The 144,179-nt window shown below is 41.5% G+C and overlaps 4 protein-coding genes across 8 annotated transcripts; 2 read left to right on the plus strand and 2 right to left on the minus strand.

The window, feature by feature from the left end:
- Positions 1 to 1,299: 1,299 nt before the first annotated feature.
- Positions 1,300 to 35,109, minus strand: dedd1 (death effector domain-containing 1). Of its 3 annotated transcripts, none has more exons than XM_060921546.1 (6): positions 35,028 to 35,109; positions 31,901 to 32,389; positions 28,435 to 28,536; positions 28,129 to 28,257; positions 6,460 to 6,847; positions 1,300 to 2,355 (listed from the first exon to the last, which is right to left on the minus strand). In XM_060921546.1, exons 2-6 carry the CDS (start codon positions 32,352 to 32,354, stop codon positions 2,349 to 2,351), a joined length of 1,080 nt encoding a protein of 359 aa, XP_060777529.1. In that variant the 5' UTR covers positions 32,355 to 32,389; positions 35,028 to 35,109; the 3' UTR covers positions 1,300 to 2,348. The 3 variants fall into 3 exon arrangements, with proteins under 3 accessions (XP_060777529.1, XP_060777532.1, XP_060777530.1); XM_060921549.1 differs by lacking the exon at positions 35,028 to 35,109 and adding an exon at positions 34,823 to 35,021; XM_060921547.1 differs by lacking the exon at positions 35,028 to 35,109 and adding an exon at positions 34,778 to 35,021.
- A 343-nt stretch (positions 35,110 to 35,452) lies between these two features.
- rabac1 (Rab acceptor 1 (prenylated)) lies at positions 35,453 to 64,808 on the plus strand. 3 transcript variants are annotated; one of them, XM_060920482.1, is made up of 6 exons: positions 35,453 to 35,527; positions 46,623 to 46,703; positions 56,274 to 56,483; positions 59,829 to 59,926; positions 61,655 to 61,756; positions 63,904 to 64,808. In XM_060920482.1, the coding sequence occupies exons 2-6, from the start codon at positions 46,633 to 46,635 to the stop codon at positions 63,990 to 63,992; spliced, it is 570 nt and encodes a 189-aa protein (XP_060776465.1). In that variant the 5' UTR covers positions 35,453 to 35,527; positions 46,623 to 46,632; the 3' UTR covers positions 63,993 to 64,808. The 3 variants fall into 3 exon arrangements, with proteins under 3 accessions (XP_060776465.1, XP_060776464.1, XP_060776463.1); XM_060920481.1 differs by having other exon boundaries at positions 35,460 to 35,527; positions 46,620 to 46,703; XM_060920480.1 differs by lacking the exon at positions 35,453 to 35,527 and adding an exon at positions 46,077 to 46,135.
- Positions 44,171 to 46,079, plus strand: LOC132885949 (uncharacterized). Its single transcript, XM_060920479.1, has 2 exons — positions 44,171 to 45,615; positions 45,708 to 46,079. The coding sequence occupies exon 1, from the start codon at positions 44,590 to 44,592 to the stop codon at positions 45,253 to 45,255; it is 666 nt and encodes a 221-aa protein (XP_060776462.1). The 5' UTR covers positions 44,171 to 44,589; the 3' UTR covers positions 45,256 to 45,615; positions 45,708 to 46,079.
- A 1,512-nt stretch (positions 64,809 to 66,320) lies between the features above and the next one.
- Positions 66,321 to 114,864, minus strand: atp1a3b (ATPase Na+/K+ transporting subunit alpha 3b). Its single transcript, XM_060921550.1, has 21 exons — positions 114,789 to 114,864; positions 89,121 to 89,237; positions 86,357 to 86,416; positions 85,498 to 85,701; positions 85,252 to 85,365; positions 84,957 to 85,091; positions 84,673 to 84,790; positions 81,674 to 81,942; positions 79,683 to 79,881; positions 78,953 to 79,197; positions 76,817 to 77,009; positions 76,394 to 76,706; positions 76,108 to 76,258; positions 73,908 to 74,076; positions 69,419 to 69,573; positions 69,194 to 69,317; positions 68,810 to 68,955; positions 68,578 to 68,708; positions 68,359 to 68,460; positions 68,131 to 68,222; positions 66,321 to 67,164 (listed from the first exon to the last, which is right to left on the minus strand). Exons 1-21 carry the CDS (start codon positions 114,792 to 114,794, stop codon positions 67,136 to 67,138), a joined length of 3,072 nt encoding a protein of 1,023 aa, XP_060777533.1. The 5' UTR covers positions 114,795 to 114,864; the 3' UTR covers positions 66,321 to 67,135.
- Between the last annotated feature and the right edge of the window lie 29,315 nt (positions 114,865 to 144,179).

Consider the following 144,179-nt stretch of genomic DNA (forward strand, 5'->3'; position numbering starts at 1 on the left):
TAAATGCACTGCTATATGTTGCGTATGTAGAAGAACTTTCGAGGAGATGCCGGGGACAACCTTGAACTTCAACCGTCGTTTGGCGAGACTCCACCGAGAGAAGGAAGTGACACGCTGTGTTCATTGCTCTGTTGATAGCGGCGCTTGCTTGCTGGGCGATGAACTAGCTAGCGTTAACCCTTTCTCATGCTATTTGCCCTGTTGATAGTGGGCAGGGCTTGCTGAGCGATGAACAAGCTTTTTATCTGTAGCCTGTTAACTAAAATGAGTCAGTCGAGCAGTAACGTTAATCCGACACGGTAGCAGAGACGCTTTCACATAAAGGCCACAACAGCCACCATCAAATGGTGCGGGTGGAGTCTCGTTCTCGGACTCAACTCGACATTTTCTTTGATGACTTGAACACTGGAGACTCGAGACTGGACTCGGACTTGAGGTTTAGTGACTCGAATATACAACACTGCTCTTGATGGTAGTAATGCTAAGCTGAACTAAGCAAGTCATGTAGCATGGAGCTGCAGTGCTTTTTAATTTACCAGGCAAAGACTACTTGGGTTTGAAGGCTATTTTGTGGAATATATGCAGTAGGACGCCAGTTCGTGAATGGCTGTAAGAGTGGGACACACTGGTTGAATAAGTGAGTGCACAGAAATGTGATTGGCCCAGGAACTTGGTTTAATTCTACACCTGTGAGAAAACTGAGAAGAGCAGCAGGCTGTAATGCCTGAGCTACAGGAACACTGAGGGCATCTGCTGGTGGCTGGTCCTGTACCTCACAAAACACCACTGAAACACCTGCTCTCATGAAACCAGAGTTCACTACTGTTAGAATATTCATATTTATATACAAGGGTGGCATGGTGGTGGAGTCGTTAGCACTGTCGTCTCACAGAAAGAAGGTTCTGGGTTTGAGCCCAGTGGCTGATGACGAGGGCCTTTCTGTATGAAGTCTGCATGTTCTCCCCGTGGGTTTCCTCCGGGCGCTCCGGTTTCCCCCAGAGTCCAAAGACATGCAGGTTAGGCTAATTGGTGGCTCTAAATTGACCGTGAGTGTGATTGGTTGTTTGTCTCTATGTGTCAGCCCTGTGATGATCTGGTGACTTATCCAGGGTGTACCCCGCCTCTCGCCCATACTCAGCTGGGACAGGCTCCAGCTTGCCCGTGACCCTACACAGGATAAGCGGTTATGGATAATGGATAGATATTTATATACTACATTTCTGTTCAGGTTGCCTGGGACAACAAAGTGTTAAGCAGACAACTGAAAATCAGACAAAAAAAAAAAACAATGGAAAAAAGCACTTGTGGTAATATTTAATACAGAATTAAATTCAAAATTGAAATATAAACATCTATACATGCGTTCATTAAATTAAAACGTTCACGAAAAAAACCCATAAGGAAAAAGTAGGACAGCAAGAAACCATTTTGACTCACCAGACACACAAGAGAATCACTACCTTTGACTACTTCTTTTGGTTTACATTTTCTTTAGATGATACAAAGATAACACGTGTATTAACCTATATATTCTGAGTAATAAAAAAAAAAAATCCTCTAAAGACTCAATGTGGTTGTGACTTTAGCTGAAGAAGAAGACGACTGCAGCTCATCTGAATCATCTGTTCGAGTGAAAGTGTTCTTTTAAGAATCCCGTTCACTGGAAATAATTCATTACTTTTCCCAAAGCATCTCGGAGACATTCTGGGCCTGGGTGTTGGAATGCTGGTGTTTATTGCGTAGACGTTATGTTCCATCTGGTCCATAAATACCAGGTAAGCTAATACCACAAAACAAACCCCCTACCACTGTAGGTACATTTTTGTGATTAAGGTGACAAATAGTGACCATATTTGCGGACCAATCTTGGTACTTTCAGAACAATATCTCTGGTTACAAACTATATTATATAATTAAGCTCAGATGCCTAATCGACACAATTAGAGCAAAACCATGGCAAATCCTCGTCCATTGCCCAGATACCCTTAACATAAAATACAAATCCACTTTCAGCTGGGTCTCCTTTATTTCCTATTATCTGTGGTGTACCCGAAGACATACCGTACTGTAACGCACAAATTAACAGTAGTGCAGGAAGCGGCCCAGAGCTAACGTGTGGTCTGAACACGTGTGCCATCCATTAGCCTACAAACACGTGTCTAGGGAGAACTTGGTACCTGTTTGGTAAAGTGTTTGTGTCTCTTTCAGTTATACTTGAATTCAAATCTCTCTATTTCCTCTCGAGTCATACACGGCCCATCCTGCATTGTCGTGATTAAATTAACTCGAGAGCACTGTTCTTCTTTCTTCTCTCTTCTTTTTTTTTTTTTTGGCAGCCTTTAGATTTCTTAGGATCTGGGAACAAAGGAACAAAATTAGTGCACTTTAGGGAAGCCTTTCAGTGAAATTAGGGACAAGCAACTGGAAGCATGTTTAACAGATAGAAGAGAAGGGAAATGGATGAGATGAGAGAGGACGGCAAACAGTACCAATAAGTGGGAGAAGAAGGGTTAGGGTTAGTGTGCCTGACAAACATGGAATTGTGCTGATTAAGACAATAAAAATGAAAATAATCAACATTACATACAGTGATTATTGCTAATCACATCATCGGTGGTAATTCATTGGTAGAAAAAAATATACTTTCTGTATAAAATTAGAGTTAACTGGACAAAAAAAAAGGGGGGGGGGGGGGGTGCGGCACAGTGGTGTAGTGGTTAGCACTGTTGCCTCACAGCAAGAAGGTTCTGGGTTCAAGCCCAGTGGCTGATGATGGGGGCCTTTCTGTGTGGAGTTTACATGTTCTCCCCGTGTCTGTGTGGGTTTCCTCAACAGTCCAAAGACATGCAGGTTAGGTTAACTGGTGGCTCTAAATTGACCGTAGGTGTGAATGTGAGTGTGAATGGTTGTTTGTCTCTGTGTCAGCCCTGTGATGACCTGGCGACTTGTCCAGGGTGTACCCCGCCTTTCGCCCATACTCAGCTGGGATAGGCTCCAGCTCGCCCCCGACCCTGCACAGGATAAGTGGTTATGGATAATGAATGGATGGATGGATGGCCAAAAAGGTCTCAAATGAGAAAAGCTGATGGTATCTACTGCCCCCTAGTGGCAGCAATTATATTTTACATTCCTTTAAAAAAGAAATGGGTCGTCAATATCCAGAACAGACTTTCACGTTAAAAAACAAACAAACAAACAAACAAACAAACAAACAAACAAACATACATTTTTGCAGACTACACAGAAATCACCACTGAAAAAGAGTTTCATGCTAACCTCATAAACACATCTTCTGGCGTTGAATAAATTTCTTAAAGGGGAACTGAAGTCATTTTTAAACTTGCTTTATTTCTTAATTAACGTGTTATTCAATGACGTTTTCGGTTTCAGTAACCTTATATCACGACTCGTATTGGCAACTAATTGCAATTAAATATTATACTTATTCGGTTTTTAGCCATGTTGAATTTAGTTCGTTTGGTCCACGGCAGGCATCACTTATTCGCGCCATCTTCACGAGACTTGTGCGAGACTTCGAAACGTCAAGTGTCAGCCAGGTGTCGGTGCCACCATTTTGAAAACTGTTTTCCAAACAAAGTATTGCACAAAAACAAGTTTAAATGACGATTCCTGCCTACTTTTTTCAAACTTTCCTGATTGCTATCAAAACAAACAAAACTTCCAGCTTGATTACATCAGCATTCGAAAGAGGGCGTGCGCGTATTTTGACAACCCCATGTCTGAAATCGCTCCCTACTCACTATATAGGGCACTATATAGTGGGGACGCCATTTTGTAGTGCTGTCCGAAACCTTAGTGAGGATTATCTAATCTCATCTCCTGTAGCAGCTTTATCCTGTTCTACAGGGTCGCAGGCAAGCTGGAGCCTATCCCAGCTGACTACGGGCGAAAGGCGGGGTACACCCTGGACAAGTCGCCAGGTCATCACAGGGCTAGTGAGGATTATTTACACCCTATATAGTGCACTCAAAGTATCCCACAATGCATCACGAAAAGTAGCGTACAACGATGGTCGCTAACCAAAGCAATATATCCCATCATGCATTGCGGTCGCGCTGAAAGAAATCAAATTAAAAGTCTCAAATTTGATTTAATAAAAGGCAGCAGCAAAGAAGAAAGTATTCAGCCTTGATTTAAAAAAACTGAAAGATGCAGGTACTTTGTATTGATTAATGTGGGAAATTATACGCTCAGTATAATATGGATTTATCACAAAAACACACGCATGTATTTATTATTTTGAAAACCCACCAGCCGACTGATCTGGCACGTTTTAATTGTGCGACAGTAATGACGCAAATACCAGCGCGACGGAGTAGCGTCCGAAAGCGTTTTTTCATTTTACCAATGAGCTCACTATATAGTCCTCTACAACCTCAATTCCAAAAAAGTTGGGACAAAGTACAAATTGTAAATAAAAACGGAAAGCAATGATGTGGAAGTTTCAAAATTCCATATTTTATTCAGAATAGAACATAGATGACATATCAAATGTTTAAACTGAGAAAATGGATCATTTAAAGAGAAAAATTAGGTGATTTTAAATTTCATGACAGCAACACATCTCAAAAAAGTTGGGACAAGGCCATGTTTCCCACTGTGAGACATCCCCTTTTCTCTTTACAACAGTCTGTAAACGTCTGGGGACTGAGGAGACAAGTTGCTCAAGTTTAGGGATAGGAATGTTAACCCATTCTTGTCTAATGTAGGATTCTAGTTGCTCAACTGTCTTAGGTCTTTTTTTGTCATATCTTCCGTTTTATGATGCGCCAAATGTTTTCTATAGGTGAAAGATCCGGACTGCAGGCTGGCCAGTTCAGTACCCGGACCCTTCTTCTACGCAGCCATGATGCTGTAATTGATGCAGTATGTGGTTTGGCATTGTCATGTTGGAAAATGCAAGGTCTTCCCTGAAAGAGACGTCGTCTGGATGGGAGCATATGTTGCTCTAGAACCTGGATATACCTTTCAGCATCGATGGTGTCTTTCCAGATGTGTAAGCTGCCCATGCCACACGCACTAATGCAACCCCATACCATCAGAGATGCAGGCTTCGGAACTGAGCGCTGATAACAACTTGGGTCGTCCTTCTCCTCTTTAGTCCGAATGACACGGCGTCCCTGATTTCCATAAAGAACTTCAAATTTTGATTCGTCTGACCACAGAACAGTTTTCCACTTTGCCACAGTCCATTTTAAATGAGCCTTGGCCCAGAGGAGACGTCTGCGCTTCTGGATCATGTTTAGATACGGCTTCTTCTTTGAACTATAGAGTTTTAGCTGGCAACGGCGGATGGCACGGTGAATTGTGTTCACAGATAATGTTCTCTGGAAATATTCCTGAGCCCATTTTGTGATTTCCAATACAGAAGCATGCCTGTATGTGATGCAGTGCCGTCTAAGGGCCCGAAGATCACGGGCACCCAGTATGGTTTTCTGGCCTTGACCCTTACGCACAGAGATTCTTCCAGATTCTCTGAATCTTTTGATGATATTATGCACTGTAGATGATGATATGTTCAAACTCTTTGCAATTTTACACTGTCGAACTCCTTTCTGATATTGCTCCACTACTTGTCGGTGCAGAATTAGGGGGATTGGTGATCCTCTTCCCATCTTTACTTCTGAGAGCCGCTGCCACCCCAAGATGCTCTTTTTATACCCAGCCATGTTAATGACCTATTGCCAATTGACCTAATGAGTTGCAATTTGGTCCTCCAGCTGTTCCTTTTTTGTACCTTTAACTTTTCCAGCCTCTTATTGACCCTGTCGCAACTTTTTTGAGATGTGTTGCTGTCGTGAAATTTCAAATGAGCCAATATTTGGCATGAAATTTCAAAATGTCTCACTTTCGACATTTGATATGTTGTCTATGTTCTATTGTGAATACAATATCAGTTTTTGAGATTTGTAAATTATTGCATTCCGTTTTTAGCTACAATTTGTACTTTGTCCCAACTTTTTTGGAATCGGGGTTGTACGTATATAGTAATTCCCTCTAAAGGGAGCAGTGAATGCGTGAGTGATTTCGGACACAGGAAACGATGGCAGATGTAGGTCACTGATTTCCGCTGTACGTTTTACTTCCGTCCTACGATGTCTCGCACAGGTCTCAGTGCATCTCGTTTACGGCCGTTGCTTTGACATACGGACTGATATATTACAGAGCGTATTTCAAACACTCATAACTTGCTATAGAAGTGACAAACTAGCGATAAAAATGCATTCCTATATTTAATAAAATGAGATGAATAGAATTTTGATTAAAAAAATTTGCCTTCAGTTCTCCTTTAAAACACCACACACTGACTCTTCAGCTGCTGTTAAAGGCTTTTTCGGTACAGCACTTAGAACAAGAACTCAACCAATTGGAACCAGTGTCCTTAATTCTCTCTAATCAGCCCTTGACCTCTGTCTGACAGCAAGGCCACTTTCTTACCTGTGCACTGGGCCGCTTGCTGTGTTGTGTGTCTGGTTGCTGAGCAGTAGCTTCCTGCCCTCTTCATAGTCGTCCTGGTCGACGCTGACCAGCAGCCGCACGCCCTCTTGCCCAGCCGCTCTCTTCAGCGAGTCTGTGATGAAGACGCCCTTGAGCGCCTCCAGCAGTGCGCCACTCAGGTAGTCGGCCCAAAACGCGTCGAGGTTCTGCAGCTCGGAGAACTTGATGTCGCAGACGATGGAGCCGAGGTCACGAGCGCGCAGCAGAAGGCTGGCACGGCTGAACAGTTCAAACCGGCGCTCCAGAGGCTGTTGCTTATCCGAGGAGACCCTGGCACGCAGGGCTGACTCGTGCTCCGAGTACTCGGCCCGAACACGCAGTCTGATATCTGCCGTGAGGAAAGAGGAAAAGGAGGAGAATGGAGGAATGGAAAAGAAAGGACGAGTGGAGGGATGGTCAGTCAGGTGCCAGCGCAGGGATGAGTTGATTAAGACAGGGGAGCGGGGGACAAAGTAAGAAAGAAAATCAGAGAGGCCATGCAAGTAGGATGGGTGAAGGGTATTAATGAATGAGAATTTAAAAAAAGGAAAGGTTGCAGTGAAAGTAGAGTAGATGGACAGACAAGAGAAGAGAGGGATAAAAAGGTACAGAAATAAGCAAGAAACTTTTGTCATTTACCAAACAGACTCAGCATATCAACAAACAATGACTCTAAAGAGGTCTCGGTTGTTCTTTAACGGAGTGCAAGAGGACAGGATTTCTTGGCTGAGTAGTTAATGGCCTTAATGTGAAACTATTCTGCTCAGGAGCACTGAGGCTGTAAGCAGCAGGGAGCTGCTTCGGAGCTCAACAGCCTGACAGTAATGACTGAAACCTGAACTGAAATGATTAAAAACATTCATCTGGTCCAGAGGTGACAGCTGAATGTTTAGAACTACATTCAGAAATTAAGTCAAAAAAAGGAGAATAATGATTTCAGTTCGAGGAGCAGACAGTCGAGAAAGGGTTTACACTCGTCAGTTCTGACTGAACAATGGATCTGGCAGAAGACCATTCAGTGTAGTTACACTTTAGAGATTGTCAGGAATATTTAATCGAACAAGCACAACTCAAAATGGTGGTTTTCAGGTAACTTTCCCAGATGGTATACACTTAACCCACAATGGCAAATGATTTCCAGCACTTTGCGGGGGATACAGCATTGTTTCTTACAGGTCCTCTGCATTATGGTGAATTTTCGACTGTCCCATTTTAACCTCACACCCATTTTGGAGTCACGATTCATTTTTGGGAAATTCAGCATTAAAACGTCCACCAAGCGACGGCTTAGCGTCAGGGAATTCAGTGTAATCAATGATCGAAAACGCACTTCCTCAGTCCTAAAAATCTCACTTATTTCAAGGTGGACTTGTCATTGAGCAGAACTGGTCTTTTGCTTTGAACTAAAATGTTTCAGAAGCCGAGTGGTCGGAAGTAACACAGACTACTGAAAGATGGCGCTACCTTGTGGTCATTTCGAGAACAGGAGGAGGAACTGATGTCATGCAACAGCACAGGGCACAGAGATGGCAAGATACGATTGAAAGATACATACTGAACCAGTGCTTCGTTGGGATGTCATTTCCTTTCATGTCATTTCATGTCAGAAGAGGAGTGGACCCATCGATCTTCAGAACATTGCTGCAACACAAATCCAACCCTTTCCGCCCTCAACCAACCGCACTCGCTTTACATGTTCGGTGACTTAAAAGCGAAAGAATACCCTTTGGAACTCCATGAGTATCAAAAGAGAATCAAATCAAAGTTTTAAAATAATAATAATAATAATAATAATAATAATTTCAGGAGAATGTTATGAGAAATGCAAAAAAAAAAATATATATATATGAGTGATTCCACGCTTATGGGTACTGAAATGGGGACATGAACTTATTTTTAAAAATTCACCTAAAACCATTTCTTTTTTTACCATCAGGTCACAAAGCATGTAATCTTTAATGAATGATATGTTAAAAGATAACTTTAATTTTCTGAGATGTAATAAAAACATATTTATATGCCAAAGTCAGAACGTAACAGAAGTGTTGTGGACATATATATTCTCAATTTTAACAATGTAGAATTACTTTTTGAAACATAGGAAGGTGATGTTTTAGCAAATATAATTAATAAACATGTGTAGTAGAATAAACATACACATTCTTTCAATAAGATTAACATGGTATATAGCTAGATTGTAATTAATTTGTAACAGACGCGAGATGGACAATCGTAACAGAAGTAATGGAACAGACATCATTTTGGAACTCATAGGCTTGACTTTGGCATATAAATATGTTTTTATTACATCTCAGAAAATTAAAGTTATCTTTTAACATATCATTCATTAAAGATTACATGTTTTGTGACCTGATGGTAAAAAAAAGAAATGGTTTTAGGTGAATTTTTAAAAATAAGTTCATGTCCCCATTTCAGTACCCATAAACGTGGACTCAATCATATATATATATACACACACACACACATCTTTAACTGAGCAATTCATAGTTATTATAAGTGTTAAAGATTGAGATACTTGTCTAACAGCATTTACTTCAATATAATTCTAATACAGCTAGTTTATGTGTGAAGAAATAATAATAATAGGACTTTAGACACAGGTTATCACTACAAGGAGACTGAATGTGATTTATAAACATTAGCAAACTAAACCTCCCTGCACATTACTATCCGTTTATAATCACTGTCCATATCAAAATACTGTAATGGAAATGAACTAACTAAGATAATACCACAGTGAAAGGCAATTTCTTAGCTCTTAATTTTGTACACCTTCAAGAGAAAGGAATAAAAGCATACACATCTCTGTAGGCTTTTAGAATTGAGTATAGAAGCAGGTAACTAAAGAAACATCAATCTAATTGAGATTCCCCCCTCCCCCCCCTCCTGGATCTACAGTGGATATAAAAAGTCTACACACCCCGTTAAAATGCTAGGTTTTTCTGATGTAAAAAAAATGAGACCACGATAAATAATTTAAAAACTTTTCCCACCTTTAATATGACCTATAACCTGTACAATTGAAAAACAAACAAATCTGTTAGGAGGAAAAACAAACACAAGAAGGTTTTGGGTCAAAATTGACTGGTATTTAGAACTGTTCATAATTCCCTCCACCTTGACTAAAGCCCCTGTTCCAGTTGAAGAAAAACAACCCCAAAACATGATGCTGCCACCACCGTGCTTCACCGTGGGTATGGGGTTCTTTTGGTGATGCGCAGTGGTGTTTTTGCGCCAAACATACCTTTTGGAATTGTGGCCAAAAAGTTCAACCTTGGGTTCATCAGACCACAACACATTTTCCCACATGCTTTTGAGAGAGTTGATGTTTTTTTTTTTTCAAAATTTATCCGGGCCTGGATGATGTTCTTTGACCCTACCTCATAGTCCAGACATATGGAGAATACGGGAGATTGTGGTCACGTGTAGTACACAACCAGTACTTGTCAGAAATCCCTGCAGCTCCTTCAGTGTTGCTGTCGGCCTCTTGGCAGCCTCCCTGACCAGTTTTCGTCTTGTCTTTTCATCAATTTTGGAGGGACGTCCAGTTCTCGGTAACGTCACTGTTGTCCCATATTTTCTCCACTTCTTGATGACGGTCTTCACTGTGCTCCATGGTATATCTAATGCTGTGGAAATGTTTTTGCACCCTTCTCCTGACTGATACCTTTCAACAATGAGATCCCTTTGATGCTTTGTAAGCTCTCTGTGAACGCTGGCTTTTGCTGGAGGATGCAACTAAGTAAACGTCTGAACTTTATTTGGGGTTAATCAGAGTCATTTTACTTGATGGCAGGTGTGAACCCAAAAAGACTGAATGCTGTAATTAAATCAAAAGGTGCTTCAATAAAGTATTAGTTTAAGGGTGTGTACACTTACAGTATGCAACCAGCTTATTGTACATTTTTTATTTTTTTATGTCCCCCCCCCCCAACAGATTTGTTTGTTTTTTAATTGAATTGTACAGGTTATAGGTCACATTAAAAGGTAGGAAAAGTTTTGAAATTATTTATTGTGGTCTTGTTTTTTTACATCAGAAAAACCCATCATTTTAACGGGGTGTGTACACTTTTTATCCACTGTATCAGGTTAAAAAAATGTATATTAAATTCAGTGTTGGTTTGCACACAACAAACTGGAAACATAAATTGGGTAAAAGCTTTTTTTTTTTAAACAAAAAAAAAACAAAAAACATTCTCCAGAAGAGATCCAATGACAGCGTACATTCGCATAGCACTTTCCATTTTGTTCCATTTGTAAAGCATCTCTCATGCCATCATGCAGCGAGGACATAGTGCTTTCTGCATTGTTAAAAAAAGAACATCTACACAGAGGTTCCACCTCCATTTCCACCACTTTGTATAGGCAGATTATTCAGAACAAAATATATGAACCAACAGTTTTCCTCTAATGATTGCTTGTGTGTGTGTGTGTGTGTGTGTGTGTTCTGTTTACAGAGAATCAGACAGGAGGTCATTTGAGCAAAATTACATTAATGGTAAAGTTAGGTGTCTAATTTCCAGATTTTTCTTTTGTTGTTATTTACAGTATAAATAAAAACAGGTCATTTCATTTTCCAGCAAAACACAACCTTTAGGCACAATTTTACGAGGAGCTGCTCCATGCGAAGAGCTTCCACACTATATCCATCCCTCTTTTGTGACGAGCAACAAACCAAGACGGAGGGAGAGAGAACAAGAGCAGGAGGCTGCTGACCAACCGCTCGCTATTTTATCTCGTTCTTTACATTCGCCCCCTCTCTCTCTCTCTCTCTTAGTATGTGAGGATGGCCAACTTGTTTTGTCCCTGACACTTGAGTCAGTCTGTTTTTCAACTGTGGACACAAAGGAGAGAGAAAGAGACAAGCAGAGTTTGGGATGAACGTTTTCCAAAGGCTGTTCCTCTGTTGCGGTCAAAGCAGGCAATTTCATAAGCTTCAATTCTATATGGGTAGAAATAAATTTAATTTGTAGCCCCCCCCCAATGATATTTACGTCTACATTTCTTTTTTTAAATTTGATTTTCAGCAAGAGCTCTGTTGGGTCATTTTCCCCAGAACTGCTCACACAATGAAAAATTGGACATTTCTCAAGGTTGAGCTACCACTCAAGGCAGATTCAGGTCTGATATTGTTATTGACTTCCTCGGTTTTGATCAGTTCAAATTAGTGCTGTCAAGCGATTAAAATATTTAAATCGCGATGAATGTCGCGACTGTCATAGTTAACTCGCGATTAATCGCAATTTAATCGCACATTTTTGCCACATGAAAAACCATTGTAATTCTCTTATCAGCATAAAAAAGTGAATGGGCTTGCTTTGTACCAATATTTTTTTTTTTTTTTAATTGCAGAGCATAACACGTCTTGTCACAGCCACTGACATCCATAACTTCCATATTAGATGAGAAAACCAAGGGATGAAAAATAAAGTGCTTATCACTGTGAAAATAAAAAAATGTTTTATTTTACTCTTCATTAGTTTCTTCTGAAGAGAAGTATTTGCCATAAAAGAAGAAAAAAAACAGATAAAAATAAAAAAAACATTCATCATACGTTCAAAAACGTTCATCATAGTGTGGCACTGTATTCTCTAATTCTCACTGCTTATAACTCTACACCTACCCGGTGGAGATCAGCTGGGAAACTGAAGACTGAAGGAACAGTATTGAAAAGTATTTTTCCAGTCTCACCTGTGAAAGGTAATCCCATGTGATCTCGTTTGGACGGTAAACCTGTTGGTACAGTTAAACGCAGCACATGAATGAGGCGTCTTTATTCTCGGCTACTGTCTAGACGCTATAGACCCCTTTCACTGACGTCACCCGAAACCGGAAGTAAACAGACCCTGCGCCATTTTGGAAGACCAACAAACTCGTGATTAGGGGAAAATAACAGCAGCGGTATGTGAACTCACGAGAATAAAGTGGAGTGGCAAACGACTTAAACAAACAAATCTGAGCTGTTTTATTTATGATTTATTGGCCCAACAGTAGACTTGAAAGAAACCTGTGTGAGACTTGGCAAAAAACTGTGGATATAATGGATAAGTCTGTGCATGATCTGCGGACACTTTGAGGTAAGCAAACGCAAGAAATTCAGATTTAAAACATGCTAAATTGGCCCCAAGTTGATAACTGTATGAGGAGCAAGCCTCCCAGACTTCTACAATTTAATAATAATAATAATTTAGGATGGTTTGGGGCTTGCTCGCTGCTGCCAGGTTGGTTGTTGAGTAGCCTGACTGGTTTTTTTTTTTCTTGCGTGTGGTATCATTGTTGACGCGAGGTTGTTTTTTGAACATGCCAATGCGGACACGATTTCCCCTGATGAGTTATGACTTCAGACGCGATGCGTGTGTGGAGGTGTGGAGTCCGCGTGATATGTGCGTAAGATAGGCTTCTCATGTGTTTGGAGAGCCGCACTCCGAGACAAGCGCAAGCGCCCCCCCCCCAAGGGAAAAAAAGGGACCCCCCGAAAATATTGGCATAGTTTGAACACTGAGTGTAGGCACTGGGTGTAAACAACAAATAGTTTACAATGTCTGGGTAGCAAACAGATGGCAGAATTGGTGTCCGGTCCTCCTTATGTTTCCATTCTCCCTTGCCCCGAGTCTTATCATATGGGTCAAACCCATCAATCACAGCCAGTTTCTCCACATACCGTGCCCTTTCTGCAGCTGGTAATGTACTCACATAACCAGAATTATCAGCCATCGTGTCACTTTACTCTCGCTCGTACTTTGTTTTATATTGTGAGTGCATGTACTTGGTCTTCCAATATGGCGCCTAACAAAATCTCGCGGCGCGGTGACGTCATGTGAAAGGGGTCTATACCAGAGACGGGTGAAGAATCTCCACTTTGCCCCATCCAATATGGCGGCGAGGATGTTTATATGTCTATGCCTTTCTCCATCACTCACACGTACTCTTATTGAAGCAGCGCGCGACAAGCCTCAACAGGAACTACAGGTGACTCGCAGGGCCAAATTAGAATTTGCGTTAACGGCACTATTTTTTTTAATCGCGTTAAATTGAGATCGCGTTAACGCGTTATCTTTGACAGCACTAGTTCAAATGAAACGCATTCAGGAGAACCCTGATAGCTGTGAAAGGTCTGTGACAAAGATATTGTTTTAGAACAATTTTCCCATTATATGAAGGTTCCTTTCCCATTTAGCAATGATGACAAACAAAAGAAGAAATTTTCTGCCTTTCTTGAGTCAGTTCTGTGGTCAACAACTTTCTCCAGAATTCTGTACTAGTTTGTTCCCCCAAAGGTCTACCAATAGCACACAAACAAAATCAGGTCTTTTGGGGAAAATCATGATTTGAGGCAGTGAATTGTTTTATAAAATGGTAACATTCAGCACTTTCACCCCTCCTCTTAACCGAGTGAGGAAGGTAAACTTTTTACCTTGGACATGGACCAGGCTTCATGAAGGAGCACGCGAGTGAGAATGCACACACTTGGCTTGAGTGTGTACGATCGCACAGAGAGGACAGCGCACGCCCTTTAGTGTGGCGTGCACTCTCTCTTTCTCTATCCGTTCTCCTGCTTTTCCTACCCATTCCTGTGTCAACCTGCTGGAATCAAATGTGGGGTCAATAGAGCAAAGAGCACTTTCAGCACGTTCAGGAGCAAAAGGTCAAAGGTCACAGGGCATTCATGGTAAAGCAGGACTGCATTTTAAAAAAGGTAAGCTTCTTTTAAGAGTATAACCAACACGTTGTAGGCATCATGTAAAGCACACAAAAATAGTGAAAGAGAAACTTCTTCCTTTCCAGAACGAGGACCTTTTTATGTGAGAAACAGGAAACAATAATCTTTTTGTTTGATCTCAAGGTGCTTGGATGAATGCTCAGTTTATTCTTTTGGAATTTTTTATCTTTCTTTATGATTTTAGTGAGAACAGATCGATTAAATGGAACAAATCATTCATTGAAATGAATAAGCAAAAGAATAAACAAAAAGGGATCTCGTTCCAAAAAAAAAAAAAACCCCCCCCCAAAAAAACAAAAAAAACAGCTTGCGGCTGAAAAATTGAGTTACTGCTCCTAACACACCGACTGCAATGTATATTCATCATTTCCAAGGAGCTGAACTATGCATGCTCCCTCTCTTTTTTTTGGGTTTCCAAAGTTTAGGAGTTTGAGCAGTAATGAGGGAACGTGAATGAGGGCAGTATAATCTCATTCATTCAGCTGCACACATACTGACAAGTAGATCAGCGAGCTTCGCCAAGTTCAGGTATAGAGGAGAAGAGAGTTATACTCTAGAGAACCTTAAAGCGTTTGCTTTCATTCAGAGCAAGTGCATTTCATATAACGTCCCAGCATTATGTTATGTTGAGAAAGCCAGAGAGAGAGAATGAAGAGAAAAGATAATGTGGTCATGCAGAATGAAGCAGTCGAGCAATCTGAAGTGAGACTTAGGCTACATCCACACGACAACGGCAACGAGATTTTTTTTTTTAAATATCGCGTCCACATGGACAACGGATCAGTAAAATATCAGGTACATATGGCAACGCAAGGCTTGCTGAAAACGATGCAATACACATGCCACACCTCTACGTGCGCTGTAAGACGGTCCCATCAGAGACACCAGAACAATAGAAGTAGTAGACGCATGCGCATAAACCCCTTCTTCTGTAGCATCAGCCACATAAAGTTTTGATTATTAATCAGTAGCGTAAAACGAAAGACGCGGAAAGAGGAATGAATGGGGGTAGATGGAAGCCGGTACGCAAACATTCTGATATCCTCCAGAATTCTTTAATGGTCCGGAATAAATTGAATGCTACATGTTGATGGATTACTTTGTTCTTCTACGCCCTTTTTGAGGAATGTATTGTCGGACTTAAACCAACATCTGAAGAGGTGAGATCGCTCCTTTTTTTTTTTCCTATTTTTGCTGGCGGGATTGTTTTTGGAAAGCGCACGGGCGGTGCGCGGTTTTGGTTACACTGCTTACGCAGTGTTTGGACTAAAGACTCTGCCCTAAGGGCTATTCTCTCACTCTCTCTCACTTTGCACCATTACACAATAAATATTCACAGTGAAAATATTTTGTAAGCGCGTTTCATGAACCAAGTTATAGGATTTGTTGACAACTCGCATCGAGTTCGTTACACTTCTACCCGGCGTGAAGCACTGACAGTCATGTGGTTGTGACGTCATCGTAAACAAATCCGTTCTACTCATCCAGACGACTTCGCAACAGCGCCGTTGCCAGATTTTTCCACTCTGGAACCCATTCTCAAAAGACTTCGTTTTGGGGCACCCAAAATGCCGGTGCCATGTGGAACGCCAGGCCGAAACGATAAACAATTTTATCAGATTCACCTGAATCCGTTGCCGTGTGGACAGGGCCTTAAACAAACACTGGAAATAACATCTATTAGTTAGTCAAATATCTCACATGGGAAAGAAAGAGGCCGTTTAGATATAAATGGAGTAGAATGCAATAAACAGTGAAAAGGTCCATTAAGTAATACATTCACACTTTAATTAGGAGACCATCAGTTCCTGCCTCACTAACAACAATCTACCTCTTTCAGCCCTTTAACTCTATTCTGACAGTTAAGTGCTATTTGTACACATAGGGCAAGGTTCAGCCAAAACAGACGCATGTTTCAGCTATGAACAATTTCAACCCAAAACTTATGACTTATTTACCTTTCTAAAAATAAAACTTTTTTAATATAAATATGACCTTATGAAATAATCAATCAATCTGCCAAGCCTTGGAGAGCTAACGAACAGGGGTAGGTTTCCCGATAACTTTGCCCTTTAGGGCTAAAGAGCGAGTTGAGAGACTTTCTTCAGCAATGAACGTCGTCTCTGTACATGGTTTTCCCAGATTCACTCGTAAGGAGAAGTCTTAAAGAGGAACTGAAGTCATTTTTAAACTTGCTTTATTTCTTAATTAACGTGTTATTCAATTACGTTTTCGGTTTTAGTAACCTTATATCGTGACTCATATTGACAACTAACTGCAATTAAATATTATACTTATCGGCCTATTCGGTGTTTAACCATGTTGAATTTAGTTCGTTTGGTCCACGGCAGGCGTCGCTTATCCGCGCGATCTTCACGAGACTTGTGCGAGACTTCAAAACATCAAGTGTCAGCCAGGTATCAGCGCCACCATTTTGAAAACTGTTTTCCAAACGAAGTATTGCACAAAAATCAGTTTAAATGACGATTCCTGCCTACTTTTTTCAAACTTTCCTGATTGCTATCAAAACAAACAACACTTCCGGCTTGATTACATCAGCATTCGAAAGAGGGCACGCACGTCTTTTGACGTTGGCAGATGTTGGTCACTTTGATTTCCGCTGTACGTTTTACTTCCGTCCTACGATGTCTCGCACAGGTCTCAACGAATCTCGTTTACGGCCGTTGCTTTGACATACGGACTGATATATTACAGAGCATATTTCAAACACTCAGAACTTGCTATAGCAGCGACAAAACAGATATCAGAAATGCATTCCGATATTTAATAAAATGAGATAAATAGAATTTTGATAATAAAAAACTTGTCTTCAGTTCTCCTTTAATAGTAACATTATGAAGAGTTTTTTTGCAATGTGCATTCTGGATAAAGGCATTAGTAGTTGCTAAATCCAGCTGGTGAGGTCACATAGTGTTCGTTTTTTTCTTTTGTTTGTTTTAAATACCAAAAAAACGACAAAATATAAAGTGTTAAAAATGTTAAAATATTGTATTGTCATTAAGCATGACATATATAATGTGGTAATTAATAATTGAAACTATTTTACATTTTTAGGCAATATTTTTTTTATTCCAAGCGTGTTTTTTTTTTAATTAAATGAATAAATGTTCACACGAAAGGATGAGCAAATAATAAACTAAATGTGTTCCCCATGCTCGCTCATTTTACTGTTACTCAAACTGCAGTCAGGATTATTTCAACTGTTATCCACAATGCCAAGTTGGCAATGTTTTCCCTTATATGTGTGTGCAGAGAGCGAGAGAGGTTTTAATCTGTGTGTAAAAGGAGGTCAATTATATACATAAGGAGATGAATAAATACAAGGTCAGTTCAACCTCCTTGGTACACACAGATCACCCCCCTCCCTCACACACACGCGCACATTAGAGATGCAGAAATTTGTCTCATTTATGACACTAAATGAGATAATCACTCACCTAACGGAGTTAAATTTGATGAAAATGTGGTGATACCCATATGTGATTCCATAACACACTGAAATATATTCATAATGTTTTTCATATATTTATGTAATAATTACCTCGATGTACTTGCAATTTACAAGGAAAATAATTAAACACTGGCAGCAGACTCAACACCAGTTTCCCCCATTGTCTGTAACAGTCCCTTGGAGGCGCGTGCACATTCTGTGTATTCGTCTGCAAGCGAGTCGCTCTTTGTTTTGAAAGGGTGGGCCGGGTCGCTTGTAAATTCAGAGCAAACTAAAGGACTACTTAGGCTACGATGTTGTTCAGGAAAACCATGTTAACTTAACGATGGACCTTAGGAGGTAATTAAAGACACTCTTGACCTTAAAGGAACAGTCCACCGTACTTCCATAATGAAATATGCTCTTATCTGAATTGAGACGAGCTGCTCCGTACCTGTCCGAGCTTTGCGCGACCTCCCAGTCAGTCAGACGCAGTCAGACGCGCTGTCACTCCTGTTAGCAATGTAGCTAGGCTCAGCATGGCCAATGGTATTTTTTGGGGCTGTAGTTAGATGCGACCAAACTCTTCCGCGTTTTTCCTGTTTACATAGGTTTATATGAGCAGTGACATGAAACAAGTTCAGTTACACAAATTGAAACGTAGCGATTTTCTATGCTATGGAAAGTCCGCACTATAATGACAGGCGTACTAACACCTTCTGCGCGCTTCGGCAGCGCATTGATACGGAGCTCAGATATCAATGCGCTGCCAAAGTGCGCAGAAGGTGTTAGTACGCCTGTCATTATAGTGCGGACTTTCCATAGCATAGAAAATCGCTACGTTTCAAATTGTGTAACTGAACTTGTTTCATGTCACTGGTCATATAAACCTATGTAAACAGGAAAAACGTGGAAGAGTTTGGTCGCATCTAACTACAGCCCCAAAAAATACCATTGGCCATGCTGAGCCTAGCTACATTGCTAACAGGAGTGACGGCGCGTCTGACTGCGTCTGACTGACTGGGAGGTCGCGCAAAGCTCGGAGAGGTACGGAGCAGCTCGTCTCAATTCAGATAAGAGCATATTTCATTATGGAAGTACGGTGGACTGTTCCTTTAAGAGGCTTTCGGGAAACCCACCCCACCTTTTTTTGTATCTTGCACATGCAGGAAGTTGAAGGAGATGGCATCGAAGACACTGTGCACTGGCAATTTTTTTGGACAGGATTTAGTATGCTAGTGGACAGTGCGTTTAATCATGGCCTCGTAACTAATTAATGTGGTTACGATCCAAACATTACAACAAATTTAGTGTGATTGCAAATAAATGTGATATCTATGCCCAGGAACATTCATCAGCTTTTCGCTATAGTATTTGGCTAGTAATATTATAACTTTATTTGAATTCTTATAATTGCAAATTAATGATTTGTTGAACATTGTATTGGGCCTTGTGTTGCAGTTACTGAAGATATTGCTCGATCGATCAATATGAATGATCGATCGATCGTATTAGTCTAAACTGTGATTTTATCCCCAGATATTTGAAGTTTTAGGGCAAGTGCTCGGTTTACAAGGAGCAGATCTAGACTCAACTGAAATCCTCCTGCCAAAACAGCACGAGAGGAGGACAAAGCCTAGAAACTCGTGAGGTGTACGGGGTTAATTTCAAGAACCTGAACGGGCCACCCGGACATACAATTTTTGCACCTGTGTAGCGTGACTCAGAATATGGATTTTTTTTCCTTGCATAAATATTGCCAGTTGAACTTTAGTTGCCCTCCAGTGTGTAAAATCAAACATTTCATTTATTTCCTGACAGCACAAAAGTGTTAAAAGGTTCACCTGTTCCTTGACTCCTTGATTTTCAGCCTGTAATGTTGTTGACAAGCAAATTAATTTGATCACACATTATATTATAAAGAAATAATAGTTACAACAAACAAAGCCTTTTCTAAGCACCATGTAGTTGTAATATCTAACTAGTACAGATACAATTCTTCCAGTTTATAGGTTTCTCTTAAATAACTTTCAAGGAGTGCAGTGCAAAGCACACATTTTTCAGCCCAAAAGCTTCCTGGATATATTAACTCTTGATTAAACTAAGATGTTGATTGCAAAGGAGAAGTTTAAACATAACTGCTTTGTTTATGGTCATTTGCCCAAGTATTTGTCGCCCCCTGAAATGGTCTATTTCTACTGAAACAACTAGTAATAACTCACTACTCAAACATAAAAAAAAAAAAGAAAATATTTTCACAAATAATTTAAGAAATAGAAGACTAGGCTCACCAGCTGAAGTGATTTTTTTTTTCATAATTGTATTTCATTTTATTGACATAATTTTACAACTCCAAATCAGAAAAAAGTTGGGATGGTATGTTATGTTGAAATTAAAACTGAAAACAATTATTTGCAAATAATCTTTGACATGTATTGCACTCAAAACAATACAACAGCACATTATTTGATGTTTTAGCTCATGGATTTTATTGTTTGCTTGTTTTTCAAAATAAACACTTGTTTCAATTTTGATTCTTGCAACACATTCCAAAAAAAAAAAAAAAGTTGGGACAGTAAAGCATTGACCACTTTATAACGTCGCCATTCCTCCTCACAACACTTAAAGGATGTTTAGAGACTGAAGACACCAAATGACGAAGTGTTTCAGGTGAGATTTTGTTCCAGTCTTCCTGCAAACAGGTCTTAAGGTGTGCAACAGTACAGGGTCGTCGTTCTCTATAGGGGACGGAGGGGACGGGCGCCCTCTTCTTCCACAGCCGTGCCTTTGTAATGTGTGCGGAATGTGGTTTTGCATTGTCTTGTTGAAATCTCCCTGGAAAAGACGTCAGCTTGAAGGCAGCATTTGTTGCTCCAAAATCTCAATGTACTTTTCTGCATTAATGCTCCATCACAGAAGTGTAAGTTACCTTTGCCAAGGGCACTGACACAACCCGACCCGTACCATGGCACTCTGGCTTTTGGACTTGCTCCTGGTATCAGTCTGGATGGTCCTTTACATCTTTGGTCCGGAACTCACAGCATCCATTTCTTACAAAAAAGACCTGGAATACTGATTCGTCTGACCTCAATACACGTCTCCACTGTGTGATGGTCCGTCCCAGCTGACTCCAAGCCCTTAGGAGTCGACGGCGCTTCTGGAAACAGTTAACATAAGGCTTCCTTTTTGCACAGTAACATTTTAACTGGTATTTGTGGATGTAACTCCGTATTGTAGAGCTTGACAAAGGTTTGCCAAAGTAATCCCGAGCCCATGTGGTTATATCAGCTATGGATGAATGACGGTTCTTGATATAGTGCCACCTGAGGGATCGGAGCTCACGGGAGTTCAACTTAGGCTTGAGCCCTTGCCCTTTACACGCTGAAATTCCTCCAGATTCCTTGAACTGTTAAATGATGTTATACACCATAGAGGGTGAAATATCCAAATCCCTTTCTATCTTTCTTTGAGGAACATTGTTTTTAAACATTTTAATAATTTTCCTCACACATTTGTTGACAAACTGGAGATCCTTGACCCATCTTTGCCCTTCAAAGACTACTAAACCTTTCCTGGATACTGATTTTGTACCAAATTATGATTATAAATCACCTGTTGACATCATCTATTTCAAATCACATCATTATTTAAATGCTTTACCTCATTACTAGCCCTAAATTGCCCCCGTCCCAAAATTTTTTGGAAAGTGTTGCAGGACTGAAAGTATATTAACAAATTAAATGAAGTTGACCAGGAGAGGAGGGGAAAAAAAAAAAAAAAAAAAAACATGAAATATCTTGGGTTCATAATGTGTGCAATGAAATACAAGTCAAAGCAAATTTAGAAATCACTGTTTGTTTGTTTTTTAAATATTTTCTATATCATCCCAACTTCTTCTGATTTGTTGTCGTACCATTTCAGGAGGTTGTGTGAGTAATCACTTCCAATTTGCTTTACATTTATACTTGCTTTATTTTCAGGGAATGCACCAGTTTCACACTGGTGAACAATCTTTTCAGAAAGTAGCTGCCCTAAAGGTTGCAACAAATGTTCAAAACGTGAAGTCTACTATGCCCCTCACATTTTATTGTAATCCTAATATTAGAATTATTGATTTTTATTTATTTATTTATTTTTTTACTTAGTGGACCTTTATCATCTCACAGCCCATATTTCCTTTTATTTCCCAGTGACTAATGCAGTAGTTTGTTTACCTGGTACGGCAGTGCAGCATTAAACATAGCAGCAATCTTTAATGATTGTAATACACTCTTGCCCACTCCTTTACTCATTTACCACCCTTTCAGGCTGTTCAAACAGAAAATATGAAATCACCAACCATTCGGACACATTCACGTTCGTTTGAGCAAACACCACTGATTACTTTGTAAAATGCCTTTAGGGGGTGTGGTGTGTTTTTAGTGATGTATCTCAAGGCTTTAGAGCAGGGGTGTCAAACTCATTTTAGGTATCGGGCCAGAGAGTCAATGGGGCAAGCAACAAAACAAAACAGAACAAAAAAAAAAAAAAACCCACATCATCACTCAAATCTTTAGCTGTTTGTCTGCATTCTGAATGCACAAACAGATCGAACCTAAATCGGAGTCAAAAGTGTGACAGCACTAGTGAAAATGCTTCAATTTTGCATTCGTTTCTCATTCAATACAAGTTTCATTAAAATTATTATTATTATTAATAATAACAACTATTGACAACAACTTGAGTGAAAAGTTTAATCTTTGAAACATTTGCATGAGTTTCTTAGTATTCAGTACGTCCCCCCCCTTTTTTTTTTTTTTTTTGCTTTAATAACAGTGTGCACTCGAGCCGGAATAGACTCTGCAAGTTTGGGCAAAACCTTATGATCCGTTTTAGATCAAATCCATCGGAGTGTCGTCTGAACTCGTGCTCCAGTTGAAGAGATTAGACATGAGGAAGGTTAGGCAGTTAACATGGTCAAGATCACAAAATTCACTTACATGGAAATGGGGGCCTAGAAATAGTGCAGAATCTTGAATATTAAACATTTACTTTCTTTGTTTCCCAAAACCTTCTGTTTATTAAAAAAAAAAAAACCAGGATTTTCAATGTGGTCCAAGACTTTTGTACATTTCCTACAAAACAAATGAAAAGATTGCAATTTATTACCAGGTGTTAAAACCTGGAAGTAAATGGACTTAACTGAGATTATAGACGAAAATGTCTAGCTTTAGAACCAAGAATTACATTTCATTAGCACATTTGACACCGTGGTTGAATTTATTGCTCTATTTTGCCCCAGCAGAATCGCAGAGACTAGCCATGTCTCACTATTCATGTACTTCCATACTTACACTTGCTATTTTGAGTGCGTAAGTGTCTTCACCCTGATAAGTGTGACATTATGCAGCGCACTGCAAGTACCCGGACGGTGTACTCAAAACGGTCAAAACGCTGAGTATGCAACGCTGCACACTTCTCACCCTCAAAGGTCACCATCATGGCGACTTAGCAGAAGGGGAGGGAGGGAGCACCAACCTATTTTCAGCCAGTTGGAGGAGGAGGAGGGCATGTCATCGGTAATTTCTACATCGCGTGAAATATCCTTGCACACAAGTGAAAAAATATAAACTTATTTATTTTTAAGAGGTGAGCCAAAAAAAACCCTGGCAGATATTTTTTGGAAGGTTAAGCGACAGTCGCAGTTAAATATTGCAATCATTATTTCCAGGAAGTGCACAACATGCCTTGTTCGATAGGAACATAGTGTGCACAGCGTACTAACGGAAGTACATGAATTAAAACTCCGCAAAGCTCTCTCCCCAATATCTTTCAATTCAATTATGGTCCACAAGCCTCATTTTAATTGAGAATAAAAGATCGTAAGTTCATTTAGCTGGCTGGTTTAAAATCTTTATCCGGATGTTTGACACCTCTGTTTTAGAGAAATCATGAGGGAAGCTTCTGTACTCTGGAGCTTTCGCTGAAGAAGTACACAGGTCAGCGATCTTTATGCAATTTTTATAAAATATTTTTCTGAATAGTTGAAAGAGCTGTCCGTACAACACTCTTTTAAAAGAGATGTAAATTAACGTAAAGACCCATTTCGTGATTCCTGCGAGCCAAGTCTTTTTAGGTTACACGGGTTATCTGCTTTCATTTTACAAGTCACTAAAGGATGATTACAGCACTTTTCCACTGAACAGCCCAATACGGCTTGACAAACTTGAACCGAGCAGAACGGAGGTGTCCGTTTCCCATCGTATACATGTTAGCTGTGACGGTAAGAAGAGAGTTTCTCTAGAGGCGCTCAGTTGATGACTACTGATAGACTACTTAAATTTGGTTTGTAGAAAAAATGAAACGGTTGAACTGAAAGCAGGCATCTCTCATTTGATGTTACACTGAAAGTGGCCAATTTTACATGGATCACAGATAAGAAATGTAAAATACAGGTGAATATTATACATACAGGACACTTTTTCGATGGAACAAAAACGTGTTCTATTCCCTTCTGGCGGGTTTCATTCATTTGGTTTGATAGCGTGCAATACTGTTCGCATATCGCTTATCCTACGTGTATTACATCACTCTACCCAATGGAGAATGAGCGCTGAATATGGTTTACGATATTGCATGGTGGTCAAGACAACATGACATCACACATCGGAGTTGATGCGAATATGCAATGAGAGAGTTTTCTGCTGCGTATGAGCACAAGCATTTTTTTTTGTTTGCCAGGAAAGAGAAAGATGCGTTGAACACCCGAAAGGCTACCGAAACGCCATTAAATATTCTTCACCTATATTTACAAGAGAAAAACATACCAACGGACATAGAAAAACTGGAAAAGAGACAAGTCGGAGATGTAAAACTTCCACATTTGCGAGAGACTGTGACAACTTGTAAACAAACATGGCCGCCAGATTTGCTTCGTTAAATATGGAAGATTTTGAGAGAATTTTGAAAAGAGAAAGATGCGTTGCGCACCCGAAAGGAATGTATAATAATAATAATAATAATAATAATAATAATAATAATAATACTGAATGGCTTTTTTTGTGTGGTCTATCAGATACATTCCATTCAGCTAGCATGATATTGAACGAGTCAAATACTCGTTCAACATCATGCTAGCTGAATGGAATATATCTGATAGACCACCCAAAAGCCAGTCAATATTATTTAAATATCAAATAGAAAATATGAACGTGGGTAATTAAATAAAAATAACTCAACCATCATGCTGTATAAAACTATGTTGCTGCCTATTAAATCCACCAGACAAAGGACTTTTAAATTGAAAAGAGAAAGTTACTCTTTTCAAATACAAATACATGCACGGGTTGGTAGCTTGTAACATCGAGAGCCTGGAAAAAAAGCTTCAGACATGTTTGACCAATTTTGAGAAAGTTGTGAGTGTTTTTGTATCGCTGCTCTAATGCCACCAGTAGGCTGCCACGCAGTCTGTTGGAAGGGCGATACGTGACGTCACTTGGGTGCAAGGCTGAGTGTCGCTCTTCAGTACTGAAGGGGCAAAGCGTCAAGCGGTAATCAACTTCCGCAGACAAGATGGCGGAAAGTGACTCGGAAAGCAGCGAGTACGAATTCATCGCAGATTCTGCTGGCCTAGAACCCCATCAGTTTGAGCCAAAAGTTGAGGAAGGTGATTCTCAAGAATCATCAGAACATGAAGCCAGCTCTTCAGATTGAAGCCGAGGAGGAACAACGGATGGGCGACATGCAATGGTGTTCGTGCAAACGTTGTGATCAGACATGGCTGAAGCATGCTAACGAGTGCTTTTGCTGCCAGGAACGTGTAAAAACTCGCGCACTTGCCTCTTGGACAGATTTAGGCAAGTCAGATTGTATGCAGATCTGTTTGTAGGTAGTCTAGCAAGGTTACAGTCCGCAGGATGAGGCGGTCATGGCAGCACTACTTGTACCGGGGATATAAATATGAAAAGTTGCCTCCCCCCCATTCAGTCACGTAGGACTACATCAGACGTTCACTCTTCCCTCGCTGTTTATCAGTATTATCTTTCTCTCTCCACTTTGTTAGAGAAAGGGAATTTCAAATTTTTTTCATGTAAACTTTTAATGAAAATCTCCAGCCAGGAGCAACGATTGCTCGTAATGTGTGTATGTGTGTGTGGGGGGATTAAATGCAGATGAGCTTCCAAGTGACGTCAGGGCACTCAGTGCGTTTACATGCACATCCAAATCGAGCTACTGTCAGTAATCGAGCTAAGGGTCCCAGCAGGGGTGCCAGAGAAATCCAATCCTACATGCACACAAGGAAATCAAGCTATTGTGTGAGGTACATTGTGCGCCCGAGCCACAGGTGGCGCTACACGCCCCATTGTGTTGGTACACTTCCGGTAGTCGTCATGAAGAGCTATTCAAGAGTATAAACAAAGTTATCAGTTCCGTGTTCTCTTCTGCTGCTCGCTACTACTACTGTTGTCATGCCGACCGAGGCTGTTGTGTTTCCCGCTTGTGGTCTCGTCACTCGTCACTTCCAGAAGGGGCAGTGCTGAAGTAGCTTGACTACGTAGCTCGATAGTGTTTACATGCACCAAGTAGCTCAGCTACAATCGCATAATCTAGGTCGTGTAGCTCGATTACGAGAAATCCAGTTCGGTTCGATTTCAGCCGAGCTAAGGTGTTTCCATGGCATTTAGAACTTCGATTTCAGTCGAGCTACGGCAGAAATTCGATTTTCTCTATGTGCATGTAAACGCACTGACTGCCACAAACGATTGGGGAGGCGGGGATTTTTCTGATTGGTTAAAATATTTTCAATGGCGGCATTTATGAAATCATCTATGATGGGGGAATTCTACATAAAAACTGACTTTCGGAGATGGAAATCTTCGTTGTGTGAGCTCATTTCCAATTATTCGCATGAATCGTTAGATTACGTCATAATCTATCTTCGTAACTGTTTTAACCATGTGCTTTTTTTTCCCTTTAATATACCAAGCTGAACCTCATCATACAGTGGAAAAGTGCTGTTTTTAGCCAAACGCAAAATTCTTTCTATTACGAGATGCAGCTATGATTTTTTTTTTAAAGTTCTGACCATATTCCTTCTCGCGTCACTGTTTTTTTCTTTACTAATGTACTTTCGCTTTACATTGTTCCAGCAATACACTCCCAGACTCTACTGTTTAAACAATTTAATAAAGAAAGAAATACTTTCCCAATTTTTGTGTTGTGTTTTTTTTAACACAGCAGGTCAGTATTAATACATGGACAGGCACTTAAACGTGCTAATCTGAACACTGGTAGAGTCAGCAGTCTTGGCGAGATGTGCAATGCAGTGTGTGTGTGTCCGATTCAGACACTGAACCATCCTGCATCATACCGCCACAAAATGGCCGCCTGCGTTTCTGACAGTCTGGTGCGCCTCTTAAAGACGGAGGATGTCAGGAGACAAAGCGCTTGCTTGCCAAGTGTATTTTTGCACAAAACTCGGTACCTTCACTGCAATTAGATGAAAAATTAATTCAAACAAATAATTCAAACCAAAACCGTGAAGGATCAGAATGATCAGAGTTCGCTGAATGGGATTTGTATAGACTTTGGGGCAGATTATCGACAACCTCATGACTTTACGACATGCAGGTAAAGGAGTTTGTCTCTCTGAGGGCAAAATCTAATGATGAGCAGCTGTCAGTTTAAAGTGGTGAATAAATACAAGAACACCATGGAAGGGATAACAGGTTAGACGAATCATAAATATGAAATACGAATACTAGGGCTTATCAGACTAACACGTTGGAAATATGTGAAGGCATTGCCAAGCACATGAATTGAATTTGGTTGGTCTGTTAAAAGACTTGTCATATATATTTCAATACATTTATTAAAACCTGCCAGAGAAGTGAAGGAGCACTTTTATTCTGCTAATTGCTTGAGAGATCAGAGGCTGATGACAGGTCGCACAAACGCTAAACATGAGTGCAGATCGCAAGTACAGGGGTGATAGCGTTCCGGCGCCGAGCCGGATTTCCGGCGTACCGTGGCTGGGGGAAAAAAAAAAAAAATCTAGTTCGCCCATTGTCCTGTGTTATTCTGAGATGCGCAGATAGACAGTAAAGGGAATTCCGAATTCCCTTTACTGTCTATCTGCGCATCTCAGAATGACACAGGACAATGGGCGAACTAGATTTTTTTTTTTTTTCCCCCAGCCACGGTACGCCGGAAATCCGGCGCGGCGCCGGAACGCTATCACCCCTGCAAGTAAGTCTGAGAGGGGAATAGGGACATTCGTATTTGTTGTTTAGTTTTTGTTTACACATACAGGACAGAAACGGGCCAGGATGAAAGGCTGATTAAACCTGAAGTGTAGACAATGATTAAGAGATGAGTACGAAACGTTTAAAAAGAATGTTGAAAAGAAAGACGGAAAGAAAGAAAGAGAGAGAGAGAGATGAAGGTCAAGTGGGCTTACCGCAGGTCACTTTGTTAGGTGCAGGCTGAGGTACGATTTCTGACGCTTCCCTGGTCTTTCTTGCCCGGCCTCGCCCTCTTCCCTTTCTCCTTCGTGCTGGTGCAGATGCTGTGACAGCTGAGCCAACACCTAATCACCACATACACACATACCTCATGATCATTTCACATCTACTTCACAGGTGTGGACAAAACCACAAGCCCAGGCAACCAGACCCTTGGAGAATTTCACCGACCCGAAGTGACAAGTTTGTGAATTTGCGATCACAATAAAAAAAAAAAAAAAATAATAATCATCCCAACTCACCTGCCCTCCACTGAGATTCTTGTGTGTTCGCCAAGTCTGAGTGTGAACTCGTGTGTGCATGGTCTCTGCTTTCCAAGCTTATGGGTTCTCTCTCCGGTGACACTGACGGGAAGAATGCAAGAATGAATTTCGCTTTCAAGGACAACCAATGACATAAATTAAAGCCGTTGATATTAAAGGAAAACTCCACCCTGAAACACTGAAATATCGGTCATGTGCTAATTCACTAGCTGGGTCTGTATATTCATTGCTCCTTTGACAAGCTTGCTGTTGTGTACTGCACTGACGTCACAGGAGAAAACATTTCAGGAATCGCAAACGTACAGGATAATGGTGAGGATATGAAATTGGCTCTTAAAACAAAAGAGCAAGAGCTTCTTTTTCTCACTCACCATTTTCCAGTGATGTTTAAATGTCATATTAATGAGAAATCCAACAATCAAACGATGGTGACAGAAAACATTGGACTCAAAGTCCCAGAATGCAGTGCAGGTATATGACGCAACGGTTGTGGAGTTACAAGATGACAAGCACAATGGCCCTGACGGCAGGATTGGTATGAACGTTGAAGCTTTGGAACACTGTGTTTGAGCAGACCAATGACTTCAAAGCAAAAAACATGGATAGCATATTGTCTCTAACAAGAGTGCTCTGAGAGCACAATATCCCCCGCTGGCAACTCTGCCATAACTCTGGTAAAATGTGACTGAACTGAACAAAATTGCAATATGCATATTACCAACATACAACAAAAAATCCTGTCAAGTTTCATGAAATTCCTCCATACATTGTGAGAGGAATTGATTTCAGAAGGTGAGTACCCTTCCTGGGACGGATATCACCACGACATAATCCCCCTTCGGGCCTTTCAGCCAGCGAGGGATAAAAAAATGAGGATAGTTGATTTCAGGGAAAAAAATGAGGATAGTTGATTTCAGAAAGCAAGCACACCTTGATGAAATTGCCAAAGTACACGTTTGTTAATAATGAAGGGCAGAACTCTGGGAAAATCTGCCCAAATTAAATGAAATTTCAATCTGCGTATAACTGTCATATAACAAAGCCTTTTGCCAAGTTTGGTGAAATTCCACCACTAATTGTGAGAGGAGTTGATTTCAGAAGAACGCACACCCTCATGAAATTGTCAAAGTACAAGTTATTTAATCAAGGGTTAAAACCCTGAGAAAATTTTCACAAACTAAATTAAATCGCGGCGGCACGGTGGTGTAGTGAAGGCCCGGGTTCGAGCCCCGTGGCCGGCGAGGGCCTTTCTGTGCAGAGTTTGCATGTTCTCCCCGTGTCCGCGTGGGTTTCCTCCGGGTGCTCCGGTTTCCCCCACAGTCCAAAGACATGCAGGTTAGGTTAACTGGTGACTCTAAATTGAGCGTAGGTGTGAATGTGAGTGTGAATGGTTGTCTGTGTCTATTGGCCCTTTTCCACTACCCTTTTTCAGCTCACTTCAGCCCGACATGGCTCGCGTTTCGACTACCAAAGAACAGCACGACTCGGCTCGCTTCAGCCCTGCTTAGCCCCTAAAACTCGCACCGTTTTGGAGTGGGGCTGAAGCGAGCCAAGTGGGGCTAGGGGCATGAGCAGACACTCCCCTGTGCACTCATTGGTGAGGAGGAGTGTCCTCACATGCCCACACACGCCCCGCGAGCACGCTGGGATCTGTAAACACCGTAAACCCGGAAGAAGGAGAATTACGAGAATTTCTGAAGCCTTATGCGCCTCGCCTCATCTATACGCTCTTGCCAGTATCTGTTGGCGTTGTCGGTGACAACAAGCCACAGCACCAAGACCAGCAACACTAACGACTCCATGTCCTCCATGTTTATTGTTTACTATCCGGGTCGTGAGACTACCGCTTAAAAGGTCACTGATGTCACTGTTTGCGCTGCTTAACGACATCACGTGACGTCCACCCAATGTGTCCACCCACTTCCAACCAGCACGGTTCAGCGCAGTTGTAGTCGAAATGCAACTCCAACAGCCCCGCTCAGCTCGACTCAGCCCAACTCAGCACAGCATGGCTCAGCCCGACTCAGCCGCGTTTGTAGTGGAAAAGCGGCATATGTGTCAGCCCTGTGATGACCTGGCGACTTGTCCAGGGTGTACCCCGCCTTTCACCCATAGTCAGCTGGGACAGGCTCCAGCTTGCCTGCGACCCTGTAGAACAGGATAAAGCGGCTAGAGATAATGAGAGAGATGAGAAATTAAATCGCAATATGCGCATTACCGTCATATAACGAGGCCTTTTGCCAAGCTTCGAGAAATTCATCCGAAAACCGTGAGAGGAGTTGATGTCAGAAGGCGAGCACACCTTCATGAAATTGTCAAAGTACAATAAGGCTGTAAATCAAGGGCTACAACTCTGGTAAAATGTGACTGAACTGAACAAAATTACAATATGCGTACTACCGACATATAACAATGTCTCTTGTCAAGGTTCATGAAATTCCTCCCAAAATTGTGAGAGGAGTTGATTTCAGAAGGAAAACACACTCATGAAATTATCAAAGTATAAATTTTGTTAATCAAGAGCTGTAACTCTGGTAAAATTTGACCCAATTTAATGAAATTACAATATGCGTATTACCGACAAACAACAAAGAACCCTGCCAAGTTTCATGAAATCCCTCCAAAAATTGTGAGAGGAGTTGATTTCAGAAGGTGAGCACCCTTCCCGGGATGGACAGACGGACGGAAATCGCCACGACATAATCCCCCTTCGGGCCTTTTGGCCAGCGGGGAATAAAAAGTGACGTCACCACAGGTCTAGCGCCCCTGCTGGCTGGCTGCAATACAATTTTTAGCCATGCCCATATACTTCAATGACAAAATCGCCCGTTTTCCATGTCCCTTTTCTTGTCTCAACTGTCTTTCCCTCTTCAGTGTCTAAATCAGATTTCCCTATACTGATATCTGCATTTTTTTTCTCTCCAGAAATTAATTACATTTTTTAAGCTATTCTACTAAATCATAAAAAGGCATGGATACATTTGAGTATGAAGTGATTGACAGCCTTGGTGATGTACTGGACCTTGGTATTGGGAGAAGGGGGCGTGGCTACCAAATGAGTAGGTGTGCCTGACTTTGGTTCTTGTCTCGACTGTGCAAACTCTGGCTCCAAATTTGACAATATGGTGCAGGAATTTTGGCTTCCTTTCTATAGAACAGAAGGGCATAGATCCACACTGTCGATGATTTTTACAGTCACTGGGACAAACTACAAGGATTAAAGCGCTGCTGCATCGGTCACTTTAAGAACAAACAGCACAGTGTGTTAACATGTTGAAGAAAGTAACTGAAATACTTAACCCATAATTAAATCATAAAAAAATTATGTTCCAATGAAGGTCACACACTGATTATGAGTACTGAATATTGAATTGTTCATGGTGGATTATTCCTTTTATAATTTTCCTAGTCAGTTGCTTTGGTTTATCGTCGGTCCGTTGCTTACCTGTTCTTCTTTTCTTGCTGGAGACAAACGGTAAGAGGTCGTGCCGTGTAAGAATCCGGAGCAGCTGCAACAGAGGTTCCAGATTTGCTTCATTCAAAACACCACGTCTCTCCAGTTCCAGCAACAGTGCAACACCACTCTTTGGCTTGCAGTGGGCAGCAAATGGGCCTGGCTCTCCCTTTGGGTTTATCCTGCGCCATGCCTCCAAAAGGCGTGGGCAAGGAGAATTTATAGGTGAATCAGAGTCCGGCAAAACCTCTTCAGTCCAGCTTTCTGGATCGAGAGGATGCCTGGCAGGATAGGCTTCATCGAGAAGGAACGACAGGACTTCAACGTCAGTCTCTGTCAGCTGGGAACCCACAATTTCGAAGATTTCATGAAGAGACAGCATGTCATAGTAGCTCAAGCAGTCCGTCTCCTCCCAGTACAGAGAGTACCTTGAGCACGCCGCCATGGTTAACTGCTGCTAAGTCGTTCCACCACACGGTCCTGCAACAGCAAAGTGTCACAAATATGGAGTCTGATTATTAAAATATATAGACCCCTTGCACTGACGTCACCCGAAACCGGAAGTAAACAAACCCTGCGCCATATTGGAAGACCAACAAACTCGTGATTAGGGGGAAATAACGACAGCGCGTGGTATGTGAACCCACGAGGCACTTGGTTCATCAAAAACCTACAATGGTAAACTTTTGTGCTGTGTTAGGGTGTTCTAACAAAGCTGATGGGAAAGGTGAAAAGAAGTCTTTCTTCAGAATACCAGCTGTGACTGAGACACAAGGGGAGCAAACCAAGGAGCTTTCTGCCAGGAGACAGAGAGTATTTAGCTGCTTTATGCAGAGCGGATCTGAATACTTCAAGTCTACAACAGTACAGAATATGTTCAGACCATTTTGTTACTGGTAAGTCACTAGGCTAGAGTGTTGTAGAACATTTTTTTAAATATGTTTACTGAATAAAAACATCCTTAATTTTATCACATTTATGTTATATATTTCATTTCTTTCGTTTTAATTTTCCTCCCTCCATCCCTCTTTGGATTTTAAATATAGTTTTTCCCCCTTGTCCAAATAATTCAAATATATATAAATAAAAACAGATAAGTAGTAAATTAAAAATAAATTATGAAATAAAAAAATCCATAACAGCATGAATACAGATTGCAATCGTGGTCAAGTGCTATAATTTTTTTAACATGATAGTGGAGAATTTCATTTAATCTGCACTGATTATTATATGAATGTTTACAATAGGGCTGTTCACACGACATCTTTTACTCCGGTGTAGCACCGGGGCTGCCCCGGTAGAGCGTTCACACGGTACAAAGTTATACCGGTGTAGCCCCTGAAAGCTGCTTAAACCGGTGCAAATCTAACCCTGCTCGGGAGGTGGTTTAAGAAATTTACTCCGGAGTAAATGCTAGTTTGCGGGGCAGCACCGATATAAAATGGGACATCTGAACGCTACAGGGGTAGACTCGCTATGCGTGAGGAGAGTTGATTACATACGGGCACTGCATAATTTGCATCCTGGTATTTTGCACTTCCAAAATTGCTAATATCAACAACAACAGAACTGCGTGTCTTCCAGTGTTGCCAGATTGGGCGGTTTTAAGTGCATTTTGGCAGATTTTAACATATTTTGTGCTGGAAAACATCAGCAATATCTGGCAACACTGGTGTCTTCATCCACGTTGTTTTCCCGGCGCTTGGTGATGCCATGACAACCGGGAAAAGGAAGTACATTTTCACGCATGCGCATATTTAATTTCCGCATTATTACTATCGCAAATGATAGTAATAATGATAGGAAATGATAGCAATAAAAGGAAATGATATCAAAACTTTATTACTATCAAAGGAAATGATAGTAATAAAGTTTTTGCTACTATTGCACGGTCGCAGAAACTGCCGTGTGAACGCAAGTGGGGCTGCACCGGTGCTAACACGCTTCTCTCTAGTAAGCAGGGTTGTGACGTGTGAACGCTGCGCAAAATTTACACCGGTGTAAGATATATCGCAACAAAATACATCGGTGCAGCATCGATGCAAATATGTGCCGTGTGAACACCCGAAATGTCTGGGTAGCAAACAGATGGCAGAATTGGTGTCAGGTCCTCCTTATGTTTCCATTCTCCCTTGCCCCGAGTCTTATCATATGGGTCAAACCCATCAATCACAGCCAGTTTCTCCACATACCGTGCCCTTTCTGCAGCTGGTACTGTACTCACATCACCAGAATTATCAGCCATCGTGTCACTTTACTCTCGCTCGTAGTTTGTTTTATATTGTGAGTATGTATGTACTTGGTCTTCCAATATGGCGCCCTAACAAAATCTCGCGGTACGGTGACGTCACGCGGTAGCCCTCTATATGTTTTGTTGATAGGATTATCAGTAGTCTGACTGTACAAACATTAACCTGTTAGTAAGTAATATTCATAAGGGAGCTAACATCGAGCTGCATACGGTAAATAACAGTAAAACAGTAGCAGTGCAGAAATCAATTCCGAAAACATTATGATAAGAGGAAAGAATGAAACACGCCCTAGGACACTGATAATGCGAAATATTACGTCACGACGTCACGTGTTTACGTTACGTAATGTTTAAAACCAAGGCCGAGTGATGTAATTCTCTAGTTATGTAGCTCCACGGGACTACAGTTTGTATTTCAGACATTTTATATTGACAAGAAAAACAAGAACTGCTTGCTAGGAGTTTCTGTACTTCCGGTTAGCTAATCCCCCGCTCGCTAGCAAAACCGTTACCATAATAAAGCTAACCCCTTAACTAGCTAACACTTCTGACTGCCCTGTCGCCTCAGAACCGTAATAACACACCACAAAGACGCGCTGTGGTTGACAAGCACTTACTCTGGGTCGAGTTATAGTGAAATGTTGAAACTTTGCAATGCTCACACGAGAGAAATAAATACCAGTCGCTGTGCTAAGCGACTTTATCTGACTAGCTCCCAAACAGCTGACACTCCAGTGACGTCAGACCGCTGTATCCTCTCACAAACTCTTAGTACAGCTTTCAAAACGAACAACTTAAAGACTTTTTACTTCCACCAGCACGTAATCAAACAACTCGTGTTCAAAGTAGCCGTAATTCACCACTCACTGTACTGGAGGACCACACACAGTCAGATTTCTCGAAACATCCCTTCACAGCAACGGGTGGGCGATAACCATACAGAAAAACAACACACACTGACCAATCACGTATAGGGAAAAACAAGCGCATCAACCAATCACGTGCGAGTTGCGTTACGATGCGTAACGGCCAACAAAAGTCGCCATGTTGGTAAGGGGAAGGGAACTAACTCATGTTGTAAAATCGAATATTTTTTGATCGTCTAAAACAAAATCGATTGATATAATAATTTCACTCGCTAGCTGGTTTCTTGAGGACCAGCAAACAAGTGCAGTGAACGTTTGAAAAAGCACAAATATTCAAATATTACCCGTCCACAGTGTACGTTAGTAGTGTACCACCACTAGGAGGCGATAGCGGGCAAGGCACCTCGCTGAACAGGAAGCGAAGAAACTAAAGCCGTTCCACGTCATCAGCACACATCCGCCTTCCAGCGGCACAACGAAGGCGTCGCATATATATACTCAGTAAGAAACTGCTCTTTGTAGCAAATATTATTATAATTGTGAGAGTGAATTGACGTTTTATTTAGTGTTTATTAGTCAGTCGGTTAGTTTGTGTATTGTATTTTAATTATTTAGTAACACAGCAGCTGTCTTTCTTAGTGATAAACATTACAGTAACTGATCCTATAGATACTATATATACACATACATATGTGTGTATATAATATATACACTACCGTTCAAAAGTTTGGGGTCACTTTGAAATGTCCTTATTTTTGAAAGAAAAGCACTGTTCTTTTCCATGAAGATCACTTTAAAGGATATGGGACATGGATTTTTTTCTGGGTATAATTATGTATAAAGGACATAAGAAATGCCATCTAAATCACTGCAGGGCGTCAAAAATGTGAAAATCATCACATTATTCAACTTTTTTATACATCAGCGTAAAACAATGATTCGTTAATTAGCTAAGCGGTCACGTGACCCGTGACATCACAAAAACTTTTCAAGGAGCCAGCGCTTGGGAATCTAATGCCGCTTTTCCACTACAAACGCGGCTGAGTCGGGCTGAGCCATGCCGTGCTGAGTTGGGCTGAGTCGAGCTGAGCGGGGCTGTTGGAGTTGCATTTCGACTACAACCGCGCTGAACCGTGCTGGCTGGAAGTGGGTGGACACATTGGGTGGAGTTAGCGAAAGTGGGTGGACGTCACGTGATGTCGTTAAGCAGCGCAAACAGTGACATCAGTGAGCTTTTAAGCGGCAGTCTCACGACCCGGATAGTAAACAATAAACATGGAGGACATGGAGTCGTTAGTGTTGCTGGTCTTGGTGCTGTGGCTTGTTGTCACCGACAACGCGGACAGATACTGGCAAGAGCGTATAGATGAGGCGAGGTGCATAAGGCTTCAGAAATTCTCGTAATTCGTAATTCTTCTCCTTCCGGGTTTACGGTGTTTACAGATCCCAGCGCGCTCGCGGGGCGTGTGTGGGCATGTGAGGACACTCCTCCTCACCAATCAGTGCACAGGGGAGTGTCTGCTCACGCCCCCAGCCTCACTCGGCTCGCTTTGGCTCGCTTCAGCCCCACTCCAAAACGGTGCGAGTTTTAGGGGCTAAGCAGGGCTGAAGCGAGCTGAGTCGTGCTGGTTTTTGGTAGTCGAAACGCGAGCAGTGTCGGGCTGAAGCGAGCTGAAGTGAGCTGAAAAAGGGTAGTGGAAAAGGGCCATAATGTAAACAGGTTACCGAAATGGACACCATCGACAGTGACATTCCCGATGTTTCACAGAGATGTGAAGTTCGACCCTATCAATTCGAACCGATAGCTGGAAATTCACATGAACATGGATCTTGTCTTTACTCTGACGGGTCAGATGATTCTGAGAGTGAGAGTTCATTCAGTCCCCATGAAACTGAAAGCGGTCGGCTCGATAACACTTCCTGGTAAGTTAAAAACAATTCTGCTCAAAGGCTAATGATCTGTTGAAAGAAGTATTATTTTTGTATCATACATTGAAAGTTCATCATAGATCTAGCTAAAGTCCGTTGCAAGCTAGTTTTTTTTTTTTTTTTGCTGATATTTTTCGAGATTGATTGAGATACAATGCTTCCAGAGTCCGAGATGAAAACATTCAAAATGGCGAAACGAGTCAGAATTATGATAATCAATAATTTATACACCCAAAATTATAATACTAATCCTTACCGCATGAGGCCCATAGTAAAACCACGCTTCCAGGAGGGGCTGCCGTCTGCCTCCAAGGCCGACCGAGAGCGTCCCTCGTCGGGCACGGCCAGGCGGGCGAATGCCCTGGTCCGTCCGCCCTGTCTAAAAAATAATGGTACAACTCCGAGTGAAGGTATCAATGCGCTGTCGAAGTGCGCAGAAGGTGTTAGTACACCTGATATTATAGTGCGGACTTTCCATAGAAAATCGCCACGTTTCAATTTGTGTAACTGAACTTTGTTTCATGTCACTGGTCATATAAACCTATGTAAACAGGAAAAACGTGGAAGAGTTTGGTCGCATCTAACTACAGCCACAAAAAATACCGTTGGCCATGCTGAGCCTAGCTACATTGCTAACAGGAGTAACAGCGCGTCTGACTGACTGGGAGGTCGCAATACACCATGATGTTCAATGTACGTTAAACACTCTAAAAACGAAACAATTTTCTTGTCATCCAAGACGCAAAAACTATTTTGTCGCATTCGTCATCATCATGATTCACACTTCTCCATGTTCATCTACCTGCTTGTGCTGTACCCGAAAGTTTTTGTGATGTATGATCACGTGACAGCGGCTCTTCCAGTTGTAAAATATGCATATCGGAGCTCGAGCAGAAATGCCATATAATCATCACGAATATAACGATTTTGCTGAATTTAATAGATAATTTTGTATTTGTTGATGCAATTATTTCATATTTTTAATGGAAAGAAACTGATATAGCGTGCATTTATGTTTCATGTCCCATGTCCTTTAAACTAATCAGAAATCCACTCTATACATTGCTAATGTGGTAAATGACTATTCTAGCTGCAAATGTCTGGTTTTTGGTGCAATATCTCCATAGGTGTATAGAGGCCCATTTCCAGCAACTCTCACTCCAGTGTTCTAATGGTACAATGTGTTTGCTCATTGCCTCAGAAGGCTAATGGAGGATTAGAAAACCCTTGTACAATCATGTTAGCACAGCTGAAAACAGTTGAGCTCTTTAGAGAAGCTATAAAACTGACCTTCCTTTGAGCAGATTGAGTTTCTGGAGCATCACATTTGTGGGGTCGATTAAAAGCTCAAAATGGCCAGAAAAATGTCTCAACTATATTTTCTATTCATTTTACAACTTATGGTGGGAAATAAAAGTGTGACTTTTCATGGAAAACACTAAATTGTCTGGGTGACCCCAAACTTTTGAACGGTAGTGTATATACACACACACATATATACATATATATATATATATATATATATATATATATATATATATATATATACTAGTGCATCTCAGAAAAATTAGAATATTTTCCATCAGTTATTTAAGAAAGTGAAAATGTTATATATTATAGACTCATTACACATAAACTAAAATGTTTCAAGCATTTTTTCTATTTTAATTTTAATCAGTATGGCATACAGTACAAAAACATAAAAAAAAACCCCATCTCAAAATATTAGAATATTTCATTTCGAGTTTGAGTAAAACAGTATGAATACAGTATATCTCTCGGTCTAGTTCAGTACACACAACCACAATCATGGGGAAGACTGCTGACTTGACTGTTGTCCAGAAGATGATCACTGATGCCCTCCACAAGGAGGGTAAGCCACAAAAGGTCATTGCTGAAAAGGGTGGCTGGAAAAGGTGCACAAGCAACAGGGATGGCTGCAGTCTTGAGAGGATTGTCAAGAAAAGTTGATTCAAGAACTTGGGAGAGCTTCACAAGGAGTGGACTGAGGCTGGTGTCAGTGTATCAAGACCCATCACGAACAGACATCTTCAAGAAAGGGGATACAACTTTCACATTCCTAATATCATGCTACTCCTGAGCCAGAGACAATGTCAGGAGTGTCTTATCTGGGCTAAGGAGAGAAAGAAATGGACTGTTGCTCAGTGGTCCAAAGTCCTCTTTTCAGATGAAAGTACATTTTGCATTTAATTTGGAAATCACGGTTCTAGAGTCTGGAGGAAGAGCGGAGAGGCACAGAATCCAAGGTGTTTGAAGCCCAGTGTGAAGTTTCCACAGTCTGTGATGATTTGGGGTGCCATGTCATCTGCTGGTCCACTGTATTTTATCAAGTCCAAAGTCAACACAGCCATCTACCAGGAGATTTTAGAGCACTTCATGCTTCCATCTGCTGACGAGCTTTTTGGAGATGCTGATTTCCTTTTCCAGCAGGACTTAGCACCTACCCACAGTGCCAAAACTACTACCAAATGGTTTGCTGACCATGATATTACTGTTTGATTGGCCAGCCAACTTGCCTGACCTGAAGAGGAAGATGAGAAACACCCGACCCAAAAATACAGATACGCTGAAGGCCACTATCAAAGCAACCTGGGCTTCAATAACAGCTCAGCAGTGCCACAGACTGATCACCTCCATGCCACGCCACATTGATACAGTAGTTCATGGTAAAGGAGCCCCAACCAAGTATTGAGTGTATAAATGAATATACTTTTCAGAAGTTGGACATTTCTGTATTGTAAATCCTTTTTTTTGATTGATATTAGGGAATATTCTAATAATTTGAGATACTGGATTTCTGATTTTCATGAGCTATAAGCCATAATCATCGAAATTAAAACAAAAAAGGCTTTAAATATTTCACTTTACATGTAATGAATATAGAATATATGAAAGTTTTAAATTATGAAAAAAGGGAACTTTTTCATGGTATTCTAATTTTTTGAGATGCACTAGTGTGTGTGTATGTATATGTAATATATATAAAATATATATGGGCGGCACGGTGGTGTAGTGGTTAGTGCTGTCGCCTCACAGCAAGAAGGTCCGGGTTCGAGCCCATGGTTATCTGTGTCTATGTGTCAGCCCTGTGATGACCTGGCGACTTGTCCAGGGTGTACCCCGCCTTTCGCCCGTAGTCAGCTGGGATAGGCTCCAGCTTGCCTGCGACCCTGTAGAAGGATAAAGCGGCTAGAGATAATGAGATGATTATATATATATATATATATACACAAAAAAAAAACCAGTCAAAAGTTTGGAAACACCTTCAAATTTGATGTTTTTATTTATTTATTTTTCCTACATTGTAGAACAATACTGAACTCATCAAAACTATGAAATAACATATGGAATTATATGGTAAACAAAAAAGTGTTAAAAAACATTTCATCTAGGGCTGTGCCGATAGACGATGCCATCGTCCATCGACGATGGTGGTCATCCATCGCGATGGAGAGCCACCATCGTGATACCACGCCCCCTCCTGTCATAAACATGCATATACGGTATCATCTGGGCCTATTTAACCTAAAAAGTTAGTTTTTTGTTAGTTTAGTTAGTTAGTTTTGTTTAATATATAAATATATTATATAACATGTATATATATAAATACATAATTATATAAATCATTATAAAGTAATATCCTATTACCGCTTGTTCACGTAGGCTATGGTGCAGGGACGTGCTAGTGAACATAACGTGGTTACACAAATACAGTATGTTACTAATAATAAATTTCGACTTCATTTTTTAGCCTACACTATACTTTTAATGTAAAATTTGTCATGTTGTTCAAACAAATAGCCACTATTAACGACTTCAGTCGGGAAATACTGCACCTTATCAAACGGCAGTGAAGCGCAGACTTCGGCAGAAGTCAAATAACTTTAATCTGGTAAATAGGCCTACTTTCAGACACAAAATGGTCCACTCTAAGCCATAATGTCAAACCAAATGGAAGAATGAAGGTGATTCTGATAAATGTAAAGACAGTAAAAAAAAAAAATATTAAATCATGATTTTAAAAGCTGGTGCAATAATTCAAACACTAATAAATTGGAAAAATTAGCGCGTTCAAGTGCGCACTAAAGGCCGAAACGCATCTTCAATTGATATGGTGTAAATAAACAATGAGTAATAGCTTAAGTGTAGTTTCTTCTCATAGTTTGAATACTAGTCTTTCACTGTTAGAGCTGATTAATATCTTAGCGTGATCAGCGAGTGCTCGGGGAGGTTCATTTCCACCTGCGCTTTGCGCAGCTCATTTCTCCGAAGCCAGCTGTGCGCAAACGCAGTGTTGACTGCTCGGCAAACTCCAAACGCTCGGTCTGTACTGGCCCTCTGTAGCGCAAGCGAGTTGGTTATGGCCAGGTTCAAATTGTGCCCAAAACAACTTAACCACGGCCATTTCAATTGCCTGATGACTGCAACAATATTCGCCCCGTTGTCCGTTGTTATACAGGCGATCTTTTTCTCCTCTATTTTCCATTCGGCAAGTGTCTCGCGCAATGCGTCTTCTAAATTGTCCGCTGAATGTGTCTCTGGCATGAAACTCGTCTGCAGGCATTTGGATTGCATTGCCCACTCTCGGTCCACATAATGTACGGTAGCTGACATATAGGGCATCATGTTGCAGCTGGACCACATATCCGTTGTCAAGGCCAAATATTCCACATCACCTAGCGCTTTTTTTTCCTTTACGTGCCAAAGCCTCGGATGAGTATCTAATACTTTTAATAATAATAATAATAATAATAATATATTTAATAACGTGGTATTAAAATCCCCCCCCCCCCCCCCCCCCCCCCGCCCACGATATCATCGTCCATCACGATGTTTGCACTGTAAACATCGTCGATGCCAATTAAGGGGACATCGCACAGCCCTAATTTCATCTTTTAGATTCTTCAAAGTCATCACTATTTGATAACAGCTTTGCAAACCATTGCCATTATCTGAACCAGCTTCATGAGGTCGTCACCTGGAATGCTTCTCAATTAACAGGTGTGTCTTGTCAAAAATGGAATTTCTTGCCTTCTTAATGCATTTGACACCATCAACCAGTAAAGAGTAAATAATAAAAATACAGTAAATAGCCCTGTTCGATAACTGTAGTAATACATATTATGTCAAGAACCACTCAACTAACTAAAGAGAAATAACAGTCAGTCATTACTTTAAGACACAAAGTGTCTTTTAGTTACTTAAAATAAAGAAAAAACATAGAATTTGAAGGTGTTTCCAAACTTTTGAGTGGTACTCTGTGTGTGTGTGTGTCTCCTAACATCACAGAGATACAGCAGTGCTGCTTTTAGTTGTTTTTGGGTAACTATTCACTGATGTAACTTCAGTAAAAACTGGTAAAGCTAGATGCTTTCTGCCTTCATTGGTTGGGCGTCACTTCAGAATGAGAACGGAGTTTATTGCCAAGTACCTTCTCACGTACAAGGAATTTGCTTTGGTGCTTGAACAGTCATGATAAAAGAATTTTAAAAAAGACAAAAGTAGTAATATACATAGAAAAAAAAATAAGAAATTTGAAAAATAGACATATTTAAGCAATATGTGTATGGGTTGTTTTGAAGTCCAAGCTGCACACTGTGTCCCGGAATGTGCAATAATAGGTCACAGGATGAAGATGAAGAAGAGTCATGACATGAATGTGTGAGAAGAAGAGAATATGTGCAGTGGGTTAAATAAATAGCCAAGCTCTACAGTGTGTGCTAGAATGTGCAATAAAGGTTCACAGAATGAAGATGCATGACATGACCGTGAACTGTGCAGAATCGCAGTTCAGAGAGGTAGTGTGTTAATGTCACAGAGTGTGAGGTTAGAGTTTAGAGTCAGTGGGGGTCTCTGACCTTATTGATGAGTCCAGCTGCAGTGGGGAAAAAGCTGGCCTTATGGAGTGAGGTTTTAGTTCTAATGGACCACAGTGGTGAACCGTTACTATTAGGCCAGAGACTTCAGACACACCAAAAAAGCAACAGGGCAAAGGATTTTGCAAGGAATTAGCAGCAGGCTGCCAGGTCGCTCCGTTGTGTGTAGCTGCCAATGAAGTTCATTTTAAAATAGTAACTAAGTAAATTACAGTCTGATTGAAAAATACTGTTGTGTGCAGCGTGGAAGAAGAGTCTGGAGACAGAAATCTTAGTTTCTCGGTCGTTAGCCTGTGCTACTTGCACTCGATAACACTGGCTTGACCACCTTATTAACATTCGCTAACACTACTGATGAACGCTACATCGGCTGGAAGGTGACTTCACTGCTGCGCTGATGCACGGTTAAGCCCGTGTTGGTCTTTGAGAAGGCAGAGGGCGATACATTTTTGGTGTCTCCCACTATAAATCAAAATCTGACTGGTTAATTCATCTGTCACTTCCTACATAAACATACACTGCTATGGCCTTCTGTCCTGGCAATGAAGTCCTAACCAATGAGTGAGCAGCTCTAAACTCTTCTCAGTCGAGAGACAACAAACAAACAAACAATCTCATTGGATAACTTGATTTTAAAGTGCTCTGATTGGATGAGCCAGACCATGTGACCATGCCGTAGTGTAAGAAGTTATGTTACAGAGCCAGGCAGCATATTACAGAGGGTAACCGAGAAAGCCAAGCACGCACACATCTGGAGGGAAACTTCATGCATATTTTGCAAGTATTTTACAGGGAAATGGTTAGTAATTTATTAGCTGAGAATGCACCAGAAGGCCGCCAGACCCCCCTAGCATTAGCACACCATTGGTTAAGCTGGCTACTTCAGATTTTCTGGAGAACCCTGCTTAGCTGTCTGAGCTTATCTGTGAACCAGGGTTTGTCATTATTGTAACTCGCAGTCAACCACCTCATTTTAGACTTCTGTGCCAGACTCTGAATATCACACATGTATAATGGGCATGCAGTCAAGCCGAAAAGTCTGCACACCCCTTTCACCTTCTCCACGTTTTATTTTGTTACAGACGACTTCTACAATAGATTGAATTCATTTTTTGTCACAGAGTCTCATCTCATCTCATTATCTCTAGCCGCTTTATCCTTCTACAGGGTCGCAGGCAAGCTGGAGCCTATCCCAGCTGACTATGGGCGAAAGGCGGGGTACACCCTGGACAAGTCGCCAGGTCATCACAGGGCTGACACATAGACACAGACAACCATTCACACTCACATTCACACCTACGGTCAATTTAGAGTCACCAGTTAACCTAACCTGCATGTCTTTGGACTGTGGGGGAAACCGGAGCACCCGGAGGAAACCCACGCGGACACGGGGAGAACATGCAAACTCCGCAAAGAAAGGCCCTCGCCGGCCCCGGGGCTCGAACCCAGGACCTTCTTGCTGTGAGGCGACAGCGCTAACCACTACACCACCGTGCCGCCCTTATTAAAAATCAAAATGTAAAATATATGTATACACGTGTGCACACCCTTTGATATGACACCCAAAAGTGAGCAGAGGTGTATTTTGTTTCCACTGATACTGCTTGAGATGTTTCTACAACTTAATTGGAGCTCACCTGTGGTAAATTCAATTAATTGGACATGACTGGGGCTTGCCAACACCTGCCTATATGAGGTCCCACAGTTGCCAGTGCATGTTAGAGCAAACTCCAAGCCATGGGGTCAAAGGAATTATCTACAGACCTCAGAAACAGGATCGTGTCAAGGCATAGACCTGGAGAAGGGTACAGAAAAATTGCTGCAGCTTTACAGGTCCCAAAGAGCACAGTGGCCACCATCATTCGTAAATGGAAGAAGTTTGGAACCACCAAGAATCCTCCTAGACCTGGCCGCCTGGCCAAACTGAGCGATTGGGGAAAACAGGCTTTGGCCAAGGAGGTGAGCAGGAACCCGAGGGTCACTCTGACAGAGCTCCAGTGTATCCTTGTGGAGATGGGAGAACCTTTCAGAAGATCAACCATCCAGGCAGCACTCCACAAATCAGGCCTTTATGGTAGAGTGGCCAGACGGAAGACACTCCTTAGTAAAAGGCACATGACCGCCCGCTTGGAGTTTGCCAAAAGGCACCTAGAGGGCTCTCAAACCATGAGAAACAAGATTCTCTGGTCTGATGAAACCAAAATTGAACGTTTTGGCCTGAACACCAAGCGTCACATCTGGAGGAAACCAGGCACCACTCATCACCTGGCTAATGCCATCCTTTACAGTGAAGCATGGCGGTGGCAGCATCATGATGTGGGGATGTTTTTCAGCAGCAGGAACGGAGTGACTAGTCCTGATGGAGGGAAAGATGAATGCAGCAAAGTACACGGAGATCCTTGAAGAAAACCTGCTCCAGAGCGCTCTGGACCTCAGACTGGGGCGAAGGTTTACCTTTCAACATGACAATGACCCGAAGCACACAGCCAAGAGAACAAAGGAGTGGCTTCGGAGAAAGCCTGTGAATGTCCTTGAGTGGCCCAGCCAGAGCCCAGACCTGAATCCAATTGAACATCTGTGGAAGGAGCTGAAAATGGCTGTATACCGATGCTCCCCATCCAACCTGACAGAACTTGCAAGGATATACCAAGAGGAATGGGCAAAAATGTCCAGAAACAAGTGTGCCAAGCTCATAGCTTCTTTCTCAAGATGCCTTGAAGCTGTAATTGCTGCCAAAGGTGCATCAACCAAGTATGGCTAAGGGTGTGTACAGATACACTATATTGCCAAAAGTATTTGCTCACCTGCCTTGACTCACATATGAGCTTAAGTGACATCCCATTCCTAATCCATAGGGTTCAATATGACATCGGTCCACCCTTTGCAGCTAGAACAGCTTCAACTCTTCTGGGAAGGCTGTCCACAAGGTTTAGGAGTGTGTTTATGGGAATTTTTGACCATTCTTCCAGAAGCGCATTTGTGAGGTCACACACTGATGTTGGACGAGAAGGCCTGGCTCTCAGTCTCCGCTCTAATTCATCCCAAAGGTGTTCTATCGGGTTGAGGTCAGGACTCTGTGCAGGCCAGTCAAGTTCATCCACACCAGACTCTGTCATCCATGTCTTTATGGACCTTGCTTTGTGCACTGGTGCACAGTCATGTTGGAAGAGGAAGGGGCCAGCTCCAAACTGTAAAAACAGTCTGCATGCCTAGCTGCTTGATTTTGTACACCTGCGGCCATGGAAGTGATTGGAACACCTGATTCCGATAATTTGGATGATGGGTGAGCAAATACTTTTGGCAATATAGTGTATGTAACCCCTAAATAACCTATTTTTGTCAGTAAAATTTGCATATTTTCTAAAAACCTGCTTTCACTTTGTCATTATGGGCCATTTTTTTGTGTAGAATTTTGAGACAAAAAATGGACTCGATCTATTGTAGAATAAGTCTGTAACATAAAACATGGAGAAGGTGAAAGGGGCGTGCAGACTTTCCGGCTTGACTGTATATGTTCATTTTATACCCATTGGGTGTCCAGCTATAACTATGCTGAAATAGAATTAAAGCCCCTCACCCATTCAAAGGTATGCTCTGAGACCGGAAGAAATCTTTCATCTACATCAACAGGCCATAGATTGATTGATTGATTGATTGATTGATTGATTGTTCAGAATGTTGAATTCAGTGATGTTGAATTCAATGTCCTCTCTCTCTCTCTCTCTCTCTCTCTCTCTCTCTCTCTCTCTCTCTCTCTCTGGTTTAAGTAGGTGTGTAGAAATGGAGTCGAAGGTAGGTGACCCTTTCAGCAATGAGGTGGAGGAGCTTCCTGCAGCACGCGTGATCAGCAGGTGGGTGGTTATAATTATTATTTCAGGCATATAACTTGACCGAGTATGCTGTTTCAGGAACTTAATCAACCACCCAGTGCTGTGATACGGGTCAGCACAAAGCAGAGATGATTATTTTCCAATAACGTCCTGAGGTGTCGTATTAATTTGCCAACAATTACAAAAGTCATTGATTTAAAAAAAAAAAGTCATACTTGTTAATCCCTGTTGCTGATAAAGCACAAAGTCCTTTGTCCACATTTCTACTACAAGTCCCTGGGTTAGTTGTTCTATAGAGGACTTTCACTGACGTCATAGGTTTTTGTTTATCACGCAGCGTCTGCCATATTGCCGGGCAAACAAAGAAACCGCCGTGATGGTTAATAATGAAAATCAAGACGATGGCAGTCAGTAAAATCTCTCTAAAGTGATTTAAAAATTTTAGATTCTACCAGGGCGGCACGGTGGTGTAGTGGTTAGCACTGTCGCCCCACAGCAAGAAGGTCCGGGTTCGAGCCCCGTGGCCGGCGAGGGTCTTTCTGTGCGGAGTTTGCATGTTCTCCCCGTGTCCGCGTGGGTTTCCTCCGGGTGCTCCGGTTTCCCCCACAGTCCAAAGACATGCAGGTTAGGTTAACTGGTGACTCTAAATTGAGCGTAGGTGTGAATGTGAGTGTGAGTGGTTGTCTGTGTCTATGTGTCAGCCCTGTGATGACCTGGCGACTTGTCCAGGGTGTACCCCGCCTTTTGCCCATAGTCAGCTGGGATAGGCTCCAGCTTGCCTGCGACCCTGTAGAACAGGATAAAGCGGCTAGAGATAATGAGATGAGATTCTACCAGCAGATTGCGTTACATCCAAAAGCTGAAACATGCAGGCATCACAGACCCATATAATTTACCCATAAATGTATTTATTTATTCTGCATACTGCACTCTCTCTCTCTCTGTGTTCACTGCTTCAGATGGGTTAAATGCAGAGAAGGAATTTTGCTGTGCTTGAGTTTACATGTCACTAAAATAAAGGCTTCTTCTTAATTTACACACAAATGTATTGATTCCACTTGAAAAGTGTTCAGCAAACCAGCTGCCAGATTTGAGACACTATGAAATCCTGAACGATTTAGTATTTGGGACTTCTAAATACACTGGAGATGTTAAAGGCTTACAAAAGTACAGATGCTTACCAATATCTCGAGGCAGGTTTTATGCCGGAATGTTATGGGAAATTCCCAATAAAGGGAAAAAAAGCCTTATTACAAAGGTAAGCCCAAATGTGGAATTCTAATAGTAAATATAGCTGCAAGCAGCAATGTGGGGGCCAAGCAGTATATGAGCCTAGTCGGAAGGCCAGCAGAATGCACTTGGGCCAGGAAATGCCCTTGTGCAGCTTAGTCCAAAGTTGCTATCTACCAAGTTTGGGAGAAATTGGTGAAAAATTGAGGGAGGAGAAGCATTTTAATTGATTTTTACAAAATTCAAAATGGCGGAAAATCCTAAAGGCTGAATATGACGGCATAGGCTGCGATGGATCCGGCTTGAGCCAAGGATTCCAGAGATAGTGGAATTTTCTTTCTAGCCCAAACGCATCATGAGATATGAGCCAAAAGACATTTTTCCTACTTATAGCGCCCCCTAGCGGCCAGGTTGTTCCAAGTTTTTTGGGGACCTTTCTGGTGGCGTCTGGCATAATGCCACCAAGTTTCGTTACGATCTGCCAAAGGGCGGCCGAGATGTGAGCACACATTGTCTTTCACGTCTGCGCAGCCAAATTTGATTGGCTGCCACGGCCAAACGCTTATGAAATTCGAAAATCCATGTAAGATTCTTGTGCAGCTTCGTCCGCAGTTGCTACCTGCCAAGGTTGGGAGAAATTGGTCAAAAACTGAGGGAGGAGAAGCATTTTATTTGATTTTCACCTAATTCAAAATGGCGGAAAATCTACCAGGTACAATATGACGAGACAGGATGCGTTGGATTCAGTTTGACCCAACCATTCCAGAGATACTAAGCTTTTGACGATCAGACGTATGGTTCAAAAGTAACAACCAGAAATGTACCTGCGAATTTGACCTGTTGGTGGCGCTAGAGAGTTTGAGATGGTGAGTTGAAATTTGGTGACAAGACCCTTGAGGGAGCCTAGAATCAGGCTGCCAAATTTGAAAACCTCTAGTCATACGGTTCTATGGGTTGCCATCTAATTTCATTTATTTTAACAAAATTCAAAATGGCGGAAAATCCTCAAGTCAGAATATGACGTCATAGGGTGCGATGGATTCGTCTTGACCCATGGATTCCAGGGATAGTGGAATTTTGTTTCTACCCAAAAGGCATCATGAGATATGAGCCAAAACACATTTTTCCTAGTTACAGCGCCCCCTAGCAGCCAATTTGTTCCAAATTTTTTGCTGCCCTTTGGGGAGGGGTGCTGCATAATGCCACCAAGTTTTCTTAAGATACGCCAAAGGGTGGCCGAGAAATGAGCACACTTCCTGTTTTGCATCTGCCAGCCAATTTTGATTGGCTGCCACGGCCAAACGCTTGTGAAATTCAAATCACCGGGTATAACTTTTGTGCAGGTTGGTCCAATTATGCTATCTTCCAAGTTTGGGAGAAATTGGTAAAAAATTGAGGGAGTTGAAACATTTTAATTGATTTTCACAAAATTCAAAATGGCGGGAAAAGTATATGGGCGGTAAATGACGTCATGGGGTGCGTTGGATTCGTCTTGGCCCAAGGATTCCAGGGATACCAAGTTTTTGAAAATCAGACCAACGGTTCAAAAGTTACAAGCAGAAATGTACCTGGGACTTTGACCTGTTGGTGGCGCTAACGGGTTTGAGGTAGAGGCCTGAAATTTGGTGAGAGGAATGTTGAGAGTGTCTAGAATCAGTGTGCCAAATTTCACAACTTTTTACCAGACGGTTCTATGGGCTGCCATAGACTTGCAGAGGCGGAAGTGGACTGAATAATAATAATAATAATAAATATAGCTGCAAGCAGCAATGTGGGGGCCAAGCAGAATATGGGCCGAGTCGTAAGGCCAGCAGAATGCACTTGGGCCAGGTAATGCCCTTGTGGAGCTTACTCCAAAGTTGCTATCTACCAAGTTTGGGAGAAATTGGTGAAAAATTGAAGGAGGAGAAGCATTTTAATTGATTTTTACAAAATTCAAAATGGCGGAAAATCCTAAAGGGTGAATATGACGTGCTAGGGTGCGATGGATTCGGCTTGAGCCAAGGATTCCAGAGCTAGTGGAATTTTGTTTCTAGCCCAAACGCATCATGAGATATGAGCCAAAATTCGTTTTTGCTAGTTATAGCGCCCCCTAGCGGCCAAGTTGGTCCAAGTTTTTGGGGGACCTTTCTGGTTGTGTCTGGCATAATGCCACCAAGTTTCGTTAAGATCTGCCAAAGGGCGGCCGAGATGTGAGCACACATCCTCTTTCGCGTCTGTGCAGCCAAATTTGATTGGCTGCCACGGCCAAACGCTTATGAAATTCGAAAATCCGTGTAAGAGTCTTGTGCAGCTTCATGCACAGTTGCTATGGACCAAATTTGGGAGAAAATGGTCAAAAACTGAGGGAGGAGTAGCATTTTAATTGATTTTCACATAATTCAAAATGGCGGAAAATCTACCAGGTGCAATATGACGACACAGGGCGCGTTGGATTCATTTTGACGCAAGCATTCCAGCGAGACTAAGCTTTTGACGATCAGACGTATGGTCCAAAAGTAACAACCAGAAATGTACCTGCAAATTTGACCTGTTGGTGGCGCTAGAGAGTTTGAGGTGGTGAGTTGAAATTTGGTGACAAGACCCTTGAGGGAGCCTAGAATCAGTCTGCCAAATTTGAAAACCTCTAGTCATACGGTTCTATGGGTTGCCATCTAATTTCATTGATTTTAACAAAATTCAAAATGGCGGAAAATCCTCAAGGCAGAATATGACGGCATAGGGTGCGATGCATTCGTCTTGACCCATGGATTCCAGAGATAGTAGAATTTTGTTTCTACCCAAAACGCATCATGAGATATGAGCCAAAAGACATTTTTCCTAGTTATAGCGCCCCTAGCAGCCAATTTGTTCCAAATTGTTTGCTGCCCTTTGGGGAGGGGTGCTGCATAAGGCCACCAAGTTTTGTTAAGATAGGCCAAAGGGTGGCCGAGAAATGAGCACACTTCCTGTTTTGCATGTGCAAGCCAAATTTGATTGGCTGCCACAGCCAAACGCTTAGGAAATTCTAATTACCGGGTAAGTTTCTTGTGCAGATTAGTCCCCAGTTGCCATCTATCAAGTTTGGGAGAAATTGTTCAAAAATTGAGGGAGGAGAAGCATTTTAATTGATTTTCACATAATTCAAAATGGCAGATAATCTACTGGGTGGGATATGACGAGACAGGGTGTGTTGTAGTCGTTGTGACCCAAGCATTCCAGCGATACTAAGATTTTGATGATCAGACGTATGGTTCAAAAGTAACAAGCAGAAATGTACCTGCGACTTTGACCTGTTGGTGGCGCTAGAGAGTTTGAGGTGCTGAGTTGAAATTTGGTGACAAGATCCTTGAGGCAGCCTAGAATCAGGGTGCCAAGTTTAAAAACCTCTAGTCAGATGGTTCTATGCGTTGCCATAGAATTTCATTGATTTTAACAAAATTCAAAATGGCGGAAAATCCTCAAGGCAGAATATGACGTCATAGGATGCGATGGATTCGTCTTGACCCATGGATTCCAGATATAGTTGAATTTTCTTTCTAGCCAAAACGCATCATGAGATATGAGCCAAAAGACATTTTTCCTAGTTATAGCGCCCCCTATCGTCCAATTTGGTCCAAATTTTTTGTGGCCCTTTGGGAAGGGGTTTTTCATAAGGCCAAAAAGTTTCGTCAAGATAGGCCAAAGGGCCACCGAGATATGAGTGCACTTCCTGTTTTGCGTCTGCGCAGCCAAATTTGATTGGCTGCCACGGCCAAACGCTTATGAAATTCAAATCACCGGGTATAACTTTTGTGCAGGTTGGTCCAATTATGCTATCTTCCAAGCTTGGGAGAAATTGGTAAAAAATTGAGGGAGTTGAAACATTTTAATTGATTTTCACAAAATTCAAAATGGCGGGAAAAGTCTATGGGCGTTAAATGACGTCATGGGGTGCTTTGGATTCGTCTTGGCCCAAGGATTCCAGGGATCCCAAGGTTTTGAAAATCAGACCAACGGTTCAAAAGTTACAAGCAGAAATGTACCTGCAAATTTGACCTGTTGGTGGCGCTAGACGGTTTGAGGTAGAGGTCTGAAATTTGCTGAGAGGAATGTTGAGACTGTCTAGAATCAGTGTGCCAAATTTCAAAACTTTTTACCAGACGGTTCTATGGGCTGCCATAGACTTGCAGAGGCGGAAGTGGACTGAATAATAATAATAATAATAATAATAATAATAATAATAATAATAATAATAAGAAACAATAGAATCACTATGGGTGCCTTCGCAGCTTCGCTGCTTGGCCCCCAATAATAATAATAAGAAACAATAGAATCACTATGGGTGCCTTCGCAGCTTTGCTGCTTGGCCCCCAAATATAGCTGCAAGCAGCAATGTGGGGGCCAAGCAGCATATGAGCCTAGTCGGAAGGCCAGCAGAATGCACTTGGGCCAGGTAATGCCCTTGTGCAGCTTAGTCCAAAGTTGCTATCTACCAAGTTTGGGAGAAATTGGTGAAAAATTGAGGGAGGAGAAGCATTTTAATTGATTTTTACAAAATTCAAAATGGCAGAAAATCCGAAAGGCTGAATATGAAGGCATAGGCTGCGATGGATTCGGCTTGAGCCATGGATTCCAGAGATAGTGGAATTTTGTTTCTAGCCCAAAGGCATCATGAGATATGAGCCAAAAGTCATTTTTCCTAGTTATAGCGCCCCCTAGCAGCCAAGTTGTTCCAAGTTTTTTGGGGACCTTTGTGGTGGCGTCTGGCATAATGCCACCAAGTTTCGTTAAGATAGCCTAAAGGGAGGCCGAGATGTGAGCACACATCCTCTTTCGCATCTGTGCAGCCAAATTTGATTGGCTGCCACGGCCAAACCCTTATGAAATTCGAAAATCCGTGTAAGATTCTTGTGCAGCGTCGTGCACAGTTGCTGTCTACCAAGTTTGGGAGAAATTGGTCAAAAACTGAGGGAGAAGAAGCATTTTAATTGATTTCCACATAATTCAAAATGGCGGAAAATCTGCCAGGCGCAATATGACGCAACAGGGCGGTTTGGATTCGGTGTGATCCAACCATTTCAGAGATTCTAAGGTTTTGACGATCAGGCGTATGGTTCAAATGTAACAGGCAGAAATGTACCTGCGACTTTGACCTGTTGCTGGCGCTAGAGAGTTTGAGGTGCTGAGTTGAAATTTGGTAACAAGACCCTTGAGGGAGCCAAGAATCAGTCTGCCAAATTTGAAAGCCTCTAGTCATACGGTTCTATGGGGTGCCATCGAATTTCATTGATTTTAACAAAATTCAAAATGTCGGAAAATCCTCAAGTCAGAATATGACGTCATAGAGTCCAATGGATTCAGCTTGAGCCAAGGATTCCTGTCATAGTGGAATTTTGTTTCTAGCCAAAACGCATCATGAGATATGAGCCAAAAGACATTTTTCCTAGTTATAGCGCCCCCTAGCAGCCAATTTGTTCCAAATTTTTTGCTCCCCTTTCGGGAGGGGTGGCGCATAATGCCACCAAGTTTTCTTAAGATACGCCAAAGGGTGGCCACGAAATGAGCACACTTCCTGTTTTGCATCTGCCAGCCAATTTTGATTGGCTGCCACGGCCAAACGCTTAGGAAATTCTGAATACCGGGTATGTTTCTTGTGCAGCTTCGTCCCCAGTTGCCATCTACCAAGTTTGGGAGAAATTGTTCAAAAATTGAGGGAGGAGAAGCATTTTAATTGATTTGCACATAATTCAAAATGGCGGAAAATCTACTGGGTGGAATATGACGAGACAGGGCGCGTTGGATTCCTTTTGACCCAAGCATTCCAGGGATACTAAGATTTTGATGATGAGACGTATGGTTCAAAAGTAACAAGCAGAAATGTACCTGCAACTTTGACCTGTTGGTGGCGCTAGAGAGTTTGAGGTGCTGAGTTGAAATTTGGTGAGAAGATCCTTGAGGCAGCCTAGAATCAGTGTGCCAAGTTTAAAAGCCTCTAGTCAGACGGTTCTATGCGTTGCCATAGAATTTCATTGATTTTAACAAAATTCAAAATGGCGGAAAATCCTCAAGTCAGAATATGACGTCATATGGTGCAATGGATTCATCTTGACCCAAGGATTCCTGACATAGTGGAATTTTGTTTCTAGCCAAAGCGCATCATGAGATATGAGCCAAAAGACATTTTTCCTAGTTATAGCGCCCCCTAGCAGCCAATTTGTTCCAAATTTTTTGCTGCCCTTTGGGGAGGGGTGTTGCATAAAGCCACCAAGTTTTGTTAAGATACGCCAAAGGTTGTCCGAGAAATGAGCACACTTCCTGTTTTGCATCTGCCAGCCAATTTTGATTGGCTGCCACGGCCAAACGCTTAGGAAATTCTGAATACCGGGTATGTTTCTTGTGCAGCTTCGTCCCTAGTTGCTATCTACCAAGTTTGGGAGAAATTGGTCAAAAATTGAGGGAGGAGAAGCATTTTAATTGATTTTCACATAATTCAAAATGGCGGAAAATCTCCTGGGTGGAATATGACGAGACAGGGTGCGTTGGATTCCTTTTGACCCAAGCATTCCAGCACAACTAAGATTTTGATGATCAGACGTATCGTTCAAAAGTAACGAGCAGAAATGTACCCGCGACTTTGACCTGTTGGTGGCGCTAGAGAGTTTGAGGTGCTGAGTTGAAATTTGGTGACAAGATCCTTGAGGCAGCCTAGAATCAGTGTGCCAAGTTTAAAAACCTCTAATCAGACGGTTCTATGCGTTGCCATAGAATTTCATTGATTTTAACAAAATTCAAAATGGCGGAAAATCCTCAAGGCAGAAAGTGACGTCATAGGGTGCGATGGATTCGTTTTGAGCCACAGATTCCTGACATAGTGGAATTTTGTTTCTAGCCAAAACGCATCATGAGATATGAGCCAAAAGACATTTTTCCTAGTTATAGCGCCCCCTAGCAGCCAATTTGTTCCAAATTTGTTGGTGCCCTTTGGGGAGGGGTGTGGAATAACGCCACCAAGTTTCATTAAGATACGCCAATGGGTGGCCGAGATATGAGCCCACTTCCTGTTTTGCGTCTTCGCAGCCAAATTTGATTGGCTGCCACGGCCAAACGCTTAAGAAATTCTAAAAACCGGGTATGTTTCCTGTGAAGCTTAGTCCACAGTTGCGATTTACCAAGTTTGGGAGAAATTGTTCAAAAATTGTGGGAGGAGAAGCGTTTTAAGTGATTTTCACAAAATTCAAAATGGCGGGAAAACTATATGGGCGGAAAATGACGTCATGGGGTCCGTTGGATTCGTCTTTACCCAAGGACTCCAGGGATACCAAGTTTTTGAAAATCGGAACAACGGTTCAAAAGTTACAAACAGAAATGTACCTGCAACTTTGACCTGTTGGTGGCGCTAAAGTGTTTGAGGTAGAGGCCTGAAATTCGCTGAGAGTAATGGTGACACTGTCTAGAATCAGTGTGCAAAATTTCCCAACTTTTTACCAGACGGTTCTATGGGCTGCCATAGACTTGCAGAGGCGGAAGAACGTTGAATAATACAGTAGAATCCCTATGGGTGCCTTCGCAGCTTTGCTGCTTGGCCCCCAATAATAATAATAATAATAAGAAACAATAGAATCACTATGGGTGCCTTCGCAGCTTTGCTGCTTGGCCCCCAATAAACAAGCCAAGGCCTAGAGCTAGAATATTTTATGGTGTTTAGCTGAGTCTACATTATCAGCACATAACAGACACGCTGCTAGTCTCGCCAAGCATTAGGTCTAATAAAATATACCGCATCCAAAGCCCACATCCAGATCTACATTTTAACATTGCACAGAGCTTCCACACTAACCTGATATAAGATGTCCTACACACACACACACACACACACGGGAATGTTTTTCTTCCTGTTTAACTGCAGCTTGCCATTTTCCTCATCTTTTTGGCTTCACTGGGAAGCGGTGAAAAGTTAAACCAGCCTTCTCTCCACGTCTGTTATTACATCCAAAAGCACTACAGGTCTCTGGCATTGTTCTTTTACATGCAACTTCTACAAGTTTATCTGAGATGTTTACCGAATTGGGCTTACAATCACTTGTGTACACTTGTGCTGGTTGCTGGCAAACACAAAGCTCACCAGGCAACATGGCCGCGTAAGCAAATCCGCAGTTACGATGACATCACGTGAAAGTCCTCTATAGAAACCACAATGTATTAGAATGAGTACACATTAATATAAACCCTGCAGCTGGTCATCTGTAAAACAATCAATAATTCTTTAACAGCATGGCTGTATTGCTGATCGAAACATTCTTTACATGATCACAATGCCTATTTTTACATCTGGCTTATGGATCACTCGATATTTTCTCTGAGCAGGAAGGTGACAGGATGTTGTTCTCCTTATGTTCTCAGGCTCTTTCCGAAAGGCTTTTCTGGGAATGTGGCGAAGGAGTGGTTTGACCGTCGACGCAAATCTATCAGGCCCTGGGCCAGCTTTGTGGATCAGCGCAAGTTTTCCAAACCGAAGAACTTTGGTGAACTGTGCCAGCGTGTTGTGCGGAACCTGGACACATATCACAGCAACTACACCTTCATCTTCCTGGGGCTCATCCTCTACTGCATGTAAGAAATCTCTTTGCAGATTGTACCCGGGTAGCAGGCACTACATGCCTGTGTTCTCTCTTTCATCTCATTTTCCTTTCTCATTTCTCTGTCTTTTGTCTCTCTCTCGCTGTCTTTCTTCTCTCTCTTTCATCTGTTTTTTTTTTTTTTTTTTTTTATGCCTCTGCCACCATAAGGTGCAGGAGGCATTGTTTTCGGGTTGTCCGTCTGTCCATGCGTGCATGCATCCGTCTGTCCCACAACCTTGTGAATGTGATATCTCAAAGGCTAATAAAAGGAATTTCACCAAACTTTCACCATTTGTGCGCTTTGGGACAAACATGAACTGATTAGATTTTGAGATCAAAAGGTCTAAGGTCAAGGTCACTCTGAGGTCAAGTGTCTGTCCGAAAACCTTGTGAACACAATATCTCCAAGGCTGATGAAAGGAATTTCACCAAACTTTCACCATTTCTGCATTTGGGGACAAAGAGAAACTGATTAGATTTTGAGATCAAAAGGTCTAAGGTCAAGGTCACTGAGGTCAAGTGTCTGTCCGAAAACCTTGTGAACACAATATCTCCAAGGCTGATACAAGTAATTTCACCAGGTCACGATTACTGTGAGGTCAAATGTCCATCCCCAAATCACAACTTAATAATGTGTGTAGTCTACCGGGCGGAGGCATCCCCATTGACGCAGTTGGCGTCGAGTTCTATCTAGTTTGTCTTTTCTCTCTCTCTCTGGATTACTGAAGTGAGAAGCGCTTACACTTGTAATTAAAACTGTCGAAGCCTGCATTTGTTTCTTTCTTGCAGGGGTGCATAGACATTTTGTTGAGGCTTTCCCCTCATATTTCCTACCAGTATATTAATTTGAAACGATATACAAGTGGAATAAATTACTTTATTCAAATGGCTAAGTGTATTTAATGTAATTATAGTTAGTGTAGAAGCCTTTGCAGATGAAATTGAACTCGGTGAAGGCGTGGTCTCTGCCTGAGGCACTTTGCCCACATGCTGCTGAGCATCTGATCACGTTTTTGCTTTTCCGGTCACAAGCTTCAGGATCTTAAACGTTGCCGTCTGATTGGCTGCACATCTTTGTATACACAGTCCTACCTGCTTATTTCCAGCGGTTCCAAAGTTTTAATCACTGTCGCACAAAGAGCTTTTCACAGCGTGATATACTCACTGAATCAAAAACTGTTTACAACAAGGTGTTAGAATGAGTTAGTGACTAGTAAACGAGATGTGTAAAGAAGTGTTGCTAGCAGGCTGCTGGAAAATGGTGTAGATGGTCACCGATAATGTCAGTCACATGACCTCATCTCATCTCATTATCTCTAGCCGCTTTATCCTGTTCTACAGGGTCGCAGGCGAGCTGGAGCCTATCCCAGCTGACTACGGGCGAAAGGCGGGTACACCCTGGACAAGTCGCCAGGTCATCACAGGGCTGACACATAGACACAGACAACCATTCACACTCACATTCACACCTACGGTCAATTTAGAGTCACCAGTTAACCTAACCTGCATGTCTTTGGAGTGTGGGGGAAACCGGAGCACCCGGAGGAAACCCACGCGGACACGGGGAGAACATGCAAACTCCGCACAGAAAGACCCTCGCCGGCCGCTGGGCTCGAACCCGGACCTTCTTGCTGTGAGGCGACAGTGCTAACCACTACACCACCGTGCCGCCAGTCACATGACCTCTTCTTGTAAAAGTACATGGCTCTTGGCTAAGTTTAGTGATAAGTATACGCTTCGCTAAGTACTATATTGTCACGCACAATCGGAACCTTTTTTATATCATTAGCGCGTGTCTCTGATCTAAGAAAGTGACAGTACTGTACAAGTTCTATAGTTGGACCATAAGGGTCTCTGTTGTACTGTTAGAGGGTACTTTTTTTTTTTTAAAGAAAAAGCATGCATGATTCTCAGTATCCTTGTATAGTAATTACAAATGATGTGGGGTGGCTTTTTTTTGGGGGGGGGGGGGTAACTGTTCTGTTTCGCTACAACAATCATCAGCACTACTTTTATCTTTCATCAGTCCGAGTCCAGTAATAGTCCAGAGGTCTAAATACTGCATGCTGCACACATTTTCTATTCCAGCTTTTTCAAATGCATACATTTATTTAAATTATTAAATTATATAGCTGATACAAGCTGCAGCGCTAGAGCCATTAGCTCAGAAAGGAATGAGTTTTCACAGGCTTTAATAGGTTTTACATTTTATTTACTGGTTCTGGTCTGATGAGCATGTTACCGAATGACCTGGGGAGGGGGAGGTCAGGGGACTGATGATGAAAACAGAATGTTTTAAGACAGATGGATAGGGAAGTATGCTCTTGTCATTCCTGCATCACTTTCCAAACAGATGCCTCAGGTAAACGAATCCCTTCTGGTTACGCATCGGTGACTGTTGTTGCCATTCTGTCATGGGTTGTTTTACAATCAGGGTACGCAAGCTAAAAATCCCATTTAACACTTATTATCTTCAATATCAAAAGGCTTGACTAAATAAACTTGGTTGTTTATTGTAGCCCTGTGATAGCTCTATTTACCATGCAAAAAAAACATTTGGTTATAACATTATTTTTGGTGAATGTATGGCAATATGTCATATTTAGCAAAATTACTTGTGTCATTTAGAAAAAGTGCTTTTTTGACCACAGGTCGCTCCAAAAGGGATGCACTTAAATCATTCTTTATACCATAAAACAAATATTTGGTTCCATATCATTGGAAACATAGTTAAGTTTTAATGTTGAATGCCAGTAAGTTTTCAGACTATTTTGATCAAATCAGTATGCAGTTGTGTCCAAAAAAAAAAAAAAATTTCCTCTCAGAGACAGCTAATTTTTCAATATAAAATAACATATCTAAAATGATTATTTTCATCCTAAAATGTGGTCAAGATATTGGGACATAAATATTAGAGACAACTAACACAAAGCTTACAGCCTTATATTTAAAAGCACTATGGAAGTAGTGGATTCTGAATTGTCAAAAAAAAAAAAGTCCTCTCCGAGAATCACTTCATTTGTTTCTCCCAGCCCTGCTTAAAGCGACACTTAATCTTCTTTATCTTATAGCAGATTACACAAAACTACCATACACACACGTCAAAAAATTACCTGAAATCTGTTCTTTAACTTGTCCTTCACTTCAAAACTGCTACAAGAACCAGTTTGAATCAATTTGAATTTTGGACCCCTGTGACACAAACTTTGTACCCTGATTGTAAAACAACCCTCATGTTGGTTTCTTATGCTGATCTTTTAAAAGCAAGGAGTTTTATGTCAGTTTAAGTTGAATATTCTTGATTGAAACGGTCACTTCCTCGTCATGTTTCTCACAGTATCAGCTCTCCCATGCTGTTGATCGCTTTGGCTGTGTTTGCTGGTGCCTTTTACATCATCCACCTGAAGTCACTGGAGTCCAAGCTGGTTGTTTTCGGTGAGTGTGTGTGTGAGAGATCGGTGTCTGAAAATGCTTGTGTGGGATTACAGAGCTGGAGGGAAGGGGTAATATTCCGGAGGGGGGTAACCTCAATTTCTGATTAAAATAAAGTTTGTGAAGAAAAAAAAGTTACAAATTTATGAGAAAATAATTCACTGAGTCAAGAGTTATAGGAAATGCAGTATTTGTATTCAAAGTGGTTCCTTGACAAAAACGCACTCTTACAGTTTTGTTTCTTGTAAATTAGTGTTTTGGTTTGTTTTTTTCCCCCCCTCAAACTTTTAACTTTTTCTCGTCCACTTGTGGATTTTTTTTTCCCCCCCTCACCAGTGTGTTTTTTTTTTTTTTCTTCCTCATTAGGGCTGTAACGATACACCCAACTCACGATTCAATTCGTATCGCGATTTTTGACCCACGATTCGATACGCCCACGATTTTTTTTTTAAATGTTTTTTTTAAAAGTAGTAAATTTGACTTATTAACATTTACTTACTTACATTAACTATTTAATAACAAATAATTCAGACCACTGCAGAGTGAGTAATATGTATGCAAAAATGAACAAATGTATATCCAAAGATTGTTTTATTTCTCAAAATAATACTGTTGAGCCGGAAGCTCTGTTTTTTTCGGTTCTGAAAAAGTCATTTTTCCAAATCGTGTAAATCCGTTAAGATTTTTTTTTTTGGGGGGGTGGCTCTCTCACCGTCTCACTCTCATAGGGCCAATGATTTTCTGTGATCGCGGAAAACAGATGGAAATTACAGAATTTTTATGGTGAAACATTGCTCGCGTGTCAAAATGTAACTGCCGCAGAAGGCTTCCGCCCAAGCAGACATGCCTTCAGTGTTGCCAGATATTGCTAACGTTTTCCACCCCAAAATATGTTCAAAACCAGCCAAAAAGCACCTAAACCTGCCCAATCTGGCAACACTGCATGCCTTTCCGGTCAAGTGATTGTGATTGGCTTGTGGCACACCTAGCCAGCCAATGAGCTGCTTGTTTACAGATTCGCTCCCCGCGTCGCAACCAGAATGGCGACCGCTTAAAAGAAATGAATGCTCTGTCAGTGGCGAGTGTGGATGTTGCGTGACTCGCAGAAGATTGTCGCAGGTCGGCGAAAAAACGACTTACTAATAGATATATAAAAAAAAAGTAATTTAAGTAAGTTTAAAATGTAATTTAAATAAAAAGTAAAGTATTCATAAATTGAAGTTTGGAAGCGCCTCTGTTTTTGGGCTGAGAAGTTTGAAAGGGTGTACCGCGATTCTGCCTTCTTGTATCGCGATACGGATTGTGGCTCTGCGTATCACGATTTCGATACGCATATCGTTACAGCCCTATTCCTCATAAATTTGACTTTACAATCTCAGACAATATCACTTTTTATCTCCCACTGGTCGAAAGACCCGAATGGGGATTGTCATGGCAAAATCCGTCTGTCCGTTCGTCCGTCCCTGAAAGGGTTCTCACCTTCTGAAATCAACTCCTCTCACAATTTTTGGAGGAATTTCACGAAACTTGGCAAAAGGCTTTGTTATAGGATAGTAATATGCATATTGCAGTTTCGTTTGCAATATATTGTGCTTTTTATTTGTTTATTTGCTTATTTTAAATAAACCTACAATGGCCCTAAAATTCCATCATAACTTTCAGTAGAAAATGTCTGAAGTAAATGACTACTTGCTCTGTGCGTGTGTGACGCTGTGTTCTCCTTCCCATTAGGGCGGGAGTTGACTCATGGTCACCAGTTGGGACTGGCTGGAGCAGTGTCTTTACCCGTGTTCTGGCTCGCAGGTGCTGGAGCAGCTGTTTTCTGGGTCCTGGGTGAGTATCCTCTCTCACTTCCTGCTCTGTGATATTTTTAGGCACTGGAATGGCACCTTGTATTGTACGAAACTGACTTCATGTTCAAACTGTTAATGTTATAGTCATGTTCAGAGACTCAGATTGTTGGCGCGCCCGCATCTAAGATGCACTATTTCGAATAATGAACGCATTGTCGAGAGGAGCAGGGGCCAATATGGACACGAGCATTTTATACCCTATTTGGAACGTTTCGTGGCGTATTACAGACCCTCCAGGATTTCGCGATGTTGCGATTTGCAACTTCAACGCAAATTCAACCAATCCCCGCGAATTCAAGGCGGTGTTGCAATTATATCCAATCACCGCAAATTTGACCAATCATTGGCGTCGTCTTGAGGTGACGTTGACAAACTACCTTCCGCCTTACTTCCAGTGTTGCCAGATTGGGGGTTTCCCGCCCAGTTGGGGGGTTTGAAGTGCATTTTGGCGGGTTTTGAACATATTTTGGGCTGGAAAACGTCAGCAGTATCTGGCAACACTGCTTACTTCCGTGTTTCCGTTCAAGAGAAGCAGCATGTGCGAGTCAGTGTTTATATAGGCTTAAATTCTGTTACTGAAAGTGTTATGTTTACAGTGAAGGACTGTGTGCACTTTATTTTTTTTACTTAATACAAGAAATTAATGGATGCCAACATTTTTGCCAAAATGGTATTTTATTTTCCATTGTTTAGGCAGCTTCAGCATCATACTGTGAGATTCTGTTCAAATTGTTTTTTTTTCTTCTATGAAGCCTGAGCCATTTATTTTATTAGTTTATAATTATTGTTTAATTTAGTCTTCAGGAGAGACTGCCTGCACACAGTACTAGTATTAATAGTTTTTTTTTTTTTTCTTACATGAAAGCTGAGGCATTTATATTATATTTTAAGGTAACTTCATGTTGTGCTGTGAGGTTCTCTGCACTTTAACTTTTGAACCAACAGGTGCATTTGGATAAGTAAAGCCTATTTTTCTGCATTTTTGTAGTCCTGGTAATCTTTTATATTGGTAAAGTTGTTTATAGGACCATTTCTCAGTGTCTTTGTTTTTTTAATCAATAGTTTTTCAGTAATAACTTAATATTTAACATATCACTCAATTTTAATCACAAAAAGAGAAAATCGCAACAATTTCTCGCAACTTTCACTTCCTCCCGCAATGTAATCGCAACAAAAACTTAAACACCGCAACTTTCATCGCAATTTTTTGGAAACCCCGCAACATCAGACATTTTAGCCCACAACAATCACAAAAAAGGCCCGCGAAATCCTGGGAGGACTGCTTATTATTGTTAATATCTGAAGTGCTATTTGCAAAATCACAAACTATCTTGCTCTAGACTTTCAAACGATGTAAGATTTTATTTTAATTTTATCTAATAGCGGATGGAACAATAATTACAAACGCTAACAGAATCAGCACATTCCAGTTGTAGCTGTAGTCATATAGTAACTATAATCATTCTTGTAATGATAATTTCAATAAACAGTTAATGTTCAGTTCCCTCTTCATTTATTCTCGATTCAAAGGCACAGCTGAGTCACACAGGTTGATCAGTGTGTAACGGACAATAACAATTTTAGCCAAAATAGGTTTTTCCTGCCTTAGTCGATTTTATTTCCATTTCACATGCGTGCAGCTGTTGTAAAGTTCAGTGTGTTTGTGTAGAACTCTCTCAAACTGTGGGTTCATTTCTACACTCTGGTTCCACGCTGATATTTTGCACGGGACTATGTTCCTTTGATAACAGAAACAAAGCTCCAGCATTATTATTATACTCATTCAAAACTCTACAGCGTAATATGCCCTAAATTATTCATTCCTCTGCTACTAGAGCTGCTTTCTTTCTGAATGTATCTGCATGTATTGGTATTATGGTTTTGTGGATTTATCATAATTATGCTTCTTCACTTATATTTAAAAAAAAAAAATCAACTGCGTTCTGTCCTCTCTAAAATAAAATAAAGCTCTGGGCAAGTGGAATTGTTTTTCAGGCAAGTATATTTTGGGTGCTGATTGCCCATTGGGCAAGTAAGGCTGGGAGAAATTTTTTTTTTTTGAGGACTGCAATACAAAAAAAAGGTCAGTGATTTGAACGTGCTATTCTGTGTCCTGTGTGCCCTCAGGAGCTACGCTGGCCGTGATCGGCTCCCACGCCGCTTTCCGTGACCTGGAGCAATCAGACGTGGAGGAGCTCCTGATGGAGCCTGTCTAACTCCTCGGCTCTTTCAGCATCGAGCTCTTTATTTATCTAGACGTCTTGCCTGCACATTGTTACTGCTTTCTAATAGGTTGTGACGGATGAACTAAATATTTAATCAATCACTGATCTCTGGATAGACTGTTATTCAGGAATTGATGCATTTTCTTCTGATTCTTTAGCTTCAGAGAAACAATATCCAGTAGATGGATAGAAACAGAAAGACATGTTTTTAAATACAGAGTGACGTTGAGTAAGCACAGTAGACACACACACGCGCACATACCTTCACGGGTATGCAGCAGATAGCTCCATCTGTTACATATGGAAAGACTTCGTGTTTAAAAATAAACAAATAGAAATCATGACACAAATCAAAGCTCTAACACACAACAGGAAAAAAAAAATGTTTTTTTTTTTTTTAAATTCTACTTTCCTAAACTCTGCTTTATGAGAAATAGGACTGGAATGAGATGTTTTACAGTTTGAGGGTTTATGGAAAAATATGCAAAAACACAAAGTAATTCGGTTACTGTGCATGGAAAGAAAAGCTATCCAGGATGCCTGTAAACATTATCGTCATGGTGTTGAACATCAAGTAACACTAGTTATTAAATGCAGTATCAAAGAGCTTCATCAAATGCATGTGCCCAAGTGCTTTTATTGCAAGTCTTTGCAGTTTTTCAATTGCCATTTTTTTATCACGCAATATTTTTAAAGTATCTTTTTTTTTAATTTCTTTTCTCTCCAAAGAATTCGTCTTTTATCTTTTTGTCTTTGTGATGTGTTTTGATCAAAAGGAACGTGCAATAAAATCCTCTGCCTGTAAAATCCTGTGTGCCGTATTTGATGTCGTTGCTCATAATTTGCCAGGATGAGTTGAATGAGAATAAAAGCCTTTGTAATGATGCAAGGCCTTCAATCAAAAAGCATTGAGTTACAAGCGTTCTACATCCTACTGCTCATTTTTCTTCTTTTCTCCTTTTTTGTCTCTCCTGCCTGACTCGGTTGACCTCATTGACCTTTCTACCCTCTTCCCCCAGCCTGCCCAGAATCTAATTTTTTTAGGTTGCCATAGTGATGACCTTGGAGAAAAGGCTCTTTCTCTGGCTTTAAATTATACTGCGGCAAAAGAAGCCAGCGATCGATACTTCATTACAGTGGTGCAGTAAGCAGAGGGAGGGAGGGGAACCCACTGCAGTGCGCTCATACCAACCATCTCTGGACTGTGTCTGTGTGTGTGTGTTATATACTGATGCCAACTTTTGCAAGTCATGACTTAGTGCTGATATAGAAGCTTCTAGACAAAACCACAGACATCAGCATATTAAGAGAACCCGGACAAATTTATTGGCTTAGAAATACGTTTGTGCGTTTATATACATCACATACACCACAGTATTTCCAATCACTAAGTGGTATCTTTGTGTAGAGTGCAAATTTCTTGTTTTTACTCATCTTTTAATAAACGGTAAATCATTGTTTAGGCTCAGCGACCCATTAACACCGATAAGCCACAAGGGAAATAAAGACACAGATTGTTCTTGGTTGTATTAAATGTTCTAGATGTTTTATTGGTGTTGGTTTCATTGCTTTCAAACACATGTTCTCTACAATTTGTTATATTTCACGTTCGTCCCTGTCTTTAGTCTCACCCCCCACACCTTTCTGAGATGGACGCAGCCTTAGGTGGACTGCTACAGTGCACTGTCCCCAAGCATTCACACACCCATACATACAACCTCTGTCTCTCTCACACACACACACACAGTCATACCGCACAAGACCTGGGGCGCTCCACACACCTCACCACACCACACCATGCATGCGTTTCCTCATAAACCAACAAATAAAGGCCCCAAACGCACCAGGTTCCGTGTGAATGACCTGGACAAATCTGAAATTCATCAACCAAAAGAAAGAAAACTCCTGTTGTGTGACATGGATAACTGTTCTACTTCTTGAAATGCATTCAGTCCATTCTGATGTGATGTAGACAACTTGTTAAAAAAAAAAAGAGTGTTTCGGAGGAACAACAAGCAGAACCTGGTGTGTTTGGAATCGTAATGGCAGTAGAACCAGAAACATACCAAAAAACATTAAAAGTACACACGGATTCGACACTTAATACCTGATAACGGGCGTTTCCCTGTTTCATTTGCATCTAGTGATAGATCATTACTACAGTCAAACATGCAAGAAAACCATTCTTTCTTTAGTGCTTTTGTATTTGTTGTGTTTTATTTAATTGAATCTTAAGTAATATTGTATATATGGTTTGTTTCTAAAACACACAAACTGAACTTGGATTTGGGTTAGCACAGAACACAAAGACAGAGAAATTGAAAGAGAGAGATGGAGAGAGAGAGATGTAAAACTCATGTTTATATTTTCATGCAGAAAGAGCCAACATGGTTCTCTCCATCTTCAATTAACCACAACTATAATAATAATAATAATAATAAAAACCAGTCAGTGAATGACCCTGCCTTCCTCTCAAGGTAACATCACAGCAAACTATACAATGAGAAAAACGAAAAGGACAATCAACATGAACAGCACGGAGAGAAGAAAAAGGAAGGTGTGGACGTGTCTTCTCCCAGACAACAGGAGTCAGCAAGAGGAACTGACCAGAGTGTACCGGTGTCAGCAGGTGGCGTCCCGCCGCAGGTCATGTGACCCACATACCCGTGTGCAATTGGAGGACAGGCGGAAGGGAGGGATGGGAGGGGTACAGAAGAGTAGAAGAAGAAGGAGGCAGGTGGATGTGAGGAAGAAGCAGAGGGCTGGACCCTTTGTTAACAGAGCACCACACGCTCACACACACACGCGCGCGCACGCTCCTGATAAGCATTAAAAGCTCCTCTCGGATCTACATAATGATTATGCAGCTGCCATTGGTAAATATATAACAGACTTTATGTGCACACCCGAGTGAAAAGACATGCAAAGAGTAATATTAGGGGTGATGGGAGCAGCGCAGGGACTTGGATGGTCAAGAGTTTAGAAGGTGCTTTGTAGTTTTCTCTTTGGGGCAGGCGTGGTGTTGGCTTTAAGGTTCCTTTGCAATGGTTGTGAATCTTCAACAGGGATAGAAGGAGAAGGAGTAGAAGAAAAATGGAAGATGTAGGGGTGTGAGTAAAGAAGGAATTCATCAATCAATAATATGTCTCTCTTTCCACCCAACCTGCAGGAGAGAGAGAGAGAGAGAGAGAGAGAACCACACACACACACACACACACAGAGAGAGAGAGAGAGAGAGAGAGAGAGAGTCATGAAACAAAATTATATAAAATGCCACTTAGTGATAATATGCTTTGCTTCTACTTAGCTAATCAGTATTGTCTACATTATTGACATTAACAACACTTTATTAATAAATATAATTATTTTTATCATAGTTACTGAATAATATGCTTTAAACTAAAAAAAAACAATAAAAAATATGTGACTTTTAATTGGTAATAGGTAGGTAGTACTCTCAAAAAAAATTGATTATTGATTTTTTTTTTTTTTTTAAAAATGGTGATTATTGCACCTTGAAAATGTTTAACCAGCACATCATTAATCGTATCACAACTTGCTGTGGCTAAATGATAAAGTGCGACAACTGGTCTTTTAAATACTGGAAACATTTTTTAATTGTTATCATTTAAATTATTATAGTATTTTTATTATTATTATCTCATCTCATCTCATTATCTCTAGCCGCTTTATCCTTCTACAGGGTCGCAGGCAAGCTGGAGCCTATCCCAGCTGACTACGGGCGAAAGGCGGGGTACACCCTGGACAAGTCGCCAGGTCATCACAGGGCTGACACACAGACACAGACAACCATTCACACTCACATTCACACCTACGGTCAATTTAGAGTCACCGGTTAACCTAACCTGCATGTCTTTGGACTGTGGGGGAAACCGGAGCACCCGGAGGAAACCTACGCGGACACGGGGAGAACATGCAAACTCCGCACAGAAGGGCCCTCGCCGGCCATGGGGCTCGAACCCGGACCTTCTTGCTGTGAGGCGACAGCGCTAACCACTACACCACCGTGCCGCCATTATTATTATTATTATTATTATTATATATCATTTCTTAGTAGTCTTTTTTGTGTATGTGTGTGTGTGTGTGAAAAATGTGGCTATAAACATACCTCCAGGGTTTCGGCGCAGGAGAAGCTTTCGGATTTCATCATACACAAAGATTAGGAAACTGTACGGGAATGCACAGAACCACCAGGAAGGTCTTGGGAAAGAGTAAAAGAGAGTTTAATATTCATCCAATACAACATCGTAACATGTACTGTATATCCCTGGAGCCATCCCATTGAAATGTAGTTTTAGTTGTATAGTCTTCATAATCTTCTGTTTATTAGACTCACTTTAGTGGGTACATCCTGAGTGCCACGTCCATGCCTGGGCAGTAGGACAGGAATGCAGCTAGAGCTGTCTCTTCAAATAGACCGAAGATCAGAATTTTATTCCTATCAAAAAAAAAAAGGATATATAGTTACATTCTGGACACCAGTGTCATGCAGACAGACATACACGCACATATAAAGACATGCAAGTGGTCAAACACACACAGTGTGTAAACCTACTTCATGCCCTGTTGGAACACAGAGTTACGCCTGGTCTTGCAGACGATTAGATCAGCCCACTGCACAACCACAATACTGACAAAGAACGCTGTGTGGCATGTGAACTCCACAATCTTTCTCTGCTCATAGGTCTGTCAATAACAAGCACAAAGAGGTTCGTTAGCTTCAATCCTGACAACAAGAGCGCAACACTCACACACATACACAGAAACACAACCATGTATAGACTTACCCACTGCTGTCCATAGCTGTCCTCTAGGTCGTTGACGCTACGGTCATCCCAGGACAGCCTGATGCCCACCAGATAAGAGGGAAGGAAACCGTTCTCAGCCAGAATTACAAAGTAGCTAAAGAAACCTCCCAAGGCTTGGATCATACCTGCACACATACACAAACAAGTGCTTATCCATCCATCCATTATCTGTAACTGCTTATCCTGTCCTACAGGGTCGCAGGCAAGCCGGAGCCTATCCCAGCTGACTGTGGGCGAGAGGCGGGGTACACCCTGGACAAGTCGCCAGGTTATCGCAGGACCACAAGTGTGATCATACAAAAATAAAAAATAAAAAAAGGACACAGTGTGTTTATCTCTTTGCAGTATGTGTGTTAAACTAACCAATCTGTCCATAAGCAATGCTAATGAGACGCTCGTTGACCAGTTTATCCCTCAGTGGGTTCCTGGGCTGCCTCTTCATGATGTCACTCTCAGCTGCCTCATAGGCCAGAGAGATAGCAGGAACCTAAACGAAGAAAATCAGTACAAATGCTTGATATGTTATCTTACATTTACTCATGAACATTGTGTGTGTGAGTGGGTTTGAGCTGGGAGGAGGCATCTCACCATGTCTGTGCCTAAATCGATGCAGAGAATCGTGATGGTACCCAGGGGCAATGGGATGTTGACAATAATGAACAAGAGGAAGGGGGTGATCTCTGGGATGTTGCTGGTCAGAGTGTAAGCAATGGATTTCTTCAGGTTGTCAAAGATCAGGCGACCTGAAGCAAGAGTGAAATATAAATAATTATTATACATACAGGACACTTTTTCCATGGAATAAAAACACGTGTTCTAGTCCCTTCATTTGGTTCGATAGCATGCAATATTGTTACCGTATCGCTTATTACGCTACTCTACCCAATGGAGAATGAGTGTGTAATATTGTTAGCGTATCGCTTATCTTACGTGTATTACGCCACTCTACGCAATGGAGAATGAGTGTGTAATATTGTTACCGTATCGCTTATCTTATGTGTATTACGCCACTCTACCCAATGGAGAATGAGTGTGCAATATTGTTAGCGTATCGCTTATCTTATGTGTATTATGCTACTCTACCCAATGGAGAATGAGTGTGTAATATTGTTAGCGTATCGCTTATCTTATGTGTATTACGCTACTCTACCCAATGGAGAATGAGTGTGTAATATTGTTAGCGTATCGCTTATCTTACGTGTATTACGCTACTCTACCCAATGGAGAATGAGTGTGTAATATTGTTAGCGTATCGCTTATCTTATGTGTATTACGCTACTCTACCCAATGGAGAATGAGTGTGTAATATTGTTAGCGTATCGCTTATCTTATGTGTATTATGCTACTCTACCCAATGGAGAATGAGTGTGTAATATTGTTACCGTATCGCTTATCTTATGTGTATTACGCCACTCTACCCAATGGAGAATGAGTGTGCAATATTGTTAGCGTATCGCTTATCTTATGTGTATTATGCCACTCTACCCAATGGAGAATGAGTGTGTAATATTGTTAGCGTATCGCTTATCTTACGTGTATTACGCCACTCTACCCAATGGAGAATGAGTGTGTAATATTGTTAGCGTATCGCTTATCTTACGTGTATTACGCTACTCTACCCAATGGAGAATGAGTGTGTAATATTGTTAGCGTATCGCTTATCTTACGTGTATTACGCTACTCTACCCAATGGAGAATGAGTGTGTAATATTGTTAGCGTATCGCTTATCTTACGTGTATTACGCTACTCTACCCAATGGAGAATGAGTGTGTAATATTGTTAGCGTATTGCTTATCTTATGTGTATTACGCCACTCTACCCAATGGAGAATGAGTGTGTAATATTGTTATGTATCGCTTATCTTATGTGTATTACACCACTCTACCCAATGGAGAATGAGTGTGCAATATTGTTAGCGTATCGCTTATCCTATGTATATTACGCCACTCTACCCAAAGGAGAATGAGTGTGTAATATTGTTAGCGTATCGCTTATCTTATGTGTATTACGCCACTCTACGCAATGGAGAATGAGTGTGTAATATTGTTACCGTATCGCTTATCTTATGTGTATTACGCCACTCTACCCAATGGAGAATGAGTGTGCAATATTGTTAGCGTATCGCTTATCTTATGTGTATTACGCTACTCTACCCAATGGAGAATGAGTGTGTAATATTGTTACCGTATCGCTTATCTTACGTGTATTACGCTACTCTACCCAATGGAGAATGAGTGTGTAATATTGTTAGTGTATCGCTTATCTTATGTGTATTACGCTACTCTACCCAATGGAGAATGAGTGTGTAATATTGTTATGTATCGCTTATCTTACGTGTATTACACCACTCTACCCAATGGAGAATGAGTGTGCAATATTGTTAGCGTATCGCTTATCCTATGTATATTACGCCACTCTACCCAATGGAGAATGAGTGTGTAATATTGTTAGCGTATCACTTATCGTATGTGTATTACGCCACTCTACCCAATGGAGAATGAGTGTGCAACATTGTTACCGTATCGCTTATCCTATGTGTATTATGCCTCTCTACCCAATGTAGAACAAGCGTGCAATAGTGTTACGATATTGCACATTTTCAAGACAATACGACGTCACACTCTGGAACGTGAATATCCAATGAGAAAGTTTTCTGCTGTGCACACGCAGAACCATTTCTGTGTTCGCTGGGAAAGAGAAAGACACGAACACCCGACAGGCTACCAAAACTTCATTAGATATTTTTCACGCATATTTATAAGAGAAAAACATACCAACGGACATCGAAAAACTGGAAAAGAGACATGTCGGAGATGTAAAACTTCCGCGTTAGTGAGCAACTGTGACAGTTTGTAAACAAACCTTTGCAAACAAACAAAGCCGTGTTTGCTTCATTAAAAACAGAAGATTTTGAGAAAATTTTGGCGGCCAAGTCGATCCATTGTGCGTAGTTGTCGATGTTGATTTTAAAAGTAACTAAGCAAATTATACAGGGAAATGAATACTTAAGTGTGAGTAAAAAATACTGTAGCGAGCGGCGTGGAAGAAGAGTCTGGAGAAAGAAATCTTAGTTTCTCGGTCGTTAGCCTGTGCTACTTGCTCTCGATAGATAGCACTGGCTTGACTGCTTTATTAGCATTCGCTAACACTACTGATGAACGCTACACCGGCTGGAAGGTGGCTTTGCTGCTGCACTGACGACTCCGACTCGCGGGTAAGCTCGCGTTAGCCTTCGAGAATGTTGATATGCTGATATGAAGAGAGTGTGTATAATAATAATAATAATAATAATAATAATAATAATAATAATATTGGCTGGCTTTTTTTTCATGGTATATCAAATATATTCCATTCAGCTAGCATGATATTGAACTTGTCTTCAACTCCAGTTAGTTTTTTCTTTTTTTATCTGGCATTTTTGAATGCCAGAGTCATCCGCACAGAAGATAATAAACATCAGCGCTGGATCAGGGAGGCCATGGAGATCCGTAAGCGAAGCCCGAGGACCATCAACCGGGATGAGGGAGCATACATGCTCTCCCATACCTGGAGTGCCATCTTGCAGGGGACGAACAGACAGTAGAAGGCGTGACCGACCTGTCAAACCAGACAGGAAGGCCACGCCTTCGGAAACATCAGCTGATAAAAGATGCGTCACCAACAACATCCGGTGACACTCTGAGGAAGACGACAGTCGTACGTCGAAACATGTCAGGTAAACAAACCTAAAAACTAGATGTCTGATAAAAAAAGAAAAAACTAACTATATTTAATATATGACATAATGAACGTAATCGAAAGATTGTCTTCAACTCATTCAGTATCTTGCTAGCTGAATGGAATATATCTGATATATCATGAAAAAAAGCCAGCCAATATTATTTAAATATATTATATAGACATGAGTGTTTTACTGGGAAATATTGCCACTCCTATTTTTTATACGCGCTACATCTGGGACATGGAGAACCAAATCCATGTCATAAATCTCTATATGTCACCTGTGAGATAAAAAGAAGAAATAATAATAAAAAGAAAAATCACATATTGGCTTGAAGAGATGAAGTTTATCTTCTCGTGTTGAAAAACTCGCATTTTTCATCCGAAATACACTGCAGATCTGAGTGACATATTTCCTGATATTTCACTCTGATGACGTCACTCCCAGTGTTTTCCCACTAACTAGATGCGCATTGTCAAAGTGGAGAACCAGATCAAAATTTAAATTCTTTTTAATTGCAAAAACTTGTGTATTTTTGTGGATGTGTCCATATAATATAAAGAACATTACACGCTGGTGCAAAGACATGAAGTTTATCTTCTCGGGCTGAAAAATTTTCACTTGTTCACTTGTGAATATATTCACCAATCGAAGATAAATTTCATGTGAAATTCAAGTACCCGAGGTCAACTGTGCAGGAAAATGGGGGCTGCGATAGTGAGGTGAGAAAGAGAGTGCAGGCAGGGGGGAGCAGTTGGAGAAGGATTTCAGCAGTCATTTGTGATCGGAAAGTCCCAGCAAAAGTGAAAGGTAAGATGTATAAGAGAGTAGTGAGGCCAGCTGTGATGTACGGATTGGAGACCGTACCCTTAACGAAGAGACAGGAGGCAAAGTTGGAGGTGGCGGAGTTGAGGATGTTAAGGTTGGACAGGATAAGGAATGAGCGCATCAGAGGGACAGCACATGTGGAGAGCTTGGGAATGAAGCTAAGAGAGATGAGACTGAGATGGTACGGGCACATCCTGAGAAAAGATGCAGAGCATGTGGGAAGGAGAATGTTGAGGACGGAGCTGCCAGGCACACGAAAACAAGGAAGGCCAAAGAGGAGATCCATGGATGTGGTGAGAGAGGACATGAAAGTGGCAGGTGCGGTAGAGAAGGATGTGGAAGACAGGGAGCAACGGAGACGAAAGATCCGCTGTGGCGACCCCTAATCGGGAGCAGCCAGAAGAAGAAGATAAAATTTCATATCTTTGCACAACCATGTAATATCCTCTATATATTCGTTAGTCAGTACAGGATGCTTTTAGTGCTCATCATGAAGGGCTTTGTTTTTATTCCTCTCCCTCACTCACCCTCTTCTACTCCAGTAACAATGGAGGCAAAATTGTCATCCAACAGGATCATGTCAGCAGCCTGCTTGGACACATCGGACCCAGCAATCCCCATGGCAACGCCGATATCGGCCTTTTTTAGAGCAGGAGAGTCATTTACACCATCACCAGTCACAGCTACAATAGCCCCCTGAGAGTTGGAGGGAAAGAGAGAGAGAAGACAGAATGAGAATGAGAGACTGAGAAAGACGAGTTAACAAAAATAATCAGGACGCCAAATCATTGACCAAAGGCTAGAGACACTGTCCCATGTGACCTCACCTGAACTATGAGTTTACTGGAACAGGAGAAACAACTACGGAAAACCAAGATTAACTTTTATAGTAAATAGTGGCTATTTTTGCTCATGATACAGTATAAGATATTTGAATACAAATACCGTGTTTACAAGTATGATGAGTTTAATTTACATTTATTCAATTTTAATTCAGAATCATGCAGCCAATATGCAGCCACATATTCATATACTGTGGGGACATCATACAGTGGTGCTTGAAAGTTTGTGAACCCTTTAGAATTTTCTATATTTCTGAATAAATATGACCTAAAACATCATCAGATTTTCACACAAGTCCTAAAAGTAGATAAAGAGAACCCAGTTAAACAAATGAGACAAAAATATTATACTTGGTTATTTATTTATGGAGGAAAATGATCCAATATTACATATCTGTGAGTGGCAAAAGTATGTGAACCTCTAGGATTAGCAGTTAATTTGAAGGTGAAATTAGAGTCAGGTGTTTTCAATCAATGGGATGACAATCAGGTGTGAGTGGGCACCCTGTTTTATTTAAAGAACAGGGATCTATCAAAGTCTGATCTTCACAACACATGCTTGTGGAAGTGTATCATGGCACAAACAAAGGAGATTTCTGAGGACCTTAGAAAAAGCGTAGTTGATGCTCATCAGGCTGGAAAAGGTTACAAAACCATCTCTAAAGAGTTTGGACTCCACCAATCCACAGTCAGACAGATTGTGTACAAATGGAAGAAATTCAAGACCATTGTTACCCTCCCCAGGAGTGGTCGACCAACAAAGATCACTCCAAGAGCAAGGCGTGTAATAGTCGGCGAGGTCACAAAGGACCCCAGGGTAACTTCTAAGCAACTGAAGGCCTCTCTCACATTGGCTAATGTTAATGTTCATGAGTCCACCATCAGGAGAACACTGAACAACAATGGTGTGCATGGCAGGATTACAAGGAGAAAGCCACTGCTCTCCAAAAAGAACACTGCTGCTCGTCTGCAGTTTGCTAAAGATCACGCGGACAAGCCAGAAGGCTATTGGAAAAATGTTTTGTGGACGGATGAGACCAAAATAGAACTTTTTAGTTTAAATGAGAAGCGTTATGTTTAGAGAAAGGAAAACACTGCATTCCAGCATAAGAACCTTATCCTATCTGTGAAACATGGTGGTGGTAATATCATGGTTTGGGCCTGTTTTGCTGCATCTGGGCCAGGACGGCTTGCCATCGTTGATGGAACAATGAATTCTGAATTATACCAGTAAATTCTAAAGGAAAATGTCAGGACATTTGTCCATGAACTGAATCTCAAGAGAAGGTGGGTCATGCAGCAAGATAACGACCCTAAGCACACAAGTCGTTCTACCAAAGAATGGTTAAAGAAGAATAAAGTTAATGTTTTGGAATGGCCAAGTCAAAGTCCTGACCTTAATCCAATGGAAATGTTGTGGAAGGACCTGAAGTGAGCAGTTCATGTGAGGAAACCCACCAACATTCCAGAGTTGAAGCTGTTCTGTATGGAGGAACGGGCTAAAATTCCTCCAAGCCGGTGTGCAGGACTGATCAACAGTTACCGGAAACGTTTAGTTGCAGTTATTGCTGCACAAGGGGGTCACACCAGATACTGAAAGCAAAGGTTCATATACTTTTGCCACTCACAGATATGTAATATTGGATCATTTTCCCCAATAAATAAATGACCAAGTATAATATTTTTGTCTCATTTGTTTAACTGGGTTCTCTTTATCTACTTTTAGGACTTGTGTGAAAATCTGATGATGTTTTAGGTCATATTTATGCAGAAACATAGAAAATTCTAAAGGGTTCACAAACTTTCAAGCACCACTGTATATCCACAAATACATCCTGGGATCATGGAGAATTGTGTGTGTGTGTGTGTGTGTGTGTGTGTGTACCTGTCGCTGGCAGCCCTCCACAATAATGAGCTTTTGCTGGGGAGAGGTCCTGGCAAAGACAATTTCAGTATGGTTGCGCAGAATCTCATCTATTTGATCTTGAGACATGTCCTTCAGTTCTGTCCCATGGATTACACAGGCTTTGGCATCCCTAAAACACATAAAACAAAGGAACACTGACACAACACATTTCTGTATATCAACATTTTAAAGTAACAATGCCTTCTGTATGGACTGTGTAGGTGTGGGATGTGTTTTGAGAGTGTGTTGTGTGTGCATATGTTACCTGGGGTTGACCTGGCTGACTGGGATATTGAGACGAGCTGCAATGTCTTCTACTGTCTCATTGCCCTCTGAGATGATGCCCACTCCCTTGGCGATGGCTTTTGCTGTAATGGGGTGGTCTCCAGTCACCATGATGACCTTGATACCAGCTGAACGGCACTTGCCCACTGCATCAGGCACAGCGGCACGGGGAGGGTCAATCATGGACATCAGGCCCACAAAGCACATGTTGTCTGTCTGGAAGTTAACATCATCTGTGTCAAAGGCAAAACCTTTAGGGTACTGATCCTCAGGCATTAAGAGGTGGCAGAATCCTGCGATGGGGAACAGGAAGTGGTAACAGTTAAACCCTATTTACAGTCTCATATCTCTCAGTTTGTGTTGTCATAAATTGTCTCTTTATGTCTTTCATTAGCTTTCTCACCCAGCACTCGCTCGCCCAGTCCTCCCAGCTCCAGATAGGCGTTCTGGAAAGCCTCCTTCATCTCTTCATCCATGGGTTGCTCCTTGCCCTGTAGCATGATGGTGGAACAGCGGTCCAGGATGCGCTCTGGAGCTCCCTTCATCACCAGCAGATAGCGGTTATCATTGGGGTCCTCAGTCTCATGGATGGATAGCTAAAGAAGAAAGAGAGAGAGTGAAAGGAAATATAATAGTCTTCAGGGATGGACAAATCATAAATTCATTATCTAGCCCACTGGGTAGTGGAAGCATCAGTGTGCTGTCCAGTCTCGTGTTTTGTTTGCCTCAGAAATTGACTGAACTAAAAAGAGGCAGCTAACGAAACGTAATAATACAGGGTGAGCAAGTCAGCTAGTCTATTGCATTAATACCCAACTAAGGGAAATTAACAAATATATGAATTCCTGGGGGGCGGCACGGTGGTGTAGTGGTTAGCGCTGTCGCCTCACAGCAAGAAGGTCCTGGGTTCGAGCCCCGGGGCCGGCGAGGGCCTTTCTGTGCGGAGTTTGCATGTTCTCCCCGTGTCCGTGTGGGTTTCCTCCGGGTGCTCCGGTTTCCCCCACAGTCCAAAGACATGCAGGTTAGGTTAACTGGTGACTCTAAATTGACCGTAGGTGTGAATGTGAGTGTGAATGGTTGTCTGTGTCTATGTGTCAGCCCTGTGATGACCTGGCGACTTGTCCAGGGTGTACCCCGCCTTTCGCCCGTAGTCAGCTGGGATAGGCTCCAGCTCGCCTGCGACCCTGTAGAACAGGATAAAGCGGCTACAGATAATGAGATGAGATGAGATGAATTCCTGGGGTGTGGACAGTTGTGTAGCCCTCAGTAGGCTATAGCTTAGTTACAGCATTTGTTTAAGTTATTTTCAAGCTCTGTAACAATAACGTAACAACAATAATATTGCTAACATTAATGACAATGCTGCAGTATACAATGTTCTGCATTGTTCTTTATTCACTATATAAAGTACGCTAGGCGGCACGGTGGTGTAGTGGTTAGCGCTGTCGCCTCACAGCAAGAAGGTCCGGGTTCGAGCCCCGTGGCCGGCGAGGGCCTTTCTGTGTGGAGTTTGCATGTTCTCCCCGTGTCCGTGTGGGTTTCCTCCGGGTGCTCCGGTTTCCCCCACAGTCCAAAGACATGCCGGTTAGGTTAACTGGTGACTCTAAATTGACCGTAGGTGTGAATGTGAGTGTGAATAGTTGTCTGTGTCTATGTGTCAGCCCTGTGATGACCTGGCGACTTGTCCAGGGTGTACCCCGCCTTTCGCCCGTAGTCAGCTGGGATAGGCTCCAGCTTGCCTGCGACCCTGTAGAACAGGATAAAGCGGCTACAGATAATGAGATGAGATGAGATAAAGTACGCTAATTTTCTACAACATACAGTAGCTCTCAGAAAATGTTTTCGTTTGATGACCATCCTGTTTTGTAGCTGAAATATTTATGTTTATAATAGACATAATTAACAGTTATTCCACGAAAGTAAGTCGTACATGAACGAGGCCTGTAGCTCCAAGTCAGCTATAAGCCATGTATGACGAGATTGAGTGGAATAACTGTTTTATTCTATCCACATTCACTGGATTTTGAGAAACACAGCATTTTTATTTTTTGCAAATTCAATAAATGAAAACTTTATACAAAACAGCTGACAAAATCATTTCCACTTAGAATGTAAACAAACCGGCGAAACGACAGGAGCAATTTGTGAAAAATGCTATAATAATAATAATTCTTGAAAGAAAAAAAAGGATACGTCCTTACCGTCAAATACTTTTATTCTATATTTTTTTTGCTTTTTCGTTTATTTTTTGGGGTTTTGTTTTCGAGTAGTTTTTATTTCATCCTCAGTTGGTTCAGTAAAATGCTCCGGCATTTTGTTTTTCTCTACTCATGGTATATGAGCTGATATCCTAGTAGTAGAGTAGCCAATCAGAGTGCACGATTGCTCAAATCAAGTGAATGTGTATAGAATAATGCCTGTTTATAAGTGCCATGAGTGTTTGTAGTTGGTGATTTGACAGTTGTTGGTGACTTGGTAGAATGATTTTAGGCCATCCTGGGTTTTTTTTTCTATTTCTTGGGCTATTTGCAATACTGACCTGATATTTGTTAGTGGAGTTAAATGGGATCTCAGCTACTTTCTTGTTCTTATCTCTCATCAGTCTGACAGACCCACAGGAGAGCTCGATGCACTTCAGGAGGGCAGACTCGGAGGCGTCACCGGCCACGTCCCTCTTCAGGATTGGTAGAGTGTCTTGGCCCGCTTTAAACACCGCCCTGTTACACAGAGCCGCAACACGAGCCAGACACACCCATGTCACTGAGGTCTTATCGAAGGATGCGCCTGCAGAGGAAAAGTCAGCATGAAAATGAATTAAGAAGAGCTTTGGAAAACCTGCAAGTTTGCTTTACCTCCTAAAGCAGTTCGATTACACAAAAGAATATTTTGTGACTTTTATTCTTATTTCTGCTTATTACTCTTAAGATCTCTTAAGGTTCCACCCACAGCAACTGTCTCAGTAGAGGCTGAGTGCAAGTGACATTTGTAATACACATTAAACGGTGAAAAATAAAACCCAGTAATGTGTAAATGACATTTAAGGTGTTTGACATTTAATCATAAAAACCACAAGGTGGTCATTTTTCTCGTACAGTTTTAAAATGCCAAGACAACATCACAACCTGGCTAATACAGCTGGATCAATCTGAGTATTTACATTACAGAATAAAGCAATTTTATCATGGTTTAATGATATTTGTTATTAGCTTGCCTACCCCTTGGAAACTAAAATGCAGTTGATAAGTCATTATGTGGTAAGGTTCACGAACCGGACTGGTCCTCAGTGGTGTCAGCCTCATGGATCTGGTTGTCAAACCACATGTGGGCCACAGTCATGCGATTCTGCGTCAGGGTTCCGGTCTTATCTGAGCAAATGGTGGACGTGGAGCCCAGAGTCTCTACAGCCTCCAGATTTTTCACCAGGCAATTCTTCTTTGCCATGCGCTTCGCTGTCAGGGTCAAACACACCTGCCAGGCAAAAGAGGAATAGAATTAGTTTTGACTGGGTGATTTTAGTGGAAATGTCTCAATCCCTGTGTCCAAAATCACTCACTCGTTCACTACTACCTACTCACTATATAGGGAATTACTATATAGAGGACTATATAGTGAGCTCATCTCATCTCATCTCATTATCTCAAGCCGCTTTATCCTTCTACAGGGTCGCAGGCAAGCTGGAGCCTATCCCAGCTGACTACGGGCGAAAGGCGGGGTACACCCTGGACAAGTCGCCAGGTCATCACAGGGCTGACACATAGACACAGACAACCATTCACACTCACATTCACACCTACGGTCAATTTAGAGTCACCAGTTAACCTAACCTGCATGTCTTTGGACTGTGGGGGAAACCGGAGCACCCGGAGGAAACCCACGCGGACACGGGGAGAACATGCAAACTCCACACAGAAAGGCCCTCGCCGGCCCCGGGGCTCGAACCCAGGACCTTCTTGCTGTGAGGCGACAGCGCTAACCACTACACCACCGTGCCGCCCTATATAGTGAGCTCATTGGTAAAATGAAAAAACGCTTTCGGACACTACTCCGTCACGCTGGTATTTACGTCATTACTGTCGCACAATTAAAACGTGCCAGATCAGTCGGCTGGTGGGTTTTCAAAATAATAAATACATGCATGTGTTTTTGTGATAAATCCATATTATACTGAGCGTATAATTTCCCACATTAATAAACACAAAGGGGGCGGCACGGTGGTGTAGTGGTTAGCGCTGTCGCCTCATAGCAAGAAGGTCCAGGTTCGAGCCCCGTGGCCGGCGAGGGCCTTTCTGTGCGGAGTCTGCATGTTCTTCCTGTGTCCGCGTGGGTTTCCTCCGGGTGCTCCGGTTTCCCCCACAGTCCAAAGACATGCAGGTTAGGTTAACTGGTGACTCTAAATTGACCGTAGGTGTGAATGTGAGTGTGAATGGTTGTCTGTGTCTATGTGTCAGCCCTGTGATGACCTGGCGACTTGTCCAGGGTGTACCCCGCCTTTCGCCCGTAGTCAGCTGGGATAGGCTCCAGCTTGCCTGCGACCCTGTAGAACAGGATAAAGCGGCTACAGATAATGAGATAAACACAAAGTACCTGCAGCTTTCAGTTTTTTTTAAATCAAGGCTGAATACTTTCTTCTTTGCCTCTGCCTTTTATTAAATCCAATTTGAGGTTTTGATTAACTCCTCGCTCTGCACTGTAACTTTTATTCTTGTATTTTATCCATCTTATTCTATTTTAACTTATTTTCTATTCTCTTACTATTTTTAATTGTACTTGAATGTCCATTTATAATGTGTTTCTTCCTGCGTCCATTCGCCCCAACACACTACAACATTACTGCCATTTTTGTGCCACAACTTATAAATTTGTTTCGTTTCCGTTGTCATAAGAAAAAACAAACTACTGCTATACTCAATCTAAAGTACTTAACTCTCCTTATGAAACAGCTTTTACAGCTTTTAATTTGATTTCTTTCAGCACAATCGCAATGCATGGTGGAATATATTGCTTGGTTAGTGACCATCATTGTACACTACTTTTCATGATGCATTGTGGGATACTTTGAGTGCACTATATAGGGTGTAAATAATCCTCGCTAAGGTTTCGGACAGCACTACAAAATGGCGTCCCCACTATATAGTGCCCTATATAGTGAGTAGGGAGTGATTTTAGACACAGGGTATGTCTCTTTTATATAAGTCTCACTATATATATATAGTGTGTGTGTGTGAGACTATTTCAATTTCCATTTTATTTCGGTGCTCACAGTGACAGTAGCCAGCAGTCCTTCAGGCACATTAGCCACAATAATACCAATGAGGAAGATGACAGCCTCCAGCCAGGTGTAGCCCAAGATGATAGACAGGATGAAGAAGCTGAGTCCCAGGAAGACGGCCACGCCCGTGATGATATGGATGAAGTGCTCGATCTCCTTGGCAATGGGGGTCTTCCCTGTTTCCAGGCCTGAGGTCAGAGTAGCAATGCGGCCCATCACTGTACGATCACCAGTGCATATGACAATGCCACGGGCAGTGCCTGAGAAGAACAGACAGAGAGACTTTATTGCAGAATTATTCCACCGTATATAAAGTCCTTAACATAACAAGGTGTGCACTTTTAGGGGTAGTCCTGCTAGAAATCCTCAAAGCGATTGTTAACAATGACTGTCAAGAAAGTTTCATTTATTTTTGGCTGCATGATGAACAAAGCCAGTCACCTACACAGATGCCAGCGGTACGGACAGAAACAGGACTGAACTGTAACACAAACTGTCTACACCTCTACATGCCTATGGTACCTCTGACCTAAAGAGTATATGTTTTTATAACCACATGCACCTTATTCTCTCAATCACATTTATTTATTTATTTATTTATTTATTTATATTGCTCCTGCTCAACTGCACTCTGTCAACATGGGCAAATGTGCAATTATCATGCCTAACTGTGCAATACATTCACTTATCACTCTGCAATAACCCACTGACTGATCATCATGCTGTATCATAGGTCACACCCTACATACATAGGATTACATTTATTTTTTTAAGCAGTTCTTGTATAGGTATGTTTATCTTTTTATCTATCTATCTATCTATCTATCTATCTATCTATCTATCTATCTATCTATCTATCTATCTATCTATCTATCTATCTATCTATGTGGTGCTAGAAAGTTTGTGAACCCTTTAGAATTTTCTATATTTCTGCATAAATATGACCTAAAACATCATCAGATTTTCACACAAGTCCTAAAAGTAGATAAAGTGAACCCAGTTAAACAAACAAGACAAAAATATTATACTTGGTCATTTATTTATTGAAGGAAATGATCCAATATTACATATCTGTGAGTGACAAAAATATGTGAACCTTTGCTTTCAGTATCTGGTGTGACCCCCTTGTGCAGCAATAACTGCAACTAAACGTTTGCGGTAACTGTTGATCAGTCCTGCACACCGGCTTGGAGGAATTTTAGCCCATTCCTCCGTACAGAACAGCTTCAACTCTGGGATGTTGGTGGGTTTCCTCACATGAACTGCTCGCTTCAGGTCCTTCCACAACATTTCCATTGGATTAAGGTCAGGACTTTGACTTGGCCATTCCAAAACATTAATTTTATTCTTCTTTAACCATTCTTTGGTAGAACAACTTGTGTGCTTAGGGTCGTTGTCTTGCTGCATGACCCACCTTCTCTTGAGATTCAGTTCATGGACAGATGTCCTGACATTTTCCTTTAGAATTTGTTGGTATAATTCAGAATTCATTGTTCCATCAACAATGGCAAGCCGTCCTGGCCCAGATGCAGCAAAACAGGCCCAAACCATGATGCTACCACCACCATGTTTCACAGATAGGATAAGGATGCTGGAATGCAGTGTTTTCCTTTATCCAAACATAACGCTTCTCATTTAAACCAAAAAGTTCTATTTTGGTCTCATCCTTCCACAAAACATTTTTCCAATAGCCTTCTGGCTTGTCCACATGATCTTTAGCAAACTGCAGACGAGCAGTAATGTTCTTTTTGGAGAGCAGTGGCTTTCTCCTTGCAACCCTGCCATGCACACCATTGTTGTTCAGTGTTCTCCTGATGGTGGACTCATGAACATTAACATTAGCCAATGTGAGAGAGGCCTTCAGTTGCTTAGAAGTTACCCTGGGGTCCTTTGTGACCTCGCCGACTATTACACACCTTGCTCTTGGAGTGATCTTTGTTGGTCGACCACTCCTGGGGAGGCTAACAATGGTCTTGAATTTCCTCCATTTGTACACAATCTGTCTGACTGTGGATTGGTGGAGTCCAAACTCTTTAGAGATGGTTTTGTAACCTTTTCCAGCCTGATGAGCATCAACAATGCTTTTTCTGAGGTCCTCAGAAATCTCCTTTGCTCGTGCCATGATACACTTCCACAAACATGTGTTGTGAAGGTCAGACTTTGATAGATCCCTGTTCTTTAAATAAAACAGGGTGCCCACTCACACCTGATTGTCATCCCATTGATTGAAAACACCTGACTCTAATTTCACCTTCAAACTAACTGCTAATCCTAGATGTTCACAGACTTTTGCCACTCACAGATATGTAATATTGGATCATTTTCCTCCATAAATAAATGACCAAGTATAATATTTTTGTCTCATTTGTTTAACTGGGTTCTCTTTATCTGCTTTTAGGATTTGTGTGAAAATCTGATGATGTTTTCAGTCATATTTATGCAGAAATATAGACAATTCTAAAGGGTTCACAAACTTTCAAGCACCACTGTATCTAACTAGTACAGATTTGTTTATCTTTTTGCTTGAATGTTTATCTTGTACAGATCTATCTTTTTTTTAATACTAAGTGTTTGTATGAATACACTGATTGGATTGCTTGTTTCAATTTCACTGTTTTGTACGGTACAGTGACAATAAAGGAACCTTGAATCTTGAATGATCCATTTAAAATAATACTCCAGCATTTTTCAACCTAACCTTTATGTAACACATCTGCAGCATGCAGTATCTACTGTAGGCTGTATAAGAAATATATAACAGAAACATAATCCCTCATTTTCAGCTTTGTATTTGCTTATTACAGTCACATATTTGCAAACATACTGACACAATTAAATCACAGTGCTCGGGCATTCGTACAGGAAATTCTTGCCTCATATGCTACAAACGAAGTGGGTAGAAATAGGGTGAAAATGGTTGTGAAAATGAGTAAGAGCATGAGTAATAAGTGGGTGACTAAGCCAGTAAATTATTGAAGAAGAGCCGGTACCCTCTACGCAGTTAGTGGAGAAGAAGGCAATGTTGCGGGTTTCCAGAGGATTGTCATGGGTGCAGTCGGGCGATCGTGTCTGTGGCTCTGATTCCCCAGTTAGAGAGGAGTTATCCACCTGTACAAACGAGTGGCTCGGTTTCAGACAGATCGCTCAGCTCTTATTTCACCCATCAAAGCTAGTAGAACTATGTGAGAATGGCTATATGGACAGACATCTGTATGTGGTGCTTTAATAACATGCAAGCACACAACATCTCTTGATCGCAACATCGTCTGTGTACCTTGCAGCCATGGGAAGATATTATTCTGAGGTCAGCAGGAATTCTGTCACCTCCTTTCACCTCCACAAGATCTCCACCCACGACCTCCTCAGCGTTAATCTGCATCTTCTCTCCTTCACGGATCACCAACGCTTGCTGTGTGAAAAGAGAATGTTCCTCAGGATGGTTCTATATCTGGACTAGCAACTGCACCATGCTGGTTGTATAGCGCTGTAAGCGTGCAATATACTGTACATCAGACAGTAAGAAGATCTCTGAGGCTCCCCAGTGTCTGTGGAGCACATTGTGAGTGTACCTGGGGCACCATGTTCTTGAAAGACTCCATAATCTTGGAGCTCTTTGCCTCCTGGAAGTAGGAGAAGCAGCCGGTGATGATGACTACAGCTGACAGCACAATACCTAGATACAACTGAGGCAGAGAGGAAGCAGACTTACTGACATTGCGGTGTATAATGCAATCATACCTGAGCCACATCAAGTATGTGTTATCAGATCTGAAATTGTAAACATGTATAATTATGTGTGTGTGTGTTTTGCATACATTGTCCCCAGCTGGCTCATCCTCAGTGGCAGCCTGGATGGCGTAAGCCAAGAAGCAGAGGATAGCGCCGATCCACAGCAGGATGGAGAAGCCTCCAAAGAGTTGCCTGCAGAACTTTACCCATTCGGGCGTGGTTGGGGGAGGTGTGAGAGCGTTTGGACCATCCCGTAGCAGAAACTCAGCCGCCTTGGCATTAGTCAGACCCTGATGCAGAGAGAGCATAGGCATGGTACTGAATATTAATATGAAATATGAAATGAAATCTGGGAACCAAGCTTTAATAGAACCTTAAAGGAATCGTTGTTGTATGTTTTTTTTTTTTAAATTGTGTTCATGCGCGGCGACACGGTGGTGTAGTGGTTAGCGCTGTCGCCTCACAGCAAGAAGGTCCGGGTTCAAGCCCCGTGGCTGGCGAGGGCCTTTCTGTGTGGAGTTTGCATGTTCTCCCCGTGTCCGCGTGGGTTTTCTCCGGGTGCTCCGGTTTCCCCCACAGTCCAAAGACATGCAGGTTAGGTTAACTGGTGACTCTAAATTGACCGTAGGTGTGAATGTGAGTGTGAATGGTTGTCTGTGTCTATGTGTCAGCCCTGTGATGACCTGGCGACTTGTCCAGGGTGTACCCCGCCTTTCGCCCGTAGTCAGCTGGGATAGGCTCCAGCTTGCCTGCGACCCTGTAGAACAGGATAAAGCGGCTACAGATAATGGATGGATGGATGGTGTTCATGCACAGGGATGGGAAATGAACAGCATTAGCGTTGAGTCATGTATGAAATTGGTACAGCAGTGAATTGGGTTACACTGTCACCTAGTGGACATTTTGAAGCATTGCACTATTTTGAACAGAGGAAGAGACACTCACCTGAACTATGTCTGTCTGGAATTTCCGGCACACTTCTTCCACTGACATCTTGTGTTCTGTCTGAAATACAGAGTGACATGTGACAGCTTCGAACAACAAGAAGAAAAGTACTGCTTTTATGAACACTCAAACATGTTTCATGACTATCATAATGTCCACTGATCAGAGGTGGACAGTAACGAAGTACATTTACTTGAGTACTGTACTTCAGTACACTTTTTGAGTATCTGTACTTTACTTGAGTATTATTATTATTATTATTGTTATTTTGGAAACTTATGACTTTAACGCCACTACATTTGAAAGACAAATATCGTACTTTTCACTCCACTACGTTTCTATCAAGGTCCTCGTTACTCGTGACTATGAAGCGGCTTTGAAAGCGGATGGTTTTTCTTTTCCTTTCTAAAACGCGATTGGTTTTTTCGCAGTTGACACTGAGACGGTCACGTCACGTCCATGGACCGTATAAAATCAAGTTCAATGATTTCTCAGCAGCGTTATTTGAACATGATCAACTGATGGCAGAATGGAAGGAGGCGGTTCTTCTGGAGAATGCTCTGGGGAAAGGATTAAAGATTTGTTTTGTTTTAAATGTTTGCTTAAAACAAACCACATCACGGCCTCCAAAAATTCGCCGTCCACGTATGCAAACATTTTATTCCAAGAGAAAGCTTGCAATGAAGTTGTCTGTGCTTTTAGAGCTAGCGAGAACATTGCAATAGCGATGCAGTCTGGTTAGTCAAATGACTTTCTATGGATTTGCCCGCCAAGTTGCCGTAGCCTTGTCCACGGCTAACGTTAACACATAGCTAGTTAACTTGGACACTGTTAGTTAGCATGTAAAAACGGAGTTACGCTAACATCGATAATGCTAACTTATCTGAAGTCCTTTCAGAAATATGTTTTAGCATAATCTTGCCAAATAAACAGAATGTAGAAATCTTTCTTTTCTAGTAGTGTTAGCTACCCAATATGATTTGGAGTTTGAAAAGAGTTTGCTAGCATGTCAGGTGGAGTTTCACTGACTAGCGAGCTTAACATTAAACCACCATGATTCCACAGCATGCGTTCATTTTGTGAATTCACATTTCTGTCTTTGGTAACGTTAACACTGTAGCTTTTGTGACCTTGCATAATTACTATAGCTACTACATATTTTTACCAGTAGCCAAAGAGAAAAAATAGTTAGCAATTTATTGATGATTCTGCTTGGTTGTAATATGTGTTTCATTTTGTAACGTTCTACTAAGCGTTTATTCTACAGGTTCTACAAGTTAATCAATAAATCCAGTAGGATGCTTCAGAGGCATTAGGTTTTGTCAGTGCTGTGGCAATAATACAACAATGCATTGACAGAAAATGCATACATGTCAACCCCTTTGGGCGTCCACCTGTAGTATCAGAGGAAGAAATCCGTAAAATCAACATAAAATCCTTATAGCCTTCGAATCGCACCAAACTTAATAAATAAATAAGTAAATATAACTTGCCTGAGAACTTCGTCCAGCATGTCGAAAATCGCCTCGCCCGTGCCGATATTGCACACGGGCATGTCTATGATTCTTGACTTCGCCCCTCTGTTTATGTCGAAGATCCGCACCAAAACAGCCAGTTGCTTGTCCGTCTTTTTGTCATTGGATTCGTCGATCATCAAGGAAAATGGCGACGTCCGGCAGTGCTGGATGATCGGTAGTGTAGCTTCGGGGTCCAAGCTCTTTTTGACTATTTGCGTTGTTTTGGTGCGCCTACAACTGATAGATTTCACAATCGTACTGTCCGTGCAAATTCGCGGCAACAGTTCTGTCAGGTGGTCCGCAACGGCTAGCGGCAAATTGTGCTGAGCAATAAAATTACAGATCGTAACTTCTGCTCTTATTACACTTGTTGGTTGATCATCGGTCTTAGGCTTTGCAAACATCGTCATTTGCGGCTGATTCTGTTTCTGGTGCAAATTTCGCTGATGTAGTTTGGACCTCATGTGTTCCCTCACGTCGTAAACTCCAGACGCCGCAACTTTTATATCTCGCACACAAACTGTGCAGTGCGCGTACTCCTCATTTTTCGCCTGAACAATGACACCATTAAATGTCTCCTTCCATTCAGGAAGATACCGCCCGCCGTATCTCATTTTCTTTCTCGGTGTTCCCATTCTTTCACTCAGCAGACGCTATTCAAAATCTCTCAGGTGTAAACAATGTCGCTCTGCACAATGAGAAAATCGTTCGAACAATGACCGTTTGGCGCGTTTAAATGCAGATCGTGCGCATGACCGGAACGAGCAAAGTCTCGCAGTCGCGATACTGCACGAGGCTTGAGGAATAAACATCCGGTTTCACATAGTCTGGGTTATCTGCCCCTGCATACACGCTGTTCTTTGTCTATAAATCGAGCTTTTGTATGTTTTTGCGACGGTCAGCTGACGATGTTCAAGTAAGATACACAAAATAAATTTAGGTCAGAAAATACTGAAAATCCGTAAGACTTTGTTTATACGCCTGTACGCCCTTGAAATGAGCTAAAATCCGTATAATTTCCGGACAATCCGTATAGGTTGACATGTATGAAAATGTACTTTTAATACTTAAGTATTTTTAAAAGCAAGTAATTCAGTACTTTAAGTAAAAATTTGACTGGACAACTTTCACTTGTATCGGAGTAACATTTGACCAGTGGGATCTGTACTTTGACTTAAGTAATGAAGTTGGGTACTTTGTCCACCTCTGCCACTGATATTAAATCACTGTGCGATTCAGGACCTTACCAGAGGCACTTCCTTCTTCAGGTCATCCAGATCTTTCCCTTTTTTCTTCTTGTCAGGAGAGCCTTTATCATCTTTGTCGTGTGTGGTAGCCACACGGTAGCTGTCTGATCGCCCATACTGAAACACACAACATATGAGACACTTAAACCTGTGGAAAAACTGCTGTTTATCGACAAAATACTGCAACCGCAATGTGCAAATCATTCACTTTGTCGATATAGATGCTAATATTTTGACTACCACCTTGCTGCAGCATTGACACTGCATCCACTGTCTCTCTGTGTCATCAAGACCTATGATGATTCATTATCTTCTTCAAAGAGTCTATAATTAGACTTGCTGCTTTGTCTCAGTCTTTGATCTTAACCAAATGAACCCACCCACCCACACACACACACACACAAAGGTTAAACATGTTGTACTGAAACATCCATATGCTTCAAAAGCATGTTAATTCACATACGGTTCCTTTGGACTTCATCAGGATGAGAAATCAAAGTTCAAAGAATGAGTAGCATAGCTTGCTCTCTCTCTCTCACTCTCTCTCACTGTGTATGTGTGTGTGTGTGTGTGTGTGTTGCTAGGGTCCAGATGAGTCCAGACCAGCTGTGCACTGGAAAGAATGTTTGCTTCTTTCCCTGCTAAAGTCACTGTCAGTAAAATGTAATTGTCCCCTTCACTAAGGGTCCTCTTAGCTTTAACTTTTTTTTTTTAACTCTATGTCTTTCTCTCAACCAACTGTCCCATGTATGATTCTAGAAATCAGGTATTTCAACTCTAGCCCTATTTCATTTGTTGCCCTATTAAACCTGGCACCATGAAAGGAATACTTCAGAATATTTTTAGGGTTGGGCGGCACGGTGGTGCAGTGGTTAGCGCTGTCACCTCACAGCAAGAAGGTCTGGGTTCGAGCCCCATGGCCGACGAGGGCCTTTCTGTGCGGAGTTTGCATGTTCTCCCTGTGTCCGCGTGGGTTTCCTCCGGGTGCTCCGGTTTCCCCCACAGTCCAAAGACATGCAGGTTAGGTTAACTGGTGACTCTAAATTGACCGTAGGTGTGAGTGTGAGTGTGAATGGTTGTCTGTGTCTATGTGTCAGCCCTGTGATGACCTGGCGACTTGTCCAGGGTGTACCCCGCCTTTCGCCCGTAGTCAGCTGGGATAGGCTCCAGCTTGCCTGCGACCCTGTAGAACAGGATAAAGCGGCTACAGATAATGAGATGAGATTTTTAGGGCTACAAGTCTAATTTTGCTAAATAATAAAGGAAAGCTTACCATATCCATTTTAGCATGATTTCAGTTGCATCCTTAAATCATCACTTTTTGATTTTTTTAATTTGTTTATTCAATACTAAAATGTTAGTGCAAATAATATATGGATGACACAAGAAAATACATGTACTTATTTCCATTGTGGTCTGTCCATCCATCCATTATCAGCTGACTATGGGCGAGAGACACCCTGGACAAGTCACCAGGTCATCGCAGGTCTGACACACAGAGGCAAACAACCATCCACACCTACGGTCAATTTAGAGTCACCAGTTAACCTCACCTGCATGTCTTTGGACTGTGGGGGAAACCGGAGCACCCGGAGGAAACCCATGCGGACACGGGGAGAACATGCAAACTCCGCACAGAAAGGCTCTCGCCGGCCACGGGGCTCGAACCCGGACCTTCTTGCTGTGAGGCGACAGTGCTAACCACTACACCACCGTGCCACCCCCATTGTGGGCCATTATAAAAACAAACAAACAAACAAACAAACAAAACCCCGTAGCATAGTTCACTAGCACCAATAAAAAATAGTAATCAATAGGTAAGTAGAGAGATATATTAAAAGTGGAAAATTACATTTAATAAAATACAAAATGACTGGATTCTTGTCTGTTAAGACTTTGAAATAAAAACTTTTTAACTAGAAATTTGAACTGAGATTTACTCCGAGCACCTTTGACATTTGATGGTAAACCATTCTATAATAAAATACTAGAATAAAAGAATGACGTTTTAGGATGTAGCGCTACATCTTGTGGTAATGTTGTGGAGATTACTTGAAAGGCATACTGTAATTTGGCTACGTAAATGTCAGTTTCATAAAATAGAAGAAAAAAATTTAATATACAGTACAAAATCAAGCTGAAACTATAGTATCATCCATACTGAAATGATTGAAATTTTTCAACAATGACAAAAATTCCTGCTCCAAGTAGCCAGGCTAATTATCTAAGTTATCATCTAGTTATACAGATCAGTTCATCCTAAGATAGCATTCTTCTGAGACATTTCCTAATGTTAGCTTCATTTGGTGTTATTCTTTAACACTAGGTAGTTTTGCTTGGCCATAAACATTTACAGCTATCTGGCTTGCTAATATTGTTATAAGATGTCATACTGTTTAACTAATTTGAGAATATTTTTCCTAGTTCAAAAGCCATTGCCGAGTTCCTTTATCACTTTTCATGAAATGTGGGCATGGCTATGAATAATAAGAATGAGAGCTCAGAAACTAACACAAACCTCAGCCAAAACCATGTGTCTTAGCCATGAAATACAGAACACTTGATAAAATACACAAATCTGATTGGTCAGAAAGCGTTAATTAATTTTCTATAATAGCAGCTCTGACAGTAGTCCTAGATGTAATTCAAATCACAATTTTATATTAATGCAGTTCCAGTACGTTATCATTTCTGTAGTATCACCTTATTCATGGGGACTTTACAGTTTATACAGTGAAGCTTTCTGTAAGGAGACATTTATGTAACAGTCTTGGATGTCTTTGTAATGGTCATCAAAACCACGGAAGCTTCAGGACAGAGGACTTTTTGGTAATGTAAAAAGCTGTATTTTTTGTTTTATTATCTTTAAAATGCTGATGACACGTTTTTGACATCTTTGGCGATGTTTTATAACATAAAAAGTAATTCCCGATGATCCATATATTAATTCACGAAGGCGCCTATTTTACAAGTTATGATAAAAAACGCGGCTATTTGGGCAAATTTGACGGGGCTGCAGCACCCAGGAGACGAAGGAGGAGGAGGAGCTATATGACGTCAGCGAAAGAATCTTCCTCCTAACTTACCAGTTTGTTGTTGATGCGGCAGGTGTTCAGTTTATCATTATTAGTATTTTTATTATACATTATTATACATTATATATATATATATATATATATATATATATATATATATATATATATATATATATATATATATATATATGATTCCACGCTTATGGGTACTGAAATGGGGACATGAACTTATTTTTAAAAATTCACCTAAAACCATTTCTTTTTTTTACCATCAGGTGACAAAACATGTAATCTTTAATGAATGATATGTTAAAAGATAACTTTAATTTTCTGAGATGTAATAAAAACATATTTATATGCCAAAGTCAGAACGTAACAGAAGTGTTGCGGACATGTATATTCTCAATTTTAACAATGTAGAATTACTTTTTGAAACATAGGAAGGTGATGTTTTAGCAAATATAATTAATAAACCTGTGTAGTAGAATAAACATACACATTCTTTCAATAAGATTAACATGGTATATAGCTAGATTGTAATTAATTTGTAACAGACGCGAGATGGACAATCATAACAGAAGTAATGTAACAGACATCATTTTGGAACTCATAGGCTTGACTTTGGCATATAAATATGTTTTTATTACATCTCAGAAAATTAAAGTTATCTTTTAACATATCATTCATTAAAGATTACATGTTTTGTGACCTGATGGTAAAAAAAGAAATGGTTTTAGGTGAATAAGTTCATGTCCCCATTTCAGTACCCATAAGCGTGGAATCACTCATATATATATATATATATATATATATATATATATATATGTTATAGTTATAGTTATTATGCCTTCGCGTTGTGTTGCCGGCTTTTGCTCCAAAACCTACAAGGATGGGGTAAGTTTATTCAAGTTTCCCAGAGATCCTGAGCTGCATGCAAAGTGGGTGAAGCAAGTCAGGCGCACTCGTGACAAGTGGGAGCCCTCACCAACATCCGTCCTGTGCTCTGAACACTTCGATTTGGATTGTTTTGACACCCCTCCCAGCTTAAAAGAATCTCTTGGGTGTTCAGTTCAGCACAAACGTGTGTTACTACCATCAGCAGTGCCTACACAGTGTTGCCAGATTGGGAGGTCTCCCGCCCAGTTGGGCGGTTTCAAGTGTTTTCCGGCCCAAAATATGTTCAAAACCCACCAAAATGCACTTGAAACCGCCCAACTGGGCAGGAAACCTCCCAATCTGGCAACACTGCCAGTATTCCGGAGGGGGTCTACTAGTAGCTATGCTGGATCCAAAGACAGTCCTCCTGTCAGAACATATGTTGTGAAACGACATAAGATAAAGGTACGTAGAGCTATAGATTCTACATGATAATCATAAATGTAATCATAAAGTCGGCGTGATATCAGTCATGTATTTGCTTGTGAAAGCTTGCGGCTTTCATGTAACTGCCGCCTAGCAACGAGAGGCAAAGGGTAAAGAGGGTAGGCTATCATAGATTCTATTCGGAAGAGATCAACACAATTCTAGACTCCCAGAAGAGGAAGAGCTAGCACTAGAGAGTTCACCGGTGTTTTCATGCGCCATTTCCATTGAGTAGAACCAGAGTAGAACAGCCAGTGAACTGCAGCGTGTTCTTCCGCTGACGTCACAACATGGCCGCGAGCCACGGACCCAGTTTTCTTGCGCTGTGCAATTAAAAGTTGGATATTCGCGTAACAACAGCTTCTTTTCACGTAATTATAACAGAAATCTAACATGTTTGCCATGTTGTATAGTTTATTTAAGAAATTGCATTGAGTCATGTTCGTGTCATCAGCCCTTTAAGCTAAACTGATGTTTCTCAACCACTGGGCCACGAAGCGCCATCTAGTGGGCCGCAAATTTTTTTCAAATTTGAAGCCAAATACTAAATAGTTCAGGATGCTGTAGTGTCCCAAAAACGGTAGCTGATTTGCTATACACTTGTCAAGTCGAATAAATACATTTGTGGGTAAATTAAAAAGAACAAGCTTTTATTGTGTCACTTTCCTCCTCTACATTTAACCCATGTGTGCACAGAGAGAGAGAGAGAGAGAGAGAGAGAGAGAGAGAGAGAGAGAGAGTGCAGCAGGCTGAATAAATAAATACGTTTGGGTAAATTACATGGATTTGTGATGCCTGCTGGAAGAGAAGAGCAGGGAGGATTGAGAATCGAGCTGCTGTGGTTTGTTTACTCCTGATACTAAAACTTATAGCATCCGAGCAACCATCGCAAAGACGTGTACAAAAAGCTCAAACTCCTATTTACCTGTGCAAAAACAATACAGGATTTATCTTGTATTGTCCCGATGCCCAGATCTTTAACCCAGCCACATATAAAAAGTCACACTCCTCCATGCTCTTTCAGGTTTTCATCTGTGTGTCCATGTGGAACGATGTCTGCAGGACCAGGTAGTTTGAGATGTCGGGGAACTCAATGGATGGATAATTTTCCAACTCATAATGAATGAATGAATGAATAACTTTAAACACGATAAATTGATCAGCAAAGCTGGTGGGGTCGGGCATGTACAGATACAAATAATTACAAATACAAAAGATTAAAAATATACACAATCTTAAAAAAAACCTTAAATCCGTTGATTATCTGTGAATTATCTTCACATTAAGTTAATTAATAGTATGCATAACTATTGTCTTTGTATTTAGTTACGGCTACAATAGGATCAAAATTTATTTAACGAATGTCAAATTTAGCTTGTAAATGTTTCTTTCATAGGAAAAATCTTTTTGTTCGTGTGTAAGGATCTATCCCATTGAGTGGTTTCTATATCCACTTCTTTTGAGTGTACTTCTTGGTTTTAATAATTTGCTTGTTTTGCTGTACACAAACATGGCAATAAGTTCTTGTGTTAATGGACCAGACTCCACTTTTGGATCATTAATCCCTTTTGAGTGAGAATGCCCTGCATGCATGGTTTGGCTTCTGGCCCATCCATACAGTTTTAAACACAATGCCTACAATTAAAAACAGTTTGTTTTTATTGCATTTATTTAATTCCTGGACTCCCATCTGTCACAGGGAGTGATGTCACATCCCATTAATACAATCCCGATTCCAAAAAAGTTGGGACAAAGTACAAATTGTAAATAAAAATGGAATGCAATGATGTGGAAGTTTCAAAAGTCCATATTTTATTCAGAATAGAACATAGATGACATATCAAATGTTTAAACTGAGAAAATGTATCATTTAAAGAGAAAAATTAGGTGATTTTAAATTTCATGACAACAACACATTTCAAAAAAGTTGGGACAAGGCCATGTTTACCACTGTGAGACATCCCCTTTTCTCTTTACAACAGTCTGTAAACGTCTGGGGACTGAGGGAGACAAGTTGCTCAAGTTTAGGGATAGGAATGTTAACCCATTCTTGTCTAATGTAGGATTCTAGTTGCTCAACTGTCTTAGGTCTTTTTTGTCGTATCTTCCGTTTTATGATGCACCAAATGTTTTCTATGGGTGAAAGATCTGGACTGCAGGCTGGCCAGTTCAGTACCCGGACCCTTCTTCTACGCAGCCATGATGCTGTAATTGATGCAGTATGTGGTTTGGCATTGTCATGTTGGAAAATGCAAGGTCTTCCCTGAAAGAGACGTCGTCTGGATGGGAGCATATGTTGCTCTAGAACCTGGATATACCTTTCAGCATTGATGGTGTCTTTCCAGATGTGTAAGCTGCCCATGCCACACGCACTAATGCAGCCCCATACCATCAGAGATGCAGGCTTCTGAACTGAGCACTGATAACAACTTGGGTCATCCTTCTCCTCCTTAGTCCGAATGACACGGCGTCCCTGATTTCCATAAAGAACTTCAAATTTTGATTCGTCTGACCACAGAACAGTTTTCCACTTTGCCACAGTCCATTTTAAATGAGCCTTGGCCCAGAGAAGACGTCTGTGCTTCTGGATCATGTTTAGATACGGCTTTCTCTTTGAAATATACAGCTTTAGCTGGCAACGGCGGATGGCATGGTGAATTGTGTTCACAGATAATGTTCTCTGGAAATATTCCTGAGCCCATTTTGTGATTTCCAATACAGAAGCATGCCTGTATGTGATGCAGTGCCGTCTAAGGGCCCGAAGATCACGGGCACCCAGTATGGTTTTCCGGCCTTGACCCTTACGCACAGAGATTCTTCCAGATTCTCTGAATCTTTTGATGATATTATGCACTGTAGATGATGATATGTTCAAACTCTTTGCAATTTTACACTGTCGAACTCCTTTCTGATATTGCTCCACTATTTGTCGGCGCAGAATTAGGGGGATTGGTGATCCTCTTCCCATCTTTACTTCGAAGAGCTGCTGCCACTCCAAGATGCTCTTTTTATACCCAGTCATGTTAATGACCTATTGCCAATTGACCTAATGAGTTGCAATTTGGTCCTCCAGCTGTTCCTTTTTTGTACCTTTAACTTTTCCAGCCTCTTATTGACCCTGTCCCAACTTTTTTGAGATGTGTTGCTGTCATGAAATTTCAAATGAGCCAATATTTAGCATGACATTTCAAAATGTCTCACTTTCGACATTTGATATGTTGTCTATGTTCTATTGTGAATACAATATCAGTTTTTGAGATTTGTAAATTATTGCATTCCGTTTTTATTTACAGTTTGTACTTTGTCCCAACTTTTTTGGAATCGGGGTTGTACACTTTACAATAGATTATGAGAGTCTCATAAAATAGATGAGCCAAAATAATTGGGGATGTTTTTTTTTAATGGGCCCCGACTCGTTATAAGTTTGAGTAGGTGGGCCTTAAAGCAGAAAAGGCTGAGGACCCCTGTGTTAAACAACAAGGCAAATGTGTGATGATTTACTTACTAGTGAACTAGTTTGGCTTTTCAGACATAAAACTAGGCTCAGACTACACACAAATTTCCTGATCGATATCCAGAAGAGCCAGTAGGACATCCTCCAGGATGTGAGCAGCTATTTTAATGCACTGCTGATACGCAAAAGTGAATTGTCTTCCTGGAAACTCCTCAGACGACACTGTTATTGTATATAGATCTTCCTTGAGAGTTTTAAAGCAGAAATTAACTTGTTAAGTGGTCACATGATGACTGTGAATTGTGTTGGCAAATATAGTACCAGTCAAAAGTTTGGACACCCCTACTCATTCATATTTCAGCATTTTGACTATTTTCTACATTGTAGAACAATACTGAAGACCTCAAAACTATGAAATAACATTTGGAACATTTATGGAATTATGTGGTAAACAAAAAAACCCCTAAATACAGTATATTTCATATTTTAGATTCTTCAAAGTTGCCAGCGTTTACCTTGATGACACTTTACACACTACTGGCGTTATCTTAACCAGCTTCATGAGGTAGTCACCTGGAATGCTTTTCAATTAACAGCTGTCCGTCAAAAGTTAATTAGTGCAATTTCTTACCTTCTTAATGCATTTGAGATCAAACAGTAAATAGTAAATAATAATAAATTAAAAAATACAGTAAATAGCCCGATTCTACAACTGTTAGTAATCCATATTACGTCAAGAACCGCTTAACTAAGTAAAGAGAAATGGCATCCATCATTACTTTAAGACATGAAGTGTCTTACTTAATAAAAATAAAGAAAAAGCACTGAATTAGAAGGTGTGACCAAACTTTCGACTGGTACTGTATTCGCTTTGAATAATGTTAAAATATTACTACTATGTATAAACAGGTCCAAATATTTAAGATTTAATTAATCAACCAATTCCAATATTATTAAAGGAGAACTGACGTCATTTTTAAACTTGCTTTATTTCTTAATTAATGTGTTATTCAATTATGTTTTCGGTTTTAGTAACTTTATATCCTGATTCGTATTGGCAACTAATTGCAATTAAATATTATACTTATTTGGTTTTTAGCCATGTTGAATTTAGTTCGTTTGGTCCACGGCAGGCGTCGCTTATCCGCGCGATCTTCACGAGACTTGTGCGAGACTTCGAAATGTCAAGTGTCAGCCAGGTGTCAGTGGTGCCATTTTGAAAACTGTTTTCCAAACAAAATATTGCACAAAAACGAGTTTAAATGACGATTCCTGCCTACTTTTGTCAAACTTTCCTGATTGCTATCAAAACAAACACAACTTTTGGATTGATTACGTCAGCATTTGAAAGAGGGCGCACGCTTCTTTTGACAACGTTGGCAGATGTCGGTGACTTTGATTTCCGCTGTACGTTTTACTTCCGTCCTACGATGTCTCGCACAGGTCTCAACGAATCTCGTTTACGGCCGTTGCTTTGACATATGGACTGATATATTACAGAGCATATTTCAAACACTCGTAACTTGCTATAGCAGCGACAAAATAGCTCTCAAAAATGCATTCCGATATTTAATAAAATGAGATAAAGAGAATTTTGATAATAAAAAAATTGCCTTCAGTATACAGTAGAGAAACAAACAGAGCGTAAATGAGGCTGAGTTCTAAACACTGGGGCCCCCTACTGGCCAATGAAAGACTAGGACACATTTACAGAATAACGAGGGTATAATGGGAAGAGTAACTTATTGCACCATCAAGCCCAGACTCCGTTCATCTGCGCACATCAAACCACCTAATAAATTCTGCCTTCACATCTACATCGGTTTTATTATTCAAACATACAGTGGATTCATGAGCCCATGATGTGCATAACATGTTCTACTACAAATTGAAAAACTGTGTTCTGTGTGTATGCTCTTGGAGCATTTTGGATATTTTTCTGACACGATTTACTCTGACTACCTTCACAAACACTAGATCTCAACCCAATTGAAAACTTTGTTAGATTCCTCCACGGGCGGCATGGTGGTGTAGTGGTTAGCGCTGTCGCCTCACAGGAAGAAGGTCCGGGTTCGAGCCCCGTGGCCGGCGTGGGCGTTTCTGTGCGGAGTTTGCATGTTCTCCCCATGTCCACGTGGCTTTCCTCTGGGTGCTCCGGTTTCCCCCACAGTCCAAAGACATGCAGGTTAGGTTAACTGGTGACTCTAAATTGACCGTGAATGTGAGTGTGAATGGTTGTCTGTGTCTATGTGTCAGCCCTGTGATGACCTGGCGACTTGTCCAGGGTGTACCCCGCCTTTCACCCGTAGTCAGCTGGGATAGGCTCCAGCTTGCCTGCGACCCTGTAGAACAGGATAAAGCGGCTACAGATAATGAGATGAGATGAGATTCCTCGACCATAACCAAAACACCAGCTGAGAGAATATCATTTGTAAAAATGGTGTTCATCACTCCTGTACATTTCCAGAGACTTGCCAAAGCACACTGAAGCTGTTCATGTGTGTGGCTTGTTGTGGCCCAACACCTTCCTTGTTTGTTAGGAAAATTTACAGTCAAGGTCTTTTCACTTGTACGTATTTCATCAAATGAATTTTCCGTTCTGCCACATGAAAGCTCCTTCATCTGGACTGTCATTCTTAATTTTCATACTGGACTGACCAAGGACACACCTGTATACACCCACACATCCGGCATGCACACGTTCACGCTAAGTTGCCAGCCAGGTGACATTCAGTTGATAGAGAATGAGAAGGTGAGAAAGAGAGATGGCAGAGATAGAGAAAGAAAAAGAGGACAGATGGAAAGAGAGACGAGCATGGGGGAGGAGATGCTGACAGACTGAGAGAGATATCTCCTGAGATGGAGATCACTGTATTAGGAGAAACACGGGGAGGAGGGCTGAGAGAAAGCAGGAGAGAGGAAAAGGGGAGAGAGAAAGAAATAAGAGGGAGGATTTTGTTCTTCCTCTTCTTCTTCCAGTGTGCTAATTAGATATTGACCTGCTGCTCTGTCAGCGTGTGAGCTTGTTGCCAACGGCGATGGCATTTATCGCCTGATGGCTCTTACCAGCACACCACCTGGCCACTTGTAACAGGACACACACACACAGCCCATCTGACCATTAGACACAGTACACAAATGAAAGCGTCCTCGTATGGTGCGAGTGTGTGTCCTGTCAAACTTCTAATATTATTAGATCTCCTCACATGCATTGCAGATTTCAAGCCAGAGTTGTTACAGCTATATTTGTGGCCTCCAGCAAGGGGGAATGAAATTGAAATCTCCGGATTGTAAATCACTTGAAATCATGTGGCCTGACTGCAAGATGGAAACCTAAGACACGCCATCGTGTAATATCCTATATGTATGATATATTAATAAGCATAACAAATAGAGGATATTACATGATCGCCCAAAAATATGAACTTTATCTTCACGTGGTGAACATATTTTTCAGCCCGAGAAGGTAAACTTCATATCTTTGTGCCATCGTGTAATGTTCTTTATATTATATGGACACATCCAGAAAAAAAAAAAAAACACAAGTTAATCAAAAGAATTTTAATTCTGAACCTGTTCACCATTTTGACAACGCATGTCTAGTCAGCGGGAAAACACTGGGAGTGACATCATCAGAGTAAAATATAGGGGAATTATTATACATACAAGACACTCCCCCCCCCCCAAAAAAAAAAAATCTGTCCCTCTGAGTTATCTGGAGTCAACAGAAAATCTTTTGGTGGAGAAGGTGGAGACCTCGACTGGCTATCGTAGCCTGCAGGGAATTGAATTGTCTTGGCCAGCCCTAAGGGTCCCATCTGCATCTCATCATTGCTGAGGAGTGTGCTCCCATCATGCAATCAAGCATCCAGCCAGAGCAGGTCATGATATTTTTTAACCATATTAACATGCCATTGTTGTGTGTTATGCCTGATGTCAAGAGACTCGTCTCTGCGAGCCTACCACACAGATTTAATACTTGTGTCATTTTTAGGGCATACCTAACAACCTGTGTTTTCTTTCTCTCTCTCTCCCCCCCCCCCCCCCCCCCCCCATCTGTCCCTCTGAGTTACATGTAGGTCCTGGGATCGAGATGCTGGCCTCTTCTGCCCCTCGGACTTTCTTGATCCATCCTGGTGCCCTGTGTCTGGTCGGAGTTTTATCGCATCGCTCCTGTGGAGGACGGCCCCATGAGGACAGTTGAGGGTTACACCTGGAGGACGCTCTGGACTCTTACAGTAATGCTTTTATGGCTGAGGACTACAGTTGACTTGCCAACTTTAGGACTGCAGTTGTCATGAACAGTTTTGCACTCAAGTTTCCATCAATGAAGAGTTATAACATCAACGAAACTGTCTTCATGTTAAAACTGTTAATGTTATAGTCATGCTGTCTGTTGTTGCCCAAATGAGGATGGGTTCCCTTTTGAGTCTGGTTCCTCTCGAGGTTTCTTCCTCATGTCATCTGAGGGAGTTTTTCCTTGCCACCGTCGCCACAGGCTTGCTCATTGGGGATAGATTAGGGACAAAATTAGCTCATATTTTAAGTCGTTCAAATTCTGTAAAGCTGCTTTGCGATATTGTCAGCATATTGCTTATCCTACGTGTATTATGCCACTCTCCCCAATGAAGAATGAGCATGCAATATGCCCTGTGTCTGAAATCACTCACTACTCACTATATAGTGGACTATATAATGAGTTCACTGTTTTGTAGTGCTGTCCGGATGTATAGTGAGAATTAGTACATCCTATATAGTGGACTCAGCTATAAAAGATGTTTCGTAAGGACCGTTAAGCTGTAAAAGATGCTTCATAAGGACCGTTAAGCTGTAAAAGATGTTTCATAAGGACCGTTAAGTATTTTAGATTGAGTATAGCAGTAGTTTGTTTTTCCTTACGACAATGGGAACGAGACAAATTTATAAGTTGTGGTATGAAAATGGCAATAATATTGTAGTGTGTTGGGGTGAATGGACGGAGGAAAACACATTATAAACGGACATTCAAGTACAATTAAAAATAGTAAGGGAATAGAAAAGTTAAAATAGAATAAGACGGATAAAATACAAGAATAAAAATTACAGTGCAGAGTGAGGAGTTAATCAAAAGCCTTAAATTTGATTTAATAAAAGGCAGAGGCAAAGAAGAAAGTATTCAGCCTTGATTTAAAAGAACTGAAAAATGCAGCAGACACAAAGTACTTTGTATTGATTAATGTGGGAAATACGCTCAGTATAATATGGATTTATCACAATAAATACATGCGTGTATTTATTATTTTGAAAACCCACCAGCCGACTGATCTGGCACATTTTAATTGTGCGACAGTAATGACGTAAATAACCAGCGTGGCAGAGTAGTGTCCGAAAGCGTTTTTTCCATTTTACCAATGAGCTCACTATATAGTCCTCTATATAGAACTCCCTATATAGTGAGTAGGGAGTAGTGAATGAGTGAGTGATTTCAGCCACAGCTATTGTCACAATATTGCATATTGTAAAGACAACACGATCTCACACGTCGGAGCTGATGCGAATATCCAGTGACAGTGCGCAGAATCATTTCTTTGTCCACCGGGAAAGATTGAAGACGAGGCTAATCCAGTGCTACTGCTAGGATTAGTTACGTTATAATTAAGCACTAAATAAATAAACTGAAAACTGAAACCAAAGATGCGTTGAACACCTGAAAGGCTACAAAACTTCAACATTATTATTATTATTATTATTAGTCACACATATTTACAAGAGAAAAACATACCAATGGACATTGAAAAACTGGAAAAGAGACACGTCGGAGATGTAAAACTTTGTGACAGTTTGTAAACTGTGACAGTTTGTCAACAAACATGGCCGCGAGGTTTGCTTCGTTAAAAGCAGAAGATTTCGAGAGAATTGTGGCTGTCAGGTTGCTCCATTGTGTGTAGCTGTCGATGCTGATTTTAAAAGTAACTAAGTAAATTACAAGTCTGAGTGAAAAATACTGTGGCGAGCATGCATGGAAGAAGAGTCTTGGGACAGAAATCTAGTTTCTCAGTTGTTAGCCTGTGCTACTGATGAACCCTACACTGGCAGGAAGGTGACTTCACTGCCACGCTAACAGCGCTAACTTGCAGATAAGCTAGTGCTGGCCTTCGAGAATGCTGATATGTTGATATGAATAGAGTGGTTATGTATAATAATAATAATAATAATAATAATAATGGCTGGCTTTTTTCATGGTACCGTATATTAGAATATATCTGATATACCACTCAAAGCCAGCCAATATTATTTAATTATGTCACTCAGATCCGCAATGTATTTTGTTTGAAAAATTAGTTTTTCAACACGAGAAGATAAACTTCATATCTTCAAGCCAACGTGTGATGTTCTTTTTATTATATAGACACATTCACACACAAAAAGTACTCAAATTTGTCAAAACAATTCACCAATTTCCTCACGAGTGAGGATATTAATCAAATATACCATGCACAGAGAGGCTCAGGCGCATGTGCAACGTACTATGCTATCGCCTGCCTCACTAGGCATGATCATTTATACGTAGATCTACACACACAGAAATGTTCACGGAGCCACAGCTGTGACTCGAGTCGGCCGTATAGCTTGAAATTGTGACATCAGTTCATCGTATATCTAGGATATCACACCATGACTGACTCACACCATATCCATCCATTATCTGTAGCCGCTTATCCTGTACAGGGTTGCGAGTAAGCTGGAGCCTATCCCAGCTGACTACGGGCGAGAAGCAGGGTACACCCTGGACAGGTCGCCTGGTCATCGCTGGGCTGACACATACAACCATTCACACTCACACCTATAGTCAATTTAGAGTCACCAGTTAACCTAACCTGCATGTCTTTGGACTGTGGGGGAAACCGGAGCACCCGGAGGAAACCCACGTGGACACGGGGAGAACATGCAAACTCCGCACAGAAAGGCCCTCGTTGGCTGCTGGGCTCGAACCCGGACCTTCTTGCTGTGAGGCTAACCACTACACCACCGTGCCGCCCGCTATTATATATATATATATATATATATATATATATATATATATATATATATATATATATGTTAGGGTGCATCAGTTGCCCTCACTTTCATAAAATCTGATGCATTTTTGTTTGGGTGTTCCTTTTCACCAATAAAGACATCCTGTAACATTTTTTTGACCATATTCAAAAGTCTAATGGTGGCACCATGAGGTTCATTTTTTGCCAAAAAACGCTTATTTTATGTTTTCGCGTAAGGTTTGGATCACAATGTTGGACTCCATTTATTGATTCCTTGTGAGCCAGAGATCATGTTAAGAACCTTTGCGAGGGATTGAGAAGCATTAATGTGATTCATAATACATCTGTATTGTTTAAAAGTAGTTGAACAATGATTCAATGAACAGCTACAACTCAAACTGTGCTTGATAATATATTTAGAATATGGACTAAAAATGTGTATCTAAGATATTTGGTATACTCTATAAGGTGCCATAATGTTTCATGAAAAGTGATCGAAATTTTGTCATAAAAGTCATAAAATAGCAGCTTTTTCCATAACTTTGAGCTCCTGGTGCCACCATTAAACTTTTGAATTTTGTCAAAATATTTCACCCAGTGTGTTTTCTTACCAAAAGGAACATAAAAACAAAAATGCATCATGATCGGAGGAACTTTTCATTTTTAGGGGGCAACTAATGCACCTTAGGCCCACTTTACACGGGGACGGTCTGAAACAAAAACGCAAAAGTCCGTTTTCGTTCTCACTTTTTTCCGCGTCTACACGGCCGTTTTCAAGGAGGAAATCTGCGTCTATACGGTGACGCATAAATGTGTGGAATTCAGTTGGATGTGCATGCCAGGCGGCTAGGTGGTGCTGTGAAAGACCTCCGCTATGTCTGCACGCATGCGCAACGTCTTCCGTCTTGTCTGATCTGCACATCTGCGCCGCGAAAACTTTGACTACTCTGGCTATGGTAAGTAAGAAATAAGTAAAAAAGTAAGAGCATACTATACCCGCCTCTGTTCATTAACGGTATATGTGCAGATTCGGTATAGATGTTCGAAGGACTCCTGGACGTTTATTAAAGCTGCCAGAGCAGCTTGAAGGTCCGTTGGATCGATGTAATCAGACATGCTCTTACTTTTTTACTTACTTTCTTACTTCCCGGGCTGGCATGTACAGTATATGACACATGTATGACGTAAACGCGTACCCGACGTGAGCAGATCCGAGCAGAGTTTCGCGTATTGGGTAGTTTAGACGGATATGCAACGGGGGCTGTTTTTAACTTATCCACTCTGGAAGGCGTTTTCAATTTTTTCCGTTTTTCAGCCTCGGAAACGCCGTCCCCGTGTAGACGAAAGGCACTTCCGATAAAATATTTAGTCGTTTTTACCCGACAGCGTCCTCGTGTAAACGGGCCCTTAATGTGTGTGTGTGTGTGTGTGTGTGTGTGTGTGTGTGTGTGTGTATAATTTGTATAACTCTGTACAGAATTTGAGAAACTGGCAACTACTAAAGTTAGGAGGAAAACAGGATTTAAAAAATTACCAAAAAGGAGTGACATCGGTAAAGGTTTGCGAGTGAAGAAACAATTGAGAAGTCAGAAGAAGAGAATAGTGACTCGTTCCTGTTGTCATTAATGTTGAAGCAGTTCCATATGAGATTACAGCGGGCAGATGACAGAACCAGCTCAGGTAAACTGGCTACGGTGCATTCAGGGTCAAAAAGAAGTGGATAACTAAAACCGGGTACATTTCGAGTCTATAAGAGGTGTTCACTAATCTTTATGGATTTCCTTTAGTATATCTGTATGACCAGGAAATTACTAGCAACAACGGTAATGTTTTTGTGTCTCTGTTACCTACTCTAATGTAACAGAACTGGTTTTTGAAAGAACCAGAGACCACGGGCTGGAATTACATCCTGCCATATTTCTACTGACTGACTACACACACACACACACACACACACACACACACACACACACACACATACCTCTACATCAGTGGACTGTTTCCTGAACTCTGATAACTAATTATTGATGCTCCTGTAACCGAAAGCCTCAGTTAGTCCAGAGTGTGTGTGTGTGTGTGTGTGTGTGTGTGTGTGTGTGTGTGTGTGTAGGGAAATAAAAACAAATAAGAGAGCGATGGAGAACGTGTGATGTTATAAAAGCCTGGCACTGTGTTAATTAACTAACAAAATACAACTGCTGTATGATGATGCACTAAAACAGGGGAACTGTATCATCTTTGATTCATGGGGAAGAATCATCTTTGTAAGTGAGTCATGGTGGAGTCGGCTGAAACGCATTGCGACAGAGAGAGAGAGAGAGAGAGAGAGAGAGAGAGATAGAGAGAGAAAGATGTTTAGTCATCATCATCATCATCATCATCATCATCATCGGACATATAGTACATGCAAATGGAAAGCTGGTGAAGGAAAAACTCTGACATTCCTACTATAAACCACAACAGGCCTGATTTTGCTTACAACTTAGTGTTCATTTCTATCACTATTTTAAAGTTTGTGGCATGACATCCTTCATCTTACACACAAAATACATCAAGTCAAGGCATGTGCATCTTGCACTGGACCCACTATACTTTAATCACATGACTATTCAGTGTCAGTTTTAGTCATCGTTCATTTTTATTTGTTTATTTGCATGAGTACTTACAGTACATCCAATAGTCCTGGATGCATGTCAACCCTGAGACCATTTACAGCTAATCTGCTCGATCGTGATCATCACCTGGACACACTTTATGCGTGGTTTTTGACTGATTGCGTTTGTGAAAAATAAAAACAAGTCGCAATTCGTACAATATTTAAAGGTAACAGAGCTGACATATTAGATTTTTACCTCCTGTTCAAATATACACCTTCATAAATAGTAAATTAGATTTAAAAAAATAATAATAATTTCCAGTGAGCCACTGTCCTCCTGACAGAGATGATGACTTCCTGTGAAACGTGTCACTTCAGCATTGTTTCAATATTTTTTTTATACTTTTTTTTTCAAAGGAGATACAGGCCTGAGTTTGAATTACAAGAGCTACTGTATTTTTAAATAATACACTAATCTTTAAAAAAAGTCTTCTTTAACAATATACAGATTTGTATTTACAGTTATACAGATGTATACGTTTGTGCACATAAAATGTAAAGCTGATAACTGATCATTCCAGTGACGTTAAAAGATCATAAAAATGGACGAATTTCAATGCCATTTCAAGATCCATTTCTTCACAGTATGCCTTATAAAATGTTTTAATGTGTATACTGCTTGTGTTAATAATAATATATTTTGTAGCATTTATCTGGAATGGCTTTAATGCTGAAAAGAAAAGATGGCACCGAATTTCCCATTACACAGAATTACTGGTTTGAAGTTTCTCTGTTTTCATAGCGACAGAGATCGCTATGAAACATCATAGCGCATCATACATAGCGCATGAAACATCATAACCCTAACATCAGCTACCCTGAAAAAAAAAAAAAAATATATATATATATATATATATATATATATATATATATATATATAGGTATTTCACCTGACGTCACAGGATCATGTGACGCCCCGGTGTCCGCCATTTTGAAGGTCAAGCTAGCTAATGTCAACAACATAGTAGCTAGCATGTTACTGTAGCAATGTTTACGTTCAGTCATTTCGATGACTGTTAAAACCTTTCAGTCTCAAGTTTTTCCTTTACTGTATTTACTAGTTTACTGTAATTATGATCCGGCAGCTATTTACACCGGATCCAGTGTAAATAGCTGCCGGAGCGTGCTCCGGCTTGCTCCCCCTCAAATTAAGCAGTGCGCTCCGGCTTGCTCCCGGAGTGCTCCGGCCGAGGTTCCGGAGCGCGCTCCGGCTTGCTCCCCCTCAAATTAAGCAGTGCGCTCCGGCTTGCTCCCGGAGTGCGCTGCTTAATTTGAGGGGGAGCAAGCCGGAGCGCGCTCCGGCAGCTATTTACACTGGATCCAGTGTAAATAGCTGCCGGATCATAATTACAGTAAACTAGTAAATACAGTAAAGGAAAAACTTGAGACTGAAAGGTTTTAACAGTCATCCAAATGACCGAACGTAAACATTGCTACAGTAACATGCTAGCTACTATGTTGTTGACATTAGCTAGTGCTAACAGCTAGCTGCTAGTACACTGCTACAACACAGACACCGACCCTAATAATACAGTTCTTGGTCATTGCCTGGTAACAGCAAATTTGTAACGGGCCATGTCTCAACAGACTAAGAAGTTATTTCAATGACATTTAATAACATTTTGTTTATCCTGAGGACCGAAAGTAAATGAAAATGTGAACAAACCTTAGCTGTAATAAGATGGCGACCACCGGCTCCAGGGACGACCCACTGATGTAGGCATGTTACCCAGCCTGACACAAAATATTTGTAGGCATCCAAACTCTTATACGCTTTCAGATCAATACCTGTGTATGGCGATGGGGTTTTTAACGACATAGGTATACAGATCATGTGGGCCGAAGTCAGGTAAAGACGAGGGCTTCGTGTACTTCCGTACGTCAGTGAACAATCCTGGTGGAAGCAGGTAAACGTCGTTCTCTAAGCCTGCTAACTTCAATTTTTGCAAATACCTCTCCCTCTGCTCGCCCTGTAAATGCCCTACGTCGCTGGATAGTGAAGGTGTTTTCTGCATCTCGCTCCTTTTTCTTTTATGTTTTTCGTTTGTCGCCTTCCTCGCATTCAAACTGATTCGAGCCGTGACGTCCAAAATGGCAGCCTAACGATGCATCACATGACTTGGTCACGTGGGTGAAAAACACACACACACACACACACACACACAGGGCTGCAAAAGTAGGTATACAGTAAGGATTATTCCAGTATTACCAGTATTATAATCAATAAAATAACATTTTGTGCAAATGGTTTGGTTTCCATTACTGTATACCTACTTTTGCAGCCCCCGTATATATATATATATATATATATATATATATATATATATAGAGAGAGAGAGAGAGAGAGAGAGGAATGACTCAGCCTCATGATTCTGAATTTGTGCAAATTCCTATAAATGGTTAGGGTTAGGGATGATTCATTTTCTCACTTCTTTTTTCTAAGGTTTATTATCTTTTTTTGTTACAGTCCATTATATGTCATCTCTAATTATTTTCCATGCAAAGTAAAGATGCTGATGGCACTGCCTAACACCTGATTAGCAGCTCACAGAACATGAAGCAGCATGTGAACTCGTGGAAAGACCATGAAGCAGTTCCCTGCTGACCTCAAAACCTTAGACACTGGGGGATTGGAGTTGGTTTCGCATTTGATTTGCACTGGGGTAAACAAAACCAGTCCTAATTCAGTGTTAATTTTTCATGACCTTAATATTATAAACTTCTATCTGGGTTAAAAACGAATGGGATAATGGACCTTATATAACACTAAGGTCATGATTTTCCATCAAAGTCTTCTGGGAGCTTTAGCTGTAAATGAGTGCTAGTGAAGAAAAGAACAGTGCCATCACCCCTAGAGAGCTAAAGTCTGAGTGTGTGTGTGTGTGCGTTGTGTACAAGTGCGTTAGTGTATACGTGTATCGTGCACACTTATGTAATGGCTTTAATTTTGTATTTTTATGACAGCAGACACTGTGTGAGCGAGAGGAAGCAGGGAAAATCTGTCATTAACATTAACATCAGAGTCATTGGTCCTTGATACTGACATGGTTCTCATGAAAAAGTGACTCGATTTTCTTCCCTCAACGTGTGTGTACATACGTGTATGTGTGTGTTTGAAGCCTTGGATGTCCTTGGAGCCATATGCTGTGGACTCTGCTGTAGGTTATGATAGGTCTGATTGCATAATCCGATTGGGAAATATGAGGATTAGCTCGCACTTCATTCCCTAATCACTCCCTTCACATTATACCCTGACTGTATTCTGATACCTGAACTGAGTGACCCTAAGAAAACTCAAACTTGAAGACTTGTATACAAAATACAAAGAAGAGCAAATCTGATAAAGAATACACATAGCCATGTGTGTTCTGTGCAATTAAACAAAATACACGGCTAAATCTAAAATCCTACTTAATGCATTAACTCTTCTGTCTTATCCTCCCCTTTCAGCCCGAACATCCATCTGGCCATCCTTCTACTCATCAATCCATCCACTCATCCTCTGTCTAGGAGCTTTGCTAGAATTTAGGCCCCATGTGTTTCCATACTCGTGTGTGAATCTGTATAATAACACAGAATATCGCTTATAATAAGGATATGTTTTCATTAGATCCAATGAAAAAGAGACTGCCTTGCGATCTCCCCCGTGTCACTCCCTTGCATCACTCACACATGCACAAACACACACACACACAAGAACACATATCACTTTCTGTCAGTTTCTCAGTTTTCTTCTGTCCCAGAACCTGACTCATATATCTGAATCAAATTGTTCTGTTTTATGCCAATCCTACTTCACATGACCGTCCACTCTGACCTACCAGTAAGTAAAAGAGCACAAGAGCAAACAGATAAAAGCATCAAGTTCCTTTATGAAAATATTTTCTACGTTTGGTTGTAGTTCACCTCACAGTACAAGAGCGTAGCATGAATAAATCATGCTGTGTTGAGCAGGGAACCGGAGCCGAGCCCTTGGATAACCTCCCGTAGACACCGGTAATCTCACCACACCACTAACCTTCTGGGTAGCTTTCAAAGCTGGAGGAACTGTAGGAGGGGGTAATCCTACCTTGAGAAACTAAACACATCACACCCACACATCTTACACATAGTTCAGACACAATTCCTGATAATAAAGCCCAAATGAACCAGTCAGCCAACTTAATAGCCTCCACAAGCACCACATGTTCTCCCGAATCCTGGGGATTTACGACTCACTTCTCTTTTATCTATAATGAATGCAACATTGGACGTTTCAGATACTAACTGGCAAAAGTAGACACCAAATCAATAAAAAGTGTGCTTAGATGTTTTACAGAAAGGTTTATTACTGTAAGATAAAATAAAAGGGGACGCACCGAGAGCACTGTCACTCAATACTCTCTACACCAAGCATTCTGATTGGTTGCTGGTGTCACAAAACAAAATATTAACATGCTTCTTCTCAACAGGCTCACACTTTGACAAACCAAGAGTACTTGAAGGTCATCTTTATTACTGTATTATTCATTCATGGCATTTAGGTGACACTCTTATCCAGAACGACATACAACATAGCCAGAGCAGCCTGGGGAGCAGTTGAGGGTTCGGTGCCTTGCTCAAGGGCACTTCAGCCATTCCTGCTGGTCAGGGAATCGAACCGGTGACCTTTTGGTCCCAAAGCTGCTTCTCTAACCATTAGGCCATGGCTTCCCCTAGTATATGAATTTCCAAAATTATATGCTTGTTCTAACCTTACAACATAATACCCTGTCCTTACAATGACTGAGTCATTGATGAAGAATGATTTAATCTCTTTAGCAAGTCCAAGTTGTACTGTCCCACTTTAACAAACCCCAGTTGTCCTCAGCCACTTATCGCTAGCATCCCCACGGAAAGGCTGTCACACAGACACCTGAGTACATACCAACTGTGGAAACGTGAGCTTGGCTTAGATGGAACAGTACAACACGATCCCTTCCTTTCTCTCTTCTTCCCCACCCCCCATGTCTAGTCCATCCAATCTTCCTGTCCTCTACCACTGTCTGATCCCCCTCCCCTTTGTTTTGTCCCCCCCCCCACACACACACGTCTTATTATTCTCGTCAGGACCTTCCAGTGAAGCTGGACTCTCTGGTGACGGTGGCAGAGAAGAGCTCTATGGACAAACTATTGAACATCATGGACGATGCCAGTCACCCTCTGCACACCGTCATCAGCAACCAGAGGAGTCTGTTCAGTGGCAGAATGCTCCTTCCCAAGTGCAGGATGAACAGACTCAAAAACTCCTTTGTCCCTCACAACATCAGACTGTACAACTCCTCTCTGGGGGGGAGGAGGGGTAACAGGAGGACAGAGGACGGGAAGGAGCAGTAGCCTAGCCTAACAATAAGCAATACCGGACAATGTGCAATATAAAGTGCAATATCTCTAACGCCGCCCCCCCTTTTCCCCCTCCTTCCCCCCGTCCTCTCTTCCCCATATCTTATTCTTTTTATATTTGTATATGTAAATACTTAATTTATTTTAATTTATCTAGAAGTTTTCCTCTATTTCTTTTCTCTGTTTATCTGTAATGATGCTGCTGGAATCTTAATTTCCCTGAGGGAACCCTCCCAAAGGGATCAATAAAGTTTTATCTAATCTAATCTAATCTAATCTAATCTAATCTAATCTAATCTAATCTAATCTAATCTAATCTAATTATCAATGCAGCTAATGAATGATGTTATGCCTACCCCTAAACCTTCGCCTCAGAACCAAAATGACATGTTTTTGCTCATTTGGTTTGTTAAATAAAAGCTGTAGTTTCTTCAAAGAGGGGGAAAAAAAACCCCAAACATTTTCCTCACAAGGCCAATATTCAAGCCCTGTGATGACCTGGCGACTTGTCCAGGGTGTACCCCTCCTCTCGCCCATAGTCAGCTGGGAGAGGCTCCAGCTTGTCTGCGACCCTGTAGAACAGGATAAAGCGGCTAGAGATAATGGATGGATGGATGGGTCAATATTCAAATAGTCTTATATTTGTGGTCACACACACACACACACACACACACACACACACACACACACACACACACACATACACTCGATGCCCCTTCCTGTGTCTGAAGGTCACCTGTAACTGTATACAGGCCCTACAGTAACTCTAGCTCTCCGCTCTCTTCCTCTTGTTTCACAGATGACATTAATCTCACATCTTTGCCCATAATATATGTCTTTTAATGACTCAGGTCCTGCACAATCACCAAGGTGAGTTCAGATTGTCAGAATGCCTCTTTGCCTAAGTGCACTGCATAGTCTATAAATAGGCGGAATATCGAGTGCACCGTGTCCATTAGTAAGCCCCTTAGGATTCAGACACGGGTCTTTCCGTGTCTCGGTACAATCTGTCCATCGGTCACGCGCAGGGAGATTCCAGTGGCTTGGCCTCGCCCCCTGTTTGACGCAGCACTGCGTCACCGCACTTCCACAGAGAGAGAGAGAGAGAGAGAGAGAGAGACACCGGTCGACAATGTAGATAGTTTTGATCAAGCAAAGATATTAGATCAGCGCGCACGCCTTTCTGCACCTACTGCCTTTCTACTACACACACACACACACACACACACACAGCATGACTCGGCAGATATTGTGCGCGTAATCACTTTTCTCCGCGTCCTTGGAACATTGCTGATACCGTCTTTTTGCCGCAGTGGCACCGGACCGGACCGGACCGCACCACACACACACACACACACACCGGATGGACATATTCAGATTCAACGAATCCCATAAATGCATCATTAGAGCTGTGTTTAACTGCGCCATGTGCATGTATTCATTTTTATGCATCATACTCTATCACTTTGTCCCAACTCGCAGGGCCTATGCCATAATAATAATAATAATAATAACAACAGCATTTCGTCATAGTGTTAGTGTCAGCGGACGTGACGTCCTTGCCCGACCTGTTCTCTTCAAGCAGGCTATAATAATAATAATAATAATAATAATAATAATAATAATAATAATAATAATAATAATCTCTGAGTGACGATGATGAAGCAAAACTGGAGCTTATAATTCATCATCATCATCATCATCATCATCATCATCATCAACTCGGTGTGCGCGCGAGTCGCCGCTCCAGCTGATACAGCTGTTAAAATGAGGTCGCGTGCCTGATTGGCTTACCGGCCGCGTGCGCTGTTTGACGCAGTGTGTGCACCCTGATATCCAGGCTTCAATCTGCCCGGTATGATTATGATACGGTATCAGAGTCCCTGAACGGGGGGGTGAGAGAGAGAGAGAGAGATACAGAGAGACAGAGAGAGAGAGAGAGAGAGAGAGAGAAGAAGCCGGGAGCGCAGTGATACCCGGTAACCGCATTATGACGCGCAAGCGTTAGCGGATCATCACCTCGGAGAGCGCACGCACTTGCACTTATCAGTGTTATTCCAGATCTCTAGTATGAAGATACTGGGATGCGAAAATCCTCCTTGTTATAGTGAGTTTTATGGTAGATAAGTTTTGGAAAAGTTTGCAACTTTTTTTTTCCTTCCCCACTTTCATGCATGTGCATGAGTGATGATGGTGATGATGATGATGAGAGCCACTCAGGTTAGAAAGAGGAAAAGAAGCGGATGCGGGGAGATCTATAGCTACTGTCACTGCATGAAAGGTGATGAATGAAGGAAAAGTGTCACTGACTCGAATGAGCGCTGGAGCGCAAAAGCAGCTGCGTTACGCACGATGCAGCTGCTCAGCTGATTAATCGCCTATAACCAGCATCATGCATGCACAAACCAGAAAGATACAGGCACAGGGTTCCAGGTCCGAGTCCGAGGACAGTGTAACAGGGATGCGACTTTTCTTTTCTTTTCTTTTTGTGTCCTCGGAGACAATCTGACCCTAGAGAAACCGAGCTCGATGCGCAGGTGAGGTTGCCCCTCAGGCTATGATTTAGTGAAGCAAATCCGCATTAGAGTCAATGTCATTCTGATCTCAGCAGTGACACTGCGGTTCGGCTGATCCGGAACACAAAGTTCTGCGTCTCTGTAGGCACAGTACACAAAGCCTACCCACCTAGGCTATAATATAATGCCATTCATAACCTCTCTTTATATATATAAGCTCATGACGCTAAATATCTGTATTAAACAGTAGGCTGTTGGTTCTTACCCCCATGGTTGCGCAGTCAGTCGGGTCTCTTCAGCTGGTACAGTAAGGAGATGTCAGCCCTTTCAGAGGGGAAATTTGACTCTTTTTTTTTTCTTTTATAAAACTGTACAGAGAAATGCGAGGTAAACAAGTGCCTATATATAGATATAGATATAGATATATATCTATATATAGTTGAGATTTTTGATGCGCTAATGCTGGAGAGAGAGAGAGAGACTCAACCAGGCACCGTGGCTGAGTTTTCAAAGTTTGGATGGGCTGTGAAATAAAGTCGTTCCGTGGAACATAAAGCTATTTCGTGTCGGAAAACCTTTACCAAGACTAAAACGCGAATTAAAGAAAGTCGGCTAAAGGATAAAGTCTCAGAGAGCAGGGAGGGCAGTGCCGGTTCTTGATGATGCCGGTGTCGGGCGCTGCTCTCGAGCTCAGGTAAAGCCGGCAAACACTAAGAAGCCGCACTGTCCCGGTTCTCCGGGGTTTTTGGGGCTTTTGTATCCTTCCGCTATAGCCGCATCACACCCTTTGAACCCTGCGCAATTCCGCCACATAAAGCTGCGCCGCTGGATGAAAGCGATGCGCAGCGCGGCGGTTTGAACGACCTCATCAAACTCATTAATAAACCACCTGCACTGACCAATAGAAACCTCCTGCTTCGTTTTTATATCTGATGGACGTATAATATGGCCAATCCACGTGAAGAAAGCTGATTAAAGTGGCCAGTCAGAGCGCGGTTGATGCCCCGCCTTTGTTACTGCAGAATTCAGAGGGTGACAGCAAGAGACTAGTTTTCTCCTGACACAAGGCGTGATTTTTCCATGACATAGTGTTTGTAAAAGAGTAGCAATCCTACTGTATTTGTTTTTTTTTTCTTCTTTTACCTGAGCTGAATGTGAAATGCCAATATAACAGTACAGGACTGAGGATGCTTGTTTGCAGATGTTGGAGCTCCACTGCAGTAGGCCTCTGCGAACCATTTCTGCATCATTCAAACACCACCAATAGTTCTGGCACCATCATATTTTCATGACAACAATAATAATAAACTTTATTAGGCACAGGGTTTCAAAAGCTGACTACGTGCAAAATGAATGGAAAATATATAATAACACATAGAATGAATAAAAATATAATAATGTGGAAGGTGGTGCAGTGGTTAGCGCTGTCGCCTCACGGCAAGAAGGTTCTGGGTTCGAGCTTGGTGGCCGACGAGGGCCTTTCTGTGTGGAGTTTGCAAGTTCTGCCCGTGTCTGTATGGGTTTCCTCCGGGTGCTCTGGTTTCCGCTACAGTCCAAAGACATGCAGGTTAGGTTAACTGGTGACTCTAAATTGACCGTAGGTGTGAATGTGAGTGTGAATGGTTGTCTGTGTCTATGTGTCAGCCCTGTGATGACCTGACAACTTGTCCAGGGTGTACCCCGCCTTTCGCCCGTAGTCAGCTGGGATAGGCTCCAGCTTGCCTGTGACCCTGTGGAATAGGATAAAGCAGCTAGAGATAATGAGATGAGATGAGATAATAATGTGGAAGGTGGTGCAGTGGTTAGCGCTGTCGCCTCACAGCAAGAAGGTTCTGGGTTCGAGCTCGGCGGCTGATGGGGGCCTTTCTGTGTGGAGTTTGCATGTTCTGCCCGTGTCTGTATGGGTTTCCTCCGGGTGCTCCGGTTTCCCCCACAGTCCAAAGATATGCAGGTTAGGTTAATCGGTGACTCTAAATTGACCGTAGGTGTGAATGTGAGTGTGGATGGTTGTTTGTCTCTATGTGTCAGTCCTGAACTGATCTGGTGACTTTTCCAGGGTGTACATCACCTCTTGCCCATAGTCATTCGGTTATGGATAATGGATGGGTGGATAAACATCCATCCATCCATTATCTGTAACCGCTTATCCTGTTCTACAGGGTCGCAGGCAAGCTGGAGCCTATCCCAGCAGGGTACACCCTGGACAAGTCACCAGGTTATCGCAGGGCTGACACATAGGTGGGGTTTACATTAGACCATATCAGCGGATCATCAGATTAACGTTTTTAAAACGATTAGTGTGCACACAGCAACGCCGATACACGATTCGCATGCACATAGCAACGCCAATACACGGATACGCTCGGCTCCGCAGGCATCCTGCGCTCCAAATCATTCCACCCTGAACAGCGAGTGCCCTCTGGAGGGTGCGCACTCCGGCCCTGCGCAGCTCACAGAGCGCGCGAGTATAGCGCACGAGCAGTGATTTGGGACTGAGCCGCTGTGTGTGTGCTCTCAGTGCATGTCGGGCATGCGCATCACTTACCACTTGCAAGTGGAAGGATGGCAAGCCTAAAGACAATCATAACTACACAATGGGCAGTATTTGCATCAGTATTTGCAGTATTTTCATACTTTTATACTCTTTAATGAAAGGTGATACAAGGCGGAAGTCCGCGCCGTTTTTCAGCAGTCGCGTCACATGACCAACGCCAGCCAATCAGGAAGGTGGATGTCACAGTGACGTTGTCCAATGACGACGCCAGCTAGAGCTCAGCACAGCGTATCCGCGTATTCTCAATGTTTACACAGCACCGGACCAGACACGATTTGGATTGAATACGTGGACCCTGGCGGATTCCCGTTTCCCGGCGTTTCCAGGCGTTTTAATGTAAACGGACAGTGCATCCGCGAAGAAAACGAGACAGATACGGTCTAATGTAAACTTGGCCATAGACAAACAACCATTAACACTTACATTCACACCTACGGTCAATTTAGAGCCACCAATTATTCTAACCTGCATGTCTTTGGACTGTGGGTGAAACCGGAGCACCCGGAGGAAACCCACGCAGACACGGGGAGAACATGCAAACTCCACACAGAAAGCTCGAACCCAGGACCTTCTTGCTGTGAGATGACAGTGCTAACCACTACACCACCGTGCTGCTCGGTGGATAAACATATTAAAACTTATACTGACAATGGAAACTTTAAGAAATAGTGTGAAAATTATAATAACTCAGAGGTTTGAGTACATCAGGCAATTTAGAGTTAATCTAGAACATTTTTAGTTATATACAGAACCAATAGTTTGAGCAAAATGATTTAACACACTAGAGTTTTTAACTATAGAATCCAGACTGTTGAATAATTTAACAGCAGAATACTTGAAGGATCTATAACCAGACTTGGATGATATTTTGACCATGTGAATATTAGAGTTGTTTCTAGTGTTGTTGTTATTATGTTATTATGTACTTCAGAATTGTGGGTAAACATGTTCCTGAGGTATGACGGGCAAAGTCCTTTCAAGCATTTGAATACAAATTCTTGTATTCAAATCATGATCATATATCCTTCTACGTGTGTGCCATAGCTGTAGCTAGAGGATCCTGTATAATGATTTATTAAGGACCACATTCATGCAGGATGTATAGTATCTCTTACAGTAAGCTGTTCTATAGCAATTTAACTTAATGGCAAGTTTCCTACACTTTCTGACTTATGTATGTATGTATGTATGTATGTATGTATGTATGTATGTATGTATGTATGTATGTATGTATGTATGTATGTAAATTCTGACTTCAGAGTCTCTGCCATAATAAAGCACAGTGGTTGGTATGTGCCCTAACCATATATGAATGATGTCTTACATGTCCACATATGTTCTCACACACACACACACACACACACACACACACACACACACACACACACACACACACACACACACACACACACACACACACACACAAAGTGCTGACCATTGTGCTGATTTGCAATGGAAAGCAGGACACAAAGGAAAGGCACGGACTCTAAGCTTTACTCATTAGAGGATGAAGCAACCTCGGCTAATAACTTGACAGTTGCTGCAGTAGAGTCTCCTCACTGATCTCTTATGCAGACAGTGTAGTAGTGTGGGCACTGCATCTGAACAGAGGACATGAAAGAGAGTTCGCTGAGATTACCCTGCAGATTGTATGTCCTATTTATAGGACGTATGCAGTCCCTCATATTCCATTCAAATTTGTGTCCTTTAGCCAGCAATCCCTATATATAGGCCCTAAATTATCTTTTGGTTCAAACTTAAAACATCCTGTTATTGTCCTTTGCTTGTGCTTTCAATAAAGTTTTTTCATGGTTTGTCAATACACAAAATGGCCGTCCCCATGTACATACAATATCCTTGATTCACCCAACCCCCATCTCTCTCTCTCTCTCTCTCTCTCTCTCTCTCTCATTCTCAACGGGATAGTGGGAAAATTATCCCTGATTCTTGGTCCATGGTCTCCATGGCAACAACGCAGTCAGGTGACCTTGCCTTGCTTCACAATCAATTTGCTGATTCAGAGAAAAACAAGCTAGACATAGAAAAACAGATGGAGTGGAAGATATTTGTAGAAATGGACAGCTGACATGTCACCAATAAGAGCTGTCCATCACAAAATGTCTCGTCTTCAGCCCTGTATGAGCAGATAACAAAAATATTGTTATTACACATATTTAAAAGTCATATAATGTGTGTGTGTGTGTGTGTGTGTGTGTGTGTGTGTGTGTGTGTGTGTGTGTGTGTCCTAATCTGATGTGAAATGTCAGACTTGAAAGCACATCGAGACTGAGAAGGGTAAATGACAGGATGAGAATTTTGGAAGAAGGGCAGGAATGAGTCAGCTGATAGCAGATGGAAAAGAAGGATGGAAATGTCGAGTCAGTGAATGGAATAGAGAGAACAATAGCGGAAGTAGAGGCAGAAAACATAGTAAGGGTTAGAGAGCAAGGACAAAAGGGACGTTCATTTAATTTTCTGAATAAATAAAAGCCAAAGTAATACAATAAACAAATCAAATCAATTACGGACACTACACTACACTACACCGCATCATTCTGAGACTTATCTGCTTAAGCATCAGCACTCGTCCATCTGTTCCCTGTCATAATACCCCTCTCCATCTCAGCTACACTCAGCAGGCCTTCCCTTTTTGACACCAGGGCTGAACTATTAACAGTGGCAGTATTAATGTATAGTTACTGCTGTTACACATCTACTGTAGTCACTATTGCTGCTCCTGGGTTCAGTCTGTCTGCAAAAATATTTCAACATTTACATATACAGTTCTGGTCAGAAGTTTACATACAGTGACATGAATGTCATCTTGGATATGAATGTCATGGCAATATTTGGGCTTTCAGTAATTTCTTTGAACTGTTCTTTTTCTGTGGCAGAATGATTGTACAGCGTACATCTTTAATTAAAAAACAACACTAGAATTTGGTGCACAAGTTTTAATTTTCTTTGGGTTTTCTGAAATCAACACAGGGTCAAAATTATACATACAGGGTTAAAATTTTACATACGCTCACTTTGATTATTAATTCAGAGGTGCTGAAACTTCCAAAATGTCTCTTATCTTGCCAAGGCCGAGGTCTCTTAATTCCTGTTAGTGATCATGATTGACTACAGCTTGTAGCGTCTCTGTGCCTTCATAAAAAGGGTTTGTTTACAGCACTCATTGGATTGACCAACACACAGTAAAATGGGAAGGTCCAAGGAGCTCAGTGCAGATTGGAGAAAGAGGATCGCAGATATACACAACTCCAGAATGTCTCTTGGAGCCATTTCTAAACAACTGCAAATTCCAAGATCAGTTCAAACAATTGTATCCAAGTTATTGTGAGGTGTAGTCACTTTGCCAAGCCACTTTGCTTCAAGAAAACCCAAACTGTCACCCTCAGCTGAAAGGAAATTGGTTTGGATGGTCAGGAACAACCTAGGAACCACCATGGCACAGCCCTGCCATGAACTGGAAGCTGATGGATCACTGTCTACAGTTCAGATCACCATGGACTAAGAGGCTGCTATCCAAGAAATAACCCCCTGCTCCAAAATTGACACCTTCAAGCTTAACTAAAGTTTGAAGCTGACCACACGGACAAAGAAAAAGCCTTCTGGAGGAAAGCTGTGTGGTCAGATGAGACAAAGATTGAGTTGTTTGGCCACAGTGACCACCATGTACAGAGGGACACTGTACCAGCTGGTGGTGGTGGTAGGATCATCATGCTCTGGGGCTGTTTTGCTGCCAGTGGAACTGGTTCATTGCACAAAGTGGATGGAATAATGAAGGAGGAGGACTACCTCAGAATTCTTCAGCATAAACCATCAGAAACTTGAACACAATTTGGGACTTGGGAGTTACAACAGGACAATGAACCCAAACACGCATCAGAGCTGGTTGTGGAGGATAAAGCAGGCTAACATTAAGCTTAAAACAAATCCTGTCTTCAACCCTATTGAAAATATATGGAATCTGATTACAAGTCGAGTCCATGCCAAGAAAAAAATTTTTTTAATTGAACTCTACCAATTCTACCATGAAGAGTCATGAAATATCCAACAACCAGAATTCTGCCAGAAGCTTGTTCATGGTAAACAAAAATGTTTGGTCAAGGTGAATCTTGCGAAGAGACATTTTACCCAAATATTAGGTATGCTATATGTATAATTTTGACCCCGTGGTGATTTCAGAAAACCCAAAGAAAATTAAAACTTGTGCACCAAATTCTAGTGTTTTTCTATTATTAAAGATAGATGCTGTACAATCATTCTGCCACAGAAAAAGAACAGTTCAAAGAAATTACTGAAAGCCCAAACATTGCCACGACATCCATATCCAAGATGACCTTCATATCACTGTATGTAAACTTCTGACCACAACTGTACTCCGCTGGTAAATTTCCACTCTCTGACTCAGTACTGTACACACTTATTGTTGTGCTCTACTTAAAGTCCTTGATACTACTGCTCCATCATGCATGTTATTAAGGAACCTTGTAATGTCTTGACTGTCTTGAACTTTATTGTTGACTGTTGAACTGTATAAAACTCCAGCTACCGAAAGCCAGCATTGAATCTTGCTGCTGAGTGCCATAAGTGGATCATTCCCCTGTCATCAGGAGATTGCGAGATTGAATCCTGAGGATTCCACAGCTGTCTGTGGCTGGGAGGCATGCTCTCCTCGTGGGAGGAATGGTATACTCTTTCCTGTCAATCACACCAACACTAGCCAATCATGGGTATCTGTGGGCTCACTGTGCTAAAGAGAGCCTCTAGCTCTAAGATGTGGTTGTCTGGCTTCACACTGGGAAGAAATATGGGAGGGGAAAAAAAGAATCTTAAATCTAAGTCTTAAATTTCCTCATCGTATGAAGTGTGATTAGCAAATAGCCTGCAATGGGAAACAACATATAAATAAACTACCTGTAGCAGAAGTCACAATTTCCCAGAGCGCCCAAGTCGCCCGCATCTGGCAAAAATGATATCCAAACCAGCTGACCTGCCAAGACATGAAAAAAACCTGCATCAGAAAAATCTAAAGAGTAATGTCAATGATCTGTCAGGATTTATCGCCGTTAATGCATCGACCTGATTTTTGATGGCGTTTGCGACCGTATGGTACCTGATCATAAGTGCAAGGCAACGTATCTCATAATCACTTCACCACCGGACAATGAAATTTATATCTTTATTTACATAAGCTAGATGGGTTTTTATCCAGCACTTCATTTTAATTTGCTTTTTCAAAAACAATGTAGGATTATTTGCTAACACATTTTACACTCATCAGGAGCTCTGCTTTTACGCTAAATATATTATAAGCTTAAACTTGCCATTAAGTGTTTTTGGACCGATTAACAGCTTATTATATTAGTACGTCTGTACGTCTTCTGGTAGACTGATTGTAGACTTCAGGCGGAGCTCTGCTACACCCTCCCCCATCACCCTGTTTGACTCCCCAGTAACCTTTGCGGAGTATTTCCACTTCCTGGACACCACAATCACGCAGGACCTCAAGTGAGAGACGAAGATCTGCTCTCTCACCAAGAAAGAAAGCACAGCAGAGAATGTTCTTCCTGTGGCAGTTGAAGAAGTTCGATCTGCCAAAGATAGCGATGGTGCACTTTTACACCACCATCATCGAGTCCATCCTCACCTCCTCCATCACCGTCTGGTATGCTGCTGCCACTGCCAGGGACGAGGGCAGACTGCAGCGCATCATTCGCTCTGCTGAGAGGACAAATGGCTGGAAACTTCCATCTCTTCAGGACATGTATGAGTTCAGGACCCTGAGGAGAGCAGAAAGGATTGTGGCCGACCCCTTTCACCCCGGACACAAACTTTTTGAATCACTCCCACCTCGAGTAGGAGGTTGCAGTCCATTAGAACCAAAACCTCAGGCCATAAAGCTAGCTTTTTCCCCACTGCAGCTGGACTCATCAATAAAGTTCAGAGACCCCCACTGACTCTAAACTCTCAATCTGTAACATTAACACACTTCCTGTCTGAACTGCCATTCTGCACAGCTCACGGTCATGTCATGCATCTTCATTTTGTGAACTTTTATTGCACATTCCAGCACACACTGTAGAGCTTGGCTATTTATTTAACCCACTGCACATATTCTCTTCTTCTCACACATTCATGTCATGACTCTTCTTCATCTTCATCCTGTGACCTATTATTGCACATTCCGGGACACAGTGTGCAGCTTGGACTTCAAAACAACCCATACACATATTGCTTAAATATGTCTATTTTTCAAATTTGTATATTTTAGATTCTTCTCATCTCATCTCATTATCTCTAGCCGCTTTATCCTTCTACAGGGTCGCAGGCAAGCTGGAGCCTATCCCAGCTGACTACGGGCGAAAGGTGGGGTACACCCTGGACAAGTCGCCAGGTCATCACAGGGCTGACACATAGACACAGACAACCATTCACACTCACATTCACACCTACGCTCAATTTAGAGTCACCAGTTAACCTAACCTGCATGTCTTTGGACTGTGGGGGAAACCGGAGCACCCGGAGGAAACCCACGCGGACAACATGCAAACCCCACACAGAAAGGCCCTCGCCAGCCCCGGGGCTCGAACCCAGGACCTTCTTGCTGTGAGGCGACAGCGCTAAGCACTACACCACCGTGCCGCCTAGATTCTTCTCATTTTTTACATTTTATTTATATTACTACGTTTGTCTATATTTAAATTCTTTTATCTTACCTGTTCAAGGACCAACCACCAAAGCAAATTCCTTGTATGTGAGAACGTACTTGGCAATAAACTCAATTCTGATTCTGGTATGCATGAGGCTAGTTGATTGGGCACCTCTGCCGGTCATGCTGACAAGAGATGAATGAAATCTGGTCCTTTCATTCACAACAGTCTGACTACTCGACTACTTCCGAAACTGCTTTTTGTCATTTCACATGCTGAGATTTTCTGATTGCTTTGACAGGGCTCGCGAGTTTACAAGCCAAAAGACATACGATAGCTGCTGTCATTGCATGCATGTACATCTCATCTCATCTCATTATCTCTAGCCGCTTTATCCTTCTACAGGGTCGCAGGCAAGCTGGAGCCTATCCCAGCTGACTACGGGCGAAAGGCGGGGTACACCCTGGACAAGTCGCCAGGTCATCACAGGGCTGACACATAGACACAGACAACCATTCACACTCACATTCACACCTACGCTCAATTTAGAGTCACCAGTTAACCTAACCTGCATGTCTTTGGACTGTGGGGGAAACCGGAGTACCCGGAGGAAACCCACGCGGACACGGGGAGAACATGCAAACTCCGCACAGAAAGGCCCTCGCCGGCCCCGGGGCTCGAACCCAGGACCTTCTTGCTGTGAGGCGACAGCGCTAACCACTACACCACCGTGCCGCCCATGCATGTACATATGTAAGTTAATCTTTATAATTATTAATTGCTACCGTACGTGATTTATGTCTGGCATGCACGATCGGTCATTTGTGTAATCATGTCAGATTATGATGGGCCAGTGATAAGTACACCAAAGAAAAGAAAGCATGTGTATTCTAAAACGAAGTTCAGTCCTTGACTTGCAAGTGACGTCAAAGCAAAATAGAAACCCGGATGTCGGCCATGTTGGTGGATATATAAATGCAGGGTGAAGCGACATTCCATACAAAACATAGTCAGGCGTGCGCCACTCTCTTTGTTTTTCCACTGCTTTAAGTGTTCTTTTACTGTAGCTATGCCGCATCTTTGTGCTGTATATGGTTGTGGTCACAAGAGTACTCGTGACCGTGGCACGTTCCGATTTTTTAGAATTCCGTCTGTGATTCAGAAGGAGGGTGAGGAAACTCCGAGGCTCAGTACGGATAGGAGAGGAGACGAGCACGGCTGAACAACATCGGCAGGGCTGATCTAACAGAGGCTAAAACCAAAACAGCTCGTGTTTGCAGTGATCATTTTATCTCAGGTGAGATTCAAAAGCTCTCTCGATAATATCATGGAGGAATTTTATTTCGTGTTGCTAGAATTTTGCTATAAAATGAGCGTTCTCTTGTCGTGGTTCACTCGCTCGTTGTTATAATTTTAACATGTGTATTACCGTTTCGCTTCTAGGAGCGCCAGCAAAATTATACGACAGAAACAATCCAGACTGGGCACCCACTCAGAACACGGGCTACGTTTCAGCCAAGGTCGGACTTGATTCTTCGGCAGCCAAACCAGATAGAACGCGATATCTGGTACTCGATGGTCGCTAGAAGCGTCTTATCTTCAGAAAAGTCTGACTTTTTTAAATAATATGGGTCAAAACCACACATATCTGTCTTCTCTTTGTATCGAATCTTCGCTCGAGCGTTCATTCATCTCATCTCATCTCATTATCTCTAGCCGCTTTATCCTGTTCTACAGGGTCGCAGGCAAGCTGGAGCCTATCCCAGCTGACTACGGGCGAAAGGCGGGGTACACCCTGGACAAGTCGCCAGGTCATCACAGGGCTGACACATAGACACAGACAACCATTCACACTCACATTCACACCTACGGTCAATTTAGAGTCACCAGTTAACCTAACCTGCATGTCTTTGGACTGTGGGGGAAACCAGAGCACCCGGAGGAAACCCACGCGGACACGGGGAGAACATGCAAACTCCGCACAGAAAGGCCCTCGCCAGCCCCGGGGCTCGAACCCAGGACCTTCTTGCTGTGAGGCGACAGCGCTAACCACTACACCACCGTGCCACCCGCTCGAGCGTTCAAATCATGGTAATACTGAGAAAATTCAGCATTGTTTACAGACACGCTTTCAGCGGCTGCCATCTTAGTTGCTTTGTATATCCACCATCATGGCGGACGCTCATGACGTAGCACATTTTGATCACATGGTTGCAAGTCATCTATAAAGAGTGGTCTTTTCCTTGTGTACAGCCTGTGAAAGATCAACCAGAAAAGGCTTTCTGCACAGTGAGTATATATTATTCTTAATAACTTATTTATAAGATCTAGGCCTAATGCTAGTGATTTAATGTATCTAAAATCTAGATCTGTATCTAATAGACTCTAGTGTAGGCCTAATATCTGTAATGATCTAAGACTAATGTGTGATTTATTAAATGTCAAGGTCATTGCCCTGTCAGAATAAACACAGTTCGGTGCTGTCAGATGCTAAACATGTGCGGTTATAAACTATCAGTGATCCGCACTGCAAGTTTTGATACCAATATAGATGCCATAAAAATACAGTGGCATGCAAAAGTTTGGGCACCCTTGCTGAAAATGTCTGTTACTGTGAATAGTTAAGTGAGCAGAAGATGAACTGATCACCAAAAGGCATAAAGGTAAAGACGACACATTTCTTTTCAGAGTTTTCTGCAAGATTTGTGTATTATTTTTGTTTTGTACAATTGGAGAGTGAAAAAAGAAAAGGAACACCATGCGAAAGTTTGGACACCCCAATACATTTGAGTTCTCAGGTAACTTTTACCAAGGTTCCAGACCTTAATTAGTTTATTGAGCTGTGGCTTGTTCAAATTCTGCGTTAGGAAAGGTCAGATGATGCAGATTACAAAGCTGTATAAATTCTCTGACTCCTCAAACTTGTCTCTAAAATCAACAGCCATGGGCTCCTCTAAGCAACTCCCTCGCATTCTGAATAATAAAATAATTGATGCTCACAAAGCAGGAGAAGGCTACAAGAACATAGCAAAGTGTTTTCAGGTAGCCGTTTCCTCAGATTGTAATGTTATTAAGAAATGGCAGTTAACAGAAACAGTGGAGATCAAGGTGAGGTCTGGAAGATGAAGAAAACTTTCTGAAATAACTGCTCGTTGGATTGCTAGAAAGGCAAATAAAAACCCCTGTTTGACTGCAAAAGACCTTCAGAAAGATTTAGCAGACCCTGGAGTGGTGGTGCACTGTTCTACTATGCAGCGACACCTGAACAAATATGACCTTCATGGGAGAGTCATCAGAAGAAAACCGTTCCTGCGTCCGAGCCACAAAATTCAGCATCTGAAGTTTGCAAATGAACATCTAAATAAGCCTGATGCATTTTGGAAACAAGTCCTGTGGACCGATGAAATCAAAATAGAACTTTTTGGCCACAATGTGCAAAGGTATGTTTGGAGAAAAAAGGGTGCCAAATTCCAGGAAAAGAACACCTCTCCAACTCTGAAGCATGGGTGTGGATCGATCATGCTTTGGGGTTGTGTTGCAGCCAGTGGCACAGGGAACATTTCATTGGTCGAGGGAAGCATGGATTCGAATAAATACCAGCAAATTTTGGAAGCAAACATCACACCATCTGTAAAAAAGTTGAAGTTAAAAAGAGGATGGGTCCTACAATAAGACGATGATCCAAAACACACCTCAAAATCTACAACGGAATACCTCAAGAGGCACAAGCTGAAGGTTTTGCCCTGGCCCTCACAGTCCCCTGACCTAAACATCATTGAAAATCTGTGGCTAGATCTCAAGAGAGCAGTGCACGCAAGACAGCCCAAGAAACTTGTAGAACTGGAAGCCTTTTGCAAGGACGAATGTGTGAAAATCCCCCAGGTAAGAACTGAAAGATTATTAGCTGGCTACAAAAAGTGTTTACAAGCTGTGATACTTGCCAAAGGGGGTGTTACTAGGTACTAACCATGCAGGGTGCCCAAACTTTTGCTTTGGGCCCTTTTCCTTTTTGGTCATTTTGAAAATGTAAAAGATGAAAATAAAAAAATTGTTTTTGCTTAAAATATAAAGGGAATGAGTCATCTTTAACTTTATGCCTTTTGGAGATCATTTCATCTTCAACTTGCTTAACTGTTCGCAATAACAGCAATTTTGACCAGGGCTGCCCAAACTTTTGCATACCACTGTAAGCTGAAACACTTGGAAATAGTCTATTTCAATGCCATTTCAAAAAAATTCCGGAGGAGACCCCTAGACCCCCCCAGTGGGAGGGGATTACTCTCTCCTATACCCTCCCCCCTTGGCACCTTCCCCGCCATCAATCGGCTGCTGTGTTGCCTCCGCCATCACTTCAGAAATGGACCAGCGTTTGTAAGTTGGAAACTTGGGATCTATGAATTTCTTAACGTCAGGGACACGAAAATCTTGGGCATTTGAAAGTACCATGCTGTTTTTGCATTTATATAGTGTCAAAAGATATGTGTGGAAACCTCTCCAAATGTTTCACAAGATGCCACATTCTTTCACACATGTAATGAGACTGAGCTGCTATATGAGAACTCTATGCTATGTGAGAAGAAAATTCAAGGCAAAATTGAAGGCAACTGAAATAAACGACAGGATCATGCTACAGTATTTTGGCCACAGACTACATCTTGTGATCGATAAATGTCACATTGAATCACGTTAATAAATTCTAAACATGCTGGCAGAAAAAAAAAAGCTAAACATGAGCCATGCACATCTAATTTCAGTGGATGCGAGCAGAAATTAAGACTTTATATTAGATTATATTCCTATATTACATTACAGGCATTTAGCAGACACTTATCCAGAGCAACGTACAACAAGGGGGTACATGGCACAATGCTCCTGAAGCAGAGAGGGTTAAGGGCCTTGCTCAGGGGCCCAGGGGCCCTTTGCTCAGACTATCAACTTTCAGTTTCTCCTTCAAATATACAGTATTCATAGGTTTTTCTGTATTGTGACTATTTTCTACATTGTAGAACAATACTGAAGACATCAAAACCATGAAATAGCATCTGGAACATATATAGAATTATGTGGGGAAAAAAGTGTAAAAAAAAATGTTTCCTACAAACCCAATTCCATAAAAGTTGGGACACTGTGTAAAACATAAATAAAAACAAAATGTGAATATTTGCAAATCATGGAAACCCTATATTTCATTGAAATAGTAGAAAGACAACATATCAAATGTTGAAACTGAGAAATTTTATTGTTTTCTGAAAAGTACATGCTCATTTTGAATTTGATGTCAGCAACACGTTTCAAAAAAGTTGGACGGGGCAACAAAAGACTGAAAAAGTTGTGTAATGCTAAAAAAACTAATTGGGTTAATTGGCAACAGGTCAGTAAGATGATTGGGTATAAAAAGAGCATCCCAGAGAGGCGGAGTCTCTCAGAAGTAAAGATGGGGCGGGGTTCACTGCTCTGTGAAAGACTGCGTGGGCAAACAGTGCAACAATTTAAGAATAACGTTCCTCAATGTAAAATTGCAAAGAATTTGGGGATCACATCATTGATGGTACATAAGATCATTAAAAGATTCAGAGAATCTGGAGAAATCTCTGTATGCAAGAGACAAGGCTGAAAACTGACACTGGATGCCTGCGATCTTCAGGCCCTCAGGCAACACTGCATTAAAAGCGGACACATGTCTGTAGTGGAAATCACTGTATGGGCTCAGGAACACTTCAGAAAACCATCGCCTGTGAAAACAGTTCATTACTGCATCCACAAATGCAAGTTAAAACCAGATATAAACAATATCCAGAAACACCGCCACCTTCTCTGGGCCCGAGCTCTTTTATGATGGACTGAGGCGAAGTGGAAAACTGTCTCAAGATCTGACGAATCAAAAGTAGAAATTCTTTTTAGAAATCATCGACACCACATCCTCCAGGCTAAAGAGGAGAAGGACCATCCGGCTTGTTATCAGTGCATAGTTCAAAAGCTAGCATCTGTGATGGTATGAGGGTGCATTAGTGCACATGACATGGGTTGCTTGTACATCTGGGAAGGCATCATTAATGCTGAATGATATAGACACGTTTCAGAGCAGCATGCTGCCATCCAGACAAAACCTTCTTCAGGGAAGGCCTTCCTTCTTTCAGCAAGACAATGTCAAACTGCTTTCTGCATGTATTAAAACTGCATGGTTCTGTAGTAAAAGAGCCTGGGTGCTAAACTGACCTGCCTACAGTCCAGCCCTCTCTCCCATTTAAAACATTTGGTACATTATGAAACGCAAAATACGACAAAGGAGACCCCAAACTGTTGAGCAACTGAAATTGTATATCAGGCAGGAATGGGACATTTCTCTTTCAAAACTACAGCAATTGGTCTCCTCAGTTCCCAAACATTTACAGAGCGTTGTTAAAAGTAGAGGTGATGCAACACAGTGGTAAACACACCCCGTCCCAAATTTTTTGAAACATTTTGTTGACATCAAATTCAGAATGAGCGTATATTTCTCAAAAAAAAAATTCTCAGTTTCAACATTTGATATGTTGTTTCTGTAGTATTTTCAGTGAACTACAGGGTTTCCATAATTTGCAAATTATCGCATTTTGTTTTTATTTACAGTTTACACAGAGTCCCAACATTTTTGGAATTGGGGTTGTATTTTAGATTCTTCAAAGTAGCCAGTGTTTACCTTGACACTTTGTACACTATTGGCATTATCTTAACGAGCTTCATGAGGTAGTCACCTGGAATGCTTTTCAATTAACAGGTGCGCTTAGTCAAAAGTTAATTAGTGCAATTTCTTACCTTCTTAATGCGTTTGAGATCAGACAGTAAATGGTAAATAATAAAAATACAGTAAATAGCCCTATTCCACAACTGTAGTAATCCATACACACACATTCCCTCAAGAACCACTCAACTAAATAAAGAGAAACGGCATCCATCAATACTTTAAGCCATAAAGTGTGTTTTCATTAAAAAAAATAAAGAAAAAACCATTGAATTATAAGTGTGTCCAAATTTTGAGTGGTACTGTATTTTTAGTGATTTTGTTCATGTTCATTACACCTGCAACTGAGTCCATAACACACCTACTGGTGTCGTATTATGGAAATATCACCAAAATGGCCAAGAATATATTATTAGAGTTCAAAACTGGGGGGGGGGGGCGTGTCATGCTGTATAATCATGTGACACTACTGGTGCTGATTGGCTGCACGAACCTACAGCACTGGGCTCATTACAGTTCGCCCACAGCCTTGCGCTTCATATCATTCTGTGTGTATTTTTTTGTATGACCACTGGTGGTGCTGGGTGGTGTAGTGGTTAGCACTGTCGCCTCACAGCAAGCAGGTCCTGGGTTCGAGCCCAGTGGCCAACGAGCGTCTTTCTGTATGGAGTTTGCATGTTGTCTGTGTGGGTTTCCTCCTGGTGCTCCGTTTTCCCCCAAAGACATGCAGGTTAGGCTAATTGGTGACTCTAAATTGACTATAGGTGTGAATGGTTGTTTGTCTCTATGTGTCAACCCTGTGATGATCTGGAGACTTGTCCAGGGTGTACCCCGCCTCTCGCCCATAGTCAGCTGGGATAGGCTCCAGCTTGCCTGCGACCCTGTAGGACAGGATAAGCGGCTACAGATAATGGATGGATGGATATTAATTTTTCTTTTACCTTTGAAACACAAGAGGGCTTGCTAGCCTATTGATACACACCACCCCTGCTTTTAATTCTTAATTCCCTCAGTGTTCATAAACTACATAATCACAATCATACACAATCATTATGTGTCATTGTGATTTAAAAAAGTAACCAAATTTAAATAATTTGTCAATTGTTTAGCACTAACCTCCCCACACACAAACATATATATATATATATATATATATATATATATATATATATATATAATATCATCTCATTATCTGTAGCCGCTTTATCCTGTTCTACAGGGTCGCAGGCAAGCTGGAGCCTATCCCAGCTGACTACGGGCGAAAGGCGGGGTACACCCTGGACAAGTCGCCAGGTCATCACAGGGCTGACACATAGACACAGACAACCATTCACACTCACATTCACACCTACGGTCAATTTAGAGTGTCACCAGTTAACCTAACCTGCATGTCTTTGGACTGTGGGGGAAACCAGAGCACCTGGAGGAAACCCACGCGGACACGGGGAGAACATGCAAACTCTGCACAGAAGGGCCCTCGCCGGCCACGGGGCTCGAACCCGGACCTTCTTGCTGTGAGGCGACAGCGCTAACCACTACACCACCGTGCCGCACATATATATATATATATATATATATATATATATATATATATATATATATATATATATATATATATATATATATATATATATATATAAACCTAAAGTGGGTCAAAGGAAGCTTTCCTTGTCTTTCTCAGAAGCTCTGACTCTCTGAATACTGCAGTGTTTGCACTGAAGCTGAAATCAGTAGTGCACAGGCTCAAATCCCCACCTGAATGACCTTTAGCTGCTGAATACCACTGAAAAAGCACTGCAGTAAACACATAGCTTATTATGCATTATAAATAAGCAATGGACCATAAATAGGAAATTAATTATGCTTGCTGGAGATGTGTATTATCTTAACAAGGCATATCTTGAGGGATTGCCATATTCGTGTTGGTGTGATTGCTGACTCTGCAGTCATCGAGAGTATGACTGTGTGTATGTGTGGGAGGGTTCAGAGAGCCATGTGTTCAGCAGGATGCTGTCTCTTTAACAGTCAGCTAGCCAACCAGGAGGCAGACAGTGAGACTGGTGTGTCCTTGGAAATGACCTTGCAGTCAGGCTACTAGTCAGGTGTGAAAGAACAGAAGAGAGGGTAATCTCTCACTATTTCAATCTACACCAATTGACACAGACGTTATTCTGCCAACATTTACAAGGAAAACAATCAGTGGAAATCAAAAGACAAAAGGGAATAGAGAAAGAAAGCTAATATGAAAGAGGAAATTTGGTGTTCAGAGCATAAAGAGGATAAAAATATCTTCCTGACACAAATGCTTCCATACACAGAGATCACACCCCCTGAGAGATTAAAGTGGCCAGACGCTATTGGTTAAAACTGCCAAAGGAATTTTCCAATGGATAAGGATAGAGGAGATTAGAGATAGTAGGACACTCATGAAGGATAAAAGGGTGAAGAAGAAAGAGTAGCTGGATTTAGGTTCAGGATTTAAGTCTAAACAAATCTGGATTAAAAAAAAAGAAATTCATATTACTTTTGAGCCTGTGAAAATGGAGGGACTGTGTAAAAATGGCTGTAATTCCTAAACAATGGCCTGAATGCAATGTTTTTGTTAAACACCTTGAATTAAAGTTGAAAAGCTACACTTCAATCACATCTTGATGTCTTCATTTCAAATCCATTACGTTGGTATACAGAGGCAACATTCTGTCGCTGTCCAAATACTTATGGACCTGACTGTAGATGTTCGATATCGCAGGTGTGATTCTTATCAACACTGTCACAAACAGAAGACGTAATTTCATGTGTACAACACACCTCTCCTGCTCAGAAGCAAAACATTCATTGAGCTAGCATGGGGCAGCATGAGTCTTGCCCCATTGGGCTGCATTTTTTTTTTTACTGTGAAGTGCAATAATAACAATGGACTATGATTATGTAACACCAAATAACAACATTTTTTAAATTGTTGGTCACTCAAAAGAGGTCATTAGTATTCCAGTGAAATTCAAAATGTATGTATTTGTGAATGAAGACTTTATGAAGACTTTTGCTGTGTACAAGACAACGTTACAACTAGTAATTTCCCACCTACAACCAGTAGAACACAGAGGAAAAGAAAAACCCTCAACTTGCAATTTCAATTTGTCAACTTAGTATAGTCTTCTCAACTACCAGTTCCTTCCCTGTTTACAGAGTGACGTCAAATCATCATGACTGTAAACATTGTGAACAGTGTAAAGTTCCCCTTCTCTACCTTTAAATGAGTTTATAGTAGGATTGTCTTTAAATCTGTTAATATACAGACATGGGCGGCACGGTGGTGTAGTGGTTAGCACTGTTGCCTCACAGCAAGAAGGTCCGGGTTTGAGCCCAGCGGCCGATGAGGGCCTTTCTGTGCGGAGTTTGCATGTTCTCCCTGTGTCCGTGTGGGTTTCCTCCGGGTGCTCCGGTTTCCCCCACAGTCCAAAGACATGCAGGTTAGGGTAATTGGTGGCTCTAAATTGACCGTAGGTGTGAATGTGAGTGTGAATAGTTATTTATCTCTATGTGTCAGCCCTGCGATGACCTGGCGACTTGTCCAGGGTGTACCCCGCCTCTCGCCCATAGTCAGCTGCGATAGGCTCCAGCTTGCCTGCGACCCTGTACAGGATAAGCAGCTACAGATAATGGATGGAATATACACACATATTGCTTGGTTAAATCTCTAACATTGACCATACTAACTGCTGTTTTGAGAAGGTAATCATCAGAGTTATCACTAATGTTAGCCGGCTAGGTTGTTGCTAATGCTACTTGCTATTGCAGCCACATCCCTGTCGTTTTACATAAAGCAGTTTTCACATGTGCTCGGAAAGTGTGTGTTTTGCTCAAAAGTGTAAAAATATCCCACGAAAGCTTTCTTACCATCAGAGAATTCTGTATGCTTGAGCTTCACAGGATCAATCTGCTAAAACTGAAAAAGCAAACAGCACACTGAACTGAGGTCTCAGTCACCTGGATGTATTACTATGTGTAATAAAATGTACACTATGTCTGGAGAGAGAGAGAGAGAGAGAGAGAGAGGATAGATTAGCATCCGAATGGACCAGTAGGCAGCTTCTGCTTTTATTAGCGCTGTGCTAACTGAAACAAGCTGGGTAAGTGACCCAGTTCTACTCCTGTGAAACACACACATACATGTCTGTGTTGGCCCAGTTGGATGGTCAACCACAATCTCTCACTGGTTATGACAAAGGTTCTTAAGATGATCAAAGGAAAAGACGTTTTCACCAATATACAGATGCATGATCTTTATTGAAAACTGATTTCACTCTTACTTCTCACTTAAAGGAGAATTGAAGGCAAATTTTTTTATTATCAAAATTCTATTTATCTAATTTTATTAAATATTGGAACGCATTTTTGAGAGCTATTTTGTCGCTGCTATAGCAAGTTATGAGTGTTTGAAATATACTCTGTAATATATCAGTCCATATGTCAAAGCAATGGCCGTAAACGAGATTCGTTGAGACCTGTGTGAGACATCGTAGGATGGAAGTAAAACGTACAGCGGAAATCAAAGTCACCGACATCTGCCAATGTTGTCAAAAGATGCGTGCACCCTCTTTCGAATGCTGATGTAATCAAGCCGAAAGTTTGTTTTGTTTTGATAGCAATAAGGAAAGTTTGAAAAAAGTAGGCAGTAATCGTCATTTAAACACATTTTTGTGCAATACTTTGTTTGGAAAACAGTTTTCAAAATGGTGGCACTGACACCTGGCTGACACTTGAAGTTTCGAAGTCTCGCACAAGTCTCGTGAAGATCATGTCGATAAGCGACGCCTGCCGTGGACCAAACGAACTAAATTCAACACGGCTAAAAACCGAATAGGCCGATAAGTATGATATTTAATTGCAATTAGTTGCCAATACAAGTCACGATATAAGGTTACTAAAACCGAAAATGTCATTGAATAACATGTTAATTAAGAAATAAAGCAAGTTTAAAAATGACTTCAGTTCTTCTTTAAGCCTGTGGTTCCAAAGAGGAATACAGGCCACTGACAATCCTCCTCCACTCTGTCTTGTTCTGTGCTTCTTTCTCCAACTGCTTCCAGGCGTAGCCAGTTGTCTGGATCTCTGCTGTTGTGTTCCATCTCCAGGTATTCCAGGGGCAACCTCTCTTTCTTTTCCTCTGGGGGTTCTACTGTAATGCCTGTCTTGTGATGTTGTTCCTAGGTTTCTGTAGGGTATGGCCAATGCACCCCCATTTTGAAAGCTGATTTCATGGCTGAAAATTGTAAGACGGGCAACTAAAGGTAGTTTCTTTGGATTTTACAGGAATGAAATTACAAGAAATCTGACCTTGAAATCCATATACATTAATCTGTATCTGGGCGGCACAGTGGTGTAGTGGTTTGCACTGTCACCTCACAGCAAGAAGGTTCTGGGTTCAAGCCCAGTGGCCGACAGGGGCCTTTCTGTGTGGAGTTTGCATGTTCTCCCCGTGTCAGTGTGGGTTTCCTCCGGGTGCTCCGGTTTCCCCCACAGTCCAAAGACATGCAGGTTAGGCTAATTGGTGACTCTAAATTGACCGTAGGTGTGAATGTGAGTGTGAATGGTTGTTTGGCTCTATGTGTCAGCCCTGCAATGACCTGGTGACTTGTCCAGGGTGTACCCCGCCTCTCGCCCATAGTCAGCTGGGATAGGCTCCAGCTTGCCTGCGACCCTGCACAGGATAAGCGGCTACAGATAATGGATGGATGGATGGATGGATGGATGGATGGATTAATTCGTATTCATTAATCACTTTATTCCTCTAAATTTGGTGGTATATCCGGACTACATCCTGGGAACACTGAGGTATATGGAGGTACATACACTCACCAGCCACTTTATTACTGCTGTTTTATGCAGTTCTCTAATCAGCCAATCCCTTGACAGCAGCACAATGCATAAAGTCATGCGGATACAAATCAAGAGCTTCAGTTAATGTTCACTTCAAACATCCGAATGGGAAAAATTGTGATCTCAAAGTGGGACTTTCACTGTGGCCACTGTGGGTGTTGGTTTGAGTATTTCAGAAACTGCTGATCTCCTGGGGTTTTCACACACAACAGTCTGTAGAGTTTATACAGAATGGTGCGAAAAACAAAAAACATTGAGTGAGTGACAGTTCTGTGGGTGGAAATACTTTGTTGATAAGAGAGTTCAGAGGAAAATGGCCAGATTGGTTCAAGCTGCCAGGAAGAATATAGCAACTCATAGCAACTCTTTACAAGGAAAGAGATTAACTCAAAAATGCTCTAAAAACTGCTCTATTTTAATTTCAAGAGCAATTTAATAAAGAATAATGTACCAGACTGTATAAGTAAGGAATGACACACAACTGACTCCAAATAGATTCAACATAATTTATTTGTAGCAGTTTAAAGTGATGTATTTTGGGCTATTTTCACCTTTCTGACTTTCTGACTTACAAGGTCGTATAACATTGCAAGCAAGTTGGTTTATTGCTATTGAGCCTGAGAAACTGCTACAGATGATATTCACTTAAATCATCATTTTTTAGACTCTTTTTATAACACACACAGTTAGCATCTGTTGTTTTAACAGTACACCTGCTAGAGAAGGGTCATATACTCCGCATTAAAGCCACATAAGCACGTGAAGTGTTTATTATTTGACAGATTGTGTGAGAGACTAGAGGCAAGGTAAGCATGATATAAAAAAAAAGTCAGACTGCAGTTTAAGCATTATGTATCTTTTTCACCTAAACATGCACACAATCTCTCTTTCTCTCTCTGTCCTAGGTCACTTCCGCAATGTGATATTCATGTGAAAGTTTATATATACAGGGTATATGGGTCTGTCTCAGAAACTGGGTACTGTGGGGGTCCCCCACTAAATATACTCACAGTCAATAAACTATACGGTTTTGAATGGTGATGCTGGTTTTAATTTGAAATAAAATGATGAAAGAAATTATACAGATAAAACTAAATCTTTGATGTGAATAGTCTATTCAGAATTTGGCAAAAATTCTGCAACTTTGTGGAAAAATGGCGGCTTGTTCTGGGACATGATAAATGGTTGACTACATTGCATTCCCTTAAAAAGGTTGTAGTCCACTGAAAAGTCTACAGTTATCACTAATTGTATTTTAAGTTGTAACTTTATACACCTAAGGATTGGTGCGCTCACAAAATAATCATAACCGTAATAAAACATCATGCAAAATATTTAATCGCCGTTGTAACTCTGTTTTCCGCAAACCCAAAATCAATACGATCGTGTGTTTTGATCTAAACGGAAAGCCTCAGGGTCAAGGTCACTACCTCACCAAAAGTAGGAACTTAAAATCACTACGCCATATAAAAATGTAGTTATAAATCTGCGATTTTGTTTTTTAAAACGAAAGCTGATAGTTAGGTATAGAATATGTTTCTTACAGAATATGTTACGATGGTAGCTGCTCTTGTATTAATTTCTGAGCTATAAAATGAGTTGTGGTCTATTTTTTACCGTAGCATGTTATTTGTGTGCGGGGAAGGACACATTAACAATTTGCATGTGTAGAATGGAATTTTCCACTCCAACAGTTAGAAGTTGATCGCGCTTCCATTTGCAGTCTTTCAGTTACGCGGGTGATCTGTTCAGACGTTATCACTGAAAAGGTGAGTTTTGACAGTTTTATTTTGTTTTAGTCTTGCAGTATAAGGCAATAGAATGTTTCGTTTTCATCTTACTTTCATATTTCGTAGTGTTTGCGTATTTTTGGCCAATATTTTGCAACCATGGTCAATTTAGATCGAACTTTTGATAGAATCTACGGCCAGTCATTTTGCCCCGCCCCCACCTCACGCTCCGTCTGGTGCGGTAGTGATGTCCCGTTGCTTGCACGCCGCAGCAGAGACCCACGCGACCTTCAGCCGGTACAGTCGCTGTTCTTTTACCAGCGCCGTTATTCTCATCTTTCCGGTGTGTTCTTGATTTTTCCATTGTGTCCTATTTCGGCACATCAAATACCCAAAATGTATCATATTATTCATATTTAAGTGAATAATCAATTCAGTCATCATAACTTGGCATTTTTAACCCAAGCAATCAAAAAGAGGAAATCTCATCTCATTATCTCTAGCCGCTTTATCCTGTTCTACAGGGTCACAGGCAAGCTGGAGCCTATCCCAACTGACTACGGGCGAAAGGCGGGGTACACCCTGGACAAGTCACCAGGTCATCACAGGGCTAACACATAGACAAAGACAACCATTCACACTCACACCTACGGTCAATTTAGAGTCACCAGTTAACGTAACCTGCATGTCTTTGGACTGTGGGGGAAACCGGAGCACCCGGAGGAAACCCACACGGACACGGGGAGAACATGCAAACTCCACACAGAAAGGCCCTCGCCGGCCACGGGGCTCGAACCCGGACCTTCTTGCTGTGAGGCGACAGCACTAACCACTACACCACCGTGCCGCCTAGTTAGTTTATATGTAAATCAATTTTACAAAAACATTTGAATTGTAATCAAAAAAATTTCCACAGTGGAGGCCAGATAAAGCAAGATACTATCTTTATTCTTATTAAACATGACAAAAGAAACATTGAGTGTTAGGTAAATGCAAAAAAAAAAAAAAAATTAGAACTTTTTTTTTTTTGACCATAATGTCCCAAGTGCACGGTGATGTAGCGGTTGGCGCTGTCGCCTCACAGCAAGAAGGTCCGGGTTCGAGCCCCGGGGCCGGCGAAGGCCTTTCTGTGTGGAGTTTGCATGTTCTCCCCGTGTCCGCGTGGGTTTCCTCCGGGTGCTCCGGTTTCCCCCACAGTCCAAAGACATGCAGGTTAGGTTAACTGGTGACTCTAAATTGACCGTAGGTGTGAATGTGAGTGTGAATGGTTGTCTGTGTCTATGTGTCAGCCCTGTGATGACCTGGCGACTTGTCCAGGGTGTACCCCGCCTTTCGCCCGTAGTCAGCTGGGATAGGCTCCAGCTTGCCTGCGACCCTGTAGAAGGATAAAGTGGCTAGAGATAATGAGATGAGATGAGAACTTTTTTTTTTTTGACCATAATGTCCCAAGTGCACGGTGGTGTAGCAGTTGGCGCTGTCGCCTCACAGCAAGAAGGTCTGGGTTCGAGCCCCGTGGCCGGCGAGGGCCTTTCTGTGTGGAGTTTGCATGTTCTCCCCGTGTCCGCATGGGTTTCCTCCGGGTGCTCCGGTTTCCCCCACAGTCCAAAGACATGCAGGTTAGGTTAACTGGTGACTCTAAATTGACCGTAGGTGTGAATGTGAGTGTGAATGGTTGTCTGTGTCTATGTGTCAGCCCTGTGATGACCTGGCAACTTGTCCAGGGTGTACCCCGCCTTTCGCCCGTAGTCAGCTGGGATAGGCTCCAGCTTGCCTGCGACCCTGTAGAACAGGATAAAGTGGCTAGAGGTAATGAAATTATATATATAAATGAAACCAACTGGTTTTGGCCAGTTTGGTTGCCACTTGTTTTAGCTAGTTCCAGTTAAATCCTTAAAACCTATCTTGGTTGGCACACCTGCTCTGTGGTTTTCATAAGGCTATCCTGATCATTGCTGTAATTCTTCATCACCCGTTGATGCTACTCTATCACACGCAGACAACTCGGCTTCTTTAATCACATCTTCCAATCATTTAGCGACACAACACTCTTGAATGCGGATATGTACTCATGTTTGTCTTTCAATAAACTGAGGGACATCTGTGAACAGCTGTGTCTGCATCAGTGACTGATGCTCCTGGATCGATCCGTGAGGCAGAATCTCCTGGACGGCAGAGGACTTATATTTCCAGACAGATAATTATCAAGTCAACTTTCTTCAGTACAGACAGATCAATATATCAAGTCAAGTCAAGTTTATTTGTATAGCGCTTTTAACAATAAACATTGTCACAAAGCAGCTTTACAGAATTTGAACGACTTAAAATATGAGCTAATTTTGTACCTAATCTATCCCCAATGAGCACGCCTATGGCGACGGTGGCAAGGAAAAACTCCCTCAGACGACATGAGGAAGAAACCTCGAGAGGAACCAGACTCAAAAGGGAACCCATCCTCATTTGGACAACAACAGACAGCATGACTATAACATTAACAGTTTTAACATGAAGACAGTTTCGTTGATGTTATAAACTCTTCATTGATGAAAACTTGAGTGCAAAACTTTTCATGACAACTGCAGTCCTAAAGTTAGCAAGTCAACTGCAGTCCTCAGCCATAAAAGCATTACTGTAAGAGTCCAGAGCGTCCTCCAGGTGTGACTTTCAACTGTCCTCATGGGGCCGTCCTGCACAGGAGCGATGCGATAAAACTCCGACCAGACACAGGGCACCAGGATGGATCAAGCAGGTCCGAGGGGCAGAAGAGGCCAGCATCTCGATCCCAGGACCGACATGTAACTCAGAGGGACAGATGGGGGGGAGAGAGAGAGAGAGAGAGAGAGAGAGAGAAAGAAAACACAGGTTGTTAGGTATGCCCTAAAAATGACACAAGTATTAAATCTGTGAAAAAAAATTAATTATATCTACAGTATTGCGCAAAAGTCCTGGGGCCCTATTTGTTATAGACTTCTATTTTATGACTTCGACATTATCGAGTCAGTACACAAACATTTTAGAGTCCAAACGTTTGTTTTCCAGCACAAAACTAAATGTTACCGAAAAAATATTGTTTGTATCTGAGCAGCATATTACATAAGAAAGTATTTTTAAGATTAAAAAAGAAAACATAATGAAGGCTTCTGGGTTTTGGTGCAAAATTAAGAAGCAAGTGTGACAGTCAAAGTGTCCAGAAGAACTGTGGCTGTTTCTGTAAGATGCTCAGCAAAACCTACAGCTCATTTCCGCATAAAACTGCACTCACTGTACCTGAGACTACTATTTTTTTTAAAGCAAAGTATCGTCTCACACCAAATATTGACTTTGTTTCATTTATTATGGCTTACTGCTGTTTATAGTATTTTTTTAATGTTGAAACATTCCTTTTAAAGCCATTTTTGGTTGACAGCATTTCTTTACATGTGCCAAAGACTTTTGCACAGTACTGTATGTACAGTGCCTTGCAAAAGTATTCATCCCTCTTGGTGTTTGTCTTGTTTTGTTGCATTACAAGATGAAATTAAAATGGATTTTTGGGGAGTTACCCAGCAAACACAAAAACGTTTATATAACGTTGTATAAACGTTTGGCTAACGTTTCAGAAATGTTACAAAATAACGTTTATAAAACGAAAATTTGTGGACAATTTTTTCGTTTTATAAACGTTTGAAAAAACGTTATATAAACGTTTGAAAAACATTCTGGAAACCATCATACAACATTCTGGAAACGTTTCACATACTTTTGCCACTCACAGATATGTAATATTGGATCATTTTCCTCAATAAATAAATGACCAAGTATAATATTTTTGTCTCATTTGTTTAACTGGGTTCTTTTTATCTACTTTTAGGACTTGTGTGAAAATCTGATGATGTTTTAGGTCATATTTATGAAGAAATATAGGAAATTCTAAAGGGTTCACAAACTTTCAAGCACCACTGGATATATATATATATATATATATATATATATATATATATATATATATATATATATATATATATATATATATATAATCTCATTATCATTATCTGTAGCCGCTTTATCCTGTTCTACAGGGTCGCAGGCAAGCTGGAGCCTATCCCAGCTGACTACGGGCGAAAGGCGGGGTACACCCTGGACAAGTCGCCAGGTCATCACAGGGCTGACACATAGACACAGACAACCATTCACACCTACGGTCAATTTAGAGTCACCAGTTAACCTAACCTGCATGTCTTTGGACTGTGAGGGAAACCGGAGCACCCAGAGGAAACCCACGCAGACACGGGGAGAACATGCAAACTCCGCACAGAAAGGCCCTCGCCGGCCACAGGGCTTGAACCCGGACCTTCTTGCTGTGAGCGCTAACCACTACACCACTGTGCCACCATATATATATATATATATATATATATATATATACATACACACACACACGTTTATACACAAAGCTGTACATCTTAATGAGAAATGCTATTTATAGTATTATGACGCTTGTGCTCCTTGTCCACATCTGCCAGGCATGCTATTTACATTTGTCTCTTGGGAACATGCACACACACACACACACACACACACACACACATTGATGTTTTAATCAATCATCAAGAAGCTAGGTGATTACCCTGAAGCTAGTGAGCAATAGAGAGAAAGCAGCCATAACTATGAGCTCTAATTAATTCTAGTGTTTGTGTTGGTTAGGGTTTAAGTATAAAGTAAGAGTGTAACACAATAACACTATCTGTATTTATATCTGTTAAATATTCCAAATATTCCTATCTGTATTCCTATATGTATCTGTATTTTAATTTGAAAAAGACATGGGCATGGATTTTTTTTATATTATTTTTTTTAACGTGCTTGTGTATTTTGTATATATTATGTAATGTTTCACTAAATTCACATTTTGATTTGATTCACGATATTGTGTTCATAATTCAATTTTCCCGCAATATTTTTGAGAGAAAATTAAATGAAGAAAATTTTATTACCAAAAAATACAAAATTTAATTTACTCTTCTTTATAAATTTCAATATTGCTTTTGTTAAATTTACAACCCTGATTCCAAAAAAGTTGGGACAAAGTACAAATTGTAAATAAAAACGGAATGCAATGATGTGGAAGTTTCAAAATTCCATATTTTCTTCAGAATAGAACATAGATGACATATCAAATGTTTAAACTGAGAAAATGTATCATTTAAAGAGAAAAATTAGGTGATTTTAAATTTCATGACAACAACACATCTCAAAAAAGTTGGGACAAGGCCATGTTTCCCACTGTGAGACATCCCCTTTTCTCTTTACAACAGTCTGTAAACGTCTGGGGACTGAGGAGAAAAGTTGCTCAAGTTTAGGGACAGGAATGTTAACCCATTCTTGTCTAATGTAGGATTCTAGTTGCTCAACTGTCTTAGGTCTTTTTTGTCGTATCTTCCGTTTTATGATGCGCCAAATGTTTTCTATGGGTGAAAGATCTGGACTGCAGGCTGGCCAGTTCAGTACCCGGACCCTTCTTCTACGCAGCCATGATGCTGTAATTGATGCAGTATGTGGTTTGGCATTGTCATGTTGGAAAATGCAAGGTCTTCCCTGAAAGAAACATCGTCTGGATGGGAGCATATGTTGCTCTTGAACCCGGATATACCTTTCAGCATTGATGGTGTCTTTCCAGATGTGTAAGCTGCCCATGGCACACGTACTAATGCAACCCCATACCATCAGAGATGCAGGCTTCTGAACTGAGCGCTGATAACAACTTGGGTCGTCCTTCTCCTCTTTAGTCCGAATGACACGGCGTCCCTGATTTCCATAAAGAACTTCAAATTTTGATTCGTCTGACCACAGAACAGTTTTCCACTTTGCCACAGTCCATTTTAAATGAGCCTTGTCCCAGAGAAGACGTTTGCGCTTCTGGATCATGTTTAGATACGGCTTCTTCTTTGAACTATAGAGTTTTAGCTGGCAACAGCGGATGGCACGGTGAATTGTGTTCACAGATAATATTCTTTGGAAATATTCCAGAGCCCATTTTGTGATTTCCAATACAGAAGCATGCCTGTATGTGATGCAGTGCCGTCTAAGGGCCCGAAGATCACGGGCACCCAGTGTGGTTTTCTGGCCTTGACCC

Source organism: Neoarius graeffei, chromosome 5 (genome assembly GCF_027579695.1).
Source record: "Neoarius graeffei isolate fNeoGra1 chromosome 5, fNeoGra1.pri, whole genome shotgun sequence".
NCBI lineage: Eukaryota > Metazoa > Chordata > Actinopteri > Siluriformes > Ariidae > Neoarius > Neoarius graeffei.

Excerpts from the sequence above, each read along its gene's own strand:
- dedd1 (XM_060921546.1), bottom strand. The coding sequence starts at position 32,354 with ATGGCGGCGTGCTCAAGGTACTCTCTGTACTGGGAGGAGACGGACTGC. Across the intron at positions 28,537-31,900 it reads CAGCAAGAAAAGAAGAACAG|TGTCACCGGAGAGAGAACCC; the intron begins GTAAGCAACGGA and ends TCTTCCCGTCAG. Across the intron at positions 28,258-28,434 it reads AGAATCTCAGTGGAGGGCAG|GTGTTGGCTCAGCTGTCACA; the intron begins GTGAGTTGGGAT and ends TGTGGTGATTAG.
- LOC132885949 (XM_060920479.1), top strand. The coding sequence starts at position 44,590 with ATGGGGTCAAAGGAATTATCTACAGACCTCAGAAACAGGATCGTGTCA.
- rabac1 (XM_060920480.1), top strand. The coding sequence starts at position 46,092 with ATGGAAGTGATTGGAACACCTGATTCCGATAATTTGGATGATGG. Across the intron at positions 46,136-46,622 it reads TCCGATAATTTGGATGATGG|GTGTGTAGAAATGGAGTCGA; the intron begins GTGAGCAAATAC and ends TGGTTTAAGTAG. Across the intron at positions 61,757-63,903 it reads AGCTGTTTTCTGGGTCCTGG|GAGCTACGCTGGCCGTGATC; the intron begins GTGAGTATCCTC and ends GTGTGCCCTCAG.
- atp1a3b (XM_060921550.1), bottom strand. Across the intron at positions 79,882-81,673 it reads GACTGCTGGCTACTGTCACT|GTGTGTTTGACCCTGACAGC; the intron begins GTGAGCACCGAA and ends TTTGCCTGGCAG. Across the intron at positions 68,956-69,193 it reads CATTGCTTATGGACAGATTG|GTATGATCCAAGCCTTGGGA; the intron begins GTTAGTTTAACA and ends GTATGTGTGCAG.